Source organism: Micromys minutus (assembly GCF_963924665.1).
Source record: "Micromys minutus genome assembly, chromosome: 33".
NCBI lineage: Eukaryota > Metazoa > Chordata > Mammalia > Rodentia > Muridae > Micromys > Micromys minutus.
The window spans coordinates 1,147,033-1,268,928 of NC_137968.1; the positions used below are offsets into that span (position 1 = coordinate 1,147,033).

The window sequence follows — 121,896 nt, forward strand, 5'->3', positions numbered from 1 at the left end:
CAAGCCGCCCTCTCCACGATCCACGAGGTTCCCTTCCCAGGCAATTCACTCGGCCGGCCCTGTTGCTTCTGTCCCTGGTGGATACGACCGCCCAGGCAAGTTTCTTTCCTCCACCGCCCAGCACAAAGATGACTCCAAAGCCCAGTAGCTTATCAAGCAGGTTTATATATTAAATTCTCAATCCACAAACCCTCTATATAATCAGCTTACAACCAATGGACAAAGATACAAACTGCTCTTCTATATGAGATAAAAAAGACCCATAGAAACCCTTATAAATAATAACAACCTCATCAAGCTAGAGATGTGTTGAGAGAGACATACACATCTGCCTCCATCTCCCTTCCTCCCAGATTCTCCCTTCTCTCTTCCGCTTCCGTTTTCCTAGCCTTTTCCCTGCCTACTGCTCCACTGTCCAAATCAAGTATCGCCTTAACATAAATCTACACACACACACACACACACACACACACACACACACATACACACACAGACCTCTGTCACTGATTCCTGTTCACTCTCCCAGTCCTCTCTGTCTAGCTCTCAAAACCTCTGAACCAGGCTGGGGAGATGGCTCAGCGGTTAGAGCACTGACTGCTCTTCCAGAGGTCCTGAGTTCAAATCTCAGCAACCACATGGTGGCTTACAACCATCTGTGATGGGATCTGATGCCCTCTTCTGGTGTGTCTGAAGACAGCTACAGTGTACTTACATATAATAAATAATAAATATTTAAAAAAAAAAAACTTGGAGTGTGGTTCACCTAGACCTTAAATCATTAATAATTTAAGAGCTAAGAATATAGCTTTATGGCAATTCTTGGTATTTAAAAATAATTATGTTTAATCTTTACACACCAAGAAAACTTTGACTATTTCCATGTTACATTTGGTTTTACATGTACTTTATGCTCATTGTAACTAGTAAGATTTCAATGCATACTATCAAACCTTTAAAAAATATATCAAGTACTGACCAAAATACATTCATATAGTTTTATGCAAAATGCTTTTAAAAACTGTACATCTGTTTTTTAATAAAGTTGTTTAAAAAAAACCCTGAACCCCACCCCTGACCACATTTCCCTCCTCCCTATCACCCAGTTGCTTCCCTTCATCTAACCCCAACTATTTTATTTCTCCCCCTGATTAATATTCAAGCATCCTCCCTTAAGCCCTCCTTTGTATTTAGTTTATTTAGGCCTGTGGATGTAGCATGGGTATCCTGTTCTTTATGGCTAATATCCATTTATAAGCGAGTACATACCATGCATTTCCTTTTGGGTTCATGTTATCTCATTCTAGATGTTTTCTAGTCCCACCCATTTGGCTGCAAATTTCTTGATGTACCTATTTTTTAATAGCTGAGTTGTGTTTCATTGAGATTCCTAGCAGTGGGGATATGGAGCCTGAAGTGTCCACCTCCTGTAGGACACAGCCAGGACTCCCAGTGGAGGGATAAGCACCCAAACCCACCCACAAAACCTTTGATCCAAAATTTGTCTTGCTGACCAGAAGTGCAGGAACAAAGATGGAGCAGAGATTAAAAGAATGACCAGCCCAACTTGAGACCCATCCCATGGGCAAGAACCAATCCCTGACACTATTAATGATACTGGTGTGCTTGCAAACAGGAACCTAGCCTAACTGTCCTCTAAGAGGCTCTACCCAGCATCTGACTGAAACAGATGCAGACACCCACAGAGAAACATTAGATGGAGTTGGAGAGTCTTATGGAAGAGTTGGGGGAAAGGACTGAGGGACAGGAGGGGTTAGGGACTCCACAAGAAGACCAACAGAGTCAACTAACCTGGGGACTCCCAGAGACTGAATCACCAACCAAAGAGTGAGCATAGATTGGACCTAGGCCCTCTGAACATATGTAGTAGACGTGCAGTTTGGTCTTCATGCAGGTCCCCCAACGATCTGAGTAGGAGCTGGCCCTGAACCTGTTGCCTGTCTGTGCATCCTGTTCTCCTAACTGGGCTGCCTTGTCTGACCTCAGTGGGAAAAGATGTGCCTAGTTATGCAGGACTTGATGTGCCAGAAGTGAGATGGTACCCACTCTGAGAAGGTTCCTCCACCTTCTCAGAGGAAAAAGAAAGAGGCTGGGGAAGGGACTATATGAGGGAGAAGACTGGGAGGAGAGTCGTGATGGTACGTGAATTAAAAGGTTGATTAACAGGAAAAAGAAGAATTTACCTTGCTAGATTCTGGCAAGACCTAGCCTATCTATGAACCCATACAGTAGTATCTTTAGTCTGGCCCTCGACAAAAAAAATCCTTAGAATCTTGCCTTCCTCCCAAATATCCTGAAACCTCCCCTAAATTGCCCATTGATACAAAGAGTTCTTAACACCATGCCTTGGGTTGCTGTAGCAAATTGCCCTGAGCTGGATATTAGTAGCTACTGGTGTTTCTAAAATAGATTTAGTCGATCACAGCTCTAAAGACTAGAAGAAAGCAATGTGACCACGGAGGAACCCATGGCTCCAGTCGAATATGTAGCAGAGAATAGCCTTATCGGGATCAATGAGAGGAGAGGCCCTTGGTCCTGTGAAGGCTCAATGTCCCAGTGTAGAGGAATGCCAGGACAGGGAGGTGGGAGGGAGTGGGTGGATGGGTGGGGGAGCACTCTCATAGAGGCACGGGGGGAAAAGAGAATGGGATTGGGAGATTCCAGAGGGGAAACTGGGAAAGGGGATAACACTTGAAATGTAAGTAAAGAAAATATCCAATAAATAAATAAAGCAATCAATAAATAAGCAATGTGAGTGCAGGGCCATTCTCTCCGAAGGTTCCAAGAAAGAATCCTTCCTCGCCACTTTCAGATCTGATGTTGCCAATGGGGTCCGGCATTCCTTGTAGGTTGTAACTTAACCACTTTTCATCTTTATCTTCATGCAGATAGCCAGCTCCCCTTCCTCTACGTGCCTATCCCTGCGCAGGTCTCCCTCTCCTCATACACGCCAGTCACTGGTCCACACTCCATTCTAATCCAAGATGGCCTCATCTTAGTTTGATCGTATCCACAAACGCTGAAGTAAAGTCACATTGTCAGAAGGCACTCTGTATCACTTTGGAAGACAATTGAAAACACACTCCCAAATGGTACTACAGATATGATGTTTCACCTCCCTGACCTTCTCTGTGAAGCTGGAATGATGTCCTTCTGTCTTCTTCAAAGGCTTACAGACACTTAAAACAACCTCTTTCCCCACTACCCTTTCCATCACTGATAAGTTATTTTATTTCTCCACTGGCAAAACGAGCCAATTCAAGCCAGATTAATATTTGTGTGTGTGTGTGTTGTATGTGTATGTGTACATGTATGTATATGTGTATATGTATGTGTGTGCATATATTGTATGTGAGCATGTATGTATATGTGTGTATATATGTGTGTGCATATATGTGTATGTGTGCATGTATATGTGTGTATATATGTATGTGTGTATGCATATATATGTATACACACACACAGGTTTATTGGGTAGCTGCTCTCCAGTGGGCAAGTTCACTGACCCCAAGATAGGAGGTCAGGGAAGTCACCAATGGAAGGGAGAAGAGAGAGGGAAGAGAGAGAAAGGAGCATGTGCACAGAGAGGAGAGAGAGGAGACCAAAATGGGCTGGAAAGGTCTCAGGCAGGGTATGTTAGATAGGGTCTGAGGGATGCTGGGAGAACCTGGAGGCCAGGTCCGCTTTGATATGTAAAATATTCAGGTTAGCCAACCAATCAATTACTCCTGCTCTCTCCCTCTCCCTCTCCCTCTCCCTCCCCCTCCCCCTCCCCCTCTCCCTATACAAATACTAAGAGATGGAGGCAAGACCAGCATTCCAAGTCCATCCCTGGTTACATAGTGTGAGTTCGAGGCCAGCCTGGGAAAGGAGACCTTGCGTCAAAACTAAACAAATAAATAAGAAATAAACTAACAAGTAGGAATCAGACACGACGGTATGTAAAATTCACAATATAAAGCACAAGGAGGCAAAACACAAGAGAGGACAGACTGGTTTCTGCTGGGAAGACTCAAGCAAGACGTCTGAGCTCAGCTTTCTCCAAAAAAAGAAAGAAAGAAAAAAAGAAAAAGTATAGGAGTTGGATTTTCAAAAAATGTTTTCAGCGAGATTTCCCAATGAGGCTACGGGGAAGTCAGGGAAGATGAACTCCCAGCAGAAGCGTACCTTCCCTGCTACAAATACATCTGAGAAACTTTAACGTCAAAAACTGTGGCAGCCAAAAGAGCAGCAGCCACCGTCACTCGGCCGCTTTTTCTCTTAGCGTGCTTTTTCCCTGCTTGCTTCCTATCTTCGAGCTTTTTCTTTAACGGTCATGCCTGGTGTTTAATGAGAAAATTAGTATTTTGTTTGAATTGTTTAATTTAAATATCTCACCTTCAAAGACTTGCGACATGAAAAAGAGGCAGCTGATCTTCTGAGATATAGAACCCAGACAGTCCCCCCCCAGTTTTGTTTTGGCTTCCTGCAGGTCTGCCGCTTGAGCTTTTTTTTTCCTTTAGGTAAGCGTCGCCTGCCCTCTGCTGGCGACTAAAAGTCACCAAATGCAAGTTGTCTCTCCTGTCTCCCAAGACAACTGTAAAATCATCCTTCCTGTATTAAAAGCATTGGTTATGTTACCTTGACCTGCTTTCACCTTTCTGCGCATCCCCACATCAGAAGGAAACGTCTGCGCATGCGCTGCCCTTCTTGCCCCTCAGTGTAGATCCTCAGCTGGGACCTCAGGGCGTCACCCAGACAGGAGAAAAGGCCCTCAGTATGCAAGGCAGGGTTTGTTTGGTTTATAAGGTACAGGGAATCGGGGCGAGCAACTGTAGAGTGACTGGGGTCAGGGAAGGGTTCGAAGTCAGAAAGCAATCAGATGGGACTGAATTCTCAACCTCATCACAGCTGGCTTTCAAGTGGGCGGTGCTTGACTCTGGGGACGAGCTATGTAGTACAGGATATCTCTAACCATCCCTGACTCTATCCACCAGCCACCAGTACCCCTCCTCCCTCAGCTGATGGCAGCCAAACACACCTCTGGGTATTGCCAAATACCTCTCTCTACCATGGAGGGGTGTGTGTGTGTGTGTGTGTGTGTGTGCACGCGTCCATCCGTCTCTCTGTATGTGTCTGTGTGTCTGCCTGTCTGTCTGTTTGTATTTGTGTCTGTCTCTGTGTGTGTGTGTGTGTCTGTGTGTGTCTGCCTGCCTGTCTCTGTGTGTGTCTGTGTTTGTGTGTGTCTCTGTCTGTGTCTGTGTGTTTGTATGTGTCTGTGTTTATGTGTGTGTCTGTCTGTGTGTATGACTGTTTGTGTTTGTGTCTGTCTCTGTGTGTGTCTGTGTGTTTGTATGTGTCTGTGTTTATGTGTGTGTGTCTGTCTCTGTGTGTGTCTGTGTTCGTGTGTCTGCCTGTCTGTCTGTGTTTGTGTCTCTCTGTGTGTGTGTGTCTGTCTCTGTCTGTCTGTGTGTGTTTGTATGTGTCTGTGTTTGTGTGTGTGTCTGTCTCTGTGTGTGTCTGTGTTTGTATGTGTCTGTCTTTGTATATGTTTGTGTTTGTGTCTGTCTGTGTATGTATGTCTGTCTATCTGTGTGTGTCTGTCAGTCTGTCTGTGTCTATCTGTGAGTGTGTTTGTGTGTGTCTGTCTGTGTGTGTTGTGCATGCCTATTTCTATGTGTTGTATGCACAAGCAAGAACACACATGGGAGGCAGAAGAATCCATTGTATTTCCTCTGTCACTCTCCATTTCTTCCTTTGAGACAGGGTCTCTCCCTGAACCTCGGGTTCTAGTTTCCTCGGTGAGCCCCAGTGATTGATCCTCCTGTCTCTGCCTGCCTCAGAGCTGGGGTCAGTGCCTGGCATACTTGACTCATCACGTGGATTCTAGAATCCCAACTTTCATCTTCAGCGAGTGCTCTTAGTGACTGAACCACTTCTAGAACAGAGATCTGCATCTCTGGACCTGCCTTCAGTTTCCTCTTAAACCATCCATCTTCATCATGGTTGGTTTTGAGGGGTGGTAGAGGGAAGAGAGGTGGGGGCAGTGGTGGTGTTGCTGGGGATTCAGATTGCCTTGGGTTTCAGGAAATCAAAACCATGTCCCTGATGTACGTAATACATCCTGTCCCTATATCCCAGGGTGATTTCATAGTTACCATGCAGTCATTCCTGTCCAGAGAGAGCTGGTCTCCCAAGAGTGCTCTCACTCCTAAGCTAGCAGGTGAGACCCCACTTTTACTCCAATACCTGTCCAAACAGGGACCCACCAAGAGCACACAGGCACAGGAACAGCAGAGCAGCCTGGAACAGGATCCTTCTTGTCACCCAAAGCTAAAGCTGTCTCACAGTCCAACATACCCAAGTCTTGCATGGGGAGAGATGGTATCCCAGGAGAGCTCTTACTCCTAAGATCACAGACTCTCAGGAGGGACAAGTTCCAGTCAGAGGCAGCAAGACCAACTAACACCAGATATAAGTGGATGGCAAGAGGCAGGTACAAGAACCTAAGCAACAGAAACCAAGATGACTTGGCATCATCAGAACACAGTTCCCCACCACAGCAAGTCCTGGATACTCCAACACACTGGAAAAGCAAGATTTGGATTTAAAATCACATCTCATGATGAGGATAGAGGACTTTAAGAAGGACATAAATAGCTTCCTTAAAGAAATACAGGAGAACACAGGTAACAGGTAGAAACCCTTAAAGAGGAAACACAAAGATCTCTTGAAGAACTACAGGAAAATACAATGAAACAGTAAAGAAATTGAACAAAACCATTCAGAATCTAAAAATAAAAATATAAAAAAATAAAGAAATCACAAAGAGAGACAAAGCTGGATATAGAAAACAAAAGAGCTCAGGAGTCATAGATGCAAGCATCACCAACAGAATACAAGAGACAGAAGAGAGAATCTCAGGGCAAAAGATACCATAGAAAACATTGACACAACAGTCAGAGAAACTGCAAAATACAAAAAGCTCCTAACCCAAAACATCCAGGAAATCCAGGGCACAATGAAAAGACAGAACCTAAGGATCATAGGTATACAAGAGGGCAAGAATTCCTACTTAAAGGACCAGTAAATATCTTCAACTAAATTATAGAAGAAAACTTTCCTAATCTAAAGAAAGAGATGCCCGTGAACATACAAGAAGCCTACAGAACTCCAAATAGACTGGGCCAGAAAAGAAATTCCTCCTGTCACATAATAGTCAAAACACCAAATGCACAAAACAAAGAAAGAATATTAAAGGGGCTGGAGAGATAGCTCAGTGGTTAGAGCACTGACTGCTCTTCCAGAGGTCCTGAGTTCAAATCCCAGGAACCACATGGTGGCTCACAACCATCTGTAATGGGATCTGATGCCCTCTTCTGGTGTGTCTGAAGACAGATACAGTGTACTCATCATATAATAAATAAATACATAATTTTTTTAAAAAAAGAATATTAAAGCCCCCACTGGGAGAGACTCTCACAGGAGTGCTGACACATCTGAGAGCCCAGGGGAGACCACCATTTCTGCTCTGTGAGTCCTGCCCGGAGCCCTCAGGGCACAGGAACCAAGGAGCAGTCTGGGACAGGATCCTTCCGGGTTCTGACTGCAACTGTATCTCTGAGTTCAAGGCCAGCCTGGTCTATAGAGAAAGCTTGTCTCAAAAATGAGTGGCACAAACTTTCCCTTTTACACTGAATGGAGTTAAGGAGAAAATGTTTTTTTCCCTCCCTTGAAAGGCAGAGAGGAATCCAGGGGTTCATGCCTATAATCACCTCTCTTGGGAGTGTGGGAAGGCAGGATTTTGAGTTCCGGGCCAGGCAAGACGACACGGAAAAAACAAGCTTCAAAGACACAAAACGTGAAAAGAGAGAAATATACAATCCTGCCCAAGTTTATGTAACATAAAAAGAGGAAAGAATCACCACAAACAAGGCAAACACTGATTTCAAAATGCGTTATGTGAAGACATTTTGGTTCAATTTCCTGTGGGAAAAAAAAAAAAATCCGCAAGAAAAAAATTGGCCACCAGGGGGTGCTGTACCAAAGTGCAACGGAACCGTTTGCTGGTGCCAAAAGCACAAAAGCTGGAGACCCATCTTTCCTAATGCCCGGAGATGTCAATCGATTTCAAAACAACTCTGTAAACCACCACCTTCAAGGGAAAAGCCCTGCACGAAGATTTTGTGGTGGATCACCGATTTCTAAAAACAATCATATGGGCTCAGGGACATCTGAGCCTGCAATGGTTTTGGCTACAATTTGGTATTCTCATTAGTGGAGCCTTTCTTATTCTTACATTTGCTGGTGAATATAGAAATTTATATGTGTTTAATTTACATTTTCCAGTTCCCTTATGGACACTGGTAACAAGCAAATCGGGCATATTAGAACATGTGGGGCTGTTACATTCGATTTAGCAGCTAAGACTACAAGGAGCTACAATCAGGATTGGGAGGGTTACTGGCAATTTAAAAGAGGATGGTTGAAGAAGACTTCACCAAGTAGAAACCTTGAGGATGCAAGAGAACAAGCCAGTCAGACAACTCGGGGCAAAGGTAGGAGATCCCAAGGAAGAAGGGTCAGCAGAGAAAACGTGCAGGACAGGAGCATGCACGGTTTGCTCAAGACGTGGGGTAAAAGCGGACAGAGGTAGAGAAATGTCCACACACAGCTTAGGACAGAGGTGGGGAAGTGTGTTAGGGAAGTAAATGGGGAGAGAGTGGGCAGAACCTTATAGGTTGTCACATTGACTAAAGCCACAGAAGCTGTCAGGTAGAAAGCCGAGAAATACACAAAAATGTAACAAAATGCCTGAGTACCTTGGTTGGTGTCTCTAGTGTTGGGATAAAAACCACCATGACCAAAAGCAAGTTGGGGAGGGAAAGGGTTGATTTCAGCTCACAACTCCCATGTCAAACTCCATCACTGAGGGAAGGAAGAGAAGAAACTGAGGCAGAGACCATGAAGGAATGCTGCTTACTGGATTGCTCCTTCTAGTTTGCTCAACCTGCTTTCTTTGAGCACCCAGCACCACCAGTGCAAGTGTGGCACTGCCCACGGTGATCTAGGCCCTCCTACATCAAACAAGAAAACCCACTACAGGCTTCTCCACAGACCAACCTGGTTAGAGGCATTTTTTAAAGAGTTCCCTCCTCCCACATCACTAGTTGTATTGAGTTGACATAAATCCAGCCAGTACACCAAGACTGGATAGTGATGTTTTGTTTGTTTATTTGCTTGTTTGTTTGTTTTTAAGATTTGTTTATTTTATATATTATTTTATATATGTGAACACACTATAGCTGTCTTCAGACACAGCAGAAGAGGGCATCAGATCCCATTACAGATGGTTGTGAACCACCATGTGGTTGCCGGGATTTTTAACTCAGGAGCTATAGAAGAACAGTCAATGCTCTTAACCGCTGAGCCATCTCTCCCGACTGGATAGTGTTTTAAAGAATTTTTTTCCTTATAATTTGAAAGGCTGGGAAGTTCAGGAGCACAATGCCAGCATCTGCTCAACACGGAAAGGGCCTTCCCGCTGCATTACAGCACGGTAGGGGGGACTTCAAGCAACACCCTAGCTCTGGGTCCGGTCCTCTGCTTGTGCAGCCGCAGGAGCCCCAGGCTCAGAACCTTTCAAGTCCTAATTTTCTTTCCAAGCCCCACTTCCAAATGCCATTAGGACATGGACTTTGTGACTAAGTTTCCAACACACAAGATGGGGTGCAGAGACCATCTTCAACCCATAGCAGTGGGCATGGTCCAGCCACATCTTTCCGACATCTCTTGGGCTGCTGGGCTGAGAACAGACTGAAGCAGAGCCCCTCCCTCCCCCGTTCACCCCACCCCCCCCCCACACACACACACGTCCCCGCCCCCACCCCACCCCCCCCACGCCCCTATCCAATAGCGTTCCCCTCCAAAGGTGCAGCCACTTGCAATGTGTCCCATTTACTCTGGTAATGATCATACCTTAATCCCTACTCTGAAAAAAAAAAAAATGAGGAGAGGAAGTTGGGGGTGGGAAGACAAAAGGAGAGTGGGCGAGGTGGTTAGTTTCCTGGTAAATAAGAAAGATGTAAAACCGTAATGTGTTTCCATCCCGGAAATTGAGTGGACCCGTCACTTTAAGACTAAGAAGCTAGAAAACTACAGCAACAGGACAGTGGTGCTAATTAGCTTTGGAGGGTGGGCTGCCCCAGCATTCTTTTTTTTTTTTTTTTTAATTAGGAACTTTCTTCTTTTTTTAATTTTCTTTTAATCGGACTGTCTCTGTACTTACGTTTCAGGTGTTACCCCCTTCCGACAATTCCATTTCCCCTCCCCCTCCCATTGCCTCCATGAAGGTGCTCCCTCTCCCACCTTGACATTTCCCTACACTGGGAAACCTCACCTGTCTTAGTCAGGATTTCTATTCCTGCACAAACATCATGACCAAGAAGCAAGTTGGGGAGGAAAGGATTTATTCAGCTTACACTTCCACATCGCTGTTCATCACCAAAGGAAGTCAGGACTGGAACTCAAGCAAGTCAGGAAGCAGGAGCTGAAGCAGAGGCCATGGAGGGATGTCACTTACTGGCTTGCTTCCCCTGGCTTGCTCAGCCTGCTTTCTTATAGAACCCAGGTCTACCAGCCCAGGGATGGCTCCACCTACCATGGGCTGGGCCAGGGATGGCTCCACCCACAATGGGCTGGGCCAGGGATGGCTCCACCCACCATGGGCTGGGCCCTCCCCCCTTGATCACTAGTTGAGAAAAATGCCTTACAGCTGGATCTCATGGAGGCATTTCCTCAACTGAGGTTCCTTCTCTGTGATAATTCCAGCTTGTGTCAAGTTGACACAAAACCAGCCAGTACACCTTCCCTGGACCAAAGGCCTCTCTCCTCCCATTGATGCCAGAGAATGTTATCATCTGCTGCATATGCACCTGGGGCCATGCATGGGTCTCTCCATGCAAACTCATTGGGTGATGTTTTAGTCCCTGGTTTTGTTTAGTTAATAATTTTGTTCTTCCCATAGGGTTGCAAACCCTTTCAGTTCCTTCAGTCCTTTCTCTAGCTCCTCCAATGGGGTCCCTGTGTTCAGTTCGATAGTTAGCTGCAAGCATCCTCCTCTGTATCAGTATGGCTCTGGCAGAGCCTCTGAGGAAGCATCCATATCAGATTCTTGCCAGGAAGCACTACTTGGCATCAGCAATAGTGCTTGGGTTTAGTGGCTGCATATGGGGTGGATCCCCAGGTGAGGCAGTCTCTGGATGATCTGTTCTCCAATCTTTGCTCCTCTATTTGTCCCATTATTTCCTCCCATTTTGGTCTTCCTTTTCTTGGAGCTTCGTAATTTCTGTAAATTGTTTCTTGGGTATTCCCAGCTTTTGGGGCTGGTATCTGCTTATCAGCGAGTACACACTGTGAGTGTTCTTTGGTGACTGGGTTACCTCACTCAGGATGATAGCTTCAAGTTCCATCCATTTGCCTAGGAATTTTATGAACTCATTGTTTTTATAGCTGAGTAGTACTCCACTGTCACCCCAAAATTCTTACTGTGTTTCCTCAGGTGACTTCCAGAGCGAGAGCAGATGAGTAACTGAAAGCACCTTGTCACCAGGAATGATCGCCTTATTTTAAAACTCTATAACTCTATATAAAAGTCTGTAACACTGACGTAAATGACACCGTCCAAAATCGTCAGTATCAGTTGAGATCGTTAAGGAAGGACAAAATCCTGTTGTCCTGGAAACAGATCTCTTTGAATCATGCGTTCACTGAGTTTCATGACCATTAAGTACCAGATGCACAGAGGAGGGGCTGTGACATTTAAGTTGAACCATGCCGTTCAATGTATACTTTAAAAGAGGCTTTTTTTCTTACGCTGTACTAAGGGAAGCCAATGCCTGCTGCTTAGAGGACAAAGTTTTGCAGCAGGCAGTAATCTTTTTTCTCTGACCCTGTCTTGGGTGAACTGAAACAAAAACCAATTACCCTCTGAGATCAAGATTTTTTCAGATGCCTCAAGAACTGTTTTAACTAGGTTTTAGAATTGTGGGCTGCCTTTCTACCGGCCTCCCTCCTGGTGTGGGATGTAGCCACATTTAAAACATCACCAAGTAATGGAAAATTGTTCAACTCTTTCCCTTACAAGTATGCTCTATTTACAATCATTATGGTCATTTTGGCGTGAGCCTCAGTTTTTAATGGAATGCCCCATAGCTCACTTTGAACCATTTTTTCTCACCCTCTTTATTAACCTCCATATCATTACCTCATTCTCTTGGAAGTCTGAAACCCAGTTCCATAAATGCAGTAAAAGTTCAAACTAGTCCCATTTGGAGTGAGGTTCTATTGTTGAACATGCTCTTTGACTGCATCCTGATTCAAACATTCCTGGTCAGCTCTGTAGTGTAACGAGGGTCCACATGGGATTAGACCTCAAGATCTTGGTGTTACCACTCAAGGTGCACAAGTCCTTCCCACACTTGAGCTGATTGCCCATCCTGCCTGGTCTTTGAGGTGGACTATACCACATCTCAGCACCTGCCCAGTCCTTGTCCATTTACTGGCAATAAGCAGTAACCAAGAATGATTCTGCTTCCACCCTGAGAACCATCTGATTTGAGGTCTCAGAAGCCAATCCTCTGCAGAAAGGTGGTCTCTGACTTGATGTGAGACCTTAGCCGTGTGAAGGAAAGGAAAGAAGACCGGCTCAAGACAAAAGTGTAGTGACAGACCTTACAGAAAGGTCGATCAGGAAAAAGCAAAAACTGACCAATGAGACTTGATACGATTAAAAGTATCTGCACAGCAGAGCAGGGGAAACAGCTCAGTGGATGAAGCATTTGCCACGGAAGTGTGAGGACTAAAGTTTGGATTCCCCAGATCACCTTGTCGAAGATGATGTGACGGCGTGTGTCTGTAATCCCAGAATTCCCACAGTGAAATGGGAGGCAGAGACAGGAGAGTCCCCACACAGACCATCTAGGTTGGTTCTGAGGTAGCCCAACACAAAATTATAAAGTTACTTAAAATACTGTGGGGGGGTGTGATTTTTTTTTCAGTTACTTGATTGTGCCATTCGTAAGCATAAACCTTGAAAATGGGAATGTAGTATCACAATCTTGGGAGGGGGACCAGGTGACTGTTAGCGACATTTCCTCAGTGACTAGAGGCCCTTTCAGAAAATCCTTCCCTAAGTCTCTGACTTTTACCCCTAACAGTTTTAGAGTTTCAAGCTTACATTAACATAGAAGCCACTTTTCTGCAGAGGACGGCTTCTGAAATGGTGAACTGGCTAGTCTGCAAAGCAGGACACGCAACCATCCATGATAACTATGCGTAGCATTAAGTGAGCAGGGTCCAGGCCAGGCGCTGAGATGAGGCAGGGCAGTCCCTCTTAGAAACAAGGCAGGCTCAAAGCAACAGTAGAGATCACTAAAGGGAGGAGGGAGCAATAAGAGAGCAGAGGGGAGAATATTAGGAGAATGCAACATTCCTATATGAATATACATTTCCTACAATATACTTGTAGGAAAATGTCCTCGTATAACATGGTACCATATGTATGTACAACATGGTACCACATGTATGTATGGCACTATTGTGCCAGGAAGTGTTCGTGAACCCCAAAAGACCACCCAGGAGTGGTTACCAACATAACCACATCAGTCTCTTTATTACAAACTTGAGTTTCGACTTACCTCTGACCCACAGGATGGTGTGTGAAACAGCCCAAGCTCTCACTGGGACAAGGCTTTATAAGAAATGAAAGTAAGTGAGGTAGTGGGTCCAACCCAGTGAGCGTCTAACTGAATGACTATCGTAAGCTGACAGGTGGCTGCTCTAAAGCAAGACCATGCACAATCACGAATGGTCTGGAAGTACATCTGAGACTATTGGACTAATCTTTGGTTAACTGTTTCTAGGAAGTAGCTAGGGAATAACTCTGGCCAAGGACAACTCATGGGCTCCTTCCTAGTACTTGGGTGCAGCTTGGGTTCAACTGTGGACTAAGTTCTCAGGCTTTTTTTTTTCCCATTTTCTTTAATGATGGAGGCTTGTCCCAAGATAGATGGTTTGGCCTCGCGGTACTATGCAACATGTACAATAAATAAAAAATTAAAACATTTTTAAATCCTTGATTTAATAAAGGATGGTATCTTGATTAGGGTTTGACTGCTGTGAACAGGCACCATGACCAAGGCAACTCTTCTAAGAACAACATTTAATTGGGACTGGCTTAATTCAGAGATTCAGAGATTCAGTCCATTATCATCAAGGCATGGAATCATCCAGGCAGGCATGGTGCAGGCAGAGCTGAGAGTTCTCCATCTTCATCTGAATGCTGCTCGCAGAATACTGGCTGCCAGGCAGCTAGGATGAGGGTCTTATATCCCACAACCACAGTGTCACACCTACTCCAAGGCCACATCAACTCCAACAAGGCCATACCTCCAAATAGTGCCACTCCCTGGGCCAAGCATATTCAAACCATGACAGATGGTCATTAGCCTTGACAGACATATTAGTGCTAATCAATAATTCCTCCACATATCTGTATTCAACTCAAATACCTGAATTTGGTGCCTCCTAGGAGCAAGGCATTATGTCAAAGAGAAAAGTCAATGGTTTGCCCACAGCTCCATCTTCTATTGCCCTTGCTGCTCTTTCTTAACCTATACTGTTCTTGGGAGACCCAGAGTTCCAACTGTCCCTCATTTCTCTTAGTGGTGACCTATCCTGACTCAACTTTCTACAGCACCATCCCAGTCCGTCCTTTTCATCCTCCCACCCCCTGTCCTTCTCACCCTCCTATTCCCATCTTCCCCATCTCCTTCACCAAGATAGAACTTCATCCTTGCTAGTGGTTCTTTTTCAACTATACTTTAATTCTTTTTTATATTTACTTATTATTTTGTGTCAATGAATGGTTTGCTTTCATGTAAGCATGTGTAACACACGTGTCCATGGAGTTCAGAAGAGAGCATCTGGTCCCTCAGAATTGGCAGTGCTACCGTATGGGAACTGAGAACTGAACTCAGATCCTGGGCAAGAACAGTATGTTCTTTTAACCACTGGGCCAACTCTTCAGCCCCTACAATATTTTTTAATAGGTTGATCCTGAATTCAGACTAAATGACCCATCCCCTAAGTCTTTCTCAAATATCTTCCTCCCTGTGATCAAGCTTCTAGAAAGAGAAATCTTCACATTCTATCCCTGTATATGTCCCAAAACAACTGAGCATATGTGTTCCGTGCAGGCAAGCAGGTCTCCAAGGTGAAGGCAATGGAAGGGTTTCTTCTACTCCTGCCCAATTCCTCCTCAAGCTCCTCCTCAGGAGAGGTAACATGCTAAGGAAAGTGCCTTCCTCCTGGAAATCAGAGGAGTGGGGGAAGTAGTCCCTATAATTCTGAATTATATGGGGCTGGAGAGGTGGCTCAGTGGTTAAGAGCACTGACTGCTCTTCCAGAGGTCCTGAGTTCAAATCCCAGCAACCACATGGTGGCTCACAACCATCTGTAATGGGATCTGGTGCCCACGCCTGTTGTGTCTGAAAATAGCTACAGTGTACTCATACGCATAAACAAATAATTCTTTTTTTAAAAAATACTGAATCATATGATTTTAGGAACAAGAACTATGAATAACGTAAGACACATAGCAGAGACTAGAGAGATGGCTCCATGGGTAACGTGCTTGCCTTGCAAGCATGAGAATCTGAGTTTGGATATTCAGCATGCACATGAAAATGTAGCCATGGGGGTACACAGTTGTAACCCCTGCACTGGCTGCAAAAAGGAACCCCTCACAGGAGATCATTGGCCGACCAGCCTAGCTGATTCTGAACCAGTGTTGGCTTCTGGCCTCACACAGAGAGAAAAATTATAATACACACAGGAAGGAAATAATAAAGGGAGGGGAGAAGGGAGGGAGGGAGGGAGAAAGAGAGAAGGGGAAAGAGAGTGCCCACACAGATGCAAGAGAGTGGGGTAGGGGGCTTGTGCCTTTCAATAAAGTGCTCAAAGGAGGCCTCACCTGAGATGCATTTTTGCAAGTCAGTGAATAGCAAGGACATTTAGGCTGAAGGAAAAATAGAAAAACAAGATCTCAAGAAAGAAGGTGAATTAATTGGAGTTGGGACTGAGGCTTTAAATGTTCACTAAGACTGGAGCCATGGTGGAGTAATGCCCTCACAAAAGATGCCCATGTCATAGTCCCTAAGGCCTAAGAATGGCTCTTAATGAAAACAGGAACTTTGCAGATATGACTAAGTTCAGGATCTTGAAACGGAGTATTTATCCTGAATTATCTGTCTGGACCTAACCAAAAAAAAAAAAAAAAAAAAAAAAAAAAAAAAAACACAAATGTTCTTACAAGATGGAGGCAGAAGAGTTGTAGAGGGTAAAGGTTCTACACTGTAGACTTCGAAGAGGAAAGATGGATTCAGGAGCTGAAGAATATTGGTGACCTTCAAAAGCTAGAAATGGCAACTGGAGAGTCCACAGAGTACACAGCTCTACCTCAGTCTTAGCACTTCTGACCTTGAAGACTGTACTGGAGTAGAGTTGCTAAAGTCTGTGGTAAGTCTTTCCAGTAGCAAGACAAAACTAATGCAAGCCAAGTAAATAAGAGAGTAGAAAAGACAGGGTACAAGAGTTTGTCGAGGACCTGCTTATGCCTTGTAGGTCACGACAGAGTTTAGCTTCCATGCTGATCATTCTGGGGAGACTTAGACATTGATTTAAGCAGATGAGTAATAGTTTTCCCCGTGTACTTTAAACACTGTCCTGGCTTGTGAGAAATAGTGAGAGCAAGAGAACAGGCAGGGAGCTGCTGCCAAAGAAAAACCAGGGTGGAGGAGGAGGATTGAGTTCTGGAATGTTCTACCCTTTTAAAGTACTGCTGAAGGAGGAGGCATGCACAAGGGAAATGCAGTTGGCGATCGGTGAGGGATGAGGAGATCAGGAAGGTGGGTGTTTCAGGATCTGAAAACACTGTTTCTAAGCAGAAGTCCACTAAGGAACTTGGCACACTGAAGGAGTTGCTTCCAGCCACTGGTTCAGTCATCCAGTCTAATGAGTGACAGAGAGCTGAGTCATGGTCTCACAAACTTAACAAGGGAAAGGACACACAATTCTCCCTAACAGATGCCAGCCTGAGGACTGGGCTCGGGTGGGTGAGACAGCTCAGCAGATAGGGAGAGCATTCGAGGACAAGACTGATGTTCAGAGTCAGTCTCTGAAACCTACGTGGTAGAAGAAGAGAACAAGTTGTCCTCTACACTCCTCCACATGCACACCCACACCTAGAAAATACATAGATAGATAGATAGATAGATAGATAGATAGATAGATAGATAGATAATTGATAGATAGATATAGAGATAGATAGATAGATGATAGATAGATAGATAGATAATTGATAGATAGATATAGAGATAGATAGATAGATAGATAGATAGATAGATATAGAGATAGATAGATAGATAGATAGATAGATAGATAGATAGATAGATAGATGATAGATAGATAGATATAGAGATATAGAGATAGATATAGAGATAGGTAGGTAGGTAGGTAAGTAGGTAGATAGATAGATAGATAGATAGATAGATAGATAGATAGATAGATAGATAGATATAGAGATAGATAGATATAGAGATAGATAGATATAGAGATAGATAGATAGATAGATAGATAGATAGATAGATAGATAGATATAAAGATAGATAGGTATGTAGGTAGATAGGTAGATAGAGAGAGATAAGTAGGTAGGTAGGTAGGTAGGTAGATAGATAGATCATAGGTAGATAGATACATAGATAGATAGGTAGGTAGGTAGGTAGGTAGATAGATAGATAGATAGATAGATAGATAGATAGATAGATAGATAGGTAGGTAGATAGATAGATAGATAGATAGATAGATAGATAGATAGATAATTTTAAAAAGCAAAATCTGACATTCTCCTCCATCTTCCCTTCCACCGTAATCAAACCTAGGGCTCTGGAACCATACATACAGGCAGGTCCACCCCCCTCCCAATACCTACTACAACAAGAACATCCAGGGACCAAAACCATCCAGATGGCTAAAAGCCCTCAAAAGAACACAGTCAACAAGAGCCAGGGCAACCTGACACCTTCAGAGCACAGCTACCCCACTACACCAAGTCCTGGATATCCTAGCACAACTGAAACACACGAAAATGACCTTAAATACAATCTTATAAAGATGGTAAAGGCCTTTAAAGAAGAATTAATAAATCCCTTAAAGAAACACAGAAAAATACAATCAAACAGATAGAGGCCTTTAAAGAGGAAATAAATAAATCCCTTAAAGACATACAGAAAGAATATGCAATTAAACAGGTGAAGGAAATAAATAAAACTATGCAAGATCTGAAAGTGGAAATAGAAGCAATAAATAAAATGTAAACTGAGGAAATCCTGGAGATGGGAAACCTAGGGAAGAGAGCAGGAACAACAGATGCAAGCATCACCAACAGAATACAGGAGAAGGAAGAGAGAATCCCAGGTGTACAAGATACAATAGAAAAAAAAAAAAAAAACCTGACATATCTGTCAAAGAAAATGTGAAATCTAAAAAATTCCTGACACAAAACATCCAGAAAATCTGGGATACCATGAAAAGACCTAACCTAAGAATAATAGCAAGAGAAAAAGGTTAAGAGTCCCAGCTAGAAGGCTACACATATACTCTAACACACCAACATCAAAATAACAGGAAATAATCTCTGGTCATTAATAACTCTCAACATCAATGGAATCAATTCTTCAATAAAAAGACAGGCTAACAGAATGGATTCAAATGCAGAACCCATCATTCTGCTGCATTCAAGAAACATACCTCAGCAATAAAGAAAGACACTACCTCAGAGTAAGAGGCTGAAACAAAGTTTTCTAAGTAAATAGACCCAAGAAGCAAGCTGGATGGAGTAGCTATTGCAATATCTAATAAAATACTTTCAAACAAAATTAATCAAAAAAGACAGGGAAAGACACTTCATACTCATCAAAGGAAAAATCTACCAAGATAAATATCTCAATTCTGAGCATCTATGCTCCAAACACAAGGGTGATCACATCTGTAAAAATAAACATTGCTAAAGCTTAAATCACACATCAAACCCCACACATTAATAATGGAAGACTTCGACACGCACTCTAACCAATCGGCAGACAAAATCTAAACATAGAAATAATGAAACGATCAGATATTATAAATAAAATAAACTTAGTAGACATCTATAGAATATTTTAACCAAACACAAAAGAATATACTTTCTTCTCAGCACCTCATGGATTCATCTCCAAAATTGACCATATAGGCAGTCACAAAGCAAGCCTCAACCGATACAACAGAATTTAAGTAGCATGAATTAAGGCTAGGCTTCAACAACAACAGAAATACCAGAAAGCCTACATACTCATGGAAAGTGAACAATTCTCTACTCAATGATCTATGGGTCATAGAAGAAATAAAGAAAGAAATTAAAGACTTTCTAAAATTCAAAGAAATTTAAGACACAACATACCCAAATTTACGGGGCACAACAAAAGCAGTGCTAAGGAAAGTTGGTAGCACTGAGTCCCTCCATAAAGAAATTTGAAAGTTCTCATACTGGCAATTTAAAAGTAAACCTGGAAGCTCTAGAAAGAGAGAGAGAAGAGCAAGCACACCAAAGAGGAGTAGAAGGCAAGAAATAATCAAGATTAGGGCTGAAATCAAAAACAATACAAAGAATCAACAAAACCAAGAGCTGGTTCTTGGAAAAAGTCAACAAGATAGACAAACCCTTAGCCAAACTAACCAAAAGACTGAGAGACAGTATCCAAATTAACAAAGTCAGATATGAAAAGGGGGAAATAACAACAGACCCTGAAGAAATCCAAAGAATCATTAAGTCTTACTTCAAAAGCCTATACTCCACAAAGTTGGAAAAATATTAATAAAATGAATAATTCTCTAGACAGATACCACTTACCAAAGTTAAATCAAGATCTAAAGAAATAGAAAGTAGTCATTAGAAGTCTCCCAATCAAAAGAAAAAAAAAAAATCCCAAGGCCAGATAATGCAGAATTCTACCAGACTTTCAAAGAACTAATACCAATACTCTTCAAACTAGTCCATAAAATAGAAACAGAAGAATCACTGCCAAAGTGATTTATTCTGTGAGACCACAGTCACCCTGACACCTAAACCACACAAAGACTCAACAAAGAAAGCGAACTTCTGTTGCCCTGGTGCTGTTTGTATTTTGATATTAATAATGCTTCCTCAAGAGAGGCTGCCCCCCACCCCGCCTTCCCACTTCTGACGTCCACGAGTAGATCTCGGTAGCTCCCTGAACCTTCTCCCCATTCTGGCTGGTCAAATAAAGGCTGGAGCCGATGACTGGGCCATGGAAGGGAAAGGTGCGATGGGAGGTCTCAGGGAGGAAGAGGAGGTGGAAGGGAGAAGGAGCGGAACCGCAAGGAGTCTCATAGCTGGGGAATAAATTAGTATAACTGAGTTGTGTGCTTTTATATGGGCTTATTGGGGTTAGAAATTACTGCAACATTTGGCACACCAACGTATCGCTTAGAACCCAACTAACCGAGGATAAAAGTTCACACCACACCACCACCCAATAAATGGCTGGGGCTTTGATCTAGGGCTGCAGCGTGTGGGTTGAAAGCTGAGTGCGTCTGAGGGGTCTTCAGAGAGCTACTGATAGGCCCCAACCACAAGTACCAAGCAGACAGCAAGAGGCAGCACCGCAGTCTGAGCTGGGACTTGGGCAGTCCTAGTGTTACGATATCTTTGGAGGTTCCCGGAGCCTAAAAGAAGGACCAAGGACTCTGGGGCAAGATTGCTTGTAGAATACTTCATAGCTAAAGAAACAGTAATTAACCTTCTAAAGCCTTCTCACAGGAATAGCTGGCTGATCCAGGCATCTCTGCCCAAGGGAGCTTTCCCGTACTCGGTATCCCCCAAGTCTAAACAGCACGAAAACCAGCCAGACCGGCTCTACCAACTTAGATTAACAAGTGAACACTCAGGCTGCCGGACAGGACCGTCCAGAAGTGAACTGCAGTGTCCCAAGTCGAACAGCAGAGGGAGACAAAGGTACAACAAGCTCCGGATCAGGTAACAAGATAATTTTTAGATACTTAAAGATGAGAAACACAATAAATACCTTTTTAGATTTTATGGGATGATATTTTGATGTTATGACGGGGATAGATTTAAAAGAAATTGATACCTTGTCCAGCTATAGTTATTACAATGTTGATTTACTATGTCTTCTCAAGAGACAAGACCCTAGATAAAAAAAAAAAAAAAAAAAAAAAAAAAGACAAGCCTTAGAAAAGGGGTTAGAGAAAACATTGGAAAAGATGCTAGAACAAAAAGATGCAGAATTCCATACATCAAACTGAACAGCAAAGGGGTAGCAATAAAATTTGGAAGCAGAGTCTAGAGGATAATTTGCTAAAACCAGTAAATCACAATAAGGTAGAGGCTACAATATCAGAATTGCAACATTAAGAGAAATTAAAATCATGGAAGCAGGCTTAGAGCAGAAGATACCGGAATTCATAGAGAGGCATGAACAACAGAGAGAAAATTTTACGACTTGGCAACACAGCCTAGAGGAAACGTTGGAACAAAAGGCACAGGACTTATAGGTTCAGATAAGCAACAGAGAGAGGGGAATGAAGGAGACGGGAGCTGGAGAAGATGCTAGAACGAAAGATGCAACAACTCGGACCAGACCCAGCAGCAGAGAGGGAGAATTGGAAGCAAGGCTTGGAGGAGAACCTTCTTAAATTAATCAATCAAAACAAAATAGCAAAATATCAGAATTACAAATATGTACTGGCTGGTTTTGTGTCAACTTGACACAAGCTGGAGTGATCACAGAGAAAGGAGCCTCCCTTGAGGAAATGCCTCCATGAGATCCAGCTGTAAGGCATTTTCTCAGCTAGCGATCAAGGGGGAAGGACATATGTGTTTGTTTTTTGAGACAGTCTCAGTATGCAACGCTGGCTGGCTTGGAACTCTCTATGTAGGCAAAGTTGGCCTGGAACTCACAGATATTCTCCTTTCCCCCACCCCCTACCCCCCTTCCCCGCCCTCGGACTCTGGATGCTGGAATTAAAGTACCCCCAGACTGTCTTGTGATGGCGGTGGTGGTGTCTGTTTTACACTGCCCACCATTTCTAGGAGAAGTTAGTGTAGCTCCATCTGCAGGCATGCAAAACCGTTTGTTCAGGTAGCTGAATCTGAGGAAGGCGGGATGCCCAGGTTATGAGGACCAAAGCTATCTATCCCTTCTTTGGTTGCCTGTGTTGCAAACCCAATCTTTTCCCTCAATCTTTTCCCTTAATAAGGGCGCCATCTGGTGGGAAAAACGGGCAAAGACGTGACGCGCCCCTGGGGAAATGCAAACCCAAAGTTCCTGAATACACTAGCCACATTCTGAGAACTCAAAAACCACACGTTACTAGTGCTACACTACCAGAAAGTACAGACATAGAATCGTTTGTGACTGGAAAAGCATTGCCTGGGAAGCACTTCGGGTCCAAAGACCTCCCAGGTGGCTTTTTGATGGCTCAGATGCCTCAGAATGCGTGAGCCTGAGAGATCGCTCAGCAGTTTCGAGCGTGTGTTGCTCTTGCAGAGGATCAGAGTTTGGTTCCCAGCAGCCATTCCCAAGGCAGTTAGTCCCATTATCACTCCAGTTCCACAGGCTCTGATGTCCTCTTCTGGCCGGTGGTGATTTCAAGGAGAGCGGCTCACGTGTGTGAATGCTTAGTCCCCAGCTCAGAATGCAAAGAAAACGTGGTGCACCCCAGTGCCAGTGAAAGAAGATGTCAGAACGCCATCTATTCATCTGCCTTAAGCCCTCACTGAACCACGAAGTCCAACTTATAAAGGCTGGCCCTGAGGAGAAAGTAGAGATGAATATATTGAGCACAAAGGGTCTCAAAGGAGGACGTTCTTTCCTTTGACTGAGAAAGATGCACATCCATGAAAAGACTGAGAAAACACACCTGCCTCACACCCTTCTTCTCCCAGCAGTCCTGGGAATAGATGACTACAGAGAAAATGATGGAATTGCGGCGGTGGTGGTGGTGGTACTTATTGTTTTGCTCTGGTTTTGTTTGTTCGTTTTGCTTTTGCTTTTGCTTTTGTAAGATCGAACTTTTTTTTTTTTTTAAATCAAGGGTGGAGGAGGAACCGTGGCCGGGATCTCAGAATAGGATGGGAAGGTGCAGGGATAGGGTTAGCATGAGTAAAGGGAGGTGCTTGCTCTGGTGGTTATCTCTACCGGCTTGATATGGCCCACAGTCACGTGAGAGGAGAGCCCTAAGGGACCAGGACGGTGGGACTGGTCCGTGTGGAAGTGTTTTATTTTATTATTGAGACAAGGTCTCACTGAGTAGATCTGGCTGTCCTGGAACTCCCTAGGCAGACCAGACTAACCCAAAACTCACACAAAGATCCACCTGCCTCTACGTTTAAAAATAAAAACTTCCAGAGAAATCTAATCAGGATAGGTGAAAAGAAACAGTATAACATAAATTATTATATTTAGCTTGTTAGACATGTTGCATGTTCTGTTTCTGACTCTATCTTATACTTCAAGCTGAGTGTGACAGTGCATACCTGTAATCTCCTGACTCTGCCTGGGCCCATCTTAGGTAAGTCCTAGGGAACATGGGCCTGTCTCGAAAGTAAACAAATGGGGGGAGGGGCTAGAAAAATGGCTCAGTATATTGGAGCATGAACTCCTCTTGCAGAGGACCTGAATTTGGTACCCACATCAGGGAACACGCAACTGCCTATAATTGCAGTTCTAAGGAAACCAAGTATTTTTAAAACTAACAAATATACGAAGACCTATTGGTTTGGGGTGTCTAAAGAATCAACATCAATGCAAACCAGTATCACTTGGCTAGATAGTAACCAGACTAAGGAAAGATAGGTAGATGAGGGATGGGTGCGTGGATGGATAGATGGATAGATAGACAGACACACGCATTCACAGTAGATGGCTTTGGTAGCTCACATAACTATAATAGCTTGAAAGTTCCACGATCCACAGAGACCCAGGATTCCAAAGTTCCTTGCCTGAGAAGCAGGAAGGCTGTTGGTATAAGCTCTAAAGTCCACATGTGAAAGCAAGAGAAGCTAATGTCCTGACCAGAAGACATAGGCAAAAGTCACCTCCTGCCCCATCCTGCTTGTTCTAGTCAAGGTCTCCTGATTTCCATTCCACTGGTTCAAATGCACATCTCAACAGACAAGCCCTCACACCACACCCAGGAACCAATGGCCCAGTCAAACTTACACGTGAACCAGAGCTTGTAGGCATAGCAAAGCCTCTGTGCAGAACTCAAAGGTCACCTCAGTACCCTGCACCCTATCTGTAATAAGGTCTGTATTGACATGAAAGGAGACTTGTCACATGCTCATTAGAGTGGGCGGGGGCGGGGCCAGAAAGACAGATTGCAAAGCACTGACATGCAAAGGCAATACATTTTTAAAAATCTAAAATACTTTTATATGTTGAAAGTACAGGGGACTGATTTTTGGTGGCTCACACCTTTAATCCCAGCACTCAGAAGGAGGACCTCTTTGAGAAATAAATAATAACACTACTTCACCACATTATTGCGAAGATTTCATGGGGTCTCCAGGTAAGGGCCAAAGCACATTATCTGACATATTGATTTGTAGTATAGCAAACTCTCAGTAGCTTTTACCTACCATATAATCTCATTGCTTTTTGTTTTGTTTTGTTTTCCATTTCAAGATAGGGTTTCTCTGTATGATAGCCCTGGCTTTCCTAGATTCACTTTGTAGATTAGGCTGGCCTCAAACTCACAGAAGGCATGTACTACCAAGATTAACTTCTCATTGCCTTTTCAAAATAATGTATGTATGTATGTATGTATGTATGTATGTATTTGAACTTGAAAACTCTCTAGGGAAAAAAATATCGAATTGTTTTGAGATCGGGTTAGTATACTAGCACACAGCTTTGTAAGCATTTCAGAGGGAATTCTGGTGGTGATTCTGAGCATTCAGACGCTAAGCACAGACCCAGAGCCATGACTTACATGTCTCTAAGAAAAATAAAGTCCAGAAAGCGTCTGCTTTATAAGCATGGGAACCAGAGTTATAATCCCCATCGCCTGCGTTGGAGCCAGATGCTGTGATACACGTCGGTAGCCCAGCACCGGCGCTGGGGCTAGTGGAAACAGTTCCCCAGAGCTCCTTGCCAAAATCAGTGATTTTCCTTGCCTCAAAATATAAGGTGAAGAGCAAAGAAAGAAGATACCTGATGCCAACTTCAGGCCTCCACATTCACAGGAAGCACAAAGGCACGCGTGCACGAACGCACACTCGCACACCACATGGGCAAACGCGTGGGAGGGGGAATAAACACAGAAGTTTTACTTGGAGCCATTGACTTAACGATAATAAGTCATTCTTCTAAAATAGAAGTCTACAATAGGCCTAGTCATTTCCCTTGTTCACGTTTTTCGGATCTCATTAGCACTCGGTTTATTTGAGTAAGCTTTTGTTCCAGAGCCCCACTCCCAACTGCAACATTCACACACACACACACACACACATACACACACACACATACACACACATACACACACACATACACACACACACACAGACACACACACACACATACACACACACACACACACACAGACACACACACCAGCCAGTGGTATGGCTTCATGCTGGTCACTGCGGGTATTCCCCCTCCCAGCCCTCTAAAAATAGGACAGAACAGGATCCCCACTCCCACCCCACTACTTCCTTTCTTCTTGTCACAAACACTCCAAACTACTCTGGGTTTGAGAACAAGGAAGTCCCCAATTAGCCTGCGCCAGATACACCATTCCTCCGTTTCTCTGCCACCATTTCCCTGTTTGCTCCCCTGAGATAAAAGAACATCCCTGTGCCCACCCTTTCAGCCCCCTTCCTTTTTCATTGTCTCTCATGAGCCTTGGTTTCTAGTCCAGCAAGTTCTTCCAGAAACCAAGAATCACGTTTCAACATCCCCACCTCCACAGCGCGGCCTGCCAAGAAACCCAGCCGTAAGCTCAACTCGTCCAACTTCTGAGCTTTGTGGTATTGGCTTCAGCTCCTCCGACCCCCACCCGCCTGCTGGAATTAACTTTATATGGGTATCATCTCAATTTCTTTCTTAGACACTTGCTCTCGTTGCTAAGAACAAACAAATGTCCGCTGCATCTGAACCTTTAACCCCAGCACTCCAGAAGCAAAGACTAGTTCAAGACCAACCTGATCTACATATTGAGTTTCAAGTCAACGGTCCCTTCCCTCAAAAGAAAAACAAAAGCATTGATTTGTTATTTCTTTGTGGGGGAGAAGGTCAGAGGATAATTTGTAAGAGTAGAGTCTCCTTCAATCATTCAAGTTCCAGGGTTTGAAGTGAGGTGATCAGACTCAGCAGCAAGTGCCTTCATCTGCTGAGTCATCAAACAGCCCTCTAATCTGACAATCTTTTAAAGAGGCCTTATACTGCTTCAAGCTCACCTCGCAGAATTCCTTCCAGTCAGGAACATGAACATGAAGTCCACGTTGAGGATTTATTCGTGGTCAAGCATTGGTGAAGCGCGGGAAGCAGAGACTAAGGCTTGGCCACAGACAGTTCCAAACATTTACCCTCTACTTAGAAAAACGTAGAAACAAAAGTCACTCTCAGAAAAGCTGAAGGTAACTTATAGACAAGCAAATACCAAAGCTATATAATTATTGTCATAAGACCTTTAGATCTGAGTGGCCATATAGGACCCCTGTTGATAATAATAATTAATATTTGAAGTTCATTAAAAATAATTTTTTAGAATAAGAACATCCTATGTTTTTAAAAAAAAGTTCCCATGGTGTGCCTAAAACTCAGGTTTAACTGGGCATCCTGTATTACTATTTGCTAATTCTGACAGGCTTAAAGTGGAGACAGGTAGGGTACAAAACAAGATCCTAGGCCAGTGGAGTTGGTCGGACTAGCTTGCTGGAGAATGCAGGCTTTAAGCCAGAGGCGGAGGAAAGCTTGAGATGGACACAGCATTCCACATGTAGGAAGCTCGTGTCCTTGAGGCTGAAATGGAGATGAGCAAGTAATTCCTGGTTGGGATCACAACCCAGCTGTCTTAGGTGGTTCCTGGACGGGTGAGAGTGAGATCTCTGGTTACATTTGTTTCTTCTATGTAAGCAATCTCTGGGCTGGATTTCTTTCTATGGGGTTTGTGGGGCTGGGGGGGGTGGGGAGAAACAATGTTGCTGTTATTCACAGTGATGTCACTTTTTACTGTGTTCTTTATATAAACCAAGACCAATTTTCAACATTGTGAACACAGAAGCATTTCTCTTTACAAGTTATATATGTGTATATCAACATTAGCCTTGCACTGGGTACTCATCTTTTTTTTATGTGCATTGGTATTTTGCTTTTACATATGTGGATGGTGCCAGATCCCCTAGAACTAGAGCTACAGTGTTGAGCTGCCATGTGGGTACTGGGAATTGAACCCAGGTCCTCCAGAAGAGTAGCCATTTCTCTTAAGCTTTGAGCCACCTCTCCAGCCTCATGGGTACACATCTTAATGGCCAAAAATGACTTAAATGATCTTGGACAAGGCATGTGTCTGTAGTTCCAGAAGAAAGATACAGGAAAACTACAAAAAAAAGAAAGAAAGAAAGAAAGAAAGAAAAATACAGAAAACCTACAAGAAAAATATTAAGTCTGAGATCAGCCTGGGCTATGTGGTGAAAGACAGCCTATCTTATGACAGAATGACTTCTAAGATGTGTGTGTGTGTGTGTGTGTGTGTGAGAGAGAGAGAGAGAGAGAGAGAGAGAGAGAGAGAGAGAGAGAGATCCAATCAATCACAGTCTCTGCTGATACTTGGGAGTGCTCTTTGGTTTAAGTCAGCAGGGTTTGAGGGCTAAACCTGACGTCTTTGCACTTGAAGGAGCAAGCCTAAGATTAAAAGAGCATTTCTGTCCGTGCTGGGAAAGGTGTGAGAAACTACTAAGTAAACAGAGGGTAAAGAAATAAAATCCCAGCCAGACATGGTGATATACACCTTTGATTCTGGCACTCGGGAGGAAGAGGCAGGCAGCTCTCTCTGAGTCTGAGGCCAGCCTAGTTTAAGTAGTGAGTTCCAGGATAGGCAAAGCTGCACAGAGAAACCCTGTCTTGAAAAACCAAAAAATGTTGTTGAATGTTTTAATCCAAATCTGGGATTTCTACCCACTTTTGACTGTTTAGTGCCCAGATAAAACACATACACACACAACCCTTACATGTAAATATTAAATTGCCATAAAATAAGCCTTAATCAGCACTACAGCTCTCTTTGCTATTAAAATCTGTTTCCTATTAATAACCCCAAGTTATTCCTTACTGTGTTTTCTCTGGGCTGCTCTTAATTCTACTTGGCCATTACTCCTAACTCACAGCTTCTTCCCTTCCTTCACCTTCTCTCCTTGTGATCTCCTCCAAGCCTCCTGGGCAGAAACACCAAGCCGCGCCCATTTGAAGTCTGCCAGCTATAGGCCATAGGCATCTTTATTGACCAATCAGAAATAACTCGGGGCAAGGTCACATAGTGTCATCTGGGTCTTCCTGCAGATTTCCTCTCAGGGCAACCAGGTCTTGGGACCCCACACTTAGCTTTGCACAATACATAGCAAAAGCCCAAACCTCAACAAAAAGCAAAAACTAAAAAATAAAATCCCTGTTTCTTTGCTTTCAAATTCCTACTTTTCATTCCCAGCAACCCTGTGTCTGGACCCCTGTCACAAGCACACAAAGGCAAAGCCAAGATTGGATGTCTATACAGGCTGTTTGATTGTAACACTGTTTCAAACAACAAAACAACTGGAAGTAGCCAACACCTGTGTATGTAACACTGTTTCAAACAACAAAACAACTGACAGTAGTCCACACCTGTGTATGTAACACTGTTTCAAACAACAAAACAACTGGCTGTAGCCAACAACTCTGTGAGGGCTGGAAGAAATAAACACAATCCTCCATATGGTGGAGGATTTCCTGGCCACCCAAAAGAAAAGCAAAACCTGACACATCACAGGTTCCTGGGGGACAGAGTCAGCACTAGGTTCAAACCCCCAGCATGACAAACAAAGATAAGAACAAATCAGGAGGGAGGAAACTGCTAAGGAGGGGACTTACAAATGTATGCTTTAGAATGCCTAAGAACCAAAAATTCAAATATATTTGCTTATATTTAATTAATGATCATATTTTTTAAATTTTATTTATTTTTATTTATCTGAATACAGGACAGCCTGTCTTCAGACGCACCAGAAGAGAGCATCAGATCCCATTACAGATGGTTGTGAGCCACCATGTGGTTGCTGGTATTTGAACTCAGGACCTCTGGAAGAGCAGTCAGTGGTCTAACCACTGAGCAATTTCTCCAGCCCTCAATGATCCTATCTTAAACAACAAATATAACCTTCAAGTAAAACTATTTTTTTTTTATTCCTTTATATTGGGGGAGGACAGAATAAAGCAGAAATAAAGGTAAAAGAAACAAAATTCCTCCTTTTTAAAAAAGGTTTGTTCATTTATTTTGTATATGAATACTCCATCTGCTTATATGTCTGTATGCCAGAAGAGGGCATCAGATCCCACTATAGATGGTAGGGAATTAAACTCAGGACCTCTGGAAGGGCAGACAATGTTCTTAACCTCTGAGCCATTTCTCCAACCTGAAACAAAGTTTCTTTAAATGTGCTTTGTTGAGCAAGACTTAACTTTGGGATAATGTAGGTATTTAAGTAGTGTATAATTAAATTATGAAAAACATAATTTATTATATATAATAAATATTTAAAAACTATTAAGGAGTCTTTAAAGTTCTAGAGTCATACCGCTGGTGTCTGATAAGACCCTACAGAACAAAGCAAATGAGTGATTACTTGAAATTCTCACCTACTGGAGTCACTGGGTACCAACATTCTTGGCATAGGAAGCAGAAAATAATCAATTCAGATGGACAGGTTAAATAGAAGTCTAATGGTCATAAATTTTAAGATAAAGTATCAACAAAAAAAAAAAAAAAAACCAGGACTTTGTATTTTTTATACAAAAGCAGAAGCATTTCCTCGACCCATCCTAGGAAAGTACTAAAAACCATAGCCACGGAAGTAGCTATGAGCACTCTTATGTGACCCTGAAGTACCATTTCCACTTAAAAAAAAAAAAAAAAAAAAAAAAAAATGAGGCTCCAAGGACAGGAGACACACAAGAGAAGCTTGGAGCATCTTGTCATGCAGGCAAACAAAGAAGCTTTGAGGACCGCAGGATCACAGCCACCCACCCACAGTGGTGCCTGTAGCATGCATACTGATCTCAACTCACAACACAGCAGCCAAGAAAGGGAGCCAGCCTAGCTGCCCACGGACGCTTGGATGGACAAACTGTGGTACCTCTATCCAGTGGAGTATCATTCAGGCACAAAGAAAATGAAATGATGTCGCTTGCAGGAAAGCAAAGCCAAACCCATTAAGCAAAGTAAGCCAGACTCAGAAAGGCAGATGTCACATGCAGAATGGAGGAGTCACAGGGGTTGGTGAGAACAAGAGGGAGTGACCGGGTAAAGAATATGAGCAGAGGCCAGGATGTGCAAGTGCGCAGATGACATGAAATCTACAAACAATACAGATGGAAGACACTACACTCGTTCACCAAATACACTCAGGCTCCAAAACCTATTTAAAGAGGATCCTGCTGCTAGAGGGAAGCTGGAGCTTTGATGGGACAACGGCAATGAACAGAAACCCATCAGTGTTTACACTATGGACTTGTAAAGCCACCAAGTAGGACCTCATCCGGTACTCCTGGAGAATGCCAGCAAGCAGGCTCATGATTGTGAAGACTGGTCATAGAAAGACAATTAGCAAGAGTAATTACTGAAAACTTGAAACTTGGATGAGGCAAAACTAAGATCCAAGCATAAATTAATTTGGTGTGCATGTGTGTGTGTGTGTGATTTTTTAAAAGATTGTTTGTTTATTTGTTTGTTTATTTATTTATTATAAACAGTGTAGCTGTCTTCAGACATGCCAGAAGAGGGCATCAGATCTATTACAAATAGTTGCTGAGATTTGAACTCAGGACCTCTGGAAGAGCAATCAGCGCTCTTAACCACTGAGCCATCTCTCCAGCGTGTATGCTTTTTAAAACAGGTTTTAAAATCATTACCGCATTTATTTATCGTGAGTGTATGTGTATTTGTGATTGTATACGTTGAAGTCAGACAGCCTGTGGGAAGCCATCTTGAGGCTTGGTGGCAAGTCTCTTTACCCACTGAGCCATCTCGTTGGCCTGTTTCTGGGTTTGGTTATAAATGAAGCTGTGATAAATACATAAACACTTACGCGCAAGTGCTTCTGTAAACAAATTGCTCGTTTTTTTGTTTTGTTTTTTTTTTTTTTCTCGGATAAATTTTGTTAGGTCATAAAGTAGATTTTTACCAAAGTGGTTGTACTAGGAACTGGGATATGGTTCAGCAAATAAAAGCACGTGCGGTGTAATCGTGAGAATCTGAGTTCAGATCTCCAGAGCCCATCATCCTTTGCGCATCGCTGTCCCTTCTGTCCGCCTTCGGGGTGGCTGCCATCTTTTTTCCAGGCATCCTGGTTGCCCTCCTTTCTCTGTGGAAGAGGACCGAGCAGATCATCAGGCATCAGTCAGACTGGCATGTCAAAATTAAGCGAAACTGACTGAAGCCCAGAGGTATAGACAACGAGGCGAGGAAAAGATTCGGGGGCCGGATCCTGATGCCCAACATTGGTTACTGGAGCAACAGAAAAACAAAGTATGTCGTACCCAGCAGCTCCCGGGAGTTTCTAGTCCACGAGGTCAAGGAACGGATGTGCGATCGCTCGCGTTTCATCCAAAACCTACAAAGCCAGCGTAGAAAGAACAGTGCGGCTGGTCACCGGAGTCACTAATCCCAATGCCGGTCTACGCAGCGAAGAAAATGAGAAGATTGCTTGTGTGCAAGTTTTAGTTGTATTTAAATAAAACCATACAGATTAAATAAAACGGATACAGATGAAGAGGTGCATGGCTGGTTGGCTTTCTCTCCTGCAGCCCCTATATCCCATCCTTCCCCCGCGAGTCATGGCGATCCTCCCGCTTGCGTTTTGAAGAGGAATCTCTCCAGTCTCCAGTTTGTTATTTTTTTTTTAAATTGGATATTCTCTGTATTTACATTTCAAACGTTATTCCCTTCCCCTTCCCCATTCCCATCCGCCATTCCCCTCCCCTCAGTTTATTATTTTTTTAATAAATCGATTAAAAATACTCTCAATTTCCTTATTTTACCTTGTTTTTTATTTTTTGTTTTTGCCTGGGAAGCTCATTTATTTGCAAACGGTCTGTACCATCTCACTGAGTAGCAACTGTTCACAGCAGCGTGATCACACCACAGAGCTCAGGAGCTCCACAGAAAGGCAGGGTGGAGGGTGAGGAATGAAGAAAAAGAAGCTTAGGATGAGGGGGAGGATGAGAACCAGGAGGAACACGCTCTCCCACATCAGGAGAAGTCTACATGTCCGCAGAAGACATAGTTTCTGAAGCTGTCACACCTCTGGGAGGTGTGAATAGAACTGAGCTTCGGGGAACCAAAGTAGAAGTTCTCAAATGTCTTTCCGATGCTGGCCAGTGATCTCGATTTCTCCTTCATGTCCGGGTTTAGTCTCCACTTCTACCTTCTTCTTGCTATTCCCCCTCTTTCCAATTATGTGCTTGTAGAGGAGACTAGGGGCACTGACGGTGGCCCGGAATCCGTGAGGGGTCTGCTCCACCTCATAGGCACCGAGGGCTCATCAGAGTATTCCGTGGGATCTTGGTAGAAATCCTCATCTTCATGTTGGTATTTGCTTCTCCTGGATGGGATTCTTTCTATAATTCCGTCCATCGAACGTTACAAGCTGAGGACGTAGAACATCCTTGACGCTTTCTCGAAATGACGTTCCAGTTCGGTCTCACCCACCTTTCCTGCGCAGCTCCAGGCAGAGAGCTTTTACCTTGTTTTTGTTTGCTATATTTATGTGTTTTGTTTAAAGGAAGAGAGAAGTACACGGCATGGCATTTGGAGGTCAAACGGTAACTAATAGGACCCAGTTCTCTTCCGTCGTCGATTAGGAGCATATATTTTTACCTATTGAGATTGTTTTTCCAGTTGGGTTCCTCTTCCTAGGGGAACGCAGCTTCCGGCTGGCTGGCAAAAGAAGTAACCAGCAGAGTTGTGATTTATTGAACTGTTCCCCTGTTTGTAGCCCAGGCTGCCTTGAGACTCACTATTTAACTCAGCCTGCCCCTGAACTCATGACAATCCTCTTTGAATTGAAGACAGCGACACTGTACTCACATACATAAGATAAATAAATAAATGTTTAAAAAAAGCAAGTTTTCAACTTTTTTAAGGTTTATTTATTTACTATGTATGTACAGTGAAGAAGCTGTCTTCAGACGCACCAGAAAAGGGCATCAGATCCCATTACAGATGGTTGTGAGCCACCATGTGGTTGCTGGGATTTGAACTCAGGACCTTTGGAAGAGCAGTCGGTGCTCTAACCACTGAGCAATCTCTCAAGCCCCTTAGTTTTTAAAAGATTCCCCAGTAAGAGCTGAGCGTTAGAAGCCTAACAAAAGGATCCTCAAGTCACAATTCTTATAAGGCAAACAGCCTCTCCAGCCCCCCGGTGCTGAGATTTTCATCGACATCTCCTCTTGGCATCCAGTGGGTTGAAAGAAAATAATAATACCATCATTGGGTCCCGTGAGATGGTTCGTCAGGCAAAGATGCTTGCTTCACAAACATGACTGAGTTTAATGCCTGGAACCATGGTGGAAGGAAAGAACCAATTCCTGAAAACTGTCCTCTGACCCCTACTTATGTGTCGTCCACACATACACGCCATACATACAGACATAATATGCATACATTAATCATATTTTTAAATACATTGTTGCCTGGATACATCTCAAAAAGTTTAGAAGCGAGAAACTTAGATTCTTTGGTGCTGAGTTTTGAAATTCACTAATACATCATAGTTAGCTTTATATAAAAAGTCTATTTTATTCTCTAATACAGAAATATCATGCATTTTAAAAATCCAATCAGTTCCCACAATCTGACCTCTGACTACAGATTTGCACCTTGGCACGTGTACATTGGCTCCTTAGATGTCACCTTCTGGCTGCAATACATTGCCAGTAAATAATGAACACCCATGTTAGAAGATCTGTACACAGTTCCTCATGGGCCTGTGGTTAATGACTGAGCTATCATATAGAGATTAAGCTTGACCCACACATCAGCTCCACACGATCTGCTCCCACATCCAATCAGGAATCAGACTGTGGTTCTTCCTTCATGCACTCCGTGCCCTAAATCTCCATCCCCACAGCCACCACCACACAGCCCAGTCTTTCCTATGTAACCCATTCCACAGATGAAAAACATTTAGAAGACCAAAACCCAAGTGTGCAGGATATCCTTTTATTGATATGGATGGTTAGTTTAACTTAAAAGGAGGTTCCTTGGAGCTCACTGCCTGGCTAGTCTTATTAAATCAATGAACTGCAGACTCCCTGAGATACCCTGTCTCAAAGTATAATGTAGAAAGTAATTATAAAAGGCATCTGGCATCAGCCTCTCCTCCACACACAAGCACACACACAAAGAGAGAGAGACAGAGACAGAGAGACAGACAGACAGAGAGAGACATACACACACACAGATACACACAAACACACACACACAGAGATACACACAGAGAAACAAACACAGACACACAAACACACAGAGACACACACAGAGAGAAATACACACAGGGAGACACACAAACACACACACACAGAGAAATACACAGACACACAGAGGGACACAAACACACACAGAGAAATAAACACACAGAGACAAACAAGGATTCTGCAGGTTTTTGTACAGTGCCTAATCTCAGTTTCCTTCCATCATGTCTGCTAAACCCTTACATTCACCTCGGGTTTAGACACATTTTAGGGCCTACCAATTGCTCAGCCTCTCCAGTCGGGGACAAGATCGCCCAGAAGAGATTTCACCCATCACCTGTTTCTTCTGGCTTCATTTCTGTTCCACTCCGAGCTCTATTTAAAGGTCCAACAAGAGTTAGATTTGAGCCAAAGAAATATCTAAGAGGTGATACAGCAGAGGCCTGAAGTAAGCTTTAAATAGAGCAAGACTTCAAAGGCCAGGCTTTCCTGAAACACTAGTCCATGCCACAGAGCAGTCCTATGAGAATCACTCCCAACGTTCCCGGTTTTATGTCTCCGGCTGGGGTATAGTCCAGGTGAGGGAAAGGTTAGATTGCATTGTCATAAAGTATGAGAAAATATCGTTTGTTATGTCAGGAAAAAACATTATTTCACAAAACAAAGGAAAGAGATGCCATAGTTGAATATTTATGCTATGTTAAGATCTACTCACTTCACACAAATGGTTCGCCACATGGTTATTCCTAGACGGAAAAGGAGACCAAACAGCCCTTAATATGGGATTTTAAAAGTGGAAAACAGGTTCAACAAGGTGGCTTAATGGGTAAAGATGCTGGTCACCAATCCCAGTTCCAGGGACCCACATGCTAGGAGACACCTGACTCCTGTAAATTGTCTTCTCTCTCTCTCTCTCTCCCTCCCTGTGTGTGTGTCTCTGTGTGTCTCTCTGTCTCTGTCTGTCTCTGTCTCTCTCTATCTCTCTCTGTCTCTCTCTCTCTTTCACACACACACACAGACACACACACACATACACACATACTTTAAAAATTAAATAGAAAATAAGATGGCCGTTGCAAAGCCACCCAGAGATATTTAGCTCTTAAAACAAGAGTTTACAACAGTAAAACACAGCTGCAGGCAGACCTGGTCAAGGGACTACACAAACCATCAGATGTCTGGGGACACCTTTGTCCCTCCCTGGACCATGTGGCTTACGTTTACACAAATGAATTGGCTCTCTGCTCTGCGAGATAAGGGAGCGACATTCCTAACAATCGTTCCCACCGATGGCTGTTCCTTTGGTTGCTTGTTTTCTGTGTGTTTCCAGGTTACATTGTGTTATGAAATGACCATGTTCCCTGTTAGTTCTTTGTTCCACAATAGATCATAGGCTCTCTGTTGGTCCTTTCAGCATTCCTAAGGTTTTCATTTCATTTGTTTCTTTGACTGGATTTCCACATGAAGCTTGGTTTGGGGTTTTTTTTTATTTTATTTTATTTTATTTTATTTTATTTTTATTTTTATTTTATTTTTATTTTTATTTTTATTTTTTGGAAAGGGGGCTTTCGGGTTCTTTGTGTGTGTTTCTTTCTCTTTTTTTTTTAAGATTTATTTATTTATTTTATGTATGTGAGTACACTGTAGCTGTCTTCAGACGCACCAGAAGAGGGCGCCAGATCCCATTACAGATGGTTGTGAGCCACCATGTGGGTGCTGGGAATTGAACTCAGGACCTCTGGAAGAGCAGTCAGTGCTCTAACTGCTGAGCCATCTGTACAGCCCATTTGTGTGTGTTTCTATATAAAGCACTATGAGTACTGTGTTTCTTGTGTATTCATGTTTGATGTGAAGTAAAGAGATTCGCCTGCCTCCACCTTCCAAGCACAAAGAGCATACACCCCCACACCTGAGTGATTTTTTTTTTTTTTTTTAGCTTGAGTTACAACACTCCTTGGGTGTATTATGGAGAAGTACGAACTTGAGCTATCACTGTTGTAATAAAAGTGTGGTAAATTTTTACAAATGTGGTAAAAAAAAAAAGTTTTAAGATGGGGAATGACTTTTTAAAATAATGAAAGCATACCTCACTCTTGTGGGGGATGACTGCTTGAAAGTGCTTTAAGGTATAAAGTAACTTTATGACACCAGTGTTCTATAAACCCAAGACCTAAATGAGACACTGATACAACAGGTTAAAACAAATGGAGTAACTTTCAGAGCAAAGGAAGCTAATAGAACCCTTGAAAGTCAGTACAGGTCCAATTAGTAACTGAGGAATGGTAAAAAGCCAGAATTGTCGTGGTTGAGGACAGAATTTGTGGCATAGAGGAAATATTTACAGACTCAACAGTGATAAGAGGATCAGGAGTTCAAGGCCAGCTTAGGGTACATGAGACCCTGTTTCAACAAAAATATTCATGAAATATCAAAGAGACACATATCTTTAAGTGCTAGACCACAAAGATCTGGGCTGTTGTAACAATGAATATTGCTTCTACTACAGCCGTTCTAGGCTTCAAAGGAGTCCCAATGGAAGTAGCCTTAAATAAAATGTACACGCCACACTCTTCTTTGGAACAACATGACACCAAGACCCTGACCTACTCAGCTAGGCACCCTCAAGATCAGCCCGGGCTGTTCTGTTGCTGACACGCTTATCACACCACTGTGGCCTGGAAGTTCACCTGGGTCAGCCGCCGAGGGTTATGAGATAAAGACCAGAGACACAGTTCCACTCGCTTTGGAAATACAGAAAACCCCTGCAGAGAAAAATGCATGCTTGCCCTTGCTGCCGATGTTTCGCCTGCGTTGCTTAACCTAAAGGGGATGCTTTTCAGTGGTGGAAAATTCACGAGACTGAAGCCCCAAAGAAGCTATGGCATTCTACGTTTATCAGATGTACTTCGGACTCATGGGCTACTAAATGAGATGTAAGAAAGCTGAGTCTGATGAAAGAGACTCCTGAGAGAAGCCGGAACAGAACTCTCCCTAGTCGTGTTTGTTGGTCAAACTTTGGAAGTCACAGCGACTCTAGCATTGCAGGAGATGGGAGGCACTCCCACAGCCTAGCACCACGTGACCTCTCCCTACCGATCTGGGACCCCTGCCCTTTCTAATGCACCTCTTCTAGAGCCCACTTGGACCCTTCACTTGTTCACAGACCTTCTTCCCTCTCCCAGGCGGGGCTAACCATGCCACCACAGCAGTGACCGGGACACTGGAAAATGAGCTGTCCCCAGCGCCCGACAACAGACTGTTCTCTGAGCATCAAATCAAACTCATCATCTGTGAGCTCGAACACTCATAGTAACAAAATCCGCAGCTGTACCGATCATGAACAGACTCTGTTGTCATTGTTCCTTAACAGGGAATATTTTCACATATCATGTTCTATATACATATTTTTGTTAAATATTATAGTCACAAGTGACATAAAGGAAGGCGTGCATAAATTATATGCAAATATCACGTTATGTAAAGGCTTTAAGCATCTTTGGGTTTTGGTATACAATGAAGTCCCAGAACTAATCCCCCATGAATTTGTACTTGCTACAGACCAACAGACAAGATCTTCCTAGAAAGTACTAAAGCTTATTGTACTGTGCTAGCCTAAGACTAGACACCAGAGCATCTAGCTTGCTCTGTAAGGCTGATTGTACCTGTATTAAGGATAAAGACTGAGGCAGAAATTGCTATTCAGGAAGATTGCTCACAGTTTTCTCATAAAACAGGTGACTTATTAGTAAACTCAAAGACCACACAGACTTAAGGAGTATGATGGTGCCCACTGCCAATAGACTTATTTCTTCGACAATTTCTTTTCAGGATGATACTGGTGGTCTGGATTTTTTATTTTGTTGTCCTTGCTTCGTGTCCTGAAGGCAATACGCTTAGTCCGGTGAGCACATATCTGAGGTTAGGAGTGCTAACATTTGGCAGCCATCTGTGTGTGTCCCATGTTCTCTCAGGAAATGGAGTCCGAGTTTTAGTCCAATGTCTCTTGTAGCTAGGTTGACAGTGTCACTAAGTGTTACTGGAATTCCCAACCCTCCTAAGCCCATATTAAAAAAACCCAATCCAGATATCATAATTATAAGATATATGCCTCGATTGGGCAGATCTAACACTATACTAACTTATTCCCCAGCTATAAGACCCTTGTTACTTGCAGTTTTGGTCCATAGCGGCTTCTCCTCCTCTTCCTCCATCCTCTCTCCTCCCTTTTCCTTCCTTCTTTTCCTCTCTACCTCTCTTACCTTCCTCCTCTCTTCATACTCCCGTCCACACACACTCTCAAGACTCTAGGTCCACTTTTCCCCTTCATTGCCCAATCATCGGCCCTAGCCTTTTCTTAACCAGTTACTGGCTGGTTTTTTTGTTCGTTTGTTTTTGGCTTTTTTGTTTTTGTTTTTGTCAACTTGACACAAGCTGGAGTTATCACAGAGAAAGGAGCCTCAGTTGAGGAAATGCCTCCATGAGATCCAGCTGTAAGGCATTTCTCAACTAGTGATCGAGGGGGAAGGGCCCAGCCTCTTGTGGGTGGAGCCATCCCTGGCTCAGCCCATTGTGGGTGGAGCCATCCCTGGGCTGGTAGACCTGGGTTCTATAAGAAAGCAGGCTGAGCAAACCAGGGGAAGCAAGCCAGTAAGTGACATCCCTCCATGGCCTCTGCATCAGCTCCTGGTTCCTGACCTGCTTGAGTTCCAGTCCTGACTTCCTTTGGTGATGAACAGCAATGTGGAAGTGTGAGCTGAATAAACCCTTTCCTCCCCAACTTGCTTCTTGGTCATGATGTTTGTGCAGGAATAGAAACCCTGACTAAGACATATGGGGAGAAGGTTCACAGGTCTACGTGGTGGTCTGCTCAGCAGGGGCAACCCCTCTTGAGGAACCGGTATTAACATCAGAATACAAACAACATCAAGCCAACCCAACACATTTCCCCCTTTTTTTGTCCAATTAAAAAGGTTCTTTCTCTTACACTAACAAACCAATACATAGTAGGAACTATTTTGAAACAATCATGAAAGTTATTAAATACAAATTACACTTATAACATCCTGTCTATTATACTTGGCAGTTTAGATGAGGTATTTTATCATCTATCCTAGCTTACAGAGTTCACAATTCTGTACCTCAATCATGTTTGATTTTAATTTGGATTACCATCTGAAAACCATGTTTTTAAATCTAGAACAACTTCAATGCTAAACACCTTAAGTTCCATTGTGAGACTGTAACAAGCCTCCAACCCCACCGGAGATTTGAGAAGGAATTAAGTAATACCTGAGTATTCAGGAAGCACAAAAACACACCTTCCAAAAATTAACAATTCGCAGAGAAAGCTGACTGCCTGGAGAGCCCCCAGTATTCCTACACGGAAGGTCTGGTCAAATTAGCAGGAATAATAAGTAAAACTCATTATCTGTGTGTGTTCTAAAAAGAACATATTTTTCATGTATTGTTTTCATTTATCCTTTTAATAATATTTATCTTATTTATATGAGTACACTGAGCTGTCTTCAGGCACACCAGAACAGGACATCAGATTCCATTACAGATGGTTGTGAGCCACCATGTGGTTGCTGAGATTCAAACTCAGGACCTCTGGAAGAGCAGTCAGTGCTCTAACCACTGAGCCATCTCTCTAGCTCCCAAGAACATGTATTTTTATTCTACTCAATAGTCTCCTACCTCGTTGCAAGGGACCTGGGACTGATAGCAAGGCATCTAGGACCAACTAATACTTTAGGGTACTTAAATTTACAGATGTAAGAAGCCCATACATTATCACTGCGCAAGAAATAAACCAAACTACCAATGGAAGTAACTTATCTTGATTAAATTTCTAGCTTTTGTTAAGGCAGCTGAATCTTTATCCTTGTTAAAATATCCTACAATTTCTATTTGCTACATTTAGATTATACTGTGCTCAGTTTATTTCCCACCCCTGGTTGGTATTTCATTCCCACTAACTGCTAGAGTCTTCCAGGCAAGTAGCTATAAAACACTCAAAGAAGCTCACAGGTTTCTTTACAAAGAGGAATGGGAACGTTGCAAAGCTTGATGACAAAAGTATACAGTGTTTCAAATGGTCACAGTAGCCATTTGCTATGAAAGTCCAAGCAGCAAATAACCATATCCCAGGGTATGCAAAATGCTGCCCATAGTAAGGAAACTTTGGGCAGTGTGTTAAAGTACTGTGCAGGACACCGAATTTCTTTCTTGGCTTTGTGCATCAGCTACCTTAAAAGCTAGAAAACATTCCAGGTATCCACAATAAGCAAGTGGTTTCCTAGGGATAAATCCTAACAGCCAGTGTAGTCCAATTACTCTGAATCTATATTTAACAGTCTCGTAAGCTTCAGTTTTAAAGTAGGCTAAGAATAGTTTTTCAGACGGAGAATGAACATATTTTTGAAGGAGTTTGATATAAACTGGGATTGTGATGAGTGTGAGCTCTTTCAGAAAGTACTTCGCCACATGAATTTCCATTCATAAATAATTCTGCTAAGGGAACTAGAAAAGAAAAATGAGTCTTTTCTTATAAAACTATAATGGCAAAGAAATAAATAGGAAACAAGAAATTTTTGTTTTTAAGACAAAGTATCTAGCCTAGGCTGGCTTAAAACTCTGTAGCCATTGATGGTCTTGAACTTCTGATCTTCTTGTATCTACTTCCTAAGTCCTGGAATTACAAGCATACATCACACCCAGTTTAGATTAGTGCTAGGGAAGGTACTCAGAGCTTCAGTTAAGCTAGACAAATACTCTACCAACTGCGCTACATCCCAGAGAATTTATTTATTTTCTTTATTTTATGTATATGAATACACTGTAGCTGTCTTCAGACACACCAGAAGAGGACATTACTGATGGTTGTCAGCTGCCATGAGGTTGGTGGAAACTGAACTCGAGACCTCTGAAGGGGAGTCAGTGCTCTTAACCACTGACCCATCTCTCCAGCCCCCAAGAAGTAAGTTTTAATTGAAAATCTTTAGTGATGATGAGACCACATTTCTATTTTTGCATTTGGTGATAAGAAAGGAAGAAAGGAAGGAAGGAAAGAAGGAAGGAAGGAAGAAAGGCTATCAGTACAGGAGAAATAGGTATCCAATTCTCACAATTGCCTTTGGGCTACCGAAGTTGGGTGGGAGTGATAAGGAAATAGGAACTCTGATCTTAGCTGAGACAGAAATCACGAGTCTTCAAATAACTCTCAGGAAACACCTGGAAGTAGCTATGAGGAGTTTCAGTTTCACAATTAAAAAATGTCCTAAGAGTCACTTTGTTTCAGAATGAAAGTTGGTAGTGACAACTAGTTTGGTACTGAGTTTGGTTCAACTTCACCATTTTTCACTAATCAGCAGTTATCTCGTTGCTTGGTCACATTATCCATCCACGACTGTTTCTTCCTATTATCTCATCCATGGTCACTCCTTGTAACCCTTTCCCTTCATTCCTTCCAGCAGGGGACTTAGGCATATGCTACCTGACATTTCAGACCCAAACCTGGCTTTTTTTTTCCACTTTATTTCCAATTGGAATAGCCATTACTTCCTTTCATCAATAAATATCTTTGGCATTCAGGACCTCTGGAAGAGCAGTCAGTGCTCTAACCACTGAACAATCTCTCCAGCCCCAACAGAATCCTTTTATTGGTGAGTGGCTGGTTTGCTTGGGAGCAGGTGGAACTCTCACAGGGGCAAAGCTCAGACAAAATGAATTTGTTCAGATTCAGCCAGACTTACAGTGTGCCAAACTAGCTAGAAAGACAGGGAGAAAGCCAGAGAGCTGGCTCAGTGGTTAAGAGCACTGACTGCTCTTCCAGAGGTCCTGAGTTCAATTCCCATCAACCACATGGTGACTCACAACCATCTGTAATGGGATCTGGCGCCCTCTTCTGGTGTGTCTGAAGACAGCGACAGTGTTACTCATATAAATAAATTGATTTAAAAAAAAAGAAAGAGAAACACAGGGATAGAGATACAGGGAAAGGAGAGAGGAAGAGAGGAGGAAGAAGGGGAGGACAGGGGACACACACGCACATGCACAGGACTCAGATCTTTTATGTAAACACAAAGAATGTTTTATTCTGCAGAAGTCCAGCACGCTGGGGTTCTCCCATTACCATGAGAGAGACACCCAAGTAAGCTTGCAGGCCTGATTTAAAAGCACATTCTGGAATTCCACGTAGATTGACCTCTATGTTAATCTGTTGTGTCCCTTTCCACGGACATTCCATGAGTGGGTGTGTGGGGCCTGGAAACTAGGGCTGGGGAGATCCAGGAACTGTCACTGAGGAAGTGGCTGAGGAAATGTGGAAACTGCTGCTGACCCATTGTCCTTTCCTCAGGCCAGGTGGCAGGGCAGCTTCTCAGGCCTGGACTTGCCTGGAATTGCCCAGTTCTTGGAAACAGATTTAGGTCTGGTCTCCTTAACTGCCAATTTGAAGCCTGCCATGAAATCAGCCTAGCCTTCTCAGCAGGGAGCAGCAGCTGTGGTATGAAACCAGAGCTCAGTTCCTCACTCAGCTTCTGAGTAGGGAGGTCACTAATTTACATAAACTTTTCTGTTTTACTCAGTGGGGGCCCGCTGCCTTCTTCCTTCCCATTAAAACCCCAGAATAGCTCCTCAGTTTTACCAAGTTCAGGTTTCCCATGAAGTCTAAGATGCTATTTTTTTTTTTTCATTTATCACCTCAGAAAAACAGGGTTTTTTTTTTTTTCCTTTTATTAGTTAGTTTTGCATTGTTGGAAAACATCCTAAAATTCAGCATAAACCTAGAAGCTACTAGGATATTGATTGGTAAAGGGCATGGGTTCACCTATTTTAACACTCAATGGTTGTCTTCGTCAACACATTTCTCCATGAAATAACACTGAAATGAACAGCTTAGCCTATCTAGGAAGGCATTTAAATTCAAGTTATAATGTGTGTGCAATTCCTGAAAATAATAACCTTAGGAGACAGGCACAGTGGGATTTATCAGCAATCCTAGCTACTTGGAAGGCCCAGAGTTTTGAGGTCAGCCAGAGCTACACAGTGAAGCCATGTCAAAAAAAAAAAAAAAAAAAAAAAAAAGTAAAACCTCCTAGAATTTTTTCCTGCAGCAGTATGCCAGCCATTTTAAGGCCAACCTGGTCTACAGAGTGAGTTCCAAAAACAGCCAGAGCTGCACAGAGAAACTCTGTCTCAAAAATGAGGAAAAGAAAAAAGGTTTCAAAACCATCAATTCCTTGTTCTTTTTTACCTGGTGGTTCATTTAGTTTCTTCCTGTTGGATTTCAGACCCTGGGACAAGGGGGCATATCTTATATACCAAAGCCGACCTGGCCTCCAGGTTCTCCCAGCATCCCTCAGTCCCTTCCTGGCACACCCTGCCCCCAACCCTAAACTTTCCAGCCCAGAGGTTGGGCTGCTCCTCCCCCTTTTCCCTATATAATCCAGACATTTTGTTCTCCTCTCTTTTTGTCTTTCTCTGCCTGTGAAAATTTTCTTTCTCTTTTCTTCTCCTCTCCTTTCCCATGGCCTTGTTCCCTGGGGCCAGTGAGTTTGTCAGAGAGCAGCTATTCAATAAACCTACATTTAATGCCGTTTAATATGGCTGGACGTGGCTCATTCACCAGCAGAGAAATGGTATCACTTCTACCTGTAGTATCATTTTTGAGAGACACCTGGAAGCTCCTTTAATGCTTCACTTGGAATAAATGTAACTTCACAGGCAAGTCCTCTATGTGGTCAGCTTCCACCTAGTTTCAGGAGAGACCTGACTGAGTTTTCTGCCCTGAGGTAACAAGACAAACATTTCCTCCAGTTTCTATAATGTGTTCATATCCTTTTGAGCTTCAGAATCACTTTAATTCCTGTTTCCACTAACACTATATTCAAGACAATTAGGATTTTACCACGTTCTTCTAGCTGAAGACCATTCTTTGACTCAACCCCGTTTCCTTTTCAGATTTTTATTATAGATAGCAACATCCTTTCACCCAAAATACCCAGATCAGTTATCTCTCCCTATGTAGCAGTATTGCCACAGTGTAACAACATAAAACAATGCATGGTCTCTGTGGTGAGGAGGGCACAACTGGATACCTCGGGAAGTGTTAGTACTGGGTCGTGTTTCATGCCCAAGCAGGGGAAACCTATTTCCAAACTCTTGGGAGTGTTAGTAAGATTCTCTTCTTTCTGGGTTGTCAGAATGGGTGTGCAACACCTGACACTCAGTCAATGGTACTTCGAGATGCTCCCCATCCCTCCCCCCCAGCGAGACATTGAGAAGCAGATTGATGCAAAAACAAGAGGTTTACTTTCCAGGTAGGTCCTCAAAAGTCCCTTGAGGAGGGACAAACCCCGAATGGCTGTTACAAGCAGTTTATACTTTTTTAAGATTTATTTATTTATTTAATGTACATGAGTACACTGTAGCTGTCTTCAGAAACACCAGAAGAGGGCATCAGATCTCATTACAGATGGTTGTGAGCTCCCATATGGTTGCTGGGATTTGAACTTGGGACCTCTGGAAGAGCAGACAGTGCTCTAACCACTGGGCCATCTCTCCAGCCCCCGTTTATACTTTTTAGGGGCACAGGCTACACCAGCAAGGTTACAGTTCAAACTTATTGGCTAAGCGTATTGACCTTTAAGTCTATTGGTTAGCGACCATGGGTAGATCAAGACAGAAGTTTGAACTGGGACTTTCCGGAGGGTCAGGTGACCATCAGTCAGTACATTCTGAGAACTGTTTACTCAAGAATGCTCCTGTGGGTGGAGAATGGAACTTGGTCTAGCCTTGACTCAGGGGGGAAGCTGGAACCTGGCCTAGCCTTGACCTGAGGTGGGTGGGTGCAAGGCTGGCAAAAGCCTTGAGGTCCTTCAACTAGAAAATCCAGACTTAGAATCGTTTTTTTTTTTTTTTTTTTTTTTTTTTTTTTTTGCCCTGAGACAGAAGACCATCCTAGTCTACTAGCACCTTCCCTCTCCTCCTCGTGGAAGGCTATTTTCCAAAGCCAGTACGTGGAGGCTATTTTTAGGAAGTGACCTTGGGGGGGCCATATGCTATTGTCTAGAAGGAAGTTACAGGTATCCCTGTCCCCAAAGGACTCTATTAGGTCATAAAAACTGACATGTCTTTGTCTGCCACAAAATACAGACGTACCGTTTGTGTGAATATTTAATAGTCTCTGTGTCCTCATCGGGTTGTATGACCTACTCTCTTAAATCTACTCAGAGGCATATAGCATGTACTGCAGTGGTAAACCAAAAACAGACACAGTTCTCGTCCTTGTGGGAAACAGAGGGGCAGAGAAATAAACATCTGTATGAGTAAACAGAACATCTGGCCAGGCAGAGTAGTGCACACCTTTATTCCCAGAGCCCAGGGAGCAGAGGCAGGGGACTTCAAAGCCAACCCGGTCTCCCCGTAGCAAGTTCCACGTTGGCTGGGGCTGGATAGTGAAACCTGTCTCAGAAGAAATTTTACAACTTTGGCAAATAATGAGAAACTCTCACAGTGCTGTGAAAAATCCGTGAAATGGGCCAATACGCTGACCCAGTTGTTGGGCGCAGCCCCTGGGAGAAAATTACATTTTGCTTGAGATTTAAAGATGGCATGGTAAATATCTGGGGAAAGCACATAAGTGCGTTACACACAACAAGAAGAGCACATACAAGGATCTGGAACCCTAGCATCAAAGGAATGAGAAATGAAGATTTGAAACAAGGAAACCAGGACCTGCCTCCAGCTCTGCTCTTCACTCTGAGTGGACACTACTGTATCTATTCAGGTTTTTCTGATCCTCGTGCCTGCAAATTCCTCTCTATCCCGTTTTTTCCTCTCCTTACCAACAATTTTAACTCATCCTTCAAGTTGAAATCTTGTTGCATTTAGTGTTTCTCTAAACCAGTTGGGTCTTCAGTGACTGAGCACTCCTACAGCCCTGACAGAACTTGGTCCTGTGGGAAGTCGACTTTGGCGACCAGTCACCACGCAGGCTGTCTGTTAGTTTGTGCTCCTGAAACCAATCAGTGGAGAGAGGGTGAGAAAGTGGGACTAGACAGAGAGGGAAATTAATTGGAGACGCAACCAAACTCATGAGAGTTTGGTGTTGAGAAAGTCTTTGAGGTTGCACCAAGTTAAAGCAAACAGTCCAGAACTTTATATTCCACTAGGCTAATGACTCCTTGAAAGAAAAATGACTTTGGCTGGGGACGTTTCAGTAATTTCCCCAAAAGGATGAGGAGTAAGGGATGCCTTTTGCTGTTATTGCATGCTTAGAAATGTCTTTCTTTATAGAGGGATCTCGGGACTCCCTGATGGCAGCCAGCACTTCATCAAATCAACTATCACTGCCTTGTTATAAGACTCTATTGTCCTCACTAGCTTTCCTGGGGGGTTGTTTGTTTGAGACAGCGTTCCACTAGCTGGGACTCACCTTGCAACCCAGGCTGGTCTCGAATTCACTCACAGAGACCCACCGGCTTCCATCTCCCTGGTGCTCGAACAAAAGGTGTATTTTATTTCTTGTTTTGGATTGAGTTTTTTTGTTTGTTCGTTTGTTCATTTGTTTGTGTTGATTTTTTTTTTAGTTTTGAGATTTTTGATGACAGAGATCAGATATTTAAAAGCAAAGTACTGAGGTTTAATAAAAATCGGGGGAACCAAAAATTTGTCAAAGAATGGTCAAAAGACTTGATTAACCAAAAACACAGGAACTAATTAAAATTGTTAGCCCATTGTTGGAAGATTTATTTTTTAATCGTGTCTTTGTGTGTATCCATATGAATGTATGCCAAGTGTGTGTGTGTGTGTGTGTGTGTGTGTGTGTGTGTGTGTGTGTGTGTAAAGGCTAGGGTGTCAGATCTCCTGCAGTTTCAGGGTCATTGGAAGCCACCTGCTGTGGCTGTTGGCAAACACCAGTACCCAGGAATAGTAATTAGTATGGGATCTTAACTTCTCAGCCATCTTGATAGCCCTTGGGTTTTCTCTATAAAACATCCCCAAAACATGCGTTTTGACACTTGATTTCCATTCGGTGGTGCCATTTGGGTAGGTTGTGTCTCTTTAGGAGGCAGAACTGGATGAAGATAGGCTACTTCTAGGTCTAGACCCCGTGCTTCCTGCACCGAATTATGAGAAACCCCAGGCTCTCTCCCACAGCGTGACACATGACACCCTCTCCAACCAAGAACCAAGATAAAGCCTTCCACCTTTTAACTACTTCTTCCCTGGGGGATGAGACAAGGTCTTACTCTGGCCCTGGATAGCCTAGAACTCACTCACTGTTTATGGAAATCGGGGTGGCCTTGAACTCACAGAGATCTGCCTGTCTCTGTCTCTTAAAGTGTGGAGATTTAGGAGTGTGTGTCTCCGTGACCCACCTCTGGTAGTTTATCACAGCATCAAGACAAGCACCAAGGGCCAGTGAGATGGTGCAGGGTGTAAAGGCATTTGCCAAGCCTGATGACCTCGGTTCTACCCTGGAACTCATGTGGTGGGAGAGAACACCTGACCATTGTTCTTGCACACATATACAAGCACAAGAAAAATAAATGTTAAAATAAAAAAAAAAAACTTTTCTAGAAGAAATCCACTTTTATTTTGACAAGGCTTAGCTATATAGCACAGTCCACATTTTTTATTTTTTATTTTTTAGATTTATGAGTGCTGAACTCCATGTATGTAAATTCACCATGTGAGTGTAGTGCCTGAAACTGGCCTGAAGAGGGCGCTGGATCCCACAGAACTACATGAAGTTAAGGTGGTGAGCCAGCATGTGGGTGCTGGGAACTGAATCCAGGTCCTCTGTAACAAGTGCTCTTAACCACTGTGCTATCTCTTCAGACCTGTCTTTGATTCTCAATCCTCCTAGGCCATTCACGAGCCGGAATTATAGAAGTGTGACACAATACCATATCTAGGTCTACAGGACCTTAACAAAACAGACTGTTACTTTCTTTCTATCACAGGTTTTCAACCATTTTTTATTATTCTCTATTATTAATTAGGATAAACATTATTCTAATGCCCTGTACACTTTTTTTTTAATTCCACAGATACTCTATATCTCAGTATACATACTAGAACTTATACTACAACAAGGTTTTCCTTCTCCTTCAGGGATCAATGATTTTTACCCCTCGACTGTCACTGAGCTCAGATGGGAATGCATGAATTACTATAGTGCCTCATAGGTGCCTTCCACCTTCCGGGACCATGAGAAAACACATTTCTGAGTGATGATTAATCTTTGCTGTCAACCTGACTGGATTTGGAATAACACACTCCTGAGTGTAGCTGTGAGGGTTTGCAAGAGGGTTTAGCTGATGAAGAATTCACCCTAATTGTGGGTGATGTCATGTCATACTTAGGCTGGTCGACCCAGGCTGTAACAGAAGCAGCAGGGCCACCTCTATGTAAACCCTGGGGGCTGCACAGCTGCAAAAGCATCTTCTGCAGGAGGACCTAGTGGAGGACTTCCTGAAAGACCAAGGATTGCTGGTGCAGATAATGCCAGCCAATTAGGAACTGCTGTTTAGAGGAGATGCTTTCTTGGGACCAATGGGGTGAAGATGGAGGATATTAGAGGAGCTTACAGCAGTGTTCAGAGTGCTTGGTGCAGTGTTTCTCACCTGCTTCTGGAGTCTGGGCTACCTCACCTCCAACCCCCAAGGGCAGGTAGGGTCAGGTGGTGAGTAGCCCAGGGCACAGGCAACACCAGGCTGAATAAAAATAAAGTGATTCTGAGAGGCAGCCTCATCTCTCTCTGCTTGTTAATGTAATGTGACCGGCTGCCTCCCATTACTACCTGGGACTTCTCTGCCGGGGACTGAGGGTGATACCCTCAAACTGTTCAGTCAAAACAAAAACAAAACAAACCCCTTCCCTTGTTGAGTTGCTTTTACAGGTTTTTTTTTTTTTTTTTTTTTTTTTTTTTGTTTTGTTTTTTTGTCACAGTAGCAAAAGGAAAGTCACCTATACAACACCAGTCTGTCATGTAGAGCACATTCACACGTGCATAAAATCCAAGAAATGACTGCACCGCCTACTGGGAAAAAAACACATTACCAGTGGTCAAGAGCAGAGCAGAGGTCTGTATTCTGATCTTAGGTCTGAGCTCAGTCCCTTAACACTGGGGTAAAACTTAACCCTCTTCTCTATAAAATTCAAATAATACCACTTCAGGTTCTTTGAAACAAACAAAAATCCAAACAAAACTTTCAAACTAAAAGCATTTAATTCATTTTGAATGTTCTGTTGCTTGAGTATTACACTGCCGGGAATTCTGTCCTCGGGGAAGTAAGGATGGATATTTACGAAGAGCCAGTTGCAAGCATGTTCGTGACAATTATATTTGATATCAACACAAAATCTATAGTTTGTCCAACAGTAGAGTATATCAGGTCACTGTAGAAGGCGCTAGAGATGGTGCAGCGGTTTACAGCAAGGGCCGCTTTCATAAAGAACCTGATAAGTAGCTCACAACCTGTAACTCCAGCCCCAGAGACCTGGTGCTCTTTGGTGGACTCTGCAGGCACTACATGTATGTTTACATACAGGAAAGCAAAACAAAACTGCACTGAGGTCTGTAGCCCCGCTGCAGCTGCTCTGTGTTGGAATGAGGCTGAGGTTCGGGTTGGGGATTATGGGAATCCTGGGCTAGGTTGGGACCTTCTGAGTTGGGCTGGGGACTTTGCTGTTTATCAAAAGCCTCTGGCATCTTGGACAGAGGAAGAAAGATATAAAACAACAGAAACACCCATAAAGTCAGGAAACAAATTCTTTTTGTTTCTTAATCACGGTAGAGATGAACAATATTTACCACTCAGTTGACAGCTGCTAACCGAAAGAGAATCATCCTGATTTGAGGTTGTTCCCACTGGTAGTTTTCTCATGTTCCAGAGGATAGCCACACATCCATGCACATTCAGGCAGCAAAATATACACACATGTACTTATGCATATACATACACATATGCATGGATGAAATTTAGGGAATACATGTTGAGAGCTGATATGAGGGGAGTTAGAGGGAAATGTGATGAGTGGATTATAATCACATTACATGTATGTATGAAATTCTCAAAAGTATACATTTTAATCATACATACTATCTTGTCATTAAAATTGATACTATATATGCATATTTATTGTATAAAAGCATAAAATGTTATCTCTATAATAGATAATGGTAGTGTTGGGAAATTTTGTTCTTAAAAACCGTGGGTGGGAAAAAAACTTTGCTTGGAATCCCACTTTTGCAGGACCTCAAGCTATGAGTTTTTGCTTGGTTTGGGAGGGGTTAAATAAGAAGTCCCTCTCAGGTGCAAGTATTTTAACCCTTGGTTGTACTATTGTGGGAGGTTTGGGAGCTTTAGATTTCCGAGCCTTGTTGGAAGGAGAAAACCACTGGGGTTGGGCTTTTGAGGGTTAGAGAGTCATTCCACCTCCACTTTCCTGTCAATCAAACTGATTAACCATCTTCGTGCCGCCATGCTTCCTGGCCTCATACCTAACCCTCTGGAATGGCAGATCGAAATAAACTCTTTCACACTTTGCTTTCGGTTGTATTTTATCACAGCGACGAAAATAAAGTGTTTGGGTTTTTGTCTGTCTGAAATGGGGCTTGGCTACGAAGCCCAGACTAGCCTGGAACTCCTTCCTGCCCCAGTCTCCTGACTATTGAGTCACAGGCGTGTGCCCAGGAATGACTGACTTGTTAAAACAACGTCTTCAATGGCTTCTAGGGAGCAGTTGACAAGTAGTCCTAAACCAAAATATTTAAGGTGTATAACTTGAAGCTTTGGAAAACTTATGAAAAATCACCACAACAAAGAACATATTCACCTATCCCATGGTTCCCTGGGTCCCTTCTTAAAAGACCTTCCTCGAACTTCCTTGCTCCTACCCCATGTCCCTAAGTAAGCACTGATTTGCTCTCACTGTTGATCAGTTTTCATTTCTAATTATACCCAAATGGAATCAGACACGATGTACTTTTTGTCTGGCTTCTTTCTCTCAGCATTAACAGATACATTCATACGGTTGTGTGTGTTTATAGGTCATTCCTTTTTATCAGTGATTGGCCCTCCCTTGAATGAGTTACTCCTTTCCAACCCTGAACTTCTCACTGAGGGTTTTAGGCACATTTTACATTTTCTCTTTGTCATTTACCAGGAACTAAGACTTTGTCTACCTAGATCAGAGCGAGTATTCCATGGCACACAGCTGTTTTGCCTCCATTGTTTCAAAGTATTGCTTCATTAAAAAAATTTTAAGATACATTTATTGATTTATGCATATAAGCACACTGTTGCTGTCTTCAGACACACCAGAAGAAAGCATCAGATCCCATTACAGATGGTTGTGAGCCACCATGTGGTTGCTGGGAATTGAACTCTGGAAGAGCAGCCAGTGTTCTTAACCACTGAGCCATCTCTCCAGCCCTTCATTTAAATTTTAATCTTATCTTTGTGCTGTTGCAACAAATAACCCTAACTTTCTGGAAGTATAATTATATTCTTGCAAGTTTTGTTAACCGTAACAAATGCAAACCAGCTGGGTGTGACCCCCACTTTTTTGTTTTTAAAATATAAGTGCAAGGTGAGATAAAGATACAGTCCGGAGGGAAAGTGCAAGCCATGCTTAAGAATATGGGTTCAATCCCTAGCATAATCACAACAATAAAGTGCACATCAATGTGCATATACACAGAGGAGGACAGAGGGCGAGATAGAATGGCAAGTGTGTCCCTGATACCAAATACAGCAAATGGGAAAAAAAAACCCACACAAGATGGTATGATCTTACTAAAGTATTTACTTGCTAGACCGTCGAATGGACTATCATGCTCAGCTACAATTACTGTAATCTTCTAAATCCATGGGGATAACTAAAATGATCAGTAGAACTTCTTAGGAAAAATAGGTGGGGTTATAAATCTTATTCCAAAAATATGAACGGAATTTGTTAATTTTTAGAGTTCATGCAGATCTCATTTTAAGGCTCTGACCTTTATAATTTAACCCTTAATTATAAGTCTGCAAAAGGCTTAGCAAGTAGTTTTATTACTTATAAAACTCCACTCCACCCATTAATCACAAAACTCATTACAATACTGATGGGTCCAAATACATGAATAGGTTTTTAGTCTGTGGTTACTTCAGTTGCTTACATGCTAATTACCATTTAATTATAGACAGTTTCCTTACAGCAAAGTCAAGATGCAAGTACTAAGGTAGCTCCCAAGCACTTTTATAATTAATAACTGAAGAAGCGCCTCAGTTATTTATTTTTGGTGCTGGGAACCGACGCCAGAGCCTTGCATATGTTCGGCGAGCATGTTCTATCGCTGAGTGACATTCCCCAACCCACCTAGTTTCTTCCTAATGCCACATTCGACTGTTGGGACAACACATGCATTCAAAAATTGCAACTCTTTTTGTGTTGTATAAAAGCTTAAAATAATATGCTTCCCTTGCATATAAATACAGTCTAATGGGCTTCCTCTCAATATTTCCTATTAAGGCTACAAATTAGTAGGAAAAGAATAGTGCCTCCCACGGGCTTGCCTGCTTTTTTAATTCTGGAGCCTGACAACAGACAGCAGGAGTGAATGAGAGAACGGACGCAAACGTTGGCAAATGTGAATATGCGAGTCCGCCCCGAAGAAATACTCAGATGTGAATTACACGTGCCCGCAGCCTCAGACTCCACAGAACTCCCCTTGGAAGCATCCGACTGGCCCCTGCCCTAGGGAGGAAAAGCCGGTCCACTGCACCCTCGCTGCAGGAAAGAGAGCGGAAAGCCTGCTCAGACTCCGATGGAATGTGGCCTCACACCTGAGCCCCTGCTCCGGACTCGGGGCGCCCTAGCCTGCAGGCTTCCAGCACGCGCTCCCCAAAGCTGCGCGACCTCAAGGAGAGACCCCCGCCAAGACCGGAGTCCGCCAGGCCCCGCCCATCGCACCCACGTGACGCACGCCCCGCCCACAGCCTCCACGTGACCCGGCCGGCCTCGGCGCGCAGCGTGGATCGCGGCCGGAGCCGCCATTGTTCCGCCGGGGGAGGACAGCGGGGCCTAGTGCTGGCGCCCCGACGCCACTTAGCGGCCGCCTCTGGAGACACTCTGTCCCCGCCGCCCCGTGTCCTGGCGGCGGCGGCGGCGTGAGGCCGGCTGGGGGGGACTGGGAACCCTCGGCCCTCCCCGTGGCGGCGGCGCTCGCCCATTCCCCACTCCGGTGTGAGGGGCGGCCGCGATGCGCTCGGCCTGAGGTGTCGCGGCCCTCGTCGCCTCCCACGGCTGTTCCGGCGGCGTCTGTGCTCCCCGGCGTCATCCCGCGAGTCTCGGGCCGGGAGGGAAGATGGCTGCACGAAGCTGGCAGGACGAGCTGGCCCAGCAGGCCGAGGAGGGCTCTGCCCGGCTGCGGGAGTTGCTCTCGGCCGGCCTGGGTTTCCTGCGCACCGAGTTGGGCCTTGACCTGGGGCTGGAGCCGAAGCGGTACCCGGGCTGGGTGATCCTGGTGGGCACCGGCGCTCTCGGGCTGCTGCTGCTCTTCCTTCTAGGTTACGGCTGGGCTGCGGCTTGCGCCGGCGCCCGTAGGAAGCGAAGGAGCCCGCCCCGCAAGCGGGAGGAGGCGGCCCTGCCGACTCCGGCCCCCGAGGACCCAGCCCAGCTGAAGAATCTCAGAAGCGACGAGCAAAAGAAGAAGAACAGGAAGAAGCTGCCTGAGAAACCCAAAGTGAGTAGTGGCGAGCAGCCCCGGTGGTCGAGGGAGGCGAGAGCACGAGAGAGCTCAGGACGAGGTGGTGAGGTGAACACGTTCCTTGAGTAGGGTGAAGTCGGAATGTATAAGAACGAGTAGGAAAGTCGAGTTTTTTCTGCATGGAAATTAACTCCAGGGGTAGGTATAAATAAATGTGCCCAAACTTACAGTCGTTATGTATGGGAACCTTGGCTTCCCCCAAAAGCTTATCTTCAGAGGCCTATGGACGGAGGCTGCATGTGGAGGGTAATGGGACCCTAGAGAGACGTTGGGAAGTTCAGAAACGACTGCCTGGGAGAGAGAGAGAGAGAGATCTCAAGTCACGCTGAGACCTGAGACCGTGGCTAGTGGAGGATATACGGTGACCTAAAAACTCTGGCTTAAAGAGGATTAAAGGTGTCCATATCAAGACATACTCATCTTAGTTGGAAATGTTAAAGGGAAATGGTTACCCTGCCTTAGCTTGGTGAGTGTGCCCATTCAGCAAAAGGGAGCTGGAAATCTAAGACTCTCAGGATATATGGCTCTGAGCAAAACATAAGGCGAATTCAGCAAAGTAGTCTGTAGTACGGTCCACAGTGTGGCAGGTTTTTATGTGTGTTTGTTTTTAATAAAGTAAAAAGGGGTGACAGATTGGAATGCTGAAGGTAGAGAGGTTTCAAGCCACGCGTTTGCTGGACCACATGTGAAAATGGAAAAGTCATCTCATTTTTTTTTTATTAGGCCTCAGTGTTTTACTTCTGTACCCTGAGTTGTGATTTCTCCGTAGCATTTTGGTATATTTGTTGGGGAGATCTTGTGCATGGCACGCATGCAGAAGTCAGAGGAGAACTTGTTGGAGTTCTCTCCTTCCACCACGTGGATCTTGGTACTCAGGCTTGTTGGCAAGTGCGTTTACCCACTGAACTATTTTAGTAGCCTGTTTTGCATATTTTATGTAATATGAAAGATAAGTAACATTGGAAATTGTCTATTAGCGTAGTGTGGGTGGTTGCATGCATTTGATCCCAGCACTCGGAGGCAGGGTCAGGGCAATCTCTGAGTTTGAGACCATCCTGATCTACATAGTTTCAGGACCACCAGAGCTACATAGAGAAACCTTGTCTCCAAAAAGAAAAAGAAATACCTCCTATTTTTCTATCATCTGAATGTAACTCTTAACCTTTTCAGAACAATTCAATAAGCCAGTGCCAGGTTCTTATTATGAAGAGATGTGCTCTGGTGTGTTTGATGGGCATGTAGGAATTAAAGTCGATCATGGCAGCTAGTGTGTGGGAGACGGGTTCATAAAAACTGTGTTCATGGACCATAAGTGCTAAATAGAGGTGTGAATACAATGTTGATGTGATTTAGAAGGTAGAGACTAGTTGCACTTTGAGAAATTTAGGAAGGTTATTAAAGGAAGCTGGGGGGTCACATAAAAAATATTGTTAGTAATAATACAATAAAGAAGGCTGGCAGCTCATATGAGCATTCAGGTTTTGATTGCTGAGTGGAAAGATAGAAGAGAGGAAACCTAGAAAGTTACCAGTATAATACTTCCAGGAGTTAGGAGAGGAGAAACAGCACTGAGAGCATGCATAATTAAAAGGTCTGTAGACAGCATCAAGGGTTAAGAAATGTTTTAATGAAAATAGGACGCTTGGCTTCACAGTAAAGGTGATCTTGAAACAAACCACAATCATTAATACTAAGGTTATGAAATTTTCAAGGCCTCTTTAGGATGTTTAGAATTTCAGATGGACCTGAGGAGAGAGACCGTCCAAAAGCCCATTTGAAGTGATCGTGATACAGATGACTCATCTAAGGAAGAACACACTTACTCACTATAGGAAATGTACAACAGATAGGATTTGGCTCGTCCCCCTTTTCATTTGTGTTAAGGAAGGGGGATGGAAGGGTAATAAGTAAATCTACTGAGATCTTTGAAGAGCTGGAATTGAGATTGGATCATTGATTTTGAATTGGGTGAAAAAATAACCATCTGCCAAATAGTAATAAGAATGTATTAGGGAAGTTATGGTCCTGAAACTTTTGACTACAACTCAGAAATATGTTTTGTATTCCAGCACAGGCATAAACTTGTTTTTCTTCAGTGCATTTGTGACTCACAAAATTGGTCTCTCATTTGATTATAAGGACTGACACCCCTATCCCAAACTCCCCTTAGAGAAATACTGTTTTCTCTAGGTATGAACTTCTTCATTTTCTATTCACTTTGTTTCTTGTACTGTGCTGCATTTTTACCTAGGGTAGGAAAAAAACAGGCCTACTTACAGGTCGAAAGCAAGGAGTGTCTTTCTTCTTACTATGAGAGAAACACAAAAAGTAAAAGCTCATTGTCTCCCCAGGAAGCTCTATGCTCCACATACACAGTCCACTCCCTTTGTATGCTCTGCTTTCATGGATTAAACAAAATAAAGACCAACATTTTATTTTTAGGGACTGGTGGTTTTTTGCTAAGTAGGTTAGAGTGCTTGCATGGGATGCATGAATCTCTGAGTTTGTTGGCCAGAACTGCATAATTTGGGGGTCTTGTCATGTGCCTATAGTCCCAACATTCAAAGTGATCTTGGTTAAAACACTGAAGGAGTCTTCCTTAAGTATTTGCAGTAGAGTCAGTCGAATGTTCTTAAGATTTGTGGATTCCTGAGTTGCATTTCAAACCATTAAAGTCAAACTGTTTAGAACTGGGTCTAGAGGACCTGCTGGACGTGTCTGGAAGTGCTCCTCAACCTCGGCCCTGAGGTTTTGGCTCTACAAGAGTGCACCACTGCCTGGCTTTTTACATTAGTGTTCATAAGCTGATTAGTTTGAAAGTCACTCACTGGGATAGAGCATAAAGCCTGTGCTATAAGAACTTTTGTTTTCTGTATGTTTGTTTTAGAGACAAGGTCTCACTCACTATACAGCTCTGGCTGTCTTGGAGTTTAGCAGGTAGACCAGGTTGGTCTTGAATTCAGAGCTTTCCCTCCCTCTACCTCCTGAAGTGCTGGGACTAAAAATGAACATCACTACACAGAGATGACCCTGTAATTTCAGCACTGAGGTAGAGGAAAATTACTTGAGGTCCAGGCCATTTTGAACTATGGTATTCATTTAAAAAACAATAAGTCTTTCTAGCAATGCAGTGGTGGTATACCTGTAGTCATAAAACTCAAGCAGAGACAGGGATCTTGAATTTGAGGTCAGCCTCAACTCTACAGCAACACCCCCCCCCCCCCCCCCAATTTTTCTGGTTGAGTCATTCAGGTGGATTTGGTGTGATGTAAACTACTAGTTTCTTCGAATGGACATTTTATGTTTCAGGATATATTGCCTAAATTATGCAATCCCTATTTTCAAAATGTTTATGTGTGATATATATATGTTTGTGTGAACTTGAATATGTGTGGCTATAGAAGCCAAAGTCAATGTTGAATATCTTCCTTAATCTTCTCTTTCTGTCTTAAACATTTGTTATGTGTTTGAATGTTTTGCCTGCACATAAACGTTGCTTGGGGCCATGGAGGCCAAAAGAGGGCATTGGATCCCTTGGTACTGGAGTTACAAGTGGTCATGAGCAACCACAAGTAATCAGTTTTGTTTTAATTTTTATACATTTTGATCATATTTCTTGCCCTTCCCCAACTACCCAGATCTTCCCTACCACGCTCCCCACCCAACTTAATGTACTTACTTCCTGTACTTCTGTGCCCTCAGAAACAAAGGGCTGGAGAGATGATGGCTCAGTGGTTAAGAGCAGCGACTGCCCTTCCAGAGGTCCTGAGTTCAAGTCTCAGCAACCACATGGTGGCTCACAACCATCTGTACTAAGATCTGATGCCTTCTTCTGGTGTGTCTGAAGACAGCTACAGTGTACTCACATAAATAAAATATTTTTTTTAAAAAACAAAAAGGTCAAAACAGATAAAACCAGTAAGACAAATAAATAACAAAACAAAAGGTGTACCATAAAACATGATTGTGTTTTATGGTAGCTAACTACTCTTAGGCATTGGGCCTGCCCTGGAATGTGTTTGATGGCCTTCCATTGAAGAAAACCTTTTCTTTCTTTTTGTTTTTGGAAACAGGGTTTCTCTGTGCAGCCTTGGCCATCCTGAAACTCTGTAGACCAGGCTGGCCCCAAATTCAAGAGATTTACCTGCCTCTGCATTTCAAGTGCTGGGATTAAAAGCATGTGCTACCTCCATTGGCTTTTTGTATCTTAATAAATTATATATCCACTCCTCCAATTCCCTTACCTCCTTCTTAAGATGTTCCCAACTTCACATATCCTTTTTTTCAATGACCCACTGAGTCCAGTTAATGCCTGGACGCACAAAGGTATGGGGTGGGTGACTTTCCATCTACCGTAATTTAGGTAGTCATAGCCTGAAAGGAAAGTGACTCCCTCTGTCCTAGCGCCTGTCAACTTCCAGTAACTCCTTAGCTAAGAATGAGGCCTGTGGGCTCATGCGTCATCCACGAGGGACTTGGGGACTGTCTTGATCTTGGGCAGGTAACTGTTACCGTTTCTTCCTGAGCACAGTAGCCATGTCATGTCCAAAGAGCGTTTTCCAGCTCCTCTTCATCTTCCTGTTTATATTCTTTCCTCCTCTCCCACAGCGTTCTCTGAACCTTGGGTGGGGAATGGGGTGTTGTATTTGGAGCGGAGCGCTCGTGTTATTTATTCTCAGCATTTTACTCGGTTTTCATTCACTTTGTTAACTGCTGCCCATCACAGAACACTTTTGGCCTGTGTTGAAAGCAGCACTGAGCTGTGGCGTGAACACAAATTAGAAAGGCAGTTTTAGTATCGTGTCCCTTTAACATGTAGTAGCCAGCTACCCAGGCTTTGACTAAGTTGTCTTACTGGCTTCATGTCTTGAATTTCGTTTTTGTTGTTTTGTTTTTGAGAGATTGAGAAAAGGAAAAAGAAGTTGGGAAGGTGGGGAGGATCTGGGGCATTGGTAAGGGCAAGGAATGTGGTAACGGTCTACGACTCCTCAGCCGTGGGCTGTGCACAGCTTTATATGGTACTAACATGTGCCTCTCCTGTTGTTGCCCATAACAGTCACTCTACTAGGGCACCAGTTGGTGCCTACACACTGCCTGGCAGGTAGATACTGTACTGTGAAGAGTTCATTCCTCTTCCAGAGACGTGCACAGCAGCTTCCACGTGAAAAGCTAGCCAGTGGGGAGGAAATTTCCCAGTCAGCTTCAGACTGACTTCTCTGTACCCATACTGCCCTGCCTGCCTCCCCTCCCCCCCCAGCTGGTCTCGCCTGATTTTCCATGTTCTGCAACCAAGTACTTCACTTTGTTTAGTTTTTAAAACAGGGTCTCTCACTGAATCTGAAGCCTTTCAGTTGGCTAGACTGGCTGGCCTGCAAACTTGAGGGTCCCTGCCTAATACACCCCATTCACCCCAGTCTGGGAGTTATCGATACAGGTGATGGTTATGTGGGTGCTGAAAACAGTTGAGCTTTCTCCCTAGTAACCTAAGATTTATTTTTAAAACTTTGGTTTCATTTGTAGGATGATTATATTAAGCCCTTTAAATACATCTTTTTTTTTTTTTTTTTTTTTTCCGGTATTTGAGACAGGATTTCTCTGTGTGGTCTTGACTGTCCAGGAACTTGCTGTGTGTACCGGCTGACCTCAAGTCCCAACAGTTGGCCTGCCTGATGTGTGCCCCACCACCCTGCTTTTGCTTTCTGTTATTAAATATGTTTTTTAACCTATATTGGTTTGCTTTTTATCCTCTAATAATAAAATAATAATAAAAAATCTAGCTATAGATCTTTTAGGTGAGAATTGCAGGTTTCTATCTCTAAAACGGAAAGGAAAGGGTACCTTTCATTTTCAGGCTTTTTTCTTTCATTCTTTTTCTTTTCTATTGGCATTTAAAAAAATAATTCCTTTATGTGGTTTTCCATGTTGCCCCCAAGTCAGTTCAGATTTTAAATGATTTGATCTTTTAGTCTGAGTAAAGATTTCAAAAGATGTAGGATCTTGGATGAATGGTCTTTAGCGTTAGGAAGATTGAGAACCATTGTTTTAACTGCTGGACTATCTCTTCAGCCCCTGGTTTGTTTGTTTTTAAGTATCTTTCTTACTTAGTAGCACAAGCTCACCTCTAACTCAGGAGCCTCCTGTTTCAGTGGTGATGTCCTGACTCTTGAATGTTGAGATTGCAGGCATTTGCCCCCGTGCATAGCTAGTAAGGATAATAATGAATTTCCATCTTGCCTAAAATCAACACTTTATAGCTTTTGAACTAACAATCAAAACCTCTTTCCATGGCCTGTATGTCCCAGCACCTGCTTCTTTCAAAGCCACTTGGTGCTGCTTTAAACTGCACTGGTAGTTGTTGCCTGGTTTGGTTCTTCACAGATGTTTTCATTGTTTATTGTCTTTACATAATTGATTTACAAATGATGAAGCTTCTAGAACTGTCTTTCACCATTAGTTTTATCAGTCCTTAGATCTTATTAAAATCACCTTCGAAAGCCAGAAGAGATGGCTAAGGTCTGTAATCCCAGCATTTGGGCAGCGAGGCAGGAAGGTTAGTAATTCAAGGCTGGCCTTGGCTCCATAGCAAGTTTAAAGCCAATTGGCTTAACACCAAACATACATACATTCATATATATATATATATATATATATATCAGAATTTTTTCCAGGCACTGTATTTGGAGTTGTTATCCCCTTCAGTACTCTGCCTTCAGATGGCTTCCTTTATGATGGTCACTAGGGTATGTTCTGCTTCTCAGCGGCTACATAGAGTGCAAGGCAGTGGCAAACCCTGCCTGACATGAGAGGCTCTGTTTGGTCGCTGAAATGCCTAAAATAACACTTGTAGTCATTTGAGGAATTTGATATCAAGCTAAATAAATGTATAGTTTAATATATTCCCAGTGGAACTAGGACTGTTCTTGGTTTGATTTATTTGGTAGTGGTTTTGCTGGTACTGCAGAAAGTACTTTTGGATGGGACTAGATTTAATACCCAGCACCCATTCAGTAGATCACAACAATTCATAACTCCATTCCCTTTTCTGGCCTCCAAAGACATCTGTGGGCACACAGTGCACGTATACTTAAACAGGTTCATACACATAAATTTTTTAAATCTTAAATTCTACTATTTAACACATCAGTCTATTTTTCTCTTATTACACATAAAGGATTGAATGCAAGTCTATATGCTATAGAAGTGCTCTACTACTAAGTTACAACCCTGTCTTTACCTTAAAGTATATTCCTCTGGCTTTAATTTTAAAAGAATAGTAGTAATATGGGGCTAGAGAGGTGGCTCAGCAGTTAAGATACTCAGTTTTCTTCCTAGCACACATATTCTGTGGCTCTCAAAAGCCTGTAACTGAAGCTCTACAGGGTTTAGATGTCTCAGGCCTTCATGGGTACCTCCCATGAATAATAATACATTCACAAATTTTTTAGTGGGGCTGGAGAAATGGCTCCGCAGTTAAGAGCACTGACTGTTACAGAGGTCTTGAGTCCAGTTCCCTGCAACTAAATGGTGGCTCACAACCATCTGTAATGGAATCTGATGTCCTCTTCTGGTGTGTCTGAAGACAAAGACAGTATACTCATGTACAAAATAAGTAAATATAAAAGAAGAAAGAAATCTTTAAGTGATATATCAAAAATACTCCTGGTTTCACAGAAGAGCCTTGAGATTAAGTGACATACTTGAGGTCATAGACAAGAGGAGTTTCGTAAGCTAAATGGTGTTCTAATTTCCAGTTTAAGAAAGTCATGTTGCATTTTGTTTTGTTTTTAGTTTTTGGCTTTTCAAGACAGTGTTTCTCTGCATAGTAGCTTTAGCTGTCCTGGAATTCTCTCTGTAAAGCAAGCTGGCCATGAACTCACAGAGAACCACCACCTGCCTCTTGAGTAGTGGGATCGAAGGCATATGCCACCACTGACTAGCCTAGGTCATTTTTATACCTCTCTGATTTCTGTGGTATTTTCCAGGATATTAAATTGTATTCATAGAATAAACCCAACTTTCCCAGTTAAGTTACATCTTTATTGCTTTAAAGTATAAGAAAGCCTTGGAAGCTCACAGCGAGCAAACTGACAACTAGAGACATGTGTAGGACTGACCTAGTTCCTCTGCATATATGCTACAGTTGTGTAGATTGTTCTTGTGGCACTCAACAGTGGGAGCAGGGACTCTCTTGACTCCTGCCAACTTTTGGGACTGTTTTCCTCAGACCAGGTTGCTTTGTTAAGCCTAGGACAAGGGGAGGGAGGAAAAACTGCAGTTAGAATGTAAAAGAATAATAAATGTTTTTAAGTTATTATTCAAATAAAATAGAAAGTTCTAAGTTTGATGTCATCTAGGGAGTTCTTATACTTCTTGTGTTTTCTGTCTAATTCTACTAATGACTTTGAAACTGATATAAAGAAGGCTAGAAACCATCATCAGATTCTAGGCAAAAAGCACAAAGACAATAAGCCCTGTCTGTTGCCCTTATCTCAGTCCTTATGTCAAACAAAACAGTGCTTGTACTTAATTTTTTAGAAATCAGAGCATAATTTAACCATGTCACAGGTATTCCATCCATGATACAATTAATCAGGAAATATTTTGTAATCCCTGAAGAATTGGACTTTGGCTGGGATCTTCACCACAAAATGAAATAGCTCAGACTATATGGCAAAACTTGCAAATTATATTGTAGATTATATTCATAAGATTCTAGTGTTATGAAGAATTTTTTAAGTTGAAGTTGGGCTTTAAAATAGATAAACACAATAAAATAGTCTGCACAGTGTGGGACCTACTTAGTAGAAGTAGAGAAACAACTCCCAGAGACTGTCTTCTTAACTTCCACATGTGCTCTCTCATGTACACACAAATAATTTTACATCACGGGGTTAACTGTAGCTATTGCGTCTTATCTCAGTTTGTCCAGTTCCAAAACCCATGCTCCATCTCTGTGGCAATTGGTAATTGAAATTCTAGTTTCTAACTAGTTTCCAAGTAATTTCCAGTTGTGCTGTTCAAATTTCGTAGCTAGGTATAATAAAACTCAGGGCTCATTAGAAGTCAGATTGTTTTGTAATCCTATTTAGTAAAGGCTGTTCACATGACATAGAAGTCTGCTGTTAATCATTGTAACCAAAATTTTAAGAGGAAAGATTGTTCAGTTACATAGAGAGATGGTGCAGGCTAGGTGCAGTAGCACATGGGTTTTAATCCCAACACTCCAGAGGTTAGGGCCAGCCTGTTCTATATAGCAAGAACCAGTAACACTTACAAGTGAGACCTTGTCTCAGGGGAGGGGAGGGAAGAGGAATCGGGAGGAAGGAAAAACTAACCACAGGAAATGAGAACAGTTAAGTTTGGCTAGAGAAGACAGTTAATATGAACTGGAAAAGTCTATGATATTTAGGTGCAATGGCTTTCCCACATAGGCTTAACTTCCAGGAAGGCTGAAGTGGGAGGTTTACATATATCCAAGAGTTTGAGGCCAGTTTGAATAACTCATTGAGATTCCATTTCTATTTAAAAAGAAAAAGGAAGTCAAACTAGTAGCGCACACTTAACCTTACACCTCAAAAGATGGGTGAGATAGTTTAAGGCTAACCTGGGCAATGTAAGCAAGATTTCACCTAAGAAAATAAAGACAAGCCAGTCTATGGGAGTGACAAGTTAAGACAGAGGCTGGAAAGTGGAAACGAGCTTCTGAGGACCTGGTGTCAATGGCCTAAGTGTACTTCACTTCTTAGGGGTCTTACCTCCCATGCATTGCTCCATCCTATGATCACACTTACCTAGGGAGTGATCAAAGCAACTCAGAAGAAAGAAACCAGATCAAGAGTAAGGAAGTATGGGTTCAGGCTTTCACCGTCTCATTCTAACAGGTTAAAATACAGCAGGTTAATTAGACATTTATTCAGCTATGAAGACAGCTTTTGTTTTTGACTTCCTGCCACATATCTTTGGAAAACCTACAAATTGGATTTTTAAATGTAAATGGTCTCTGTCTGATATTTTTAATGATTTATTTTTATTCTACTTTATGTGTATAAGTGGTTTACATCTTTGATGCCAAGGGAGGACAGAAGATGGTATCAGATCTCCTGGAATTAGAGTTACTATGGTTTTTAGCCACCCAAACTTGGGTTCTCTGCAAGAGCAGCAAATGCTCTTAACTACTGAGCCATCTCTCCAGCCCCTGCTTGATTATTTTTAACAATGCATGTAAAGTTATATTATAGACACTTGTTTAAGATTTTAAATAGATTTTTCATACAAAAATATTATGATTTCCCTTTCCCCAGCTTATTCCAGCCTCCTTCCAATTCCCTAGCCACCCAAATCTACACCTTTTTTTCTTTCTTTATAGTATGCCGACATGCATCTTAAAAAAAAGAAGAAGAAGAGTAAAATACAAACCCAAATAGGACAAGGCAAAAGGGGTTTGGGAAGAGAGCCAGAGAAGAAATACATAAGAAGAGCACGGTTATTTGACATTCATTCTCCCCTTCAGTAGTCAGCTATACCATGATATGCACTTCGGTAAAAGTCTATTCTGCAAATATTAGAAACAAAGTTTTTAAGACTATCACATCAATTGACTGACTTTAATGGGCTGAATATGAGAGAAATAGATAAGTGAGAAGAAGACTATAATGAAGACTGTATGACCCATACGTCCTAAAATATTTTCTGTCTAGCTCTATAGAGAAGAAGTTTGATTCTTAGTACTTGGATGGGGGAATGGGGAGCAGAATCAGTTGAATCTGAGTTCTAGACCAGCCAGAGCTGCACAGAGAAAACCCGTCTCAAAGTAAACAAAAAAGTTTGATGAGGTTCCGGACAATGGGGTCACTGGTCAAGAAAATGTACCTCTCTTTCAAGGGACCCTAATTTGTTTTCCACATTGAACTAAACTCCAGAAGGTCTCACAGCCTCTTCTGGCCTTCATGCACACATAATTCGAGCAAACATAAATAAATAAATAAATAAACCCACCTTAAAAAATGTTTACTGACTCTTGAATAGCACCAAAACCCATAGGGATGTTCTGAGATTGCCCAGTAATGTGATCACAGTGTAAATACATTTCAGAGCTCCTTGTAAACTATCTTTGCTTCTTCTTCTTCTTCTTCTTCTTCTTTTTTAAGTTATTATTAGAGGAACTACTGTGTGGGATCAGAAAATTTGTGGTACAGAATTTTGTGTATAAGTTTATTACTAGAGGGTTGCTGGAGAGGGGTCCTTTTCTAGAGGACCCAAGTTCAGTTTCCAGCATCCACAAAGGGTTCTCAGTCATTTATAACTTCTGTTACAGGGAATTTGATGCTTTCTTCTGATCTCCACAGGGACACATGGCCAGTAGACATACATGTAAGACAAAACATTCATACAAAATAAATAAAAATATAAAACTTAAAAACATTTTTATAATATTACAAAACACCCATTAGTCCATTGAAATTTCCATGATTTCCCTGTTAATTTGGCTCAGGGAAGAATTTCATTGTTGTATATGTTATTTCCCAGTTATAAATCTTTGGTCTTATCTGTCAGTTTGATAATACAGTGTTTTTTTTTTTTTGGTTTTTTTTTTTTGGTTTTTTTGTCACCTATGCAGCCAAATGGACGTACTGTTGATATCCCCGAGGATGAAGTTGTTAGAACTCCCCGAAGTATAACTTCAAAGCAGCCACCAGAAACAGACAAGAAAAATGAAAAGGTAAGCTTGGGAACATATGTATACAACCTTAAAGAAAATGACATAAAACTATGCTTTTATGTTTAATAGGACTGTAAATCTTTCATTTAAGGAAACTGGAATATCTAATCATACTAGATAGGTCATAAAAGTTAAAGTTTTGTTTCTAAAGAAGACTATGTCACCAATTTTTTAAAACCTTACAATGGTGTTAGTAAACATTCATTATGCCAAAAGTAGTTTATGACTTGAGTATCTTGTTTGAGTGAGGTTCTGGCTTTACAGGTTTCTTCTGATACAAATTTAACAAGATTCTATCCTATTAGAATCATGTTACTCATGATAATGTACTTTTTAATGTAAAAAATGCTTAGCAAAATTGTCTAGTGGTGTTGATTAAATTGATTTCCCTTATTTGGGGAATAGAATTGTCTACCTATTAAATGGTTGATTTTATTTAACAAAATGGTTCTATGCTGAGAGAACTATTTAAAGGGTTTGTATAAGGGCTAGCAACATGACTCAGCAAGCAAAGGCATTTGCCACCAAGCCTGAAGACCTAAGTTTATCCCCAAAACTTATCACTATAGTAGGAGAAATTGTCTGGCTTCCACAGGTGCTTCTGTATGTGCATGTGTGTGCACATGCATGTGGCAGTGTATACGTTTACATTCTCGTGGAGACCAGAAGAGGGCATTGGATCCCCAGGAGCTGGTGTTCTAGAGAGTTGGGATCTGCTTGTCATGTGCATTGGGTACTGAACTTGAGTCCTCTGGAAAAGTAACAATTGCTCTGAACCATTGAGCTGCCTCCAGCCCTATAGAATTCGATTTTTGTACACAGTATAATTCTATCTCAAGTTATAACACTGGCTTCTTTCTCGTTTAAGTCTACAGATATAAGACTTAGTCTAGAAAGGAAAAGAAAATACACACCCGTATATTTTATATATGGAGAGCTAGAGTGAGCTTATTTGTATAAATCAGATTAAACTGCCATAGTTTTCTAGGTTGGTTTTTATTCATTTTTACAATATATTTTAATGTCTGTTTTTAGAGCCCAGACTAGCTTCACACTTAACGATTCTCCTGCCTCCACCTTCATAGTGCTGGGATTACAGGTGCATGCTGCCACATGTATTTGTTTTCTAGATCTTTATCAGTGCCTCATTGATAACCAGTTTCTAGTAAAGATCATACAGGGCTATTGGCCAGACACTGTGCTCAGTAATTACCAAAGGGATAGAGGTATAATAATCGTTTTTTATATTTGTCTGTTTATCTGGTTAGGTTTGGGTTTGTTTGTTTTTTTTTTTCCAAGATAGTGTTTCTTTGCATAGCCTTGACTGTCGTGGAACTTGATCTATAGACCAGGCTGACCTTGAACTCAAAAGGTCTTGTGTGCCCAGCTATATTTTTACCCTCAGAAATAATTGCAGTCTAGGTAAGAAGAAGCAAACAGAAGCAAATGGAGAAGCTGTCTAATAAAGTAGGGTATTTGATGCCAGGTAGTCAGTCAGTGGAGAAAGGAAATCCTACATGGGTAGCCAGAAAAGATGGACTTGCTGGAGATGGTGGAGGAAGGAGCAGTTCATCTGTAGGTTGAAGGCCACCTTGATGTACATAGTGAGTTTCGGGCCAGCCTCGGCTGCGCAGTGAGACTGTCTCAAAACAAAGGGAAGAAAATTAAAGTTGGGTGGTTTTTCAGCAACATTTATGATGAATGAATCCATTATCTAGGATTTAAAAGATCTGAATTAAAGGAGGAAATGTGAAAATTGCTAATTAGAAAACCAGTCATAAGCAAAATGTGTAAAGGTTGGTTACTAGTAGATTGTTAAAAGATAAGGTCAGTGATATCCACTGGGATCCTAATGTCATTCCTAATATCATTCACTATAAGAACTAACAGCATTGAGTGAGCAACACTGAGGGGCGTGTGCTTTACTTTAATAGCTAAATAAGTACATAACTGCACAAGTAATACCTGGTAATATTTCTTCATTTACTCTACGGCAGCAATTCTCAGTTTGGTCATTGAATCCCTGAGAAAGGGGCCCTAAGGACCCTTTGGTTGGGTGTCTGAAAATAAAACTATTTGCCTAGTAATTAAAACACGATTTGCCTCTTTTACTATGATGATATTTGCACTGATGATGATGAAGCAGTGGGTGAAATTCCTGGCTCCTGCGTACATGTAGCATATTGCAGCTTGGTCTTCATGTGGTTCCCCCAACAACTGGAGCAGGGGTTGCCACTGACTATTTCCTGCCTGTGGATCCTGTTCCTCCAACTAGACTGCATAGGCCTGGGTGGGCCGAGTCTTCTATAGGGATGTAAAGCAAATACGTAAATTAATGGGAAAAGGAAATTACTGGCTCTTTGCCGTGACTCAAGACAACAGCACTAAACTAGAGCTGTTCTTTATTCTTACTGTTGTCCACTCCATTTTGGAAAAGGAAAGTTTGCTAGTTTCATTTAAGAGTGCTTTATCAATAAATGCAATAAAAAAAGATTGTTACTCTGTATTCATTATCACATTTATTGTGTGTGTATCATGTGGTCAGGATAATTTGCAAAGAGGAATCATTTCCCTCATCTTGCCTTGTGGGTTCTAGCGGCTAATGATGAACTTGGGTTGTCAGACTTGGAAGCAAGCACTTTTACCTGATGAACCATCTTAAAGTACATGATTTTTAACTATTCTGCATGGTGAAATGTGACTGTGTATAAAGGTATACTTTCATGTTGAAGAACAGTGAGTTTTTAAGAAAAAACACTTGTACTGTGATTGTAAGATGAACTAGCAACTTACCTCGTATCCTGTTTTTCTTTGAAATAATGATTGGCTTTTCAGACATAAGTGTCTGTAGGCATTTTCTCAAGAGTAAACAAAATTATTCTATGACAAGGAAAACAAGATAGTGTTACTGCAAATTATAAATGGACTTGTCAAATAGAAATTAAAAATTTGGAAGATTTAGATTTGTTCTCATGACATTAACAACTTCTAATATTTAAAAAATTCTGATAATATCACTTTTGGTATTATAAATATGATTTTCTCTTTAAAGCATGGAATGGTGGGACATGGATTTCATGCCAGAATTTGGGAAATGGGAGCAGGAGGATCAGAAATTTAAGAGTAGTTCCATCTAAGCTAAAAATACTAGTTCAGTCTGAGACCAGCTTAGGCTGCGTGAGTAGTTCCTGTCTCAAAAAAGAAACAGAAATTTACAATATATCCTACTGTTTCATAAGATTTGTGTAAGTAAGTGAGCCAGTATTTTGTAGTTGACCAATACCTTTATACTACAGAATCATGTGTGCACTGTAGCAGGCAGATCCCTGTACGTTCAAGGCCAGCCAGGGGTACATAAGACACCCTATCTTTTAAAACAAAACAACAAAAACCATTAAATAAGTATTCATTCAAAGTTAATTTTAATATGGTAGAGTATGAAAAGGTTTTTTTTAATGTGTGGGGGAGTTTTGCCTGTGTGTACATGTGTGTGCTCTCAAGAAGTGCACATGGAATCTAGAGGAGGGTTTGGATACTCTGACACTTTAGTTACAGATAGTTTCTTTGCTAAAAATCCTCATGTTTTCCCAGTGATTTTAGAAGACATTTCACAGGTTGTTTTTTTGTTTTGTTTTGTTTCCCCTTTTCTTTTAAGGTTTATTTATTTATTTAAATGTATGCCTTTGTGGGTTTATATGAATATTCATGAGAAGGGCGGGGTGAGGTATCAAATACCTAATATATACAGTTCTGAGTTGGCCACGTGGCCAGCATGGATGCTGAGAACTAACTTGGATTCTCTGCAAAGCCTCTTAGCCAGTGAGCCATCTTTCCAATCCTCACAGTCCACAGTTTTGAACCTAAGCTAATCCCTGCCTGTGGAGCTAGCCTGATCTCAACTTCTTAACCTTCCACAGGTCCTGCTACATTTTTTAAAGAATTAATAAAAATTTTTAAAGAAATAATAAAAATTTTACTAAATTGAGCACGTATCGTAGGGTTTTTATTATTACAAAGAGACATCATTACCAAGACAACTCTTCAAACTACATTTAATTGGGGCTGGCTGACAGGTTCCGAGGTTCAGTGCACTGTGTCATCATCATGTCAGGGAGCATGGCAGCATCCCAGCCCCTTACAGGAGGGTATCAGAGCCCACTCCTACAGTTCTTCCACACCTGCTCCAACATGGCTACACCTCCTAATAGTGCCACTCCCTGGACCACACATTCAAAGCACCACAACATAGCTGTGCACACCTTTAACCCCAGCACTCAGGAGGCAGAGGCAGGTGTGTTTCTGAGTACCGGGACGGCCACCATCAAATTATATAATAATTTCCTAATTCCCAAAAGAAATCTCATGTCTTTTAGTAATTATTTGTTTCCTTTTTTTCCTTCTAATTTCCAACCCTGAAAACAATCTGATGTAATACTAAGGGAGAATACTCAGGATTATCTGAAGAGGAGAAAACATTCTCCCTTCTTCATTGGATGGATCTCTGTGTGAGCCAGGGATATAGCTCAGTAATAGATCATTTGCCTACCATGCCACAGTACCCTGGGTTAAAGCCCCAACACTACAAAGTAAAACTTATTCACACATTTGTGAACATGTCTGGATTTTCTTCATGTTCCACAATTAAAACAAGTTATTTCAGTAAGTTGGACACAGAAAAGTAGATAGTTAAATTAGTTATACAAATAAACATCAAAGATGTTTGAAATATAGTAATACTCTCACATTGTCATTTGTTGTAAAAAATACCACTATATAGATATATAGCTAGGTAGTTGTGATTAGTTTAAAATACATTAGCATAACTAGCTAAATAAATCCTTAGTGTCAAAAAGTATTCTCTGACCGAGAGGTTTGAAAATTGTGACCAAACAAAACAATCCAAGCAGCATTCATTAAAACAGGAATCAACTAGAACAGCCTGTGGCGATCCTGAATGCCTCCTGTGTGCAGTGGTTACTTGCTTACGTTTGTGTAATACATCATAGAGATTAAAGTCAGAATTTAAGTAATTTAAGTCATAGCTGTTTTTCGAGTATATATACACTTTAAGTACTTAAGTGAGTTTATCTGGGTTCACAATTGAATGTTGGAACTACTTATTTGCATATTTTGGGTAATTCCCAAGGAGATTCTAAGAAATACCCTAAACTTGCCTCATATACATTATGATTTCTTAAATTATTCATCATATATTATATATAGAAATGTATTACTATGTATCACTGTATAATATGAATAAATGTCTCATATATATACATACATACATATATATATTGCTCTCTTGCTTTTGTTTTGTTTTGTTTTAATGGGTTACTCTGTAGCTCAGCCAGTCCTGGGATTCACTGTATAGACCAATTAGCCTCAAGTTTACAAAATTCTGTGTTTAAAATACTGGGATTAAGCCGGTTGTGGTGGCGCACAGCAGTAGGATTTGCTGAAGGAGGCAGAGGCAGGAGGATCACGAGTTCGAGGCCAGCCTGGGCTACACATTTAAAAAAAAAAAAATACTGGGATTAAAAGGGTTTAAGCCCTGTGTGACCAACTGTGTGTGTGCTTGTATGTGTGTGTGATGGGAATGGAACAAATGGAATGGAACTTGAGCTGTATCCAAAAGGTTAGTACAAATATCAGGCATTGAACATGAATGTGAGGTGAAGGACCAAAGAAACAGTTACCCTGACAGTAGCTGTAACGCTTTGTTCATGCAGCTTAGATAAGACAGGAACGTTTGTACCTGTGGGTAGAGGAATATAAATATAAAAATAGTTGGAATCTGTTTATAGAAGGCCCTTCCTTACAGGTGATGGGAAGCATCCATAGGGTGTGTGTGTAGAGAGTACAGATTAGGATGTCTTTTTCAATTACTTTTCTCACTGTAGTATTTTTTTTTTTTGACATTTATTTTTGTGTATTGCATATTTGCTTTCATGAGCTTATGTGTGCAGAAACCTGAGGATGTCAGAAAAGGGTATAGGATCCTCTGGGACACCAGCAAGTGCTCTTAACCACTATGGCATCTCTCCAGCCACTCCGCTGTGTTTTTTGATACAAGATCTCACTAAAACTGGAACTTTGGCTAGTCTGGCTGGATAGCCAGCTCCTGAAATCTGCTACATGCCGTCACACCCAGCTTTTACAATAGGTATTGGAAATTTGGATTCTTGGGACCTAATGCTTGCATAGCAAGCACTTCATCCACTGAACTATCTCCCAAGCAGCACATCTGAAGTTTTTGGGTTTTTTTTTTTTTTTAAGTAATGAAGGTGAATGCACTAGTATAGATGATTTGCTGGGTGTTACGCATTGAGAAGGTAGCCCTTACTCCTAAGTGTGTAAACAAGAGTCTCTTGATTTTTTGTGACTTCTTTGGGCTCTTCCTTCTATTGGTTTGCCTTGTTCAACTTTGATGTGACTGTCTGTCTTAGTCAGAGTATCTATTGCTGCACAAAACATCATGACCAAGAAGCAAGTTGGGGAGGAAAGGGTTTATTCAGCTTACACTTCCACATTGCTGTTCATCACCAAAGGAAGTCAGGACTGGAACTCAAGCAGGTCAGGAAGCAGGAGCTGATGCAGAGGCCATGGAGGGATGTCACTTACTGGCTTGCTTCCCCTGGCTTGCTCAGCCTGCTTTCTTATAGAACCCAGGTCTACCAGCCCAGGGATGGCTCCACCTACAATGGGAGGGGCCCTCCTGCCTTGATCACTAGTTGAGAAAATGCCTTACAGCTGGATCTCATGGAGGCATTTCCTCAACTGAGGCTCCTTCTCTGTGATAACTCCAGCTTGTGTCAGGTTGACACAAAACCACTATTTTGTTTTATTTTGCTGTTTTGTTATTTCTAGAAGCCTGTTCTTTTCTAATGACGGGCAACTCAATACATCCAAATAGGAGGAGACAAGAATGTTTTTTTTTTTTTAATTATTTATTTATTTATTATATTTAAGTGCAGACACACCACAAGAGGGTGTCAGATCTCGTTACAGATGGTTGTGAGCCACCATGTGGTTGCTGGGATTTGAACTCAGGACCTCTGGAAGACCAGTCAGTGCTCTAACCACTGAGCCATCTCTGCAGCCCAAGAATGTATTTTCAATATAAAGAGCGAAAAGGTAGCACTTGAAGATGAGAATTTTTCCTAATATCTGTTTACTTCTGTATCTCTTGTAGTAAATTTTGGCACAGTTGCTATCCACTGGCATTTGGTTCTCTATGCTTAGCTTCAAAAATGATATCTGACACATAGCAAGAAGCTTTTTAAGTCTTGGTTGTGTGGAGCCCATTCAAGAAAAGGCTGTTGTTTTTTTGTTTTTTGTTTTTTATTGACACGCAATGTTTGTTCTTATTTATAGAGTTTAATAATATAATTCAGTACACATATGTAATTGTCAAATGAGTAATCAGTGTTTCCATCTTTTCAAACACTACCATTTCTGTCTAGTGAGTACCTTCAATCTCTTTTCCAGTAGTTGTTTGTAAAATGTATAATTGATTGCTGTAGACTCGAAATCAACGTCTGTCCTGGAGAATGTTAGAGCTGTTGCTGACAGTTGTGTGTGCTTTATCATCTTCCCTACATGTCATTCTGTACTGACTTCCTTTGTACTTTGTATTTCCATGTTACTAACTCTTAAAATCCTCCAGTTGAATGGAAGCATGCAATATCTCCTTGATGGAATGATTTCACTTTCTTGGATATTTATATAATAAATATCTATTATACAGTAGGTCGATTTTTATTTTTGTGAACCTTCCATAATGTTCCAAGATGGCTGTCTCAGTTTATATTCCCAACAGTAGAGTTTCTTTGTTTATAGCTCACTATCGTGTGTGTGTGTGTGTTTGTGTGTGTGTGTGTACACATGAGTAGGCTTTTGTGTGCTACAGCATTTGGGAATTGATTCACTCATACCTTGTTGAAGCAGAGTCTCTTTTGATTTTGATGCCTTATATACTTCTGTCTCTACCTTCTTATTCCTCAATGTAGTTCTGAGATTACAGGTGCATGCCAGCCGTTACATTAAATAGGTTCTGTGGGTTCTGAATAAGAATCAGATCTTGGACTTGTATTACAAGCACTTAGATCTGCTGAACCATCTCCCTGCCCTCCTAGATAGACTGATTCCTGAATGACCTTACCAGGACCAGCTATCAGAAGCAGATAAACCTTACTTAGGGTGATTTAATGCTTATCAAGTTTTGGGGGACTGAAGTTAGGAACATCTAGGATGGGCACGTGTCATTGGGCTTAGGCTATCTGCGATACTTCCTTAGGATAGAGAAGCATTTCAGGAATCTCGGGTGTGGACTTAACAGGTTCTTATGAGAACAAATCTAACTGAAGCTATGTAACATTCCTCAGAATGAGGCGAATGTGAGCTTAGAACTCCCCAGAGGAGGAGAAGCTGTAGTGAAGGGAGTCCCCCATTACCCACCAAGCTCCAGAAGACTATCCCGTCCGTGGTAGACATCAGCCTTAATTAGCAGTTTTCCCATACCAGCCCTTGTTTTATTGATAAGCGCCATTCTAACGGAGGTAAAATATCTCACTGTGGTTCACATTTCCCTGGTGGTTGGTGTGCTGCTCATTTCTTCATATACTATTGGCCATATTTTCTTTTGAAATGTGTATTCAGATAATTTATATTTTTAAATCAAATTTCTATCTAATTTCATGGTGAAATTTGACAACAAAATATGGTTGGGAGTATAGTTACAAGAAAGCTAAGCTATTATGTTAAAGGTTTCCCCTAGAAGTCTTAGCTACTGTAGAACTTCTTAAAAGTGTAAGACAGTGAATGAGACCTTAGGGAACAGGCCTGTCATCCCAGCCACATGAGAGGCCATGACAAGAAAATCACCAAGTTTAAGGCTTGCCTGTGCTACAGAGTGAGGGCTGGAGATACAGTTTCGGGGCAGAGTGTTCAAATAACATGAATGTACTCTGTATGTAAAAGAAGTCTTTGTCAGTAAGAGGACCGAGGCAAATAACTATGCATTGCATGTTTAACTTAAAGTCTTAATTACATATTGTTTAGTCTCATTTGAATGTGCATTTTTGGTAAAAAAATTTTTAGAGATAGTGGTAAAGTTAAAGCATATTTAATTCCAGTCCAAGGTGGTATTTACTGACAAATCTTAGTATACTGGAGTGAATATAATCCTTTTTTCCCCAGTTTCTATCTTGAGGGAGGTATACAACTCAATTTAAGCTTAATTAATAAGATGTTATTATAGGAACATGGGTATTCAGTGGCTGTGACTGAAGAAAATTCCCCACCACGCTCCCCAAAAAAACCATTAACTATAATAACTCAAAGAGGGACAGGTATTGTAAGCATCTCCTCACTCCATGGTGGAAAGTTGACAAACCTCATCTTGCACAGATTTGGTGCAGATACTGGGGGTGGAGTGTAATGGTCATATCCTGCCTGAAAAACAACACTGCCCCATCTTCTGACTCTTGTCTCCTTCCCAAAAATCCTCCTCCATGGTGTTCTTTAAGCTCCCAGGAAATGTCCCATGTAGGGCTGAACATTCAGTCATTTTCAGAATTTTGAACCATTATGAGTCTGAAATAGCCTCTGTCTGTTGCCAAAAGAAGCTTCTCTAGCAAAGCTGACAACAGCACTGTCTGATGGTATGAGCAGGCACTTAGCGCACTTAGAGTCATGTTTGACAGAAGCATAGTAGCCTCCTCACTAAAGCATGTGGCCCCATCCTCACCGCCCCCTTTCAGCGTCCACAGTGCTAAATGGAAATTCCTTCCTGTGGCGCACACTAGGTATGCTGTATGCACTATGTGTTTCAGACAGATCAGCTATGATTATTCCAGATGTCAAAGATCTCCGTAATCGTTAAATCACTAGAATATTTTAATAGTAGATTACTCACTGAAGTGATATTATTTTAGATATATTGTATTACATTTCTAGTTTTATAAATTATGTTTGTTATAAATATTAATTTACCTATATAGCTTAGATTATATTTCGGCTAGGCAGCTCTTTTCTAAACTGGAACAGCAAACTCTGGCTCTCAAGTCTATCCTGATTTTTTTTTTCATGAGTAAAGTTTTATCAGAATAGTCCATCAGTTTTATGATGTGTAAGCCTGAGTTTATACTAGAGTTGTATGGTTGTCACAGAGTCATCTGGCCTTTAAAGCCTAAAAACTGGTTTCTCTCATCCTTAATGGGCTTTCCCTGCTCTAGACTGTAAGGCTGTTTGATGTGTTACCTTTTCTTTTGAATCATAGTGAAGAAAGGGAGCAGGGGAATGGCTGCTATAAAATCAGTAAAAGAAAAAATTATAATGGTAGTTTTACAAGTACTTTGAATTAGGAAATTCTTTTAAAAATTGGATTCTTTTTTAAAATAGATATGAACAACCTGGTAAATAAAATAAAGCAGTATACTATACATAATACATGATAATAAAAACTTTAAAGCCAAATGCAGATCAGTTATGAAAAGAATAAAACAACTTGTAAAAAAAAATAGTGTTTTTGAAAAATATTGTCATGTCAAAAACAGTTTTACTACATTTCAAAATTCATACCATTTAAGAATACAGTTGTCCTTCAATCTCTATGGTATTAGGACCTGAACCAATATTTTTAGGTGCTTAAATAAATCCCTTATACTATAAAATGTTGCTATGTTTGTAGTATCTATCACTCACACATATTCCTCCATACTTTTAGTTGTGCCTGAATTATCTATAGTGCTTAGCAATATATGTTATATAAATAGTTTTCATACTGTATTGTTCAAGAAATGCTGATCAAAAAAGTCTGTACTTGTGTACAGAGCATTTTATTCAATGTTATTCCAATATGAAGTTGGTTGAAACCATAGATGGGAAGCTCACAGATATGTAAGACTGTGACTCTATTTGTAGGTTTTTAAATATCTTGAAATTAAAATGTAACCTGTAACTTAAAGATGGTATACAGTAATGAGTGACTACAGTATATGTACACCCAGATGTTTAAGGCTGGGTGTGATGGTGCACACCTATAATCCAAGTGCGACAGTACTGTGATATAATACTCCAGAGGAAGAAGCAGGAGGGCTAGGAATTTAAGGTCATCCTCTGCTGTATTGGAGGTCGGCCTATGGTAAAGGAGAGCTTATCTCAACAAAACAGCAACAGCAGAACCCCACTATTTTGTTATTTCTTTTCTGGGGACACCTATCTAAATGCAGAAATAATGTGGAGTTTTGGCAAGCTTTTGAAAAGAGAATATAAAATTAGCAGTAAGGAGTTGGAATTTATGTATTTCATGTTGGTATTTTTATCTCTGTTCAACTGTTAAGCATATGCAGTCTGAGGGTTTCTTTTCACATTGCTTTGAAACTGACCAGATACTCTCTGCTGTATACAGTTGATATATTGAGTAGTTGTACATAGGGTTTTATCAGCAATATAGCTTGTGCAATCCAACCACTATTTGGTGCATAATTTTCCTTCTGAAAATGATGCTGGATTTAATTTTATTGCTCCTAAAGCAGCGTATTACAGTGTTCTGTTTATACTGTAACACAGGACACATTATGTGTGAGAGCATAGTGTGGTTTTGGAGCCAAGCAGGTCTTTTAGCTTTTACTTACTAAAATTGACGTGACACAGTAGAGCCTGTTCTGCCTTTGTTTACTCATATGTAAAATGTGGTGGTGCCTTATGTATTTAAATAATAAACTAGAAAATTACAATTAGCAAAGTGACTATAGCTATAACCTCTTATTGCCACTTAGTATGCTGGGTTTTCTTTTTTTTTTTTTTTATCAAACTGAAACATCCTAATTGTCAGTTTTATACATTTCATTATGTATTTTATTGGCTCCTACCTTTTCAGAAACATAACAAAATAATAAGTAATATTCTATTTTACTATTTCAGTCAAAGAAAAATAAGAAGAAGTCAAAGTCAGATGCTAAAGCAGTGCAAAACAGTTCACGCCATGATGGAAAGGAAGTTGATGAAGGTATTTGAGCAAGGGAAAGGCCTACAGAAAATATTTAATTTTTTTAAACGGAGGTGTGTGGTATAAAAGCTGCATTTGTTTGACTTAATCTTGTATGTAGCTCTTTTTAATTGCCATAAATTTTATCATAAAGATCTGTGACATTGTTAAGAAACACTTTGGTTATCTAAATCATTTAAGCATCTAATAGTGCTTACTTATCCTTTAAATTTATGTTTGCTCAGTATTGTGAGCAATTGAGAGGCCATTCATCTTGTCTTTGTTTCCTAAAAATATGGTTTGGAGTTTCCCATTTTCTTAAATACACCATTCCTAAAAGGCTGTGTGCAAAATTCTTAAATAAGCCATTTATTATCTCACCCTAAACTGGATTAGGAGCAGATACAACTCCTGTCACTTCTACCCAACAGGGTAAAAAGATACAATTCTATTCTGTTAAAAACAAAACAAGAATAAAAAATAGTTTTTTCGCCTAAAATAACATGAGATTAGAATAAATTCTTAGGGTAAATTAGTATAGTCAGCACTCTTGGTTTTTAGCTTAATACCTAAATTTATTATATCTCATCCCATCCCAGTTTTTTTCCCTCAAAGCTACGACCTTTTTTTGTCTTCCCCTTACTGAATAACATCTTTTTTCTCGGGCTGTGTCAGGAGCCTGGGAAACTAAAGTTAGTCACAGAGAGAAACGACAGCAGCGTAGACGTGATAAAGTGCTGACTGATTCTGGTTCATTGGATCCAACTATCCCTGGGATAGAAAATACCATCACAGTTTCCACCGAGCAACTTACAGCTGCATCATTTCCTGTTGGTTCCAAGAAGAATAAAGGTATATTAGTGGAACATAAGGCTGGTACATCAAATCAAACTCCTTTAAGTCAGATGTACAAGATATGTCAATCTTTTTGATCTGCTAACTTTGTGCTGATATACCCTTCATGAGAGTTTTGTGAACCACATCCTGGTTACCGCATAACAGCAGTGTTGTTAATATTGCCTAATGAATGGCTTATTAAATTAAAATTTGCCTCTCTGCCTTGAGTCACATCAGAGAGTGTTGTTGCTTCTTTCCCTTGTGTGTTGCTTTGCCCCATCCTCTTACATCTCCATCTCCTACAGTGGATAAAACATGATTAAATGGAATATTTATCACCATTCTGCATGCTGGGCACTTTCATTCCAAGATAAAACAAGCATGTTCCGGTTAGTGCAGGTTCTGTCTATCCACCCCAGTTTTTTGTTTTGTTTCTGGCAATTCCATAGATATTAATAAAGCTAAATCAAAATTTCAAAGATGGTTGAGCCAGTGTCCTTCCTACCAAGTACGCAGATGTGCAAGCAATCCAGACTGACAGCCACTCCAGGGGGCACTGCTTTATTCCTTCTGCTTTTGTTAGTGGCCTCCCTGTTGTCTACCCTTCAGTTAGCAGATCACCTTCTTGACCTTGTTGGTTTTATTTTATTTTTTGCCTGCTAACTTCGTGAAATTGTCGCCATAGCCCAGTGAGCTTTCCTTGTCCATTCTGCTGTCTTTGAGTACTTTGAGTACCTGTGCTGGTGGCTTACGATGGGCATGCCTTCCTTGCTTGCACCTTGTGTTTCATGGGGTTTCAGTTGGCTTAGTTTGGTTTTGGTACATTGTAATAATTGTGCTTATTTTGTGCCAGAAAATTGGAATTTTTATGTTAAGACATATATTCTCACTTTTTAACCATATTTCCTATGTTATAATCCCAAATCTGGCAACAGTTTTTTAATGGGTGTGCTTGCTTCTGGGATTATTGAAAAGGCAGCTCATGTTAAGATGAGGCGAAGTTGAATCCAATTTCAGAGCCCAAGTTTTCAGTTCCTACCTATAAGAACCTTCAGAATTCAGAAGCATTGCAGAGTAATGGTCCCTATTTATATTTGGGCAATTTTCTAGGATTGGCATGTAATTGACATGTGAAGTGTGTTATACAATCACTTTTTCCAATGTCAAAACTGGCACTTGAAGGACCAATTTATTATAGATCACAATTGTATGTTCCACCTGATTTAATGTACTTACTGGCCTGTTTAGTATTAAATAAACTTTATTTCTATTTCAACCCAGGTGATTCTCATCTAAATGTTCAAGTTAGCAACTTTAAGTCTGGAAAAGGAGATTCTACACTTCAGGGTGAGAGAAATTACATGGCACTTAACCTTAAGGCCCATCAAAATAGAAACGTGGATACATGTGTCTTTCCTTATGTGAATGATATTCAAGGAAGGAAAAGGGATTAAAGTTATTTTTAATTTCTAAATTAAAATGAGAGCCTAGAGAATTTGAAAAATGGAAAAGGAAGATCATTCATACTCTGGGTTTGGTATGTTGTAGCTCCTCCCCCTCCCATATACAGAAACATTCTCTAATAATTTATGTACAGTTTTGCTTCTTACATCAGTTAAGCCAAGTGAGAAGGATCTTTGTTGTTTGGGATAAAAAGACTTTATTCTGTATCTTAAGAAAATGTAGTTCTTATAAATTTTAATTGCTTTCTTGATGGGATCAAATATGTTATAATAAACAAATATAGTTTAAAGTTATTGGGTGCTTCACAAACAAAATTAACCTGATTCGCTCATTCCTCGTCACTGCAGGCAGAGAGAGCAGTGTGCCAGCCTAAAAGCTAAAGTGTCACAGGAAAAGCATCTTCTCCTTTATCACTTGTTGACACCATAGCTTGCCCTCATGCCTTATGTCTCAATCTTAGCTTCTCATCTAGGAAGTGCGCTCTCTGCCCCCCCCTCTCTCTCTTACACACACACACACATACACGCACGCACGCACGCACGCCGCACTCATAAGGCCTGCACTCTATCCTTGAGGTCCTGACATTGATTTGGTCTCGGCTGATGCCGTACAGTCTGTTTAGATTCCTCATTTGGTTCTAATGACCAGTCATTATTCATAATTTAATATACAAACTGTATGTAAGGAAAGGACATGTAACTAAGGAGAAATCTTCATTTTCAAAGTGGTGAGTATGCAGAATATACTAGATACGTGTTTTCAGTTTGTCGTTTTGCCATTGAGAGCATCACTAGTGTGCACGTCACATTTTAAACCTTTTGTTGCCTTTTAAGTTAAGGAATTGTTAGCCAGGCATTGTGGTGCATGCGTGTAATCCCAGCACATGGAGCAGAGGCAGAAGGACCATGAGAGTAATGTGAGACATGTAATGAGACCTGTGTCACTAAAACCCTTAAGCTTTAAAACCATGTCAAGCTGCACTGCTTACCTTTTACACTAAGAGGGAAGTTCTGAGTACTGATAAGCTGAGCTGTTCTAGAAATACAAAAATACCCTCAATTTTAACAAGAAATATTCTGTTTTTAATCCTTACTTTTTTTCTTTAAGTTTCTTCAGGGTTGAATGAAAATCTTACTGTTAATGGAGGAGGCTGGAGTGAAAAGTCTGTGAGACTCTCCTCAGCGTTGAGTACAGGTGAGGAGAAGTGGAACTCTGTCCCGCCTGCTTCTGCAGGCAAGAGGAAAACAGAGCCGTCGTCTGCTTGGACTCAAGATCCTGGAGATCCTAATGCAAATGGGAAAGACTGGGGAAGGAGTTGGAGTGATCGCTCAATATTTTCTGGCATTGGTAAGAACTTTCAGAAAAAAATTTTAATTCATTTAAAGTTGGTAATTGATACAGATTGAATTTTTCGGGAATTGTAAAAGAAAACAAGCCATTAATAGAAGTAGAAATATTCCTAAACTGGACATAGTAGTGCATTCCTGCAATCCCAGGCTGAAGAGTCAGGAGGTTATTTATCCTCGGGGCATGAGTTAGAGAAGAGCTGGGCTACAGGAGATAATGTTTAAAAAACCCCAGAGAGACAGACAGACACTAAGAAATGCTAGTCCTGCCATGCAGAAGTAATATCTCAGACCCTCTACACAGAACAGAGCAACTAACCCGACTAACGTTTTACTTTCTGTGTAGTGCTCTCACATTCTCCTACCACATTTGCTCCTCAGCATGGCTAACGGATGTATGCATGTGTGTGTGCATTTGTTTATTTATATACGAGTGCACTGTACCTGTCTTCAGGCACACCAAAAGATGGTTGTGAGTCAGCATGTGGTTGCTAAGAATTGAACTCAGGACCTCTGGAAGAGCGGTCAGTGTGGTACTAGAGACATTTCTAGTATCCATTTTATAGTCTGTAAATGCCTTTATAATTTTTCTCTGGATTTTAATGGTAAAAATTAGTAGTTCAACAGCTTGTTTTTACTGAAAGTCATTGATCTTTTAAGCAACATGTACTTACAGAAATCTTTATTAAATATGGAAAATTGCAAATAAGTAAGGGGAAGCGCGTTATCACACCACCCAGTGCCAGCTGCAGTTAGTTTTGTATTTGTTTTTCTTCTCCACTGTGTATAATTTTTGTTTTTACAATAAACTAAATTGAATATGCATTTTTATGTTTCTTTTTCCCATCCCTAAATTGATAAGCATGTCTTATAAGCATGTTTACCTAACAGCATTGTGTGCTATATTTAAACATAGTATAGCTTACTTACCTGTTTCTATATCATTCTTATCTAACTTTTTAAAAACTATTTTAGGCACATTTAGCGTATCTTTTTAGGATAAACTGTTGGGATAACTTGCGTTAACAGAACGTGAATGTGTTATTGTACTGTCAGTTACTCTTACATGTCTTCAGTGGCCGTGTATTGCATTCTTACTTTCCAAGGTGTCTCTGTCTTGATAAGCATAAACGTATAAATAATTTTGGCTGACTTTTAAATCACTGATGCAGTTAGGTATTTTTCCATGAATTGATCATTTCTACATCTTTCACCAGCTTTCTATTCATGTTCTTTGCCATTTGTTTAGTGGCATTATGCTTCTTTTTGGCTTTATAAAATTGAATTACAGTTCAACTAATCTTTTATGGGGGGGTTGTTTTTATTTCTTCAGAGTCACTATGTAGCCCTAGCTAGCCTAGACAATTGTTTACAAGGCTGGCTTGGAATTCTTAGACACTCCAATCTGCCTTCTGAATGTTGGAAATACAGTTGTGAGCCACCATGCCACACTTGAGCATGCTTTTCCTGTTGTACTTACAGCAGGTGTTTGTTATGACAACAAACCACAACCTCTTCCTTAGCTATTAGCTTTCTTTCCTTAGCTAAGCATTCCTTTTTAAAAGACTGATCTCTCAACAAGCAAACTGATTCATTCACTAATTCTGTTTCAAGTTTCTTTCCTCACCTATAATGTCAAAAAACTGTCTAGAAATACAAAAATCTGTTTACAGAGATAATCTCTAAATTTCTACCATCATTTTCAACAGAAAGAACAAAATTGTTATACTAAAAGTATCCTTTCATATTTGGCATTTTAAAAAGTATCAGGTTTTATGGAATAATGTTAGAAACACTGACCTTCTAATACATTTTTAGTTTACTTATAGAACCTATATCGTTTCACTATTAGAACATGGATTTAGGCAGTGTTTGGTTAATATTGTTACAAATAAAATTAAGTAGCCAATTAGATGGGTGGACTTCCCTAGCTAAATTTTAAACTTTTGTTGAAATTGAAAGAGAACTATGTTAAGTTCTTAAAGTACAGTCATGTTGAGTAACAAACCAAACACCTTTCAAAATGCTTGTTAGGTAGGTGGTTTGTCATTGTGTAGGCATCGTGGCATGTGCTCACAGTAGGTGAGAAAGTCTCATGTGTAGCCTGCTGTTGACCAAAGTGTCATTCTGTTTGCAGAAAAGTACCTTGGAAATATTTTGAAGATACATGGTGTAGTAGAATGAGAATAGACTAGTTCAGACAGACCTGTTAGGAGGTTATGAACATTTAGTTACATAGCCTGAACGAACCTGACATTTAAGTAATTGTGAGAATTGTTTGTAGTGTCAGGCACCAAGTTTGGTGCCTCGTATAAAGTCCTTGCTTAAATTATGACAGAAATGATTATCTAGGGGAATGAATAGGCCTGGAAACAGTTACACCTAAGCAGTTCACTAAGTATTAGCAAATGATTTGCTAGCTCTAAAATGACCTAGCTGTAAGGATTAAAACTCGGTGTACAAAAGAGCCATCCACATATTAGGCACTCAGTACATAAGTATTGCTATATTATTGGTTCTCATTTTTAAAAGATAATCTTTAAATATTGATATTATAGTTTTAAATCTGTACATTTTTCAAGTTCTTTGCAAATTAAAGGTTGCAAGTGACGTTCTTTATTTTGCCAGCTGCTTGGTCTAGTGTGGCTGGGGGGGGTGAGTGCCTCTCAGCAGAACTCTGCTTCTTTTGCATCTCTCACACTTAACTCTGCTGTCTCTGGTATGTGAAAACAGTCTTTCGTTCAGTTAACCAAAACACTCTTGTTTAATTTTAGCACTTGTTAATTAGAAAATTGATGAGCATCATAAATTGCTTTCAACATAGTTAATATATGTCATATAGGTCTGTAGGTTTTAGGGGACATGTATATCTTTATGTGCTAGCGACTTAGGTTCTATGGCCTACCACTGGCAATTGATGAGTATAGATTACACTCTTGGAGGCCTTCGCTGTAGGTTAGGACAGTAGTTCTTAACCTTCCTAGTGCTAATCCCTTTAGTACAGCTCTTGTTGTGATGACCCCAACCATAAGATGATTTTCACTCTACTTCCTGTAACTGTAGTTTTGCTACTGTTAAGAATCATAATGTACATATCCATGTTTTCTGATGGTCTTAGGTGGTCTTTGGGAAAGGGGTCGTGACCTACATACAAATACAGAAAGAGAACTGCTGGGCTATGACATCCTCTTGTTACTAATACTCCACCAAACTTCTGGTTGGATTTGGCATCTTTCTATTCATTTTTACTTGTTATGAATTTATAAATAAGCTTCTCTTAGACACGTATGCACAATAACTCTTAAGTACCTGTTCATCCAGAGTATGCACTATAAACTGTCAACCAACCATCAACCAACAGAAGCTATATATATTTATCAAGTATTATATAAGTCTGGAGGCACTGATTTATACAACTTGATTCACAGTTTTCTATGGACTTCGTTTACTAATAATGTTATTTGGAGATGTCTGGAACAGTAGCCTAGAATGGGTACGAGTAGACTCTTTCTATAAAAACAAACAGTAAAATAATCTGGGTTTGTGGGCCATGCTGTCATTGCCACAACTATCAACTCTGCTCTGCCGCAACAAGAAAGCAGCTGGAGATCAAAGGCAAATTAATATACTGACTTCAAAACACTATTCATTTGACCTTTTCTATAACCATTTAAAAATACGAAATTGTTCTTGGCTAATGGGTCAGTCCTGGTTGGAGTTGACCTTGATCTTTTCAACCATATATCATTTCCAGAAGAGCAGGTTAATTATGCCCTTCAGTTGATGACTGTTCAGTGCATAGATCAGAGAAAGAGTAGGAAGAGCAGAGCTACTGCAGCAATGGGGTTGTGTTTATGTCAACTTGAGTGACCATATTCGTGCGGTGATCTAAGTTTTACATCAAAATATACTAACATTTGAGTATATAATCAGATAAACAGTAATCATTAGTGAAATGCTAGCAGTCTCATCTACATATGTAAGTAAAGTTTTTCCTGTGGGTGGCTCTGAATCTAAGTGACTATCAGAGTCACCTAAGGACTCTTAGCGCACACGAAATTTGGACTCAGAAGGTCTAGTGTGTGTTTGCACCTGATACACTGCTGTAGTTTGCATTCTAGAATTAACTTATAGTCATAGAGCCAGGCCTTCTGACCTTTTGTGGCCTCTTTGTCTCAAAACTGTTCTGAACATTGGGCCTCCACTGCTTTCATCGGTTTCCTAAGAAACCTTGTAAATGCCCACTCTTATCCCACCTTTTCCAACAACTAGACTTAGAAGATAGTTCTCTCTCTCTCTCTCTCTCTCTCTCTCTCTCTCTCTCTCTCTCTCTCTTTCTCTCTCTCTCTCTCTCATGCATCTGAACATGATTCTAAACTTCTAGCAACTCTTGTTCCTCTGACTTCTCTGTCTCACCTCTCTGGTTAATTTCTTTCTTTAACTTCCTGTGAACTAAAAGTTGAGCTAACTCAAACGTTTTCTAACATTTTTTCTGATTTCTAAGGATATATGCGTGCCCTGAAACATCTAGCATTAAGATTTTTTTTGTTTGTTTGTTTTACTGCTTACCTTTAAGAAGAAAAATGGAACTTTTTTCAACATTTTGGAATTTGCAGTTGACAAGCGGATTCTAGTTGAGTGGAGTGGTGGTGGTGTGAATTAGAGCTAGCTATTATTATACTCAGAGTCACCCTCAGTCTTTCGTTTCCTCTTAGTTTAACTCTGTCATGTCTAAATTTTTCTTTTAGGAGAAATAAAAAATAGAATCCATGTGAAAAGTTTAGAACTTTTGTTATAAAGCAGCCTTAGGAAGTTCCATTTTTAATTTTATTGCATTCGTTTTTCATTTAAGGATCTACTGCTGAGCCAGTTTCTCAGTCTACCACTTCTGATTATCAGTGGGATGTTAGCCGTAATCAACCCTATATCGATGATGAATGGTCTGGGTTAAGTATGTCCTTTTAAATTTTTTCAGTTACTTCTCTCTGAATTTTCTTTTTATCACCCTGAATTCATGCTTTATGTCTTAATTTTAATCCTAATTTCTCCCCTTGAAAGGTCATGGTAATATAATTAGCATTAACTGTGCACTACTTGGAACTTGATTCTGAATTAAAACTAACTTTCCATAACGACCGAGGCAGTTTTATAGAAATAGTTGTATTTCTTTGGCTCTGGTGTAAAGGAAGAAGTGCTCTACAGTGGTGGCTCGAGTCATTGTGACGATGCGCACTGTTGTGCTGCTTCACAGCCCCGTCCATAGCCCGTGTAAGAGCGTGTGTGTGACGTGGGCATTGTGGCACCCCATTGTACCAGAAAACAGGCAAGGCTGATCAGTGAGTTCAAGGCCGGGATGGTTTGTGTAGGACTTCCAATCTGACAGGGCTACATACAAGACCCTGAATTGTCTCCATATTGAAAGGCTTACTACTTCATTTAAAATTACAAACTTACAAGGTTCCCTACTCCAGAACTCCAAATTTCAGAATGTGTTCTTTCCTATCATTTTGGTCCCAATTTTAGAAAAGAAAGTATAGACTTAATTTTTTTTTTTAATGTGTGTATGTAAAAGTTTTTAAATACTTTTGAAAATTGTCTTCTGGAGGTTGCTTTTTTCTCTTTGTCTTTATTTTAATAGGTTTGTTTTGTTTTGTTTTTGAGTTGACACCTCCTGAAAGAAGAGCTTGATTAACTCTCCTATATGTGTGTATTACTTGGGGGCAGAGGGTGTAACTAAATAACCCTTGCTAGTCTAGAACTCAGTGATCCGTCTACCTACTGTGCGTCCCAGGTACTGGATTAAAGGCAAGCACACAGCCCCCAGCTGGTTGCATGCAGTTCTTCATAGAGTGTTTAGTGTGGTGTGTGATAAAGTAATGAATTAGTCGTTGTAATGGGGATGGAAGTGAGCATAAACTGTCTGCCCGAGACTTGTCTCTCCCTGAATACTTCAAACTGTTGTATTGAGTAGATACTGGTTTTCCTCGCACTTTTAGGGAAATTGAAGCAAAAAGAGAAGAACTCTTAACTCTGCAGGCAAGTTAGTGGAAGGATGGGGTGCAAACCTTGCTGGTCTTGTACCACTTGTTCTCATTGTGCTTGTTACAGTCACAGAGGAAATAGTAATCATGGGGCTGGACACATGGCTCAGCCCATTGTCACAGGGCAGCTTGCAACTGTCTGCAATTCCAGTTCCAAGGGATCTAACACCCTCACAAGACATACACGTAAGCAAAATGCTGGTACACATAAAAATATATAAATGGGAAAATAAAGTAAAAATAGATAATAGTAATCATGAACGCAAGCCTGTAACATGGTGAATGAAGCAGTCCTTAAAGACTGAGATGGGGTTAGAAAGGTAATTAGAGAGGCCCATGTCCAAAGACGAAAGAGGTGGGGGTCAAGACTGTCCCACTCTGTGTGAACTGGAGGCAGAGGCAGGAAGATCTCTTAGTTCAAGGCTAGCCTGGTCTACCAAGTGAGTTGGTAAGACTACCCAGAAAAGCTCTGTATTGAAAAACAAAACAAACAAAAAAAAGACACTTATTTTGCTGTGTTCTGATGTCTCACTTTGTGGCCCATTCATTTGGGGTCACATTCTTAGTCCTTGAGTTCTGGGATGGATTACAGGTTTGTACCACAATTCCCTACTAAGGGTACTGCTTGGAAAGCTTAGTTTTAGTCCTAGGTGTAGAATAAAGTATATATTGAACTATAAAGTAGAACAAATAATGGATTCTGTGTACTTTGAATAGAACTGTATCAGGGAGCATGGGTTCTAAAAACAAAATAATCTGTGCTACTTTAGGAGAAAATAGCTCCCAGTCCAGAACTAGGAGTGGTTACAGTAGAGCTCCAGTAAAGGATCTGGGCTGCTGAGATTAGGGATTTAGCACTGAACTAGCAGGCACGGGCTTCTCCTGGACATTTGGACCTTAACTGTACAAAAGATTTTAAGTAGGAAAAAACTATCATTGGCTGATAAGAAAATAGTTTGAAAAAGAAAGAAAAATGACATATAAAAGTGCGGGTAAGGATTCTAGATGTTTAAAGCCAGGTGTAGTCTGGCAAGATAGTTTAGTAGGTAAGGGAACTTGCCTTCAAGTCACACAACCTGAGTTTGAGACCCCAGACCCACATGATAGCAAAGAATTAATTCCCACACGTCCTCTCATACATAACCATGAATACACAGAAAACTGAGTTACTGAATGAAGAGGAGGCTCGGGGCTAAGTCCTGGGCTCAGCCCCAGCACACATAATGTCTCATAACTGTCTGAAACTCCAGCTCCAGGGATCTCATTTCCTCGTCTGCCTTCCAGGAGTCTGGCACACATAGATAGACAAAATAAAAATATAGAAAATGTTGGGTGGTGATGCACACCCTTAATCCCAGCACTCAGGAGGCGGATGAGGCGGATCTGTCTATGTTTAGAAAGCTAATTGTGGAGGTGAAGGAGTAGCAAATCCCAGTATTGGGGGGGGGTAATAGCACTTGTCAGGAAGAGGCAGAAGGGTCAGGGGTTCAAAATCTTCACTTGATTACAGTCAGTATTACGTTCAAAGCCAACCTGAACAAGATCCTACTGTAAGAAAATGTTTATGCTTAATGCATACCAAAAATAACATTTTTATGTTTTCTGTGCCATATTGGCAGTCTTCTATGTACACAATTTCTTTTTAACTTATTTTCTCTGAATTTTATTTTGGTGTATGTTTATCATCTTTAATGTGTCTTTTTTCTTAACTCATTGAATGAATTATTATACCCAATTATTATTTCTGCACTTACAGAGTGAACTACAGTATATTGTGATTGGTTTTAATAACGTCTTGCCACAAATTTTAATTAGCAGTCCTATTACTGCTATTGTAGAGCAACACTTAGCCCATAGGGCAAAGTGCTTCAATAGTCCCAGTCTGGTGCTTGAAGCATAGAGTGTTCCTGGAGAGCGGCTGGTCCCTTAGTCTGTGATGAAAGCTTTGAAACATGGGATCTGCTGTGAGCGAATGCAGCAGCTGAACAAATTTAGCTTTGTAACAAGAGGGGAGGTCAAGTGAGCAAAAGACTATTCAATCAGTGGAGTATTCATGCTGTGTTTACACACTGGAGAATGTCTTTCAAACATAGCTGTGTTTTACTAAATCATAAAACTTACAGGAGTTCTGGTGTTAAAAAAAAAAAAAAAGTTGTTTCCCAGATTGAGGCTAACAAAGCTGTACTTGAACCTAAAACATTATTCCACAAGACTAAGTGAAGAGATGAATTCCTTACCCATATGTGTGTGTGTGTGTGTGTGTGTGTGTGTGTGTGTGTGTGTGTATTGTAGCTCTTTTAAAGGCATTGGCAGACTTGTAAAAAAATTGAAGTAGGAAAGTTACCCTGTTTAATAAATGGATAAAAGTACACTGTGAATCCAGGCAGTGGTGGAGCGTGCCTTTCATTCCAGAGGCAGAGGTAGTTTGAGTGTAAGGCTACCCTGGTCCTCAGAGAGAGTTCCAGGACAGCAGGGCTGTTAGACAGCTGAAGGTGGGGAGTGGGGTAGGCTGTAAAGTGTGACTTATTTTCAAGAAAACTACTCAGGAAGTTTGTTAGTGACCGGGATAGAGGTCATCAAGTACTTGCCAAGTGTTCACAAAACTACATAGTTTATTAGCACAGTAAAACTTAAGAATCCTGAGCATTATTCATAAGACAATCTGTGGGTAATAATATTTGGATTTGGGTCATTAAACTGTTAAGTAGCTTTTGTTTGATCCCAGTTAATTAAAAATTAATCTCTACTCAGTAAACAAAAAATAGTGTAGAATTGTATATAGTCATCACAGATATATGCTTCTGTTAGTGTTTTTATGGGCATCAGAGTGCAGTTGTTTTCCAAATTTGAAAGCCATCTATGCCTTTTTAAAAATAATTCACTAAGTATTAAACTAGATTTTAATTTCTTCCCGCACACCCTATAGTATTCATTGAGGAAGTGGGTCGTATGTTAGTAGTATGCTACATGTTTAGTTGTTTAAACTCTACTTGATAGTTTCTTTTCTGGCAATCAGTCTTAGAGACAAGACAAATGGATAACATTTTCAAAGTTTTTCATCAATGAGATTTAAGTGTCACAGTGAAGCCAGACAGTTGAAGTCCCCTAACAATAGTGGCAACAAATGTTTGGTATAAGATAAGCAGCTTTAAAACATCTACTAGATCCATTTGTGCTTATAAAAACAAGTGTGCTTCTATTTTTAAGATATATCAAAAATATCCGGGGGGTGTAGCTGTAATGGGCAAGGCCCTGGATTGAATCTAGCATTTAAAACAAACAAACAAAAAAGTGTATCTCACAGAGATTTCTCAGAAATCCATCCATCCGTTTTCATTATAAATGCCTAATGTCACTATTGACAGTAAAAATAATAGCTTCCATTTGTTGAACACTTACACTGCTATGAGCTGGTGCTTTAAGTGTATCTTATATGATCTTGTTAGCATTCTGTGAAGTTGATAGACTGCCCCTTAAGATTAAGAAACTTAGCCAGGGGCTATAGAAATGGCTCAGCAGTTAAGATCACAAGCTGCTCTTCTGGAGGACCCAGGTTCAATTCCCAGCACTTACATGGCAGCTCACAACTGTCTAAACTCCAGGTCTAGTAGACACACATGCAAGCAAAACACCAGTGTACCTAAAAATACATAAATCGGGTGGGGGTGGGGCCACACCAGGCTTGGTGGCAGAGTTCTGACAGCTAGAGCTTCACATATGGACCCTGTCTTGAAAAGAGGGAAGAAAGATTAAGCAGTATTGTGTCACATTAAGTGATAAAGGGTTATTAATGAACATGTTTGACCGTGAGGCCCATGTTCTTAACCTCTATATTAGTTCTCCAAAGTACCGACTGAATATTCATCTGGTCATGATACATGGTGTTGCATTTTGAGATGGAAGAAAAGACTTTTATAGCACACTTCACACTTGGAATCACTTGTTGCACATTTTCTTGACTATAAGCTCTGCTTATTTTTGGACTTCCCGCCCTTGTATTTTCACAGTTCCCTGTGGCCACATGTGTCATTCTTTTCTTATCATGCTTACGTGTCTCCACTGAGTAGTCAGACTGTTAGCTGCGTGTGAGAGTGCCTTCTGCACGTCTTAGAGCCCTCAGAGGATATACTTACTATTAATGCCTGTATTCCTCACATCAGATTTTGTCTGTTTTATGTTTGTTTATTTTCCTGTAAGTATTCTCTCAGGTCATTCTTTCGTTTTCTCAAATGTGTATTAACGCTTTTGTGAAGATCTTTGAGTATCTCTCCTGTAAACAAAAAGTGCACAGGAAAATTAAAATAGCCAAAAGTAACAGTAAGTATAAAACAGGCAGATGTGCCTCTATGATATTAAAATGTCTGTCTGGGTCATGTTTGGCATTGCCCTAGCAACAGGTCAGTGAACAGTTTAGAAATTCCAGAAGCAAAAAAAAAAAAAAGAAAGAAAGAAAGAAAAAAGAAATTCCAGAAGCAATGAAGTGCATATGAAAAACCTTAGGATTTGGTATTAGTAGCATTAAGAAATAAGAAATTGTTGGACTTCTTTCAGTTGAAAAATGTTAGGAAGACTTATTGACTACTTGGAAGTAAAGTATCTTAAACATAACTTGACTGTAAGCTGATACCGTAAGAATGTATGTGGGAGTGAATGGTTTGCAGCAGGAGAGAGAAGAGTGAATTCTGGAACTACTTAGTCAAAGAGAAGCGAAGGCTTGTGCTCCCCTCTAGCAGTGACCAGTGATAGTTTCCTAAGTAAAATGGCAGTGCCTCAAGAGTGAAAGACAGGAGTTCAGAATGCTATGATAAACATCTATTTGAGACTAGGGGACTGAAGCCCTGCAGGTGACTTGAATCATCTGAAAATTGTTAGGAGGTTGCAAGTATTAGAAGAAGAAAGAAAGAAAGAGCTTACATGGTCTGTCATGATTTGGTAAACTGAAAAGCCTAATCTTGAAGCTTAAAAGGATGGGACAAGTGTATTATGGGAGGATATGTAATTTTAGTACTGTTATGAAGTAAAGCATAATTCTGTACCCTAAAAAAGTAAATTGCTTATAAAAATATGGCTAGGTTAAAAGTAGAGGAAGATGTGAAGATTAGAGGACTGGCATTAGTAACTAATGAGTGTGTCTGTGGTGTGTCTAAAACTTCCACTGAATCTTGTGCTTAGCAACATTTGGACAAAGGCTACTATGTCTCCACTTTTTCCTAGCTCTTAAAATATGCTCAGGGGAAAGAAGAATAGTTTAAAACTACAGCTTAATTCCATATAAAGAATTTTTAGTGTTTGGATTTTAGCTTCTAGCAGAGTGAAAGATAACTCATTCAAATGTTTTTTATTAGATGGATTGTCTGCTGATCCCAGCTCAGACTGGAATGCACCAGCAGAGGAGTGGGGGAACTGGGTAGATGAAGATAGAGCTTCAATTCTGAAGTCCCAGGAACCGGTTTCTAATGATCAGAAGGTAAGTACGAGGAATTAAGAGGTAATTACTTGTCTCAGAGACTAAGACAGTTCTAGACAGCGGCAAGGATAATTGCGTGTCAAGAAGGCGGTGGTATTGAACAGCATAAGAAACAGATCATCACTGTATTTATTTCCTTGTGACTTAGGGCATTTTCATTATACATTTTGTAGTCAGGGTTGTAGGTGTAGCTCCATGGAAGAGCATGTGCTGAGCACATGCACAAGGCCCTGAGGTCAGTCCTGGGCTTAGAGCCGTATTTCGTAAAGTTCAGTAATTAAGAGATTAATGTTAGGGTTTGGAGAGGTGGCCCAAGGGTTTAGAAAACTGGCTGCTCTTAGAGAGGACTGGATTTGATCACAACACCCACATGGTGGCCTAAAACCATCTGTAACTCCAGTCCCAAGGTATCCAACACTTCAGACGCCCATCAATATACATAAAATAATTTTCTTTAAAAGAAATATTAGCAAACAAGGTTCTGAGAAAGAAGTAGATAGAGCTGGAGGAGAGGCAGTGACACAGTCTGAGGAAGGATGCTGGTAGAGATTCTAGTGCAGTTGTGGCAGACCAGCTACTGAAGAACCATGTAGTCTAGTGCAGCCCTGTGTTCTGCAGGGAAGTTTAGACAATGTAAAAGTGAAGTTTGCTTGTACGAAGTGATGTGGGAAGGGCTGAAGAGATGACCATACAAACATGAGGACCTGGGGTGAATGCCCAGAACTCAGGTGAAGCCACACCTTTAATCCCTGTGATCCTTCACCAAGGTGTGAGGTAGAGACAGAATCCCAGGAAGCACTGAGCCACCCGGGTGAGTCCACACAGCATTAAACAATTAGATTCTTCTTAAAATGGAAGACAAGGTCTAGGTGACCCTTGTGCTATGGTACAAATGGGCCTACAGGCATACAAACACAGATGTGCAGACATCGGTCTGTATACACACACCAGAGAGGGAAAACTGTTGGCCTTGTGGAGGACTGTAATTTGCCATCCACTGTTTTGCTATGTATGTGCAAATAAGAAAAGTCAAGAATAAAGTTTGAGATCTAGAGAGTGGTGTGGATGTGCATATACAGCTCAGCTGTTCAGTGTAGATCCCTTGATTAGTATGGATACAGAACCCTGGGTTGAATCCTTCACACTGCGGAGAAAAGAGAAAGGGAATGAATTAATAAAGCTATATTCAATGTAGTATGAATAGACACTTGAAAACGCACTCAGCAAGAGCTGAGTTGATATTGTACATATCTATAAAATTTTATGTCTATATAAATCTCTTGAAAAAAATGAGTATACACATAAATTCAAGTTCCTCTCCTGGGATCTAGAGTTTGAGAGTTGTTGCTAATTTTGACCTGGGGCCATTGTGAGAGAGCTCCATCTAGCCCAAGCTGGCCTTAAAGTCCTGATCTTCCTGTTTCTATCCAGAGAGGTTTTTTTTCTTTGAGTTTCATATCATGCACCATAGTTCCACTCATCTCCCTGCCCCATCACATCTGCCATCTATCTACCTTTGCAACCTTCCCCAAAAAAGAAAATTAAATAAAACTAACAACAACAACAAAACAAAAAAAAAAAAAAAAAAAAATAGAAAGCATCTTGTCCTGGAAGCGTATTGTGTGTCTGTCTACAGATACCTCTCTGTCCACACACGTTCACTGCAATAAGTCCTTGATTTGGTTCTAGATCTCTGGCTCCTGTGACATCCATATTGGATCCTAACCCGGAGTCTTCCTAGTTAATCTGAGATTTCCCTGTGCTGTGGATTTTGAAACTTTGGATCAATAGAACTGCCCAGTTCACAGATGATCTAGATTTTTGGGGTGGACCAACTCAAAGCCTTTGCTATGAGCCTGGCTGGAAGCTGAGGTAGTCAGCCTACTGGCTGGGGTGAGTGCTCCAGCTTTCCCCAGTGCCCATTGCAGAAGGCAAGGTCAGCTCTCTGACGACTGCAGGGGACAAGGAGGGCATCGCCCCACTTTCCAGAGCCCACTCCACCTCATGTTTGGGGGCAGCTCTACGTTACTGCCTAGGCAAGGTGCAGGGCCCACTCTCCTGAGTATTGAAGCCAGTGAGTTTTAAAGTTTCATTAAAATGTTTGTTAGTTTATTCTTATATATTTTTTAAACCAGTCTCCCTTTTTTTAAAAAGAAGCATTTATTTTATATATAAGAGTACTCTGTAGCTGTCTTCAGACACACCAGAAGAAGGCATCAGATCCCATTACAGATGGTTGTGAGCCACCATGTGGTTGTTGGGAATTGAACTCAGGACCTCTGGAAGAGCAGCCAGTGCTCTAACCACTGAGCTATGTCTCCAGCCCTGAGAATCACACTTTTTAAAAACACAAAGACAAAAACATTTCTCCCAAAATAGTGTGTCCCTTATTCGGCAACTAGAATATCTTGTGTTTTGTAATCTCTCCCAGAGAAATGATACAACCACAAAACTCAATATCACACCCATTTTGAAACAATATAAACAATTAGGATAACCACAAACCCTCACTAGCTGGCATCTAATGAGCCCTGTGGCCTTAGGCCTTAGGGGTTCTTCTAACTAGAAAAACAAACTTGTACATTAATTCTTTCTACCATCTTATCTCTCCTCTGTTCATGGTAGCTTGCCTTCTCACAGCAGGACCCCTATCGCCTCCCTGCAAAGAAAGGGCTGTCTCTGTTTTTTGTCTAAGGTACCAGCGTGACTCAGCATGGCACTGGCCCCCTCTCAGAAAATAAAACTCTCTAACTTTTAGGCTAAAGCCTTAACTTTAGTGGATTCTTGCCTAACATGTTGGTTCACCACCATTGTGGTAAATATTAAAAGGACTGTTTAACTTTTTATTGGCCACTACAGTCTTACTCCACAGATTCCATTCTAGTGTGGAGCAGAGCATGGTGAGCGCACACTGTGTCTCTAGGAACTCTGTGGAAGTTCACTCTACCACCCCCTGCTGCTTCTGTCCCATAGCCCGGCACAAACATGACTCCATTAAATTCTCAGTTCACAAACCCTCTACACAACAAGCTTACGTCCAATAGACAAAGATACAAACTACCTTTATATATGAGATTAAACACACACACACACACACACACACAGAGAGAGAGAGAGAGAGAGAGAGAGAAACCCTTAGAAATAATAATAACCTCATCAAGCTAGAGTTGCACCCAGAGAAACATAAACATCTGCCTCCATCTTCTTTCCTCCCAGTCTCCTCCTTTCCTCCTCTTCCCCTCCTAGACCTTTCCCCGCCTATCTTTCTCCTGTCCAATCATGTATCACCTTAACATAAATCTATACATAGTGACTGAAATTATTTCACAATTGTTCTGTGTAATATAAGGTTACCCAGTTTGTTTTACTTTAGCATTTTGTTTAACATAAGGTTTCAGATGATGATAAAGAAAAAGGAGAGGGAGCTCTTCCAACTGGAAAATCTAAAAAGAAGAAAAAGAAAAAGAAGAAGCAAGGTGAAGAAAACTCTCTCACACAGGTAAAGTACCCAAACAACGATCATTCGTTATGATGCACCCACTGTGGATGGTAAAATTTTGGGATTCCATAGTCCTGAAGAAACCTGATTCATGTACTCTTCATGACCTGAGTCCTGCCTCTAATCCCTCCCTAGTCTCTGACTTTCTAGAGAACCATTTTTTTATCAGTCAAATAGTTAAGTTCATCCAGAAAATAGGAAGTTGGGAGATGGCTTATTTGCTGAAGGACCTGCTACACAAACACAAAAACCCGAGTATGACTCTCTAGAACCCACAGGGGAAGAAAAAAGCTGGACTTGGTGATGTGTGCCTGTAATCACAGTTTGAGCGGGGAAGGGGCAGGGTTGGAGATGGGCAAGTCCCTGAAACTCTGTCCAGCCAAGCTCACCAAATTGGTGAACTTCGGATCTAGTCAGCAACCCTGTCTCGGAAAAATTAAAAGGTGACTGGCTGGATTAAAGTCCACACCTTTAATTCTCGTTCTTCAGAGTTCAAGGCTAAGAGATGCTGTCTAGAGAAGGGGGGACAGAGGGAGGAACACCGCATGCTGAACTTAAATTCACATCAGAATTTTTAGTTGCTATTCAAACACACTGCTGTCATGTGACATTTCATAGAATAGCAATATTGGGAGGAAGCTTTTTTTTAATGGCATTTATTTGTGTGTGTGGCACAACATGTGTGGGGAGGTCAGAGGCTAACTTCTGAGAAGTCAGTTCTCTGTTATGTAAGTGCTGGGGATCTGATTCAAGTGAGCGCTCACTGCCCAGGGAGGAGAGTTTTGCAGTCATCTTGGGCAGTTGTTAGAATAGTCACTAGAATGTGACATTCCCATATGTTGACATGCAGCACATTCTGAGTGTTACTATTTTTTAACAGTTTGTTGTTGTTTCTATTATGATTTAGATTTATTTATTATATATGAATACACTGTAGCTGTCTTCAGACACACCAGAAGAGGGCATCAGATCCCATTACAGATGGTTGTGAGGCACCATGTGGTTGCTGGGATTTGAACTCAGGACCTCTGGAAGAGCAGTCAGTGCTCTTAACCACTGAGCCATCTCTCCAGCCCCTGTGTGTTCTTTATATATGTGTGTAATGTGATTCAGGATTATTTTGTTAAACTTTAAAAATACAAACAATGAACATGGAATACATGTGCAAGCTTTTATAGTTAAGGGAATAAAGGAACAAAGAAACAAGACATGGTTTAAGTCATGTCATGACAGATTAACGTTCTCTATGTACCTTTATAATTTGTACATATACACATTACTCCTTGAAGTTACTGAATGAAATGTTGTTTTTAAAGTCTTGTCTCCTCTTGTAAAGTAAATGCTAAGTTTATTCTCTTTGAGTTCTCTTTGATCACAAAGGCTCCCATTCTGGGATGTGTGTTAGTATATGTAATTTAAAGAGGCAGGATTTGAGACAGGGTTTCATTCTTTATCTCAAGATGGTCTTGGACTTGGAGCAGTCTTCCTGCCTTGACCTCCCAGGTGTTGGAATTACAGCCATAAGCTCCCTGTACCTGCCTAAGAAAACAAAGTGGGTTTTAAGCAATAAAGAATGATTGTTATAATCAATTGTTATAGTCACCAAGAAGTTTAATGTAATAAACAGCTCTCTTCTGCAGGACACAGAAGACCTAGAAAAGGACACTAGAGAAGAGCTTCCAGTGACTACCTCGAAAGCCTGTTCCCTAAAGACCGTGAGCACTAGTGATCCAGTTGAAGTACTCATCAAAAATAGCCAGGTGACTTTTTAAATAATAATGAGGTTTTGTTGCCTTAATAATTATACAATAATCTATTTTATTAATGTACTATTCTAAACATATGAAATGACCACAAAGAAATCCTGAAGAGAAACCTAGAACAAGCCAGGCATGGTAGTACACACTTTTAATCCCAGCACTTATTATTATTTTGCTTCAGTTTATTTTGGTTTTGCTTTGTTATTGTTGTTTGAGAAAAGGTTTCATAGCTCTGGCTGATTGGCATAAGTTCCTGAACCTCCTGTCTCTGCATCCCAATTGCTGGGATTTTAGGCATGTACCTTTCTTGGTACCTGACAGTGGCAGTTTTTTTTTATTACGTGCCTTCTATGGAAATATTGATGAGTCAGAAGAGACTAATTTATGAAGGTGATGTGAAATAAAAACATGGTTTCTATTTGGGTAATGATTTAAATGTTTCAGTCATGAGAGAGTAAAGCTCTTTGGTAGGAGTAGACTTAAGAGGCATAACCTCGTTGGTGTGTCATTAGAGATGGGCTTTGAGGTTCCGTGTGCCATGGAGGTCAGGGTGTAGGCCTCAGCTACTGCTCCAGTGCCATCCTTGCCCATGTTCCCCATCACAGTGCCTAAATCTGGAGCTGTAAGCAAGCCCCCAGTTAGATGCTTTGTTTTATTAAGAGTTGCCTTGGTCCCTAAACAAAAATAGAATAGTTAGTAATACACTGAGCCTTATTAAAATAAGGAGGTAGAAAGTTGGCTCAGTGGTTAGGAAGACCTTTTGCTCTCTGCAGACCAGGGTTTGGTTCCCAGCATCCACTTGGTGGCTCAGAACTGTGCCTAACTCCAGTTAGGCACCAGTCACATGAAACACATATTTGTAGGCAAAACACACATAAAATAAGTCCTAAAGATTTAAATAAAGTAACACCCTACTGAATTGCCTGACTTACATTCAGAAGTTATTTTTGAGTTTGATGACCCATCTGCTTGCTGTTTGAGGAACTAAGTTACAACAGTGGACAGACCATAACATCTGTCTGAGGAAATCTGTACAGTTAGTAGACTGGTGTTTTCATTGGCATGACACTTGAGTGGTTGGTTCCATCATCCATATACAGACCAATGAAAACACCAAATAAACCTTGAACAGTGAAAAAAACAAGAAAATTTAATTGTGCCTTTGTATGACTTGATGTAAGTCTAGTGAGGAAACAGGAGGGAAAGATGAGAAGTGCGCAGTGAAGCTGTAGGTATGAGGAGCTACGTTAGCATAGGTTCAGCCAGTGCCTCTATAGAAGGAAAGAATGCAGAGCTCACAGCACTTCTCTTGTTTCTATGGAGCAACAAAGAGTAGGAGCAAAAGAAATAGACCTTCCCTTGTTGTTCTGAGTGATGGTAGGGGTGAAGCTGGCCAGTGAAAAGATCTGCTCATCTCTCATAGACCCACAGTGCTCTAAATAAGCATTCTTAACAGTGCCCTGAGCAGTCACTACCCTAAACTTTTCAATCTTCATTATTAAGATTCCGTATCTGAAGATCTAGGCAGTAAGTTCAGTCAGTAGGACCATCCCCACAGTCTGCTCATGGGATGCACTAGCTGCTGCTGTTGCTTGTTTACAATATCCTTGGTTGTTGAGAAGGTTGGCTGTGTCAGCAAGTTCAGAGCCAGCATAGACCAGCCTGAGCTAATAGGCTGGAAGTCTCAAAGAGAGGGAAAAACTAAATCGATAATTTTGTCTTCTGACAGTTTTAGTGAATTCAAAACTGGTAGACATTGGTTAAACTTTCCTGGTGAATCAGGAAAATGAAAAAGTAGAATTATTCCCTGTGACTTGAGATTTAGTGGCTATTTTAACTTTTTTATTAATATAGACAACACAGTAGCCAAACTAACTGGATAGCCCACTCTGGAGTCTTGATCTGCCAGGTAGCCCAGGTTGATCCCTCACAATTAGATTTTTGTCATTGTCACCTGTATATGTTTAAACATTGACTGTCCTGAATTCAGTCTGTAGTCCAGGGTGGCCTAGGACTCACAGATATCCCCCGACCCCGCCCCTGCAGTATTGGGATAAGAGACATTTGCCACCAGGCAGAGCTTCTTATTTTATCTCCAGCTATATTCATGGATGCTGTTGATGTATTTTGTTTGGTTGTATCTTTAGAGGGCAAAGATGAATTACAGTGCTACATATAAGTTAATTAGAAGCCATGTTTAATTTTGTTTGCTGCTACTCTCTGAATATTGCTTCATTTATTATATGAAACTTATACAAAATTCTGACACAATTTTATTCCAAAATAGCCTATGAAGACTCTTCCACCTGCTATCTCTGCCGAGCCATCTGTTACTTTATCAAAAGGTGACTCAGACAAGAGCCCTTCCCAAGTGCCACCAATGTTACAAGACACTGACAAGCCCCAGGCGAATGCTAAGCAAAACAGTGTGCCTCCCCCACAGAGTAAGTGCATTGTTTGTCTTGGGCGGTTTTCTGTCTCCTTACATGAGAGTGGAGCAGCCCTGCCTTCTAAAATGTGTGGTCCTGTGACTTCACAGGCTTGAGTTGTGAGGGCCAGGCTGCTAAGCTAGTGTTAGCGCAAGGATGATAAGAAGCCTGCTTGGGACATGCCTGCACTCACTTGCCCTTTCATCTGCGTTTGTCTTTGGGGCTTCACGGTACTCCTTCCCCCTCTCAGCAGCTGGGAGGAGAAGAAAAAGAAAAACCATATTCTGTAGGTTGCCAACAGTATCAGCAGTTACAGTTAATGCCCTAGGTTGGAAGAGAAGGGGGCAGGGAAGACCTAACTTGAAAACTAATAGTTTTTTCATCATTGTAACTTTTTGTTTTGGGGAAGTGTTTTGGTTTATGTTTCTTTTTTGTTTTGTTGTTTTGAGACGGCTCTCTTTGTAGCCTTGCCTATTCTAGAACTCAGTTCATGAGTCAGGCTGCCCTTGAACTCACAGAGACCTGTCTGTTAAGGGGATTAGAGGCATGCACCTCCACTACCTTGTACCATAGTTGTTACTTTTATATTGTTGATATACACTGATTATCCTCCTTACATTTTTTTTTCTCCTCACCTCCTCCTCCCCCCTTTTTTCCCTTTTAGCCAAGTCTGAAACTAACTGGGAATCTCCAAAACAAATAAAAAAGAAGAAAAAGGCCAGACGGGAAACGTGAATTTTTTTTCCTGAATTGGACATGTGTTTACAAACACTGTCTTGAAGATTATGCTGTTTATGCAATAATTTGTGAACATGTACAGAGTTTTATATAAATTTAAACCAATTTTTAAAACAGAACTGAACACAACCACCATAAAATGGAATCAAAGGAAAGTTAATTTATGACATTAAGAGGTCGACAGAGTACATACTACAGTGCTGGAAGACACTTGGGAGCATCTTCAGTTGAACAGAAATGACCGTAACATAGGATATTGTCCTGTTTACAACACACTGGGCCCTGTCTCATCTGCAGCTGAGGAATAACGGATTCTCATTAGAAAGAAGGCTGCCTAGAAGCCAGTAGGCAAGTCCTTGGATCTTGTGCACGACCTTACACCATTTGAATCTGTTTTATGCTTAAATCAAAGTGCTTTGATCAAATGCATAATCTGCCATATCTTTACGTATTTGTTTTAGCAATTTGTATTAAAAGAATCACCTGTGCAAATAAAAGGTCATTTATCCTTTATTTAACTAAACTGTCTTGGTTTAGTTTACAGTTCTTTAAAAGTTCTAAATTAAAACATTGAAAAACGCAATTGACAGACACTTGTATGACTTACAAAGTTATTTTTGATAGTCTTACATTACTTGAATTATTCAAACAGTATATTTTAAATTAAAAAGGTAAATATATTATTTGTTTGATACATTAAGACTGAGACTAACAATGCTCTTGTTTATGATTTGGAAACTTTTCAAGCAAAATACAACTTAATATTTTTTCTTTCCCTAGCAATTTTCCAGTGTCAACTCTTAGTTGCTAGTAATTTTTTACCTTAAAAATGAAGCGATTCACAACTTTTCAGCATATGACGGAGAATGGGAAAGTAGACAGCTTTAACTGACACTGTGGAGACCTCCAGTTATCAGGAATACGTTTTTTACTGCCTTAACCTCCTGTAGTGTGTAGATTATGCATCAGTTCCTGAAGGGGATTCGTGTTTTTATAAGAATTTTCATGTAACTCTTGCAATTGTGGTCAAAATAAAAAGGAACATTTTCTGCTTGAAACTGTGTCGATTTAAATGACGTATGATCTGTCACCATTTTCAGGCACTGTGTGGTTCCTAGGAAAGTGGCAGGCCTCTGTAACTGTTAATAGTGCATGCTCAGCCATGTACACTGTAAATAGCCTTTACCAACGTGTTTGACAAGGACCATAATTAACATCACCTTAGTGAATTGTAATTTTTAAAAAGCCATGATTTATTGGTGTGAGTGGCTTGTTCCCATGTGGCGCCAGGAATGAACCTGTTTAAAAGCTATAACCAATGGTACTGATCTATCCATTAAATACTGTCCTTATATTTGACTGTAGTTTAATAGTATTGTCAACTAGGAAGCTACAAGATGTAAAATGGTTTTTGTTCTGTTGAAGACTGGCCTTATTAATGGACAGCTTTCCTCAGAAGTGATTAACAACTTTTTTTATTGGGTGTTAACATCTGTTCAGGAACATGTCGTCAGAAGTTTTGTTTGATTGAATGGGATTTCTAAATTAATTTACTTGTTTAAATAAATTCAGAAGCGGATAGTACTGTTTTTATTTGCTTCACTATTGGGGTAAATAGCTGATGTGCCAGGAATGGAGCCTTCAGATGGCTGCTGCGAGCTTCATGTTCCCTCAGGGGATGCCACGCTGTGTCTCAAGGAGAGGTTGATGGGGAATCTGTAATTATGAAGTGTGCCAAAAGGTCAATGCTCACCAGTTTAATTGAACTCTCTCAACTCTACCTCACTGTTTCTTTTCCTTATAATTCTCTGGGCTAGGTCAAATAAGAAACTATTTCTCGGTTCAATGTCTCCTGATGCAGCCACTTATAAGAGGTGGCACCCACAGCAGGTATCAAGAATACCGTCTTTTTTGCAGATAAAGGTATCGTGGGAGTGGAAGCACTCGACACACTGAAGGGTCGGTGTGGGGGGGGGGTGGCAGAGGTGCCTGCCTTCGCTCTGACGTGCAAGCCAGGCCTTTTGTGTGTGTGTCTGTGTGTAGGAGGAGGCAGTTCTCTTAAAACTGTTCACTGCTCTTAGCTTCTGTAGATCTGTGTGTGGCAGATCTACAGATTTCTTGTCACTGAACAGAGAGACCGGTTTCTGCCATCGACTCAGAAAACCCTGAAATTTGGGTAATGGTGATTAGAGAGCGGCGATGTAGAAGGCCTGCTGTTCTGTGCTGGCTGGAATGCGAGCTCCTGGTGCCACCTGTTTCCCTGAAATAGGCTCTCTGAAAAGTCTTTCTGTTGTGGAGCAGGGGCGGGCATGTCGGAGTTCTCCAACTGCATTGTCCCTATCTTATACATAAGTTGAGAAACAAACAGTTGAGAGAGTCCAAAAAGAAAGTTGAAGTAAAATATCATTAATGTAATTTACCATGTTTAATTTGTGCATGCATTTTATTGGGGAGGGGAGGTTGGAATAATTTATCCAAATATAATGGTATTATTTCATAGGCTAATCCAGTTTGTATTTGAGTTAAAGATCCCAGAGGGTGGTTAGCAATTAATTGCAGAGTTTAGTTTTTCTTAATTAAAAGCAGTCCTCTATTAATATAGTGTGAAATATCAAAATTTAGGATTTAAGTTTAAGGTCTAATGGCTATTTTAAAAAGTTTTTCTGTAAACTTATTACACAAACTGGAATTGGAATTGCTTTCAAGAGACTTGGGAAATGAAAATATGTCATATGTAAGATGCACTGAGTGTTGTAAATAAAACAGACCTTTTTTGTTTTGTTTAAATTGTTACGTTCTCTGTGGGAAGGGACTTTGTCCTTTTATGTCGTGGTCTAAAAAGATAACGGTCCTTTGGTTCATGGGATTTATTTTCCTTTTCTTAAGACCATTGTTTCAGGCTTTGCTACCAACAATATTTGAAGTTAAAAACCTCTGAGAATGCACGTGTACAACTGCGCATAGTTATACATTCCTTTAGTGCTAGCACTCGTCCAGACAGATCTCTGAAAGTTTGAGGCAACTCAGTGAGTTCTGGGGTGGAGGTGGGCGGTGCTCAAAGGAGAGAATGAACATTTATGGTAGCGTCTTCCATGGGAAATAACATAGGTCATTAGTAGGTGTGACCTTTGGGGTTAAAGGGATTGAGCTAGAGTTTGGCATATATTGTTGGTAGCTAGATTGGTTGTGTTCCCCAGCAGTAGCCACTTAAGGTAGTTTGTTTCTATTGTATGTAAGAATCTGGGTAGATGCAGCAGCTTAACGTATTGGGGGGTGGGGGTGTTAGTGCGTGTGTCAGCGTGACATTTAGAGACCCTTGTCTTTTGAGAAGGGGAAGATGGGATGGTGGAGACTTGCATGGAGGGGATACTGGGAAAGGAGGGGCTGGTATTAGCATGTAAAGTGGATAAATAATTCAATTATTAAAGCTAGGGAGAGATGGCTCCACATTTAAAAAAAAAAACAACAACAAAACCATGGGTGTATTAGTATGAGTTGTAATCCCTGTACTGAGGAGGCAGGAACATCCCTGGGTCTTGCTGGCAGCCAGTCTAATCGGACTGTTGAGTTCCAGGTTCAGAGAGACCCCGCCGTTATAGAGTTTTCTAGGAGGACGCCTGTGTTAGTCTCGGGTGTACACATGCATACCTGCACAGGCACAAATCTACACTTACAAGAGAATACAGTACAACAGTGGGGGTTCTATACTGCTTCCTGGTTGAAGACAGATGGTTCTCACTGTTGGGATTCTGTAAACCCCACCCCTCAGTTACCTAGCAACAGCCAGGTATACCCCACCCCTCAATTACCCAGCAGTGGCCAGGTATGCTCCGCCCCAGTGACCTGACACTATAAAGGAGCTGCTTGACCCCTCCTCTCTCTCTTGGCCTCTCCTGCCCTTGTGCTCTTGCAGCCTTGCTCTCCCATTTCCCTTCCCCCCTCTCTCCCACGTGCTCATGGCCGGCCTCTACTCCTCTACTTCTCTCTCTCTGCCTCTACCACCCTCTTAACTCTCCCATGACCTGAATAAACTCTATTCCGTACTATACTGTTGTGTGGCTGGTCCCTCAGGGAAGGGATTCCCAACATGGACCCCTCAGAGGCATCTCCCTTGCCCTCAGGCCTCGCCGCACCTCCATGGGCCATATGCCCCCCACTCTCTTCATCCTTCCCCTAACACTCACTACACACTTCCTGTCAGCACCTGAGCCATTTGGAAAACATTTCCCAGAGGATGTTCGTAGACATCACTCCGGAGACTTAGTTTGCAGAAGTTGCTCAGTCCCATCAGCTAGAAAGAGTAGCTCTTACTCCAGGTCCCTGTTGACCAGATTCCTATCTCACGCTTCTGTTACTGAGGACGAGACTGATATTAGATGCTGCTGGTCTCTGACGCAGTCCATCTGAAGTGCTGATGGGGTCCATTTAGCTTTTACAGCTATGCAGAAATTTGTCTTAAGACTCTTGGATGCTCCCCCCACCCCCAAGAGTCTCACTGTGGGGTAACCAGCAGGTCTGCTTGTAAGCTTGCAAGCCCCAGCACTGTGGTGTGAGGATGAGACAGAGACCTTAGCACGTGTGTGCACCACCACACTTAAATAACTTACCACACAATGCTATATAAACTGCAATGCATGCCTAGCCATACAAAATCATTAAATACTTTTAACAGGACAGTGATTTCTAACTCTAACATCAAGGCATATATATGTGGTTTTTTTGGGTTTTCCGTTGGGTTGGTTTTTTTTTTTTTTTTTTTTTTTGGTGTTGCTTTGGTTTGGGAGTTTGTTTTTTGTTTGGTTTGGTTTTCTGGTTTTTGTGAGGATTTTTTTTTGGGTTTAGTTTAGTTTAGTTTAGTTTTGTTTTCATTTTTCAAGACAGGGTAACCCAGCACTGGGATTGGAGGTGGAGATAGGATCAGGTCCAAAGCCATCCTTGGGCATCTTGCATTTAAAGGAGTAAGAAATGCATTACTTTAAAAAAAAAAAAAAAGGAAGATGTGGGCAAAAGTGCTTGCTATGCAGACATGAGAACCTCAGTCCACATCCCCCAAATCCATGTCAAAGCTGGCCACAGCAGCTTGTGGCTGTAATCCCAATCCTGTGTGTGGTGTGTACATGAGTGTGAAATGTGTGGAGACACAGTCTGGCATTGGTTGCTGTCCTCAGTTACCCTGCACCTTAGATACCGAGACAGCCTATCTCGCCTGGTCCCAGAGCTCACTGATTTGGCCAGTCCAGCCAGCCAGTTTAACTTCCAGAGCCCTGACTTCACATCCCACTGGAATTACAAGAAGGCTATATGCCCCACGCAACCACTTGTCTTTTGTGTAAGATTTCTTTACTTTTAAGTCAGGTGTAGTAGCTCACACCTTCAATCCCAACATTCAGGTGGTAGAGGAAGGAGGGTTTCTCGGTTCCAAGACAACCTGATCTACTGAGGGAAACTTAAAAATTTTTACTGTTATATATGTGTTTTGTCTGTGTGCATGTCTGGCACTCACAACGGCCAGAAGAGGACATCAGATCCCCTGGAGTAGGAGTTTGGGTGATTGAGTACCAGCACGTGGTAATAAATCAAACTCGGCTCCTCTGCCAGAGCAGAACCTCACAACCATCTCTCCAGCACCCCCCCCCCTTAATGTATCCAAACGCAGTCCTCATGCTTGCCACTTTAACTGCCACTAAATCTGTAACTAGTTTGTAAATAATAGCCAACACCTGTACAGGACTAATACAAAGTTTAAACTTTGTTTTAGTTTGTTTTTGTTTTGTTAGGGGGGTTTGCAGACAGATTGTCCAGTGCAGGCAAGGCTGACCTTGAACTCAACAGTTCTCCTGCCTCGGAATCCTGACTACTAGGATCAGAGGCACCCAGTGCTCACCGTGTGTTCTGTAGCTCTTTTCTCTCCTTACTCAGAGGGAGCTATTCTACCGTACGCTAACTTCAAGAATAGTAAGAAAAGGGGATAGTAAGAACTATGTAGAAGAATGTATGTTGAGTTAGGTAGATGGAAAAAAAAACCAAATTCTTTAAATTTCCTTTAAAAAAAAAAATGATTTTGGGGGGCTGGAGAGATGGCTCAGAGGTTTAGAGCACTGACTGCTCTTCAAAAGGTCCTGAGTTCAAGTCTCAGCAACCATATGTTGGCTCACAACCATCTGTAATGGGATCCAGTGCCCTCTTCTGGAGTGTACAAGACAGTATATTCACATACATAAGATTAAAAAATTTTTTTAACAAAGTTTTAGTTTTAATTGGAATGTGGCAATTTAAATAAAAATGCCCACAACAGTCATTGATCTGAGTGAGGGAGTGGCACTATTGAGAGGGATGAGGAGGTATATCACCTTGTTGGAAAAAGTGTCACTGGGCATTTGTTTGAGATTTCTGGGATTTTTTTGGGGGGGGGTATTCAGCTTACACTTCCACATTGCTGTTCATCACCAAAGGAAGTCAGGACTGGAACCCAAGCAGGTCAGGAAGCAGGAGCTGATGCAGAGGCCATGGAGGGATGTCACTTACTGGCTTGCTTCCCCTGGCTTGCTCAGCCTGCTTTCTTATAGAACCCAGGTCTACCAGCCCAGGGATGGCTCCACCCACAGTGGGCTGGGCCCTCCCCCCCTTGATCACTAGTTGAGAAAATGCCTTACAGCTGGATCTCATGGAGGCATTTCCTCAACTGAGGCTCCTTTCTCTGTGATAACTCTAGCTTGTGTCAAGTTGACAGTTGCTCCTTCTCCCAATGAGAGGCAGTGTTGCTCCTGAGTTAGCAGTAATTACTGGCATCACCTGACAAAGCTACTTGGCTTCACTAGGCCTCAGTGCCATGATTTGAGGTGGAAGACATCTGTTTATTGAGGTTATTAAAAAAAGGAGTAGCCACATAGCCCAACATCTCTTTGGAATGCTTTTTTATTTAGTACTTAAATATTGACTCGGGTGAAAGCTGCACTAGAGTCTAAATGAATCATTAAGAGACTGGGCTCGGTTTTCCAGGAAGTCTTGAATAATTGTGACAAATTATCCCTAACTCAAGAGTTATACATAACTGGTTCACCCTACTGGAAGTGTCATAAGAGTGGTTAGCTCAGGAGAACAGCTCTAAAGTCAAATCCGTATCCAGGGTTGGACCATGGGCATTGCTTTACCTCCAGAATCTGGAAGGAAAGGTGTCTTAGTGTTACTGTTGCTTGATGAAACATGGCCAAAGCAACTTGGGGAGAAAATTACTTATTTTGCTCACAGTTCCATATAGAGGAGTGCTGTTTCCTGGCTTCCCTTCTTCCGTGGCTTGTTCAGCCCGCTTTCTTAGGACCACCAGATCAGAAATGGCACCACCTACAATGGGCTGGCCCTCCCGCATCGATCACCAATTTTTAAAATGCCCAATTGCATTGAGAAAATGCCTTACAGGTGGGTCTTACATAGGCATTTTCTCTCTAGAGGCTGCTTCCTCTGATGACTACCTGTGCCAAGTTGACATAAAACCAGACAGGAAGTCAGCCAATGATGATTACATAGTAGCCGAGGCCTGCAGGATGGTTGTACTTTAGTCAGGTTAGTGTCAGGGCAGCTGATCAGTTTGACTTGTTGGAGATTTCTAAAGCCCAAGTTCATGCATGTGTCTCTCTCTGCTGCCTGTGGATCCAGATGTGTAACTCTCCGTCACTTCTCCAGCACCATGTCTGTCTGCATGTTGCAACGTTTCCCACCGTGGTGATAATGGACGGAATCACTGAAACTGTAAGCCAGCCCCAATTAAATGCTTTCTCTTATCAGAGCTGCCCTGTTCAAGGTGTGTCCTCACATTGATAGAACACTTGACTAAGACAGGGAAGAAAAGTGGAAATTTAAAATCAAGAAAAAGAAATGAAACGGATCAATGATTATGCCAGAGACTGCAAAGTTCTAACAGTAGTGAGGGAGTTGTTCTCTGATGTCAGTCTTTTGGAAGAGAGAGCCCTGATCAAGACTTTATTTTCATGGTGTAGGTAAGAGCAGAATTATAGGTCAGGCACCTTGAAAATATGAACAGTGCAAATTATAGTCAGTTCTGACTATTTCTAACACTTCCTGTTACATCCTTTAAATATCCTCTGTGTGATTCAAATTTTGAAAAAAATATGTTACTTACTACTGAGATCCCTGATTTGGAACTTCCCATTGGGCCTTAGGGAAGGTCCCTGAGTCCCCCCCCTGCCCAGCCAATGATCCAGCCATCTGGACATATGGAAGGCCTCTGAGTCCGCCCAACCCCCACCCAGCCAATTAAAGTAAAGATCACCAGGACCACCAATCTTTGCGTGCCTAGTTGCTGTTGCTATAATCTTCTCTCAAAAATTGTATAAAAATCTTATGAAAGAAGGAAAAGGGGTTGCCTCTTCTCTAGGTACAGGATGACCCCAGTGCGTTGGAACAATAAACCTCTTGTTTTTGTATCGAACTTGTTTCTTCAGTCTCATTTGGGGGGGTCTCCCAGTGAAGGAGCCAGGGTTGAGGTCAATCTAAGGCCAATGAAAAATTTAACCAGAACCCTACAAAGACTAAGACCCTCTTCCTCCCAGGAAGGATAGAGGCAGCTTAGTTTCTGGAAAAACCACAAGCCAACTGTCAGAGGAAGCCACCCATGACCCCCAGCTGATCCTCTTTGGAAAGTCCCTAAAGGTCTACTGAACACGAGCAATTGGCTTAAAGGTCAGCATGAAACACACCTCTCCTTCCTGTCAAGAAATCAGGCACCCAGGACTATCTCTAGGTGCAAGATCTGCATGAGGTAAATGAATGGCCCACATACATCCGACTGAGCTTATTACCACCTACCCGGACCTGGTACACAGTTTGAGTCTTACACTTGGTGCACTGGCCAGGAAGCCAGACCCCCAGTGACAGCAGAAATGGTGGTTGGAGGAATGGCATGAGCCCAAAGAGTCAGGTACCACGGTTGTGCATCCTTGTGAGTCTCTGTCTTCCTTTTGGTGTGTGCAAGAGTGTAAGGCTTAGAGAAGCCTCTGGTCTGTGGGTAGATATACCTTAATGCCATAACCTCAGGGAGTGGAGTCTGGAGGATGCTTTGACTACCCCAAAGGGGGTCTAGAGGACACTGCTCCGTCTGGAATATGCTAGCGATATTCTGGCAGCAGCCAGCCAAGTTGTTTCCACCCATAACAGGGATGAATTGTCTGTGTCTTCCTTGTGTCTCTTTGTGTTTTTGGACTTGGACTGACAATGTTTTTGGACATGGGACAGGCAGATTAACCCCCCTTGGACTAGTAGTTAGTCATTGGGGTGAGGTCATAACATGTTAGTAATAATTCTTTAAAAAGGAGATTAATAACTTTATGCTCCTCAGAATGGCCCACTTTCGGAGTCAGATGGCCCGAGTTTGGGACCTTCAATCTCCCAGTTGTTATGGTAGTCAAGAAGATTTTCGGGTTTGGGTCAGCCAGTCACCCTGACCAGGTTCCTTCTATTGTCATCTGGAAGGAACTGGTTTCTGATCCCCCTTTGTGGGTCAGGGCCTTTCTTCCCGTCGAGCCTTCACAGGTCCTGGCCAATCGGGAGAGGAAAGGCTCTTCTTCACCTAGTGAGGCAATTCCAAAGACGGTCTTACAAGAATCTAGAGAGGCAGACCTCCTCTTCTTAGATCCCCTGCCTCTGCCTCCCTCCATACCCCCCCAGGGGGGCTGCCCCCATGGCCCCACTGAAACCAAGGCCCATGGTGGGGCAGAGGCAGCTCCCACCCCATTTTCAGCCCCAGCCCCCTTGGGGATTTACCCACTCCTCCCCCCACCTAGGTGAAAATGTAGGACCCACAATGGAGACTCAGAGCAAGAGAGGCACTTCCCCTAATATGAGATGCAGCTGACAACCAGGCCGTGCAGTCCTGACCTTTTTCTTCCTCAGATTTGTGCAGTTGGAAGTCACAATACCCACCTTTGTCCGATAACCCCAAGGAGCTCACTAACTTGTTAGACTCTATTTTTTCTACTCATCAGCCCACCTGGAACGAGTGTCAACAGCTCCTATGGGTCCTCCTGGAAACGAGAAAGAATGTTCCAGGGGTGAATGGTGCCCCAACCCAGAATCCCACTGACATCAACGAACGGTTTCCTCTTAGGGGACTGGACTGGGATTTTAATTTGGTTAGAGGTAAGAAACACCTGAAGGTCTGTTGCAGCCACGATCATCCTAGTCAAAGACACTGAGGAGTTAAATATGGGACAAAATTTGACGATCGAGGTGCTCCAGGCTCTGAAGACTGTGGTCCGGCAGCCTCCCAACCAATGGCTGACTAATGTACGTACGATGCACCACCGAATTCTACTGCTTAACACAGATAGAACCACCTTCACTCCCCCTGTGGTTCTCAAACCTGCCACCCTGCTCCCTGACCCCCAAGGCTGAGCCTCTGGCTCATAATTGCCAGCCCATCTTGGCAGAAGCTCATGGCTGGCATGAGGATTTAACTCACCAACCCCTACTAGACCCTCAAGAAACGTGATTCACAGATGGGAGCAGCTTCATGGACAATGTTCAATGGCAGGCAGGGAGAGCAATGGAAGATGAATGACAAGCTTTCTGGGCAGAGTGCTGCCCTCTGGGACATCGAGCCAGAAAGCTGAGCTAATAGCCCTCACCAAGGCTCTGGGAGCGGGTAAGAAAAGTAACATCCATACAGACAGCAGGTGCCCATGTCCACAGAGTAATATATCAGCAGGGCCTCCTGACATCTAATGGGAGAGAGATCAAGAATGAGTCTGAGATACCTTGTTATCCACTGTATTCTTACTGTACTGGCTGGTTTTGTGCCAACATGACACAAGCTGGAGTTATCACAGAGAAAGGAGCCTCAGTTGAGGAAATGCCTCCATGAGATCCAGCTGTAAGGCATTTTCTCAGCTAGTGATCTAGGGGGGAGGGCCCAGCCCATGGTAGGTGGAGCCATCCCTGGCCCAGCCCATTGTGGGTGAAGCCATCCCTGGCCCAGCCCATTGTGGGTGGAGCCATCCCTGGCCCAGCCCATTGTGGGTGATGTCATCCCTGGGCTGGTAGACCTGGGTTCTATAAGAAAGCAGACTGAGCAAGCCAGGGGAAGCAAGCCAGTAAGTGACATCCCTCCATGGACTCTGCATCAGCTCCTGCTTCCTGACCTGCTTTGGTTCCAGTCCTGACTTTCTTTGGTGATGAACAGCAATGTGGAAGTGTAAGCTGAATAAACCCTTTCCTCCCCAACTTTCTTCTTGGTCATAATGTTTGTGTAGGGATAGAAATCCTGACTAAGACACTTACCAAGGAAGGTAAGCATTATTCACTGTCCCAGGCACCAGAAAGGGACAGACCCCATTGCTCAAGGAAATAACATAGCCAATAAGACAGCCAGAGAAGTAGCCACCAAAAGCATCCCTGTCCTGGAGATAAAAGAACTAAAACTTGTGGATGGACTGTCTCCCTTCCCAGATCTCCCTCCCAAATATTCAGACCTAGAAGTACAAGAGATTAAAAAGGACATCTACTGATTAGTTCCAGAAAGGACAATGGTTCACCAAAGAAGGAAAAACCATCCTATTGAAAGCCAGTGTAGAGATTTATTGACCACCATGCACAGGTGGTCTCACGTAGGGACGACCAAACTCATTGAGGCCATTAGAGGATCCCAGGTATCTATCTTAAAGCTACCCACATCAGGAAAGGAGATCATGGAAAAATTGCATCCCCTGTCAACAGTAGCAAAGAAGATCCTGAAAGAACTCTTTCCCCAGTTCAGAGCCCCAAAGGTAATCTGACAATAGGCTGACTTTCGTCTCGCAGGAAGGTTAGAGATTGGCCAAGATGTTGGGGACCAATTGGAAACTTCATTGTTCATACCATCCCCAGAGTTCAGGACAGGTAGAGAGGATGAATAGAACCCTAAAAGAGATCTTAACTACATTGGCCAAGGGTCCTTACCTGCCGAGCCACCTCTTCAGCCCTAATCTAGAAAATTTATACACATTAACTGAATAAGACATAAATGGCATTTTATGCGTGTAGTGTGCATGATATGTGTGCACGCTGATTTATGTGTAAATATTCGTGTGACTGGCCCACGGGCTTTGGGGGATCCTCCCGTCTCGGATTCTCACTGTGCTGTAGGAACACTGAGGGTACAGACATGAGTCAAAGTCATGATGGGGACTGGCAAGTCTGAAACCAGGAGGGTCCAAGCTAGAGACAGCAGGAGCCAAGGGTCCAGGCTAGAGATAGAAGCCTCTCTCTCTTGGAGCCACCATGCTTTCCTTTGAGGCACTGCAGCTGACTGGTAACCCCCACACTCTCTGCTTCTCTCAGTCTCTTGCCTTGATAGTTCATGATACGTAAAAGATGCTTTCATAGTAACCTCTAGACTATGGTGGTTGGTTTGATTGAGACTCTTTTTCTTTTTCCTTTTATTTATGTATGTATGTACTTATTTATTGTTTTTGGAAAGTCTGGCATAGCCCCTGCTGGCTGAACTTGTCATGTAGCTGAGGGTGACTTTGAACTTCTTATTCTCCTGCCTCTACCTCCCTAGTGCTGGTATTATGGGCATGTGGCGCTACCATAAGTAGTTTTGAGACTGACCTTTGCCCAAACAAAGTGGTTACCACAGCCTAGTTGATCCATAAAATTCATCACCCACCACAGTCTCCAAGACAGGAAAAAAAAAAGCCCTCAAGTGAGGGAAAGTATTGTCTATTTGATAGTCACTGCACGTCAGAGAAGGTGGAGTCTGAAAGACAGAACCCCACCTTACTTCAAGGGGTGAAAGAAAAAAAGGCCTTTTATTTCCAGATTCCTAAGAAGGATGAGGGCTGTGTATAACACTGGAGTTCTACACTGAAGACAGATGACTGGATATGATGGTGTCCTTCAACATCCAAGAAGCAGCAAAGGGCACTTCTGCAGAAAAGCAATGGGGGATCTATGTTTTGAGCTCACCATGCTGACCCAGGTTGACCAGATGGCTGTGTGTCTGGGAAACCCATTGCATCTTGCACCAGGTTGATGGTAAAACCACAAGCTTCTGCTTGAGCGGCCTCTGACCCATACATGTTTTAATTCACTTTTTATAAACCATCACTAGAAAATCAAGTGTGGTAAGAATAAACTTAATGCACATATGACTTAAGACTACAGATATTTTCATTTCATATGGATAACTAGGAAAAGCAATTTGCTTTTTATCAGGAATCATACTGAGGGGATTAAAGTTTTCAAAACATTTGTACAGAAATCATAACAGTACCTAGACTTGCCATGCTAGACCTTCGAAGCTGAGAACTTGGATTCAGGGACAATGACATTGTGTGATGTTGTGCTGCCTCTGGAAACTTCTTCTGCATGCATTTCTACACTTCCCAAATTTAAAGGAAAATGCTGGAGAATGTTCCTGGAAAGGTAATTCAAGTTCCTACCACTTCCGATTAGTCCATTATTCATTTCTCTGGATCTATAAGACCTAAAAGGTAAGAATGACCAAGTGACATTTTTTAAAAAGAGGACATTGGAATAATAATGAGGACATTCAAAGTCTCCAATCTGTCCTCTCCTGTCACCTGCAGCTCAGTTGAGATTTACTGACTACTTACTGTAAAGTGAGCAGAATTAATTGCCTGAAGAGAAAGGGAGGTGGGCCCAGCAAGGTTCTGATCTGCCAGGAATTCTAAACACAGTCCAGGCTGGGTAAAAGATCTTGTGTGGCTGAGTTTGTTGGTGCATGCCTGCAGGTTCAGCACTAAGCCTGGGGAGGTCAAGACAGGATGGGGGAGGGGGAGGACTGGACAGGACACCAAGGGTTGCATAGAGAAAATAAAATGTAAAAATTAGAACAACTCAGTGCGAGGACTTTGGGGCAAGATGGCGAACTATTACCTCCGTGTGACCCAGTGAAGTACAGAGAAGTGAAAACAATAATCTCTTATACAAGGAAGAGAGGGAGCTTAGAAGATCAAAAAGAAAAAAAAGAATGTACATCCTTTTGGATTTTTTAAAAAGATTTATTTACTATATATAAGTACAGTGTAGCTGGGCTGGAGACATGGCTTGGTGGTTAAGAGCACTGACTGTTCTTCCAGAGGTCCTGAGTTCAATTCCCAGCAACCACATGGTGCCTCACAACCATCTGTATGAGATCTGATGCCCTCTTCTGGTGTGTCTGAAAATCGCTACAGTGTACTTATACATAATAAATAAATGCTTTAAAAAATAACACATTAAAAAAGGAGTCTGCCCACATGAACCTCCTGTGTAGGTGGAGGGGCTCCCTGAGGAGCATTGTCTTCACTTGCCCTAACCCTAGTCAGGCTGATGGCAGCAAGAGTTTAAAAAAAAAAAAAAGTACAGTGTAGCTGTCAGACACACCAGAAGAGGGTATCAGATCTCATTGATAGTTGTGGGCTACCTTGTGATGGCTGGGATTTGAACTCAAGACTCTTGGAAGAGCAGTCGGTGCTCTTAATCATTGAGCCATCTCTCCAACCAGGGTTTTTGATTTTTTTTTAAATTTTTTTATTGGATATTTTTTATTTACATTTCTTTTTCTTTTAGTGGATATATTTTACTTACATTTCAAATGTTATACCCTTTCTCAGTTTCCCCTCCATCTACCCTCCCCCTGCTTCTATGGGAGTACCTTCCTACCCACCCATACCCTCCCACCTCCCCCACCCCGACATTCCCCTACACTGGATATCCTGTGCTGGCAGGACCAAGAGCTCCTCTTCCCGTTGATGCCTAACAAGGCCATCCTCTGCTACATATGCAGCTGGAGCTATAGGTCTGTCCATTTGTACTCTTTGGAAAGTGGTTTAGTCCTGGAAGCTCTGTGATATTGTTGTTCTTATAGGGTTGCAAATCCCTTCAGCTCCTTTGATCCTTTCTCTAACTCCTCCATTGGGGACCCTGTTCTCAGTCCAATGATTGGCTGTGAGCATCTGCCTCTGTATTTGTCATGATCTGGCAGAGCCTCTCAGGGGACAGTGATATCAGGCTCCTGCCAGCATGTACTTCTTGGCATCAGCAATATTGTCTGGGTTTGGTGGCTATATATGGGCTGGATCTCCAGGTGGGGCAGTCTCTGGATGGCCTTTGCTTCAGTCTCTGCTTCAAACTTTGTCTCTGTATTTCCTCCTATGAATATATTTGTTTCCCCTTCTAAGAAGGACTGAAGCATGCACACTTTGGTCTTCTTTCTCCTTGACCTTCATGTGGTCTATGAATTGCATCTTGGGTAATCCAAGGTTTTGGGCTAATATCCACTTACCAGTCAGTGCATACCATGGGTGTTTTGTTTTGTTTTTGTGACTGGGTTACCTCATTCAGGATGATATTTTCTAGTTCCATCCATTTGCCTAACAATTTCATGAAGTCATTGTTTTTAATAGCTGAGTAGTACTCCATTGTGTAATTGCACTACAATTTCTGTATCCATTCCTCTGTTGAAGAGCATCTGGGTTCTTTCCAGCATCTGGAAATAAGGCTGCTATGAACATAGTAGAGCATGTGTCCTTGTTATATGTTAGAGCATCTTTTGGGTATATATCCAGGAGTGGTATAGCTGGGTCCTCAGGTAGTACTATGTCCAATTTTCTGAAAAACCTCCAGACTGATTTCCACCAACAATGGAGGAGTATGCCTTTGTCCACATCCTCACCAGCATCTGCTGTCAGCTGAGTTTTTCATCTTAGTCATTCTGACTGGTGTGAGGTGGAATCTCATGGTTGTTTTGATTTGCATTTCCCTAATGACTAAGGATTTGAATATTTCTTTAGGTGCTTCTTAGCCACTTGATATTCCTTGGTTGAGAATTCTTTGTTCAGCTCTGCACCCCATTTCTAATAGGGTTATTTGATTCTCTGGAGTCTAACTTCTTGAGTTCTTTGTATATATTGGATATTAGCCTTCTATTGGATATAGTATTGGCAAATTCTGTTGGTTGCCATTTTGTCCTTTTGACAGTGTCCTTTGTCTTACAGAAGCTTTGCAATTTTATGAGGTCCCATTTGTCTATTCCTGATCTTAGAACATAAGCCATTGGTGTTCTGTTCAGGAGATTTTCCCCTGTGCTTATGTGTTCGAGGCTCTTCCCCACTTTCTCTTCTATTAGTTTGAGTGCATCTGGTTTTTTGTGGAGGTCCTTGATGCACTTTGACTTGAGCTTTGTACAGGGAGATAAGAATGGATCATTTGCATTCTTCTACATGTTGACTACCAGTTGGACCAGCACCATTTGTTAAAAATGCTATCTCTTTTCTACTGGATGATTTTAGCCCCTTTGCCAAATATCAATTACCATAGGTGTGTGGGTTTATTTCTGAATCTTCAATTCTGTTCTATTGATCTACCTGCCTGTCTCTGTACCAATACCTTACAGTTTTTATTACTATTGTTCTGTAATACAGCTTGAGGTCAAGAATGGTGATTCCCCCAGAAGTTCTTTTATTGTTGAGAATAGTTTTCACTATCCTGGGTTTTTTGTTATTCCAAATAAATTTGCAAATTGATCTTTCTAACTCTATGGAGAATTGAGTTGGAACTTTGATGGGGATTGCATTGAATCTAGATGGCTTTTGGGAAGATGGCCATTTTTACTATATTAATTCTTCAAATCCATAAGCATGAGAGATCTTTCCATTTTCTGATATCTTCGTCATTTTTTTTTCTTCAGAGACTTGAAGTTCTTGTCATACAGATCTTTCACTTGCTTGGATGGAGTCAAATGAAGCTATTTTATATTATTTAGGACTGTTGTGAAGAGTGTCGTTTCTCTAATTTCTTTCTCAGCCTGTTTATCCTGAGTAGAAGAAAGCTACTGATTTGTTTGAGTTAATTTTATATCCAGCCACTTTGCTGAAGTTGTTTATCAGCTGTAGGATAATAGAAGGTGGAATTTTTGGTGTCACTTAAGTATATTATCATATCATCTTCAAATACTGATGTTTTGACTTCTTCATTTCCAATTTGTAACCTTTTGATCTCCTTTCATTGTTTAATTGCTCTGGCCAGGACTTCCAGTACTATATTGAATAGGTAGGGAGAGAGTGGTCAGCCTTGTCTAGTCCCTGATTTTAGTGGGATTGCTTCAAGTTTCTCTCCATTTAGTTTGATGTTGGCTACTGGTTTTCTGCATATTGCTCTTACTGTGTATGGGCCTTGAATTCCTGATCTTTCCAAGACTTTTACCATGAAGGAGTGTTGAATTTTGTCAAATGCTTTCTCAGCATCTAATAAAAATCATGTGTTTTTTTTTCCCCCTTTGAGTTTGTTTATATAGTGAATTATTTGATAATTTCTATATATTGAACCATCCCTGCATCCCTGGAATGAAGGCTACTTGATCATGGTGGATGGTTGTTTTGTTGTGTTCTTGGATTTGTGAGAATTTTATTGAGTGTTTTTGCCTTGATATTTATAAGGGAAATTGGTCTGAAGTTTTCTTTCTTTGTTGGATCTTTGTGTGCTTTATGTATAAGTGTAATTGTGGCTTCATAGAAGAAATTTATTAGTGTTCCTTCTGTTTCTATTTTGTGGAATAGTTTGCAGAGTATTGGCATTAGGTCTTCTATAAAGATCTGATAGAATTTTGCAGTAAACCCGTCTGGTCCTGGTTTTTGTTGTTGTTGTTGTTTTGATTTGGTTTGGTTAGGAGACTTTTGATGACTGCTTCTATTTCTTTAGGGGTTATAGGACTGTTTAGATGACTTATCTGATCCTGATTTAACTTTGGTACCTGGTATCTGTTTAGAAAATTGTTCATTTCATCCAGATTTTCTAATTTTGTTAGGTATAGGTTTTTGTCATAGGATCTGATGATTTTTTAAAATTTTTTCTCAGTTTCTGTTATTATGTCTCCCGTTTCATTTCTGATTTTGTTAATTTGAATCCCCTCTCTGTGCCCTCTGGTTAGTCTGCCTAAGGGTACCCACAGCTCAAAGACCACATAGATTGATGGATTCATGTCAAAGTGCTGACCATTTCTAAGGAAGTTGTACCCACCTGACCTGGCACTGAAGATATGCATTGACTCTGCTCCTACGTTCCTAGCCGGCAGCTACCCTTCTGTCTGAAGTATTGGCTCCTTAGAATGCTAAGAATGTTGAGCTTATGTGTTTACTGTGGTGCTAGTCACAATAGCCAATGGTGAATATTCAGCCTTCAGAAAGGATGAAGTCCCATTATTTGAGGCAACATGGATGAAACTGGGAACAATTAAGAGAAATAAGCTACTGCCCAAAGGAAGATAAATGCTGTGATTTAACTCACCTGTAAAATTTAGAGAAAATGATTTCATGGTGTTAAGCCTGAGAATCTTGAGAAAAGACCAATTAAAGTAAACTGTAGTTTGGGGTACACACAGGACTGACCAGCCAGCTGCCTCACCCTAAATTGGGATTTGAGAGAGCAACATTTATCAGCCTCTTGAGGCCTTTTTTATAGGAGAGAGATGGTGTACACAGGGGCAGAGAAAAGGTTGGTATACATTGTTATACATTGTTACAAAGAATCCATAGGCTGATATGAGGCGATGGGGAGATAAATGGTATTGGAATGTCTGCTGTGAACTTCACAGAATCAATAAAAAGTTTTTTAAAAAATATAATGAGGGCTGGAGAAATGGCTCGGTGGTTAAGAACACTGAGGTCCTGAGTACAATTCTTAGCAACCACATGGTGGCTCACAACCATCTGTAATGAGATCCGATGCCCTTTTCTGGTGTGTCTGAAGACAGCTACAGTGTACTCATATATAATAAATAAATAAATCTTTTAAAAAGTATATATATATATAATGAAAGGGAAGATACACGGGTAAGGATATGTGTCATGTGAGTGGGGTCACAAGCTTAGTGTTAGCTAAAAAATGTGTTTCATCATTTACATCAGATCTAAGAAACAGGAACTTCTTACTGTCAAGTAGAAACTTTAACTTGCAAGGACTTAACACAGAAACGTATTCTTTAACTACAAACAGAAACATTAACCCACACAGGACATTCAGAAACTTATTCTTAACTGTCTCAACTGCAAACACAACCCTTAACCTGAAAAGTATACTGTTCCTGTTTGGTGTATCTGAAAGACCCCCTGGAGGGTATCTTCCGTCTGAAGAGACCAGTCCCAAGTAACAGCAAGACCACTCACTTCGGATGCAAGTAGCAAGAGGTTTATTTACACAGGTACCTGGGGCAGCAAAGTCTCTCAGAGGACTTTCGCGCCGGACAAAGGGGCAGTCCCCTTTTTATAGGGCTTGAGGGGCAGAAGCATAGTTACAGGGAGGTGATTGGTTGGTTTAAGTGAAGCCAGGGTGAACTGAGGACAAGCCTCAAGTTTTCGGGAAGAGCTGCCTTGGCTCCTCTTCTGGGACAGGGGTATTGTTTTTCGTCCTTGCCTTAACATGTGTGGCAAAATATTTTGTCTTCACTATGGTCCAGGTGGTCATCCGCAGATATCTTATTTTTACAGGGACTGGGCTGTCCTCTGGCTCACTTCTGTTTCAGTATTTTTCCAACCCTGCCTGTTCTGGGCCTAGCACAAAATGGCGTTACTGCAGCTAAAGCAGGAGGGGGTCTTTCATATCAATTGGCATAGAGAGATTGGTGGCTATCAGAAGCTGGAGAAGACAGTGCAGAGGGCATAGTGGGAGACTGAACAGCAGTTGTTAAAAGTCACAGGGCACCAATGTTGTTAAAAGATGAAGTCCGGGTTTCAGCACCAATGTTAAGAAAAGGATGGGGGGGGGATATGGCCCATGGAGGTGCAGCGAGGCCTGGGGGCAAGGGAGATGCCTCTAGGAGGCCCATGTTGGGAATCCCTTCTCCCTGAGGAATGGTATACAGAATAGAGTTTATTCAGTTTATGGGGGGAGTTAAGAGAGTAGTAGAGGCAGAGAGATAGAAAAAGAGAGAGAGAGAGAGAGAGAGAGAGAGAGAGAGAGAGAGAGAGAGAGAGAGAGAGAGAGGAGGGG

General features: G+C 41.6%; 1 protein-coding gene across 4 annotated transcripts; it reads left to right on the forward strand.

The window, feature by feature from the left end:
- Nucleotides 1-53,904: 53,904 nt before the first annotated feature.
- Nucleotides 53,905-104,694, forward strand: MTDH (metadherin). Of its 4 annotated transcripts, XM_080909490.1 has the most exons (12): nt 53,906-54,600; nt 66,242-66,343; nt 78,269-78,353; nt 79,008-79,184; nt 80,451-80,516; nt 81,741-81,980; nt 86,832-86,930; nt 93,366-93,487; nt 96,879-96,986; nt 98,627-98,746; nt 101,034-101,190; nt 101,840-104,694. In XM_080909490.1, the coding sequence occupies exons 1-12, from the start codon at nt 54,223-54,225 to the stop codon at nt 101,908-101,910; spliced, it is 1,725 nt and encodes a 574-aa protein (XP_080765616.1). In that variant the 5' UTR covers nt 53,906-54,222; the 3' UTR covers nt 101,911-104,694. The 4 variants fall into 4 exon arrangements, with proteins under 4 accessions (XP_080765617.1, XP_080765616.1, XP_080765618.1 ...); XM_080909491.1 differs by lacking the exon at nt 80,451-80,516 and having other exon boundaries at nt 53,905-54,600; XM_080909492.1 differs by lacking the exon at nt 86,832-86,930.
- The last annotated feature ends 17,202 nt before the right edge of the window (nt 104,695-121,896 follow it).

Excerpts from the sequence above, each read along its gene's own strand:
- MTDH (XM_080909490.1), top strand. The coding sequence starts at position 54,223 with ATGGCTGCACGAAGCTGGCAGGACGAGCTGGCCCAGCAGGCCGAGGAG. Across the intron at positions 66,344-78,268 it reads CAGACAAGAAAAATGAAAAG|TCAAAGAAAAATAAGAAGAA; the intron begins GTAAGCTTGGGA and ends TTACTATTTCAG. Across the intron at positions 86,931-93,365 it reads TGATGAATGGTCTGGGTTAA|ATGGATTGTCTGCTGATCCC; the intron begins GTATGTCCTTTT and ends GTTTTTTATTAG.